This window comes from Paralichthys olivaceus, chromosome 10 (assembly GCF_024713975.1).
Source record: "Paralichthys olivaceus isolate ysfri-2021 chromosome 10, ASM2471397v2, whole genome shotgun sequence".
Taxonomy (NCBI): Eukaryota; Metazoa; Chordata; class Actinopteri; order Pleuronectiformes; family Paralichthyidae; genus Paralichthys; species Paralichthys olivaceus.
In genome coordinates this window covers 5,042,402-5,186,580 of record NC_091102.1, presented here as the reverse complement: position 1 = coordinate 5,186,580, position 144,179 = coordinate 5,042,402, and the positions used below count along the sequence as shown (strand labels likewise).

At 41.8% G+C, this 144,179-nt stretch overlaps 3 protein-coding genes and 2 long non-coding RNA genes across 5 annotated transcripts; 2 read left to right on the top strand and 3 right to left on the bottom strand.

Moving 5' to 3' along the window:
• The first annotated feature begins 11,533 nt into the window (after positions 1-11,533).
• LOC109637952 (zona pellucida-like domain-containing protein 1) lies at positions 11,534-13,580 on the top strand. Its single transcript, XM_020100633.2, has one exon. The coding sequence runs from the start codon at positions 11,636-11,638 to the stop codon at positions 12,797-12,799; it is 1,164 nt and encodes a 387-aa protein (XP_019956192.1). The 5' UTR covers positions 11,534-11,635; the 3' UTR covers positions 12,800-13,580.
• Positions 13,581-32,636: 19,056 nt separating this feature from the next.
• LOC109637950 (uncharacterized) lies at positions 32,637-58,475 on the bottom strand. The gene is made up of 3 exons (XR_011244306.1): positions 58,356-58,475; positions 57,564-57,628; positions 32,637-34,016 (listed from the first exon to the last, which is right to left on the bottom strand). It is a non-coding gene; the product is annotated as an uncharacterized lncRNA (long non-coding RNA).
• On the top strand, positions 43,030-46,899 carry LOC138411922 (uncharacterized). Its single transcript, XR_011244410.1, has 2 exons — positions 43,030-46,485; positions 46,718-46,899. It is a non-coding gene; the product is annotated as an uncharacterized lncRNA (long non-coding RNA).
• Positions 58,476-63,566: 5,091 nt separating the features above from the next.
• Positions 63,567-102,534, bottom strand: tbx15 (T-box transcription factor 15). The gene is made up of 11 exons (XM_069532683.1): positions 102,403-102,534; positions 99,848-100,066; positions 97,832-98,059; positions 96,998-97,714; positions 90,601-90,811; positions 87,410-87,511; positions 79,742-79,913; positions 74,419-74,586; positions 73,986-74,050; positions 68,219-68,316; positions 63,567-65,568 (listed from the first exon to the last, which is right to left on the bottom strand). Exons 4-11 carry the CDS (start codon positions 97,182-97,184, stop codon positions 64,736-64,738), a joined length of 1,836 nt encoding a protein of 611 aa, XP_069388784.1. The 5' UTR covers positions 97,185-97,714; positions 97,832-98,059; positions 99,848-100,066; positions 102,403-102,534; the 3' UTR covers positions 63,567-64,735.
• Positions 102,535-102,600: 66 nt separating this feature from the next.
• On the bottom strand, positions 102,601-124,553 carry wars2 (tryptophanyl tRNA synthetase 2, mitochondrial). Its single transcript, XM_020100565.2, has 6 exons — positions 124,394-124,553; positions 112,351-112,611; positions 109,470-109,550; positions 108,662-108,744; positions 106,374-106,492; positions 102,601-103,794 (listed from the first exon to the last, which is right to left on the bottom strand). Exons 1-6 carry the CDS (start codon positions 124,499-124,501, stop codon positions 103,346-103,348), a joined length of 1,101 nt encoding a protein of 366 aa, XP_019956124.2. The 5' UTR covers positions 124,502-124,553; the 3' UTR covers positions 102,601-103,345.
• Positions 124,554-144,179: the final 19,626 nt, after the last annotated feature.

The following is a 144,179-nucleotide window of genomic DNA, read 5'->3' as shown; positions in this document are numbered from 1 at the left end:
ACCTAAAGGGAACATGTGTTTGTGTGCAGCTGAGAGAGAGCGACACTCATTCATGGATTTACAGATGCACAATTCTATGTTGACACTAACTTCACTAAATACGCATTTAGCTTCGCTGCATCTTACATTAACAGTGTTCGACAAGAAATAATTATCTGTCTGTCAAGGTCAACGTTGTCCAATACGCAGTCGTTTGAATTGGGTTTCTCTCTGAACTCTGTTCATTCAGTTTGTTTGTTTCATTTCCTCTTGACAGTGAGGTCAGTGGATTATCCAGAGTAAACAGAAAACTGTTTCTGGTCAAAATTGACCTCCATCATGAGCTGAAGACAGAAATGTAAAAAAAAAAGAAAGAAAAGAAAATGACGGACACCACTAAAACTCAGAGAGAAAATGTTTTTGTCACCTGGTTGACTTAAGTGTTTTATTGTGACATTTATAACTCGTGTTATGTTTAATATAAATGTATACGGATCATATTGTGGATTTAAAGACGTGAACCTGCAAACGATTGTTTGAGTCATTTTTCTGTGCACAGACGTGACGATGGCCGCCACCATAATTTAAAATTTGGAAAATATTGTGAAATCACTAAAAGCCCCACTGTGTGATTCAAACTAAGATGACTGTGTTTTTCTACAAAAAAAAAAGTTTCCCAGCTAAACTTCTCTCTTTCCATCTCCGTCTCTCTCACGCTCTCCTCTTCCTCGTTCTCCCTGTGGAAGTCCGAGCACTCTGGGCTCATCCACCAAAGCCAGGGGGTTATATTTACTGCATGTAGACATGTGAAGGTCAGACGCGTAAAGTGCACCTGATGGCTTTGCCAAATGGCAGCTCTCGCCTCTCGCCGTCCCCGCCAGAAGAGCAAATGTCATTTCCACCATCCACTGGCTCTACGCCTACGCAGGAACGGCCACGGTGAGAATCCACAGCGACTTCAGGAGGTGACAAAGAGCGGCCTGTGCTGACATCTCAGGAGTGATAATAAAACGCGTTAGGCGACGGGAGCAGCATTCAGCGAGTGGACTGTTCTGTCATGTAGGAATAAAAAAAAAAAAGAGCAGAGGTAGACTCATTCTGAAGCTGGGAGCCAGGCTGTAAAGGGACGTCTGAGGCCCCGGAGTCATGTCCAGTGAATAATTCACGTTGAAAAGTTTTTTCCTCCTTAATTGTCAGTCTGGCAGCCCTTTTCCCCTTCAAATAATTTAAGGCTTGTTCCTTGGGAGCAGTGGGCACCGGGCATGAATCACCCGCCGTCCACCGAAGCCTTGCTCAAGAGCATAAATGTCCAACTATCAGCGACCCCTCGCTGTGTGTGTAAATAGCACCTTCAGAACCACTGTGCTCTCATGGAAACGCCGTTAACTCGATAGCTCCTTAAAATTCATTTCCACATGGTCGCAAAATTGTTTGGAAAGTTCCAGAGAAGATGAATGAGTCCAGTTGTTGAAGAGACTTTTTCTCCATGTTCTGATATATCTGAATGTGACTGTGTTGTTTTTTTTTTATTAGTAATATTTCATGCTGTGACAGACAGGTGCTGAAAATACCAGTGGAAATTGTCGGGTCATGACTGTGGGTCTCTTTAGCGCCACCTGCCTCCAGACTTGTAAAAGTTACGACATTCCGCGGCTCACACTCACCTGCTGCAGGAGGTGTGTGGTCCGGCCGACCCCAGAGACGCAGGGGTCAGAGGTGAACGACGTAAAGTGAGGACATCACAGAGGACATGTTTGACTTTGACCTCGGGTCAACGACTCTGAAGGATGAACCGAGCTGACGAGCTGAACTGAGGGAGAGAACGAGGGAGGAATGTTTACTGTGGAGGCCTCAGACATTTTCACTTGTGTTTGAATAATAAAAACCTTTTTTTACAAGGACGTCACAAACTACAAATCTAAAAAATGAAACACAGTGAAATGCAAAAAGATCTAATTAAAGTTGGACCTTTCACAGCAGCAGGTTTATCATTACGCCCTTGCAGGAAACAATCTATTTCCTGTGGTTGAGAATCTGAGCCTCTGTGCTGATTGGCTGACCCGCCCACTGATGCTGGAGCCTAAAGGGAGACGTGTGAAGCTGCTTCCACACATTCACTGAACTTTCAGGAGATTATTATCTGAGTTTCTCCTGCTATGGCCCCCTGGTAAAAAAAAAACTCTCTAGATAACGTCTGGATCAGCTCAGGAGTCGACCAAGTGTTGATTAAGTTTGATTAAGTTAAAACTGACCCAAGACAAAAGAATACAAACATCTCAGGACGACAAAGAGCATCCGTTCAGGTAGACGAAGAAAATGTCCACTGGGAAAATTGCAGGATTCTAATGTTGTGTCCACTGTTTGGTTTGTTTGGGAACAATTTCCCCAAAACAACTAAACCAACTTCCATGAAACGATAAGTTAGCTAGATGCTGCTATAGAAGTATGTGAGAAGATATAGTTTAGACATTATATTGATATACAAAAGTGCTGCATACTGATAAACTGCCTGAATGTGTGTGTGAATAGGTTTAAAGCACTTTGTCATCAAGACGAGAATAAAATCGACATAAAAACAGATAATGACTTTTTTCCCATAGTTCTGTAGTTTGGATTCTCATTTAAAAGTGGGGGTGGTTGTATGGAGCTGATGTTGCTGCAGTATTCCTTCTCTGTAAGAATAGACGAGTGTGTTCTGGTGAGGTCACATCCTCGTGAAGGACGGCCCACAACCAGAGGCTCATCACATCTTTTTTCCATCGCTCACACTGTCTCTGACATCGGCGAGGGAATCTATCATACGGGTGAATAAAGATGATGGAACGGTGGTTTAACTATGGACTGCGAGTACTGCAGGCGTCTCATACCAAACAGCACGTAAGATCATCGACTGCATGTGCACATGCACGTACACGTGCACGCTCGCACGCCCGCAGCTGATGGCTTTACCATCTGAAGTCCTAACTTTGGTTTTTACGGTCTTGGCTTGGCCGGCAGGTTTCCTGAAATAGATATCACAGAGAGCAGAGAAGTGGGTGAGACTACAAAGTCAAACGCAATTATTCAGCTTCTCTGTTTTGTTCCACTTATTGAATCAGATTTTATTACCGGTCACTACAAATGTTTGCGAGGTCATAAGATGAGGAGACCGATTTCTGAATATTTCAGTTCTGCTCGGCTGTGGTCCTCCCTCATCTTTCCTCTGACGGCCACTTGTTGACCTGTGAATCTATTATTGGGATTTATTTTTACCAAAAGTGGAAAACGTCAGACCCTCTCTGTTGTCATCGGCCCCACAGCCTGACACTAAGTGGTGCCACTCACCAGCGTCGTATTCGTTAAACAATGTCACGGCATTGGCCACAGCATCACACTTCAGCTATTTAATACAGCCACCGTGGTGACACCATGTCACCTCTTTGTGCGATTCACATTGTGGCAGCGGCAGTGGCGGCCACGATCTGAGCACCTCATCGACTCAGTGTCCACTCTGTCTCGTTCCTGCTCCGACAGGATCGCACCCCACGGGCCGCAGCAGCAGCTGTCACCTGCCTGAAGAGTCAGATCATTCAGAGAGAGATCATAAACAGGCTCCGTCAGATGAAGCTGTGATGGAGTGTGTCGTGGCTGCTCAAGCTTTCACAGGTAATAGCTGACTGATGTCGTATTGCACTATTGCTCAGCCACGTCCAAAACAATCCAAATCGTACACACACACACACATCAGCCCACTACAGATCCCTGTATTCTTCCCTTGAACAAGAACAAAAATATTGAGTGAACAAAACATAAAATGCTGTTTATCTTCATCAACATCATAATTGAATAGGTTCTTCCTGCAGGCTCAGGCCTCATCCCCACGACAAGTCGGTTGAAAATTGTAATTCCAGCAGCTGTTACGAGAGATCCCCACTTTAAGTCAAAGTAACTGGATGTTCGTTTTGTCTCGCCTTCTAATCGCGTCACATCTGTTTTACCTGTGGCTTTGCTCATCATGTGTGATGAAGGAAAACGCACTGTTAGCCAGTCGGCCGTTTTTTTCTTCCACTCTTAGTGATCGCTCGTAAAGATCCTGATTTTTCTTCGCTGCTTTCCGCGTTAAGTAAAACATGAATACGTGACCTCATCTCTGAACATCAGCTGCAATGGTGGTGAAAACAACAACTCCCATGATCCCATGCTGCTTCACAACATCATCAAACTACGACTTTTGTTATTGTTTTGATTGAGAGACTCCTAGTGGCCAAAGTTACACATTTAGTTTAGTAAGTTTAAGAAAAATATACCTTAGAGGTGGATTTTGATGCTCAGGTCAGCACCACATGTTACAGTCATGAGATCTGGGATGTTTTGCCTCCAGTCACCAGCGAAGCTTCAGAAAACCTTCATTCTCTTCGTATAGGACAAATTGTGTCTGCAGCATCTGTCTGATGGATAACAAACACGTCTCCGGTTGCAGAATGTGTCTTAAACAAAGTGCAAAGGCTTAGTTAATCTGTTCCTCTGTATCCACTGGCTCAGCAGGCGTGATACAAACTTCACAATAGACTCACAATAGAGCCCCTGTACGTTCTGCCAGCACAGACACACACGGCACAGCTGGACCCACTACATGTGCAGAGCTCATTCACCCGGCTGCAGCATTTAGCAAACTCTTCTTTCACGTGGACAGAAACATGTATCGATCGTATTGAAATGAAGGCGTGAAGACAATCACACATATTCCTGAGCAAACTCACTTGCACACAAATATATAGAGAGCACATATGTCAGTTGTGTGCATGCAAACATACACTCACGCACACACACCATGCAACATTGATTACCTCTGCTGCATTAAAGCCAGACATTAAGCCCAGAGCTCCACACCATCCAGAGGCGACACCTTAGCCCGGGATCTAATTTTGTGTGGCGGCGGGTGTTAGAAAAACACATGATGTAGCCAGTTGTTTTGGAGGGCAAATGGAGCAGCCATCATAAAGGCCGGTTTTATTAGCTGTTGCTTGATTTGTTCCTGCAGCCTGTGGAGCGAGCTGCTAAATCAATGCGTCCAGCTGTTCTCCGAGCTCGCCGGGGCTCTCTGGGCGCGCAGCAGGTGGATGTCCCACTCGGCCCAGTCACACACACCCGCTCACATAACAAATAATAACGGCCTCCACACACGGCCCATCCATCACTGTTATGGCCGGGCCCTGGAGACCGCTGCTCACACACTCACGCACGCCCAGGGACTGCAAGTGTGTGTGTGTGTGTGTGTGTGTGTGTGTGTGTGTGTGTGTAAAACAAAGAGCACACTCACGTGCTCATACAAATTTGTGGAAACTCACACTGACAGGCATTCCTACACTTACAGTTTATAATAAATACACACACCAGTATCTCTAGACTTGTGAGGACCCTGTGATCCACATGTGGATTTAAAGGTGACACATCAACAGGCAGGCGCAGCAACACTTTCCTATTTGCACACACACACACACACACACACACACACACACACACACACACACACACACACACACACACACACACACACACACACACACACACACACACACACTTAACGCACCTGCACCTCTGCACACAGATTGCAATCCACAAGTATGTGACTGAAAGACGTTCTATATATGTGCAAACCTTCATAGACACCAAAACACACACAGAGGGACGATCAATCATAGTTATGGGTCGGCTCCTCTCAGAACCCTTTTTTAAATTTTTTTTTTTTTTTTTAAAGCAACTCGGTGAACAGCTCGAGTCAATGAAGAAAAATGTTCCATGTGTCTCTGTCACCAAACTCTGTTGCTGCCGTCACTGCAGCTCACACTATGTTGAGTTTAAAGGTTTGTTTCACTCGAGCTGCAAGAAATATGTTCTCTCACTTTCAGTGCGTCCAGCAACAGGAACCGATTCTTTGATCTGAATACTTGGTTCACAGCATTTTGTCTGGATTCTCTAAGAAAACCAAGAAACACACATTGCAGCCAAGTTTTTTTTATCACACTGAATGATTTATGCTTTTACCAGGCTGTGAAAATCTCAAATAAAATTCCATCCACCTTTATCGTATGGTGGCAGAAGTCTCATTATCCTCTGCAAATAAACTCCAAAATATCTACAAAGTCAGTAAGAGACGCTCATTTGCCGGTGGTTCACAAACACAACAGCTGGATTGCGGTTAAGTGGAAAATCCATCAGTCTTCCAAACAGCGAGGGTCCACATCTGGTGTAACTCAAAACTAGAGGGGGAGGAGGAGAGGTGATTCAGCAGGTGATGGCAGCAAACCTCACTAAAGACTGAGAAGGAGAGGAGAGGAGAGGAGAGGAGAGGAGAACGAGAGGAAAGCAAAGGAAAGCTAAAGGAAAAGAATGAAAATGAAAAGAGAATGATAAAGAGAGAAGTGGAAAGGAAAGGAGAGAAAATGAAAGTGAAAGAAAAGCAGAATGAAAATGAAACTGAAAATGAAAACAAGATTTAGGAGAAAAGAGGGATGGAAAGAAAAGGAAAAGGAAATGGAACAGAAAAGGAAAGGCATGGAAAAGGAAAGGGAAAGGAGAGGAGAAGAGAGGAAAGGAAAGGAAAGGAAGGAAGAGGAGAGGGTAAGGGATTAAAATGAAAAGAATGGAAAGAGGAAAAGAAATGAGGAAAGAGGAGAAGAGAGAAAAGTATGGCAATCAAATTAAAGAAGAAAAGAGAGAGAAGTAAAGGAAGTCAGTGGAAAAGAGGAAAATGGAAAAAAGAGCAATGGAGAGGAGAAGAGAGGATGTACAGAATGTGTAATAATGTGACTTAAGGTATTTTCAATTTCTTTTGTGTTTTCAGACATTTTTCTTTTCAAGAAATCAAGCTTCCCAACCAACAGGAGCCTCTCCAACATAAATAGCTTTCACAGTATACATCTGTGTGCACGTACGTGTGTGTGTGTGTGTGTGTGTGTGTGTGTGTGTGTGTGTGTGTGTGTGTCGGACCTAGCGTCAGTGAAGCAACTGCTCCCGGGAAGCAGGACATATCTTCAGTTCTTAACAGCTGGTCCCTGCAGTTGCCGTTTTTCCACACATGAAAGGGCAACAGTCACATAGTGTGTACACACATGCAAGCGTGTGTGTGTGTGTGTGTGTGTTTGTACATAAGACATGAAAGGGAAAGGCAGCAACAGGCTTCACTAAGAAACATCCACTGTGTCGTAAATCAGCGCTACACTGATGCACGACTTTAACAGAAAAATGTGTCTGTGTTGTGTGTGGGAGAAAGTGTGAGTCGTACACACATACTTTAACTAAGCTTGTATGTCATGTATGTGTAGGGGTATCCATGTTCAGAATGACATACGTCGCACATGATGATGCCAGAGACAAGTGTTGTATAAAGTACGACCTGAAACAAAAGTGTTTTCAAATAATCGCTAAGGATTTGTGGCAAAATAATAAATAATACAAAATAAAGTGCAAAAAAGATGGACGACATGTCTCCACTTCCTCTCACCATCCAGAAGTAAAGCAGAAATATCCCGGCAGTCTGTCCAGCAGCGATCAGAGGATTGAGTCACCAATCCCACCGATACATAAATTCCACCAATCTTCATCCTCACCTGTCAATCAACACGTTTTTATACCATCAAATAATTATTCTAACCAAATTTGAACATACGTCATTGTGATACGACCTAAAATGATCAATACGATGTGGACTTTTTAATGTGATCTATGTCCCATCCACTAGCATGAAGTTAATAAATCTCTATTAAAGTAAATTCTCAAAGACAAAAAAAAAGAGCATGTGTGCAGATCCTGTGAGTTTAGATGCCTCCAACATCAACAGGAGACCTTGCTGGAAATGGATGGACACTAATAACTGATGATGGTGCTCGAGATATCCCACAATTATCATCTTGTCCTTCGTGGATTTAAAACTTTCTCCCTTCTTCTTGCAGTAATGCTGCTCAGCACTGTTACACTGACACTGAGAAGACTCTGGTTTCAGCAGAGGCCTCAATGAAACCTCAGATTACCACTAAGGAAGGTTGACTATATTGTCACAGCTGTCTTGACCTTGTTCCATTTATGCTCAATGTATAGAGAAAAAAAAGGCTCAATTTTCAGTGCTCTCAATTACTGACCTTTCAACAAAATGGCAGCTTTGAGGTGTGTTACTGCAGAACAACTTAAACTTGAGGTCATACTAACTCTTCCTCATCAGGGAAGTCCTCGCTGAGCCGATCAACCAACGCTGCACCAATAAACAACAGTGATCACATGACCACTTCATTCTTTTCATTCCGCTATTCCACATATCTGTATTAGTACAGCGTGTCGTGCTGTTAAACTAGTAAGAAGTTGTATCTTTGTGCATGAACACATTCCATAAGTGACATTTCATTTCCTTAGCGCAACAATTGGGTGTTGGGTTGACTTCCAAAGCATCTCGCTTTACAGGCTGCTACATTATCTGGTGTGAACCAGGTCAGTGGCTGTGATGGCAGCGCGGCAGCCCACCGAAGGAAATGGCCGAAGGCAAAAAAAGAATAGTGAAACAGACGAGGTTTCAATTAGCGCAGGGCTATACATGGTGAGAAGAGGTGTGGAGTGAGTATACAGTACATGTACATATGTGTGTAAGATGGCTTCATGTGTTGCATGTGTGTTTGTGCTGTGCAACATGGAATTTTAACTTCAATTCAAATTGTTGGATTGTTTTTAGTTGCATTTCTTTTACTGTAGGGTAAATTCCCACATATCACCAGAGCAGGAGACTCCTTGTCAAACTAAAGCTGCAGCAATGAAGACTTGACGCTTGTCTCGGGCTCAATACACATTCTCACAATTTGACCTAGGATGTTTCTAAATCAGGGGCCATATAGGGCCCACAATACGCAAACTTTTGTTCTATCTTGACAACTGCCCCACCCTTCCTCTAAGTTCTGTGAAAATCTGTTCGGAGGTTTTTGTGTAATCCTGCTGACAATCAAACTTGGTTTTACTACATCACAGCAGGACGGCCTGAAACTGATGCATTGCCATTTATAAACAGAGCAACAGTCACTCATTGCATTTAGCACAATGATGAACAACTCAATCAGGTGCACATATGACGCTGCTGTTGCATGTTTTGGAAACAGCTGAGATTTAAAGACTAGAACTGAATTTTAAACAAACTCTCTTTTTAAGGTCAAAAATATATAATCAGCTATATCAATATGAGACAGTTGTGGGACAAATGCATGATGGGAGGTATATAAATGTATATAAAATGGCTGTGATTGTTTCAGACTATAACAGCTCAAACTATTCAAAACAGCAGAAGCTCAGATTAAAGCTCAGCTTGTGCTCCCCGTAAAGTCGTGCTGATAGAACATCACATCACTTCCTCCGTCTCAGAAGCTATCGTCACCTCACCACTGCTTGCCGCTAGACAAAATAACCCATAAGGCCCAATCATAACAGAGGGTCGTTTGGTCATGACCTGTGCAGTAAAAGAGCGACAGAGGGTTATATTTCTCCTCCTCGCAGAATTCCCACCTCGTTTTTCTCCCTTCGTAGCGTTTCCGCCTCTGCGACTTCTCAATGCCACAGACCCTCCGGCTGATTCGGAACCTCTGAGCATTAATCACCAGGCTGGAGCGCTTTAACAGCCTGCCGTGGACTCAGACCCTCCCTCGCCACCACTGTGACCCCCATCATCCCTCAAACACCATCTCCATGCCCCAATAAATTCACAGCAGGACTTTGACATGGTGCGTTTGTCGTCTTTCCTCACACTTCCTGTCTGATGTCATCACTACAGACAAGAAGTGTCATAATAAAAGACATCAAGGGGAACGACTTACAGTTCATTTTTACATTTTCCAATATTTATGAGCAAAATGTCCTAAAAGTACAAGCACACGCATTATTTATTTTCCAAATAAACCTTTGCACAAGACATTTCACCACAGATGGTAGAAACTCTCACACACATACAGTATCTGTGCTACTTATGTAAGTGTGTAGGTCCCGTCAGTGTCTTCTGCTGGACTTGCATAAAGACAGACGGTGTCCTGTTATAAAAGGAACATTAAAAACTGGGTCATATTGAGGAATTTCCTTACAGACACATGAACAACTGATGAGTGAAATGTATAGTTCTCTTTGTGTTCAGTATGACCACATGTTTCATAAGTTATACACACGCACATACACAAGTTTCAACAACAGAAGGCATTTGGTTTACTATAAGAAAAAAAGTTAATTGCTTACAATTTTAAAACACATTATGTCAACTGGTAATTTAACATACAAAATGTAAGTAGACCACTAGGGGTCCCTCAATCAAAACAATAACAAAAGACCTGATTTGATTACGTTGTGAAACCAACATGGCATAACTTGTTAACGTCAACACGAACAATTAAAAATTGATACATTTTTTTAATTTAATTTTATTCCAATGTGAGTGACCTCTCTTTCCTTTTAGGTGTTAATGATGTGTGGAGCTAAGGTATTAGCTTTAATTATATGTGTCTATATTTAGATCTATTCTGGTTTGTTTATATAAGTTTGGTTTATTAGACTGATAGAGATACTTTAGTAGTTCACAGCCCGGCCTGCTTTATGTCATGATTCACTCAGAAATACTAATACTGACACTGCTTAGATTCAGTTACCTTTATAATACATCGCAGGATTAGCTTGTCCTTTCATCAGCATCCTCTGAAAATAAGCTAACAACAATAGCTGACCAGTATTTACTGTTCAAAACACATAATACTCAGATGCATCCCCCATATGTGACACAAACATGATATCCTACACATACATACAATGACAGAATGTTGTTGTTTTTAACTTTTCACGATATTTCACCAGAATTGTTGTATTTTTAAGTGTAAAATAATTAAGAAGCACATTAATACTGTAACAGAAACATGTCCATTCAAAGACTGAATTGCTTTTATCAGATCCTTTTCTTGAAGTATAACCTGAATAAGTTACATAGTTTATTTCCAGTGTTGAGCATAAATTAATTTTGCCTAAAAACCCCATCATTGCGATCTCCTTTAGTCTGATCCTTGAGTCAGATTTCACGCTGAAGATGTTTTCTTTAGTCACAAAATCATCCTTCTTCTATATGTTGTTTATAATTACAATTAATAATGTCAAAGACATGTCAGGATCAAGAAAGAGCACAGTGGCCAAATGATCCTGTGGGTCACTGCCTCCGATCCAAACTAGGTCATTACTGAAGCTGCTGGGGCTCAAACTGGAAAGAAGAACCTTCAATGCATTGTGTGAATTTCTCAGAACCCCATCTCATATATTGTTATGTTCACTTACTTCATGGTTTAGTAATAGGGGGCATGAAGATCTAGATTTTGGCTAACAAAGGAAAAAGGCCATTCTATCTGCACTTCAAGACAGCTAGATGCTTCAGGTTTCAGATCTTGCCCTTAGGATATTGTCCATAGTGGAGCTCTCCCACTTCATACAATGTAGATGTTCACAAATAGGAAGGTACTTGACCTTGTTTTGGACCAATCCCAGAGGACACACTTAACTATAAAGACCCTGAACGCAGCCCTACTACTTCAAACAAACTGAGAAGATCTACTAACCTTCAGGCAGCAGAATCAAGAATTGAGAGGAGAGATTAAACAATCCAAGGCAAAGCTGAGGAAACACAATGAAGAGTCTTTTACTTTTATTCACCTTGATAGTCAAAAGTAGTCAGCTAACGCTGAATGAGTGTGGAGCAGAATCAAGAAGGCCACGGGCTGATGACATTTCAGTGCAGTGTGGTACTTCATTCATTAGTCTGGCGATCCAAATCTGCCCAGTCATCTACACTGGCTACAACGAAACTCTACTGATCCTGAACTCCATGTTGGACACAACCTGTAGAGCAACCCTCGATGAATCTGTGAGTCCACCTGTTGCCCGCTTCAACTTCCCCTTAAACATGACCCACGCCTGTGGAAGTGTGTTCCGGACCACCAGTGCAGCTGGAACAGGTATATTCTCCGACTTCTCCAACATCCAGACAGTCAACATCAGCGGCATAGTTCGGTCCGTTGATCTTACAACTGGCACAGTCACCTACAACGCTGAGCTGAAGTACTACTACTCCTGCGCCTACCCCTTAGAATATCTGATCAACAACACCCAGGTTGATGTGTCATCTTCCTCCATTGCTATCAAGGACAACAATGGAAGTTTCATCAGCACCCTGAGTATGAGGCTGTTCCGTGATTCCGACTACAACATACCCATGGTCATTCCACAGCTGGGGATCGAATTGAGGACCAAGGTGTATGTTGAGGTCAAGGCAACTAACTTGACAGGCCAGTACCATGTCTTGCTTGACCGGTGCTACGCCACCATCTCACCACTGCCTTCTAACTCTAGCTACTTCAACCTGCTTGTCCCTTGCTCCAAGGACCAGTTCACCACCATTATTGAGAACGGCGACAGCCAGAGCTCCCGCTTCTACTTCCCAGCCTTCCGCTTCATCGAGCAGCAGGAGCAGACCGTGTCCACCTACCACCTTCACTGCGTCACCCGACTGTGTGAGAAGAGCACCTGCAACGCATTCAAGCAATGCAACCTCAAGAGGAGGAAAAGGAACACCGTGGATGCAACCGCAGAGAGTATGGACCAAACTTACACCATCACCTCTGGAGAGATCATCACCAAAGCCGAGTCTGGCGAGTCCAAAGAGAAGCCCGTTGTTGCAGAAGAAGAAGATACATCTGCTGTGGGGCTTGGTGTGACTGTTGGCGTTCTGACTGTTGCTTGCCTCATTGCCTTTGGTGTTGCAGCTGTGTTTTACAAACGGCTCAGGAACTAATGAGGCATCCATGAGCTGAAAACTAGAATACCTGCCTCACAACACTTTGTGAGGTGTGCTGTATCTGCTTGCTCATTTTATTTCTTTGGTGGAGGACTGGGCTCAGCTCATCAAACATCTGTTGGGAAATCTTTGCATGTCTGTAGTGCTAAGTGTGTATCAGTCCTGGTAAGATAGTTGGGAGAATTGCGATGCCAAATGATACTGTAGATTTTCTAGTGTCATGCATTCCTTATTCCCTAAATTGACAAATTAAAGCTTTGAGTGTAAATGCATGTCTGCACTTTATAAGCTTTGAAAAAAAAAAGGTAATTGGAGGGAAAATATGCCAAAACATCAGTTTTTATCCCAAATCTTTTGAAAGTGAAGTCAGAGTACCTTTCAAAGTATTATGTCTAATTTATTGAATTCTTCATTTTTCAGCAAATATTTTCAGATCAAATAAAGTTGTTGATCTGAAAATGCTTCACTGCCCGAATCCAGAAGCTGCTGTTGTTTTTCACTAGATTGACATCAGCTTTTAAACTAATCCATTGATTGAGTCCACAAAGAACCTTTGGCCAAACCACACTTGTGTTCATCTCCTGCGAGCACACACAAGTAATTTAGCAACAAATAAATTACTAAAGAGTGTAAACAGGGTTGGTGTCCAATGATTTTAAGAAATTTTCTGTATTGTAAGGTTCCCTTGTTCGTTAACCATCAGTGATTGGTATGCATTCATCTACCGCTGTTCAAACTAAGAAGTGCAAATGAAAAATAAATAAACAAATGAATCAAAGTCAGCGTCATTCATCAGTGTATCAGATGTGAATATGTGCATGTGTGTGTGCGGGGGGGTCGTTAACCCATTGTCTCAGAATAAATGAAAACATTAATATAAGAATGGATGCCTAAACACATTTACTGAAAATTTTATTTTTACTTAAAGTTTTACTACAACATAAGTCAAATTGTTTCAATTAATAAATTGAATGATAAGAGGTTTATGCTCAAAATGAACGCTGAACACAATGATATGTTGCTTGGCTTAGCTATTATTATTATGATTGTTATTATTGTTAACAACAACAATAAGTATTATAATAATAATAATTTATTGATTACAGAGAAATACATGCAGAACCACAGAAAGACATGAAGTCTATATAACTACCATAAACTGTAAAAAAAACAATGCTTTTAAAAGAAACCTCCCTAATAGGCAGCATGTATGTGGACTCCTGCCTGTCAAAGTTTCCCTGTCTCCTGTGTGAAAGTCTCCCGGCTGTCCTTCAGGCCCTGGAGGCCTGTGTATATGTCAGAGGAGGAAGCAGCCTGACGATGTGGACACACAGGACAGTATATCTCTGACCCCACTGGGCCACAACCGCCCTGTCTCACTGTGACGTGCTCCGGAGGTGAAGGTTGATGAATTGAAAGAAGATGCTGAGCCCCTTTCACGAGGGTTATACGACCAGACCTGAGATGAAACGTTTTCACTAATAATTCTTTGTGCTTGTTTGAGTCCTTCTGTAGTGCCATGTAGACAGCCTGTTTCCTGCAGCAGGAAACTGTGACTTACAGGAAAGTATACTTATACTCATGCAACCTCGTAATAACGCACAACATCATTTCTGTATACCTGCTTGCGGACACACAGGATGCATTCAAAGCATCTCTGCTTTGCTGCCAAAAAGAAATTAGCTCGCACATTATGCCGTCATGCATCATCCAGGCAATAGACTCAAAGCTTGCATATAAATCACAAGGAGGGTAATAGAGAATTCATTAGTCTTCCCTTTGGAAAGGTTGAAAGTTAGTCTCTTTAAATCCCACATCAAATCTGTTGTGTTCGTTTGGACATAGCTCTGAAACTGTTACATACAAATTGTTGATTCTTTTTGCACAATATGACAGCTACACATTGATGCTAGTTCCAAGTTAAATATCCATTATTTTTTACAATGTATTATTCAATGGGAAATGTAAAAAAAAAAACACCTGAAGAATCAAACAAAACAAAAAAACGCCTCATCTTGCAGTGATAAAACTAGGATCTAAAAACTGGATCTAACCCTCTTCCTGATTCATGACAAAATTCATCCATCTGGTTTTCCAAGCAGGTCAGAAAAAATACTTCAGCGATTATTTGCAAATACTACACAGTATGAAGTGTGAATAAGTCACCCTATAAGCCTCATGCTCTAAAAGAGCTGTCCACGACGAGCAGGTCACTACTGTATCTGTCTACTGTGGTGAAAGATACAGGATACAGTGTGATGGAAAATCCAGAGTTTCAGAAGAAACATTTGGCATTGGCACACACACACACACACACACACACACACACACACACACACACACACACACACACACACACACACACACACACACACACACACACACACACACACACACACACACACACACACGGAGCGACTTATCCACGGGTTTCATACTAAAACCCTAAACCTGATCAGATCATTACTCGCTGTGGACACGGGCGAATCTGGATTTGAACCGTTTCCCAGACTCATGCTGGGTTTGATCTACGGCACTTTAACATCCAGTGAGGTTTGGCGAGGAGATGATAAGAGAAGGAGAACAAGAGGAAGAAAGAGATGGAGAGAGAGAAGCATAGGAAGGAGGCCCATTCTTTGATTGCCCTCCCGTGTGTGAGCATTATACATTCTATGAGATTTATTCTCTCAGGCTCTTTTCAGGGGAGTTTAGTGCTGGGAAGTCTATTTGTCTGCTCCACTGTCCCTGACTCCAGCTGGCAGGGACATGTGCAGTATGCATGCAGCAGATTGAATTTCATTTATGCTCAGATTCAAGCACTAGTCATATCTCAGAGGCAGAGCGGCAGAAAATCTCATTGGCTGAGTGAAACCACAAAAAGCCAGTTGTACTTTTTAGGCAAAGCTAGACTGAAGTGATTCAAAAAGGAAGAGAAAAAGTAAAGATCTCGTTCTGAATGAGGCATCTAAGTTTCCCTCGTCAACTTTCTTATTCAAATGTAGGTTTTCAGCCCAGGTGATTACATTTTTGTAGAAGCAATTTCAATTTCAGTAATTGTCACAGCCACTGTCAGACGTGAACTCTTGAAAATGCCTGGAAAATTGCGTCTCTGCATCTTCCAGGTTTTACATATGAAGGACGCAGCAGGGGTGGAAGACAATGTATTGATACCACTTGAAGGTTCAGTGTGTAAGATTTAGGTGAAAGGGATTTTTGGCAGAAATTGAATATAAAATAATCCTAGTGATGTTTCCGCTTGTGTTTTTCATCTTAATTGTATGAATTGTTGTTTTCTTCACCACAGAATTGGACCTTTACATTTACAAACTTTATATTTACATGGAGGGGGGGGGGGTCCTATCTGTGGAGGCCGCCATGTTTTTTTACTGTCGTCCAAACTGGACAAATTAAAACCTTTTGAGTTTTCATGACAACTGAAGTTCTCCTTCATATTGGGAAGGGGAGGGTGAAAGAGGAGCTGCAACATGAAACTTCACCTCTAGATGTCACTAAATTCTACACACTGAGCCTTTAAGTATTTTTCCTTTTTTAAAATTGGGTTACGAAGAGAAATTGGCTTTCGTTTTCATTAATGAATAATATTAAAGCAACACTATGAAACTTTTACCAAGCAACAGCGCCATCTGTACAAGCAATTAATTAGTTTTCATGAAGAGGAAAAAAAGTCTGTTAATGTGTTGAGTGGAGCTCTGACAGCGGAGTCCCTGAAAGACAACTGAACACTGGATATTACCCATGATCCTCTGAACCAGAAGAGCTGTGGCTGTAACAAATCCACCAAACTCTGTGTAGAATTCTTCCTATTATAAAAGTTTCCAGCTGAATATTGTAGATAAACACGTTAATAACTTCTAAGTCTTTTTAGCTGATCTACAGTTCAGCTTTACTTTTCAACCTGCTATAGCTGATTCTGACAGTTGAAGATGTGACTCTCAGTCCGTTCTTCTCACAGGAGATCGTACCCTCCCACCAAAGTTACACAGAGCAGACGTTCAGGCTGAAGAGTGGGAATGAAAGAGGAAACATTCTCCATATTCACTCTCACTCATCAAACTGCTGTTTTGAAGTCAAATGTTGCATAGAGTTGCTTTAACAACGGCTCTGGACTCTGAAACAGAAGCAGCTGAACGTCATTTTATTATCTGCACATTGCTTTCCCTACTGTGACATGTAAAAATGTCTTTGTGAGAGGGCTATGCTTCGGAATGCATGTGCAGCAGATAGTTTCAGCCAGGAAATTTGAGAGAGGCCAAACAGCATGGGCTGTAAAATAAAATGCTACAATAAAGCCTGTAATGAAATCAGAAACCAGCTGGATTTCAGATACTGTATATCAGCGTTATGTATCCTCTGATGGCCTTGTGGCCTCGCTGTGCTGATATGACAACAGCAAACGGCCTTGAGCAGCGGTAGTGAGATGATCGGCGAGCATGCTAAACGTATTACTTGAGTTTACGGCTTAACGGCGGGGGGCGGGCCGGCAGGAGGACGGAGGAAACAGGAGGAGGAAGACCTGCTGTCCGTAAACACAGGAGAGTGTGGATGTGTGAGAGAGTGTGTGTCAGTGTGGGAAGAAAAAAACCCAAACTAACGTACCTGTCGGCTGCAGTTTTGTCAAGTTAACTGTTACGCTTTTCATATTTCCATCCCACATCAATCATGGTTCTTTCGGGCATTCTTGATTTATGCATTAACATCTGGATTTTCAGATATAACAGGAAGATTACAAGGAAAATAATCTCTTCTACTGGGTCCTTTTCTGTTTATTTGTGTATTATTAAAAAAATAATCTCCTGCATGTTGAGCTCTGCTTTCTCATTATAAATCTCAGTGCAGATTGGCGAGTTTTTAGAAAAGAATACAGACGCACTATTTCAGCTCCATAAATCTGCTCCTCCCTGCAGAGAGAGATGAAACTGCCTCCTGTAGAGCTGGCATGGGCAGACAGAGGGAGCCGCATATATCATATCAGCAGAACATGGACTCCTGCAGTTCAAGTTAAAGACGGACAACCTTTCAACAATCTGTGCGTGTTCATTTCTTTAGGTCTCCAATTGTCCCTGAACTGTGGGATTGAACTATGTGTTTAACGTCATCAGAGCTAAGTCAGTTTTATCTGTGTGTATCCAGAGGTGAGATGGGTCTACATAAAGTATGAGTATATTTAAATAAACAAACAAAAGCTTGTGATGAATTATTTATATATATTATTATTTTTCTTTATAATTCACGGTGTTTGATAATGCTCTGTCATGGTCGATATTGGTAGGCTACCATTTATGCCTCCGTGGGTTGGAGCCACGTTGCAACCATTCAACGCTCACACTCCCCGTCACACAGGGGCAACACAGAGTCTTTAATGAGAGTGGCACACAAGCTGCAGCTTCACCACATCACATCAAGATCGATGAATTACTCTGGAAAAATCTGGCCCCAGAACCAGATCCACACTAAAATTCTATTGGGTTCTATCTTTCTTTTGTTTCATATTTTACTTATTTTGATCATTAAAGGAAATGGAAAACATTTCAACAGTCAACCGCTGCTGACCCCAACTGTGATTGTGCACCAAAAACAAAATCAGGCCTCGTCTCTCAATCTGAAATTTCATCTTCTGTGTTTGTGTGTGTGTGTGTGTGTGTGTGTGTGTGTGTGTGTGTGTGTGTGTGTGTGTGTGTGTGTGTGTGTGTGTGTGTGTGTGTGTGTTAGAACACAGGGTCCCTTCACTGCTGAACAGCTGTGTAAATGTGTGTGAGACACTCAGTGAAATAAATGAGCCGCAGAGAGATTAGCTGCTCATCTCTTATCAAACCTTGTTCACAGACTCCCTCCAAACACTGACTCAACAACTTTAAACTCCACATCTCACCTCAGACTAAAGATTCATCCACCAGTGAGTTTGAGCTTTTGAAAATGTTTTTTCAAAGCTTAAATGATCTTTGTCCATTTAAGCTCCAAATACACCAGGAACAACTAAAACAGGGGCCAGCAGTTAGAATTCCTCATTCCGAGGCCTGACTTACACTAAACTGTAAGAGAACAACCGTATAAATTAAATCCAGATAAAATAAATGTGGGACATTTCTCAGAGAAATCATGAATGTCTACTCAGCAAATATTTTCATTAGATACTCTGTCCTGTCGATCGAGTCTCTGCAGCAGTAAGTCTCACATGGACTCTCCACAGTGACAATTTCTGTGGGATTGTTTATGAAATGCAGATGTCTGTAAAAATCCATGATTATTTAAAACGCTTGCTCATCATCGGTCTGGTTTAGTAGAACAACAGCAGCAGGGGGATGGGTGGCATGTGTCAGGTGGTTTGTGCTGGAATGTCAGTGGATGTGAGGAAATCCCCGAGATCGTTCACATGTGTCATATTAACTAATAAAGAACTAATAAAGATTAAAGCCACAGTTCAAAATAAACTGACGAGAAAAACAGAGGTTCAAAATTAATTTATACTTAATACACTAATTATCCAGACTATGATGTTAACCTTCTTACTGAGTGAAAGAGGTGTAATTCAATGTAGATATGTTTTAACATTGCCTCCTCCATGTTAGTGGATGGGACAAATTAAAAAGTACCCGTTATATACATTTTTCTCAAAGATGGTTTCTGTTATTTTAGGCAGTTCATTCCACAATGAGGTTTGTTCAAGTTTGGTTTAACATTTTATTTTGATGATAATCATCTAATACGGAGCAGAGGGACGGACAACAAACGGTTCGGCCCCGAGTCGAGTTCCTGCTTCGTATTAACTCCTAACACACCTGCTCCTGTCATCACACACCTTGTGCAGCGTTGATATCTGTATGTGGAGGGGAGAAGGATGGGTCGGAGCTGAGGGTGAAGAAGTGTGAGCGCAGGGAGACATGGTGAGTGAGGACTCCACGTTTATTCCTCCATGGGGAGAGGGCTGTCATTGCTGGATTCCTGTGAATGAAGTATGGGTCCAGTTCCTGCGAGCCGGATAATTCACCGTTCTTGGTCAGATGTATCTGATGTGGACGTGACACTTCCACAATCGTGTCAAGAATTCACACGAGGCCCCGGACGAGCAGCCTCCTGCGGAGCCACTAATTCTGGCAGTTTTAAGAGGGACGGTCACCAGCAGATGTGATGGACAGGCTGCGGAGGTGTCGAGTTATTCACATGCTTAATCCGAGCTGTAACAATAGCAGAGAAGCTCCAGGATGAACTCTCTCACCGGGGAGCTTTCAGTGACAAATTAAACAAGATGAGTGTGAGAACACAATCTGACATTTATATCAGTTTGCCTCAAGTGGAGAAGTTGAACATATGAAAGTCTGAAGCTGCTGAACCCTGGATATTCCACTGAAATCATCCAGAGGGGCTGTGAGTGAGAACGCAAATGTCCAAGCCCATGTGAGAACATAGCAGGATATTGTCCAGAGATTTCACTCCGAGTGAGTTGTTGTGTTGATGACATTTCTTACATGAGACGGACACAAAACTAACAATAATACAAATTACAGGATGAAAAAGAGACCCTGGTGTCGATGTGCTGTAAACTAAAACACGTGTTGTCATGTCCTGCTTCCTGCTGCTCTACGCCCTCCCTCGTCTGAACGTTCCGCACATTTACCTGTGTTTGTGAACGCGTCTGAGGCGGAGAATCTCCTGCTGCGTTCTTGAACCCATTAGCTGTTGAATTGGAAGAGCTTGTTCAGGAAAACGCAGACTAAACTGTAAATAAAGCAAAAGTGGTAAAAATTCACATTCTACCCCATAATATTGGCGAAGAGACATTTTATGTGTGAATCCTCATAAAGAACAAACAGTAGAAGGTCGGAGAGAGGAGCTGATTAGCGGACTCGATGACAGCCTGCTCAACACATGTGGCTTCCTCCTTATTTACTGTCTGCTGACAGCTAAGGTCGTCTCAAAGTCACTCAGGCCGTTTCCGTGAGCCCACACCAAACAGCCTCTCTCATTCAAGACCGGTTACTGTTGTAACACAGGATGACACTGACTCACTGCTCTATGTTCACAAAGGAAATAACTTAGAAGAACTAAATACTACTGCTCTCTTAAATATAACACAAACATTCTCGGAGGGGAAATTGTCGTCATGATGACAAAGGGGACCTGTTGGTAAATTAAAAAAAACGTGTGTATTGTCCTGCAGTGTTGACTTTTGTGTGTGATTTTGGAAAAGCAATACGTTCAATATTAATAAACTTTGAATAAACAGACAACGAGTGCTCTGTACTGATCTGATTGTCTGCGCAGATTGAAGTGCAGTTTGAAACCAACAAAAAAATAAGTCTTCTTGTTGCTGGAGCCTCACGTTATCATGTCCCACCTGAGGCCTGAGTGTGGATCCTACCTGCGAGTCTCCTCACACCAGAATATTCCATAGCAAACATCTCGGTGTTCTCTGCCGGGTCTGCTGTGGTGTTCTTGCACCAGTCGAAGCTTTTCAATGACTGTAAACCTGCTGTGGCCATGAAACCCAAACTGGCTGTAAAAGTTAAACAAATATTTTTCCATAGTTTGTTTTGCATCTACTGCAAAAACTCATTGTGCTGCTACTGCTCATGAAAGCAGTTTGTACCGGAAGTTGGAGGTGGAGCGCTGGAGGTCAATGCAGCGAGGGAGAAATGAACATGTTTCCCGTTCTCTCTTTCCGCCTCCTGCACCTCTGGACATCTATCAGTGTTGGTCTGTTTTACGAGGAAAGAGAAGAAGAGCTGTACTCTATGAAAGTTATTTAAAAGGTCCACACTGACGATAACCTCCCTCACACACACACACACACACACACACACACACACACACACACACACACACACACACACACACACACACACACACACACACACACACACACACACACACACACACACACACACACACACCATCACCCCTTCGTCCCTGGCATGTCGGACCTGCGGTGGAGCGTGTAATCGTAACACCATGTCCGAGGCGGGAGAGAACTCACAGGCCAAATTGTCCATGTCATCGCTCGACTCTGGCTGTGAAATAGTGGATCTGACATCATCACGGGGACACACAGAGGAGGCAGAAGTGGGTCGAGGGGTGGTGGTGGTAGGAGAGTGGAGGGGTTTGCATGGAATACAACAAGATCAGGGGGTGACGCTGTAGAAAATGTTGTATCTGTAGAAGTCGTTACCTTAAATTCCCAAGGTAAACATAGAAAATTATTACCTGGTTCCTTTTCCCCTTTTAAATGCTGCTTCCGCTCTTTTCTTCTTCTTCTGTCTTCCCACCACTCTGCCTCTCTCCATCTTCCCACCCCTCTTTTTTACACATCTGGACTATCTTGGGTTTTAAAAGGAGTCACTTACACTTCACTTGCCACCTTTTAACTGCCTGTCCTCACCCGTTTGGCTCGTTCGCCCAAAACATAGAAGCTCACTTTCTTTCAATCTCTCTCCCTCACTCACACACACACACACACACACACACACACACACACACACACACACACACACACACACACACACACACACACACACACACACACACACACACACACCTGTAAACTGGGAACAAACAACATAATTTGGTCTTTGCAAACACAAATGACAAATGTGTGAATTTGAAGATAATGCGAGGAATAAGATCAGATGTTAGGAGACACGTCTCAGGACGGACTTTAATACCAGGTTTGAACAGGGCCTGTGATGCCACCACAATACTATTGGGAAAGCAGTTTTCACTGGTATATAAACAGAATTTGTAGGACTCATGAGACAGTTGTTGGTGCATGATTACCTCATGATTACAGTGCAGCTCAGGCCGCAATTTTCTGTCTGAGCCCGACCGCGCTTGAGAAAAAGCCAAGCCCGACCAGAACCAGACAGGCGTTCGCCTTGAGTCAGAGGTACGTGCAGCAAAAAAATAAAAATACATAAATACATTTTAAAAAATCAAGTGCGAACCGTGCCCAGGCTCAGGTATCAGCTCACAGATTTACATAAACTCAGTTATTTGACGAGCACATCCACACAAGAGCCAAAGCTTTTTACTGGTGTTAAAGAATGTGAAGCCAGGGAGAGATTGTGTCTCTGATGCTGCACTGGTACTGGATGATCAGGATCCTTACACAGCGGCTGCACGGTTACATAAATGTATTTAATATCTGATAACGGTGGATAAGGATATCAGATAACTTGCTTTAAAGGTCAGTCTGCATTACATCAGCAAATATCATGTTTTAAACTGTGGTGTCCTTGAGTGGACATTTTAGCAGACCCGCCCCACCATGCCCTGCCCTTCGGTTCGACCTCGGGGGAGCCTCTGGCCCACAGGCCTCTCTCTCACTGGCCCTTTTTAAGTGTCTGACAGGTGAAATATGACGGGCTAATCTCTCTGCCCCCTCAGGGACACAGTCAGGGAGAAAACATTATTCCTGACCTTGGAGTTTCAGATGCAAATACACAGTTGACCCCCCGCTGACCTGCGCACATGCACACGCTCACACATACATGCTCACGCAGAGACAATTTCTTAACAATCACTCATTTCGTTGAGGAAAAAAACACGTAACTGCACCCGTCATCAATTCACACCTCACAAAGATAAAAAACACTGCTTCTCATTAATCCCACTTATTAAAGAAATGACTCACACAACATGTTTCCATCCAGATTAAGATTATGTGTGTTTCAAAGTGAAGCCTCGTCTCAACACATAAACACCTGTAATATGAAACCGGCCTCGTTTTACTCAGCCAAGAACATGTTTGTGAATAAACGCACACATCCCGGCTCTATTTATAAGGTGTTTGCTTTATTTTAATGTGATAGAATGTGAGTCACAGAGGAGTCAGATTTACAGGTTCACATTCAGCCACCGTGAACGAGCTCACACCAGTGCGCAGACTCAATTCACCTGAAAAAACCATGAAGTGGCTCGTCCACATTTCTATCTGGACTTACGTCTGCTGTTGGAAGATGGACGTTTGTTGGTGTCACCTGGTAAAAGTTTGGAAAGTTTTCGCTGACGGAACAAAGGAGCTGCTTCCATCCATTAAACCCCACATACTACATCTGCCGGGCCGCACTCCCACATACATTAGTTTTTGTGGGTCTGTACAGTCCATTGACAGGAGCTGAGGGATGGAAAGCAGGTTTGCTATGTGCGCTCAGGGCTTGTTAACACAACCCACAGCATGAAATCAGGGGGAAAAGGCCAGATACATGACCTGTAACTGACATTTGAGGAATTTAGCCGAGGCCATAAAAAAGCCACCTAAAAAGATCCAGTGTGTCAGATTTGAAATGATCTATAGGCAGAAATGGAATAAAACAGTTATAATTAGGTTTTTATTGGTCTGTAATTGCCTGACGCTAAGAATCATTGTGTTTTCATTACCTTATATAAGCTAATATACTTGTGTGGGTCCTCTGCCATGAAGTGCAGTAACGCTATTTTTCTACAGTTGCCCAAATAGACAAAAATGCAAAATATCCTCTCGAGTGTTTGGTTCAAGTTATCTTAAGGCCACCGTAGATTTTACTACACATTTGGATAAAAGAGTAAGTGGGATTCATTTCATTGTAAATATAATAATCATTTCTTCAGTAGATTCCACTAAACTTGAAGGAAATTTTCGCTCTGCGTTACTCACGCAAGTTTGGCAGCAGGAAGTTTGTGTTTACGCGGGGTAAAGACAAATATTCGTAGATGACGATGAATGGCTGAAGTGACTACAACTGCTGTACCTGTTGAGGAAACACCATTGTTGTGTGAGGGTCCACAAGGCCAACCGGAGGTGCAGTCAGCTCAGGGAATTTCACCGTCTTCTCCACACTGACGTTTGCAACCGCTGGTCAGTGGCCAGTTTAATAGCCTGTTAGTTCAGGCCGGGGCCGCGGCCTGACTCCAGTGAGTTTCATTCTCAATGCTGATTGGCTTTCATGACATCACTCGACGTGAATCTTTCCCCTGAGTTTAAATATTTCAACACGTGAGATTACAGACGTCTGATGCATCTCATCTCGGCTGGTGGCACAAAATGGAAGACAGCAGGGATTAAAAAAGATAAGGTCAGGTATCATAATTTTCAAATTATTATAAAATTTTAATATTTTTATCATCTGTTTGCTGCAGGATATTTTTATTTACTTTTTTTCTCAAAAACAATGTAAATATTAAATTGCCTGAAGGTGCCCAGACTTTTACATAATCCAGTTTAATGTTTTGTAGCACACGGCGCGATCACATTACACCGGCTCTGATTTATCTGTCGGCTCTGACACAGAGGAGCCTTTCAGAAAAGTCTGTGATTTCAGGTTGTTGTGGAGAACAGGTGGTGGACATGTGCAGCAGAAAGTCTCTGATGTTCACATTCCTTATTATACCTACATCTCTTTCATCAAAGGACTCTTTTTTTTTTATAAATCAGGGAGTTTCCTTCATTTTAGTTACAGGAAAAACCTGCACGGCGAAGGAGCCAGAGGATGTTCTGCTATCAAATGTCTACTGCTCAGCCTCTAAAGAGCACGATCTGTCAGGATGAATACTGCAAACACGTCTGTTTTGTCTGGATTATACGGAAGAAGGAGTTAAAGAGAATATAGTGATGAGAAAATGTGGAAGATGCACGGGGGGAAAGAGCAAGAGAATCCAGTGATATATAGAGAAAATGAAGATGAACAAATCCCCACTTCCCTCTCATATTATCCAGGGAAGCAGGTCTGTTATTCGAGAGCCGAGAAAGAGAGAAATAACGAGAAAAGGTTGAGACCACACAAAACCTGCACACAACTTCTACTTGCTCTGAATCTTGAGGGAACCCTAAGCCATACAGTGAGGTAATTCAGACCATCTGCTGGGAGAGCGGCCTGAGGAGGGGCCCTCCGCTTCAGCAGGGCTCTATAAAACAGCTTTGGTGGGTGGGATCAGTCCATTCAGTGGCTCTGGGCTGTGATATTTACACTCATAAAGAATAAAATCTACTAAACTAAATTCATATCAGTGCTTCTTGCTAGTTGGCATGAATGTCAATCTCAAATTGAGGATTCAAGAAGGAAGAGCAGAATGTTTCCGGCGATTGAAATCTTCTTTTTTGCCTCGATGATATTTCTTGAGAGATGTTTGGTCACTGACTGGACTTGGACGCACTCACAACACAAAGAATTTATTTTTCTACGTCTTTAAAAGCACCTGTGTATGAACTTGTCTCGCCAATGTGATGAAATCTTATGTGTTGTCATAGAGACCAGCTATGCAGCATATTTTGTTTTCTACACCCGGTTCACAACAACGGCGGCTATATGCTGGTTTCTCTGCATTTGGTGAGCACGGCTAGGTCTGATTACAAGATTGCAGCTAAATTTAGCATCACTGCACCGTGTGATGGACGTTCACAGGCGTCTGCTAAGAGGCGACAGAGTGAATGAGATTTCTGGTTCTTTTGGGAATCACAAAATCTCTCAGATGACGTTTCCTCAAATAATGTTAGTGGCCACATCATCAACTTCAGAAACATCAGTCATGGTGCGACAGAACGTTTTCTTTCCTATACTTGACTCTTAATTGTGCACATACAACTTGATCACACACGCATGCACACACACACACACACACACACACAAACACAGACACAGCCAGATGTCACATTCAGTTGGTAATGATCTGCTGGTGGATATTCTTGGAAAAGACGATATAGTGAATATGTGCATACCTAGTGAAATGCAAGGAGAAGCCTTAATCTCATTTTCGGGCGGGGGGATTAGTGGAAAGGTTAGCCATGTGAAATTATCAGTCAGCCTCTCGGAGTAACGATGTCGCTGAGGATGCTGCATCGGCACAGCTGAGGGACAGGAAGTACATGTTCTCCTCAGACCTCAGGAGGCACGAGGAGGGAAAAACTGCTTCGGTCTGGGTCAATCTCCCAAAGACAAATATTAATAGTCCCACATGACACATGCAATGATACATCTACATCAGATCTACTCCAATAATGTTTTAACTAACATTCAATAATGTTAAATTGAATGAAAATCTGATGATCCTGTTTTCTAATTTGTTTTGTTAAATGACGTCAAATCACAAAGACTTTTATCTTTGCAAAATAATGATAATGCAGACTGTCCGATAATTTAAAGTAGTTCCTTTGAGAACAAGGAAATTCTTCACATTTTAAAAGTTTATTCATAAAGCACCACTGACACATAAGGGAATTCAAAGAGCTAGAACGACTAAATACAACTATGGCTACAAGGGCATGATCTTCACTTTTTCTTCTAATTTTGTGTTAAAACCAGTGATATATTAAATTGTGCCTTTCTGAGACAGGTAAGGTTTGAAGGGAGCAAAATGATAATACATTTAATGTACTTAAAAGTTAAAATAAAGTCAGTTACATAACAATATCCGAAGTTTGCTTAAACTCCACCTTCAATCTGAAACGAGCCATGATGTCAGTTAGTTTGTAAAAGTTGGACTCCCACTTCTGTTTTCTGTCTTTTCACACTACTCACATCATTTTGTCCGTTGCTGTTTTCCCACATTGTTCCACAGAATCTCAACAGTGCACCTCGTAGGTGATTGGACAACGACGACGAATAAAGACAAAAGGAGGAAGTAAGTTCCTTTAGCACCTGAATCCTGGCGAGTACAATAAATGTCACAGTGATATTTATAGTGCAGTATATGGAGAACATCCAATTCCCCTCTCCTCAATAACGCGCATGCATCTGCTAACGGCATCAGAGCAAAGACCCTGTTTGGGGTGAGGAGGGTTTTGGGGAGTGAAAATAGAAAAGTGCATTGCGTCAGCTTGTCTCAGTGCCACTGCAAACTTTCGATTAACTTATACTTTAAGCCCCTTGTAACCCAAACCCCAGCCAACTGCAGGCCGCACTGCCCTGTAGGGTCCTGGGACCGAGAGCTATATATATATCCAACGCTCACCTTTACAGCTGCCAAGAGAGGACACGCCACGGTGAGCTGCATCACACTAAACACGGTCTGCATATAAAGTGCGTACACTACACAGACAGTGTTTAAAGCACCGTTTATGTGAATGTCAATGTATTTAACTTCCTGAATAAAAGTTAAAATGTTAATATTCATTTTGTTTAGATTTAAATATACTGTGATTAAGAAGTTTCACTGACATATCAGCATTTGTCTGCCTCGATGATATTTCTTTTTCAGGGTTTAAGGGTTTAACTACAACATCTTGAATATCAAATGGGTTTTTTTAGCATTGGAAATGTTTTACTCATCAGCATTGGCCCCAAAAATCTATATTGCATGGACATTCATAGAAGGATTAAAGAACATTTTATTAAACTTTTGCTGCAGAAACTCTCCATCGCTTCTTTTAAGACATTTCTACCATAACTTATCTTCCTCAAGCTCCTATAATAATGTCATGGAAAAAGAAATATACAGCGAGTAAACACTTCGTTTTAACAACAACAAGGAAGAGGTTGGTGTGGATTAATGAAAGAGACCCTGGGGTCTGAGCGTTAATCATCCTTCACTTCTCCTGTTTCTGCAGTATTTTTACCACGTTAATACCCAAGGACTGTAAACAGAGTGCGGCTGTGCATTAGAGGATATATACTGCGGCCATAGAGATTGTGTTTACCGACCCATCTTATGTTCATGTCGTGTTTCGTGACATCTGTTGATCTTTGTCTCTGGCTGGTATCAAACTTAAAGGCTTTAATAGATTTGATATAAAGGTCACTTCCGTCTTTTCGTCATTTCACAGGCTGTAGCAAACTTCAGGGTCGGCTGCGTTGGTTACAAGCTGTGCTCCCAAAATGACATGTCGGGTATCTGAGCAAGTGTGGCTGTGGTGTGAACGTGTTGTGAACGTGATGCTGACAGCATCAGCACACAGATCCATCATCGGCCTCATTCAGGCTCTGCTGCCAGACATCAGGCTCGACGCAGCGACCGCTCCTCAGGACCTGTGACGTGTCCGGTGTTTCTGGATTGTGTCTAAACCCAGTGAACATGGATTACAGTTCACACCTGACAACAGGAGCCTCTCAAACACATCTCACGGGGCCACTTGTTATCAGATTCAGTTTCTCACTCACCTCGGATATTTGGCGGGCGGCCTCTGTAAACTAAAACATTTTTATAGAAATATACACTTGCTCTCATGAGAGGCGACTGTAATTCGGTGCCTATAAATTGATCTCACATCATATATATTAAAATATATGGAAATAGTATTTAAGGAAATGGCTGCTGAAGTGAAATGGTAGAAGACAAGAACTTGTCTTGTATGAATAATAAAAATAAGATGGAAAGTGAAAACAATGTCCTCAAGTCTCTGCAACGCACTTATAGCAACCATCTACCTGTTAATATCACTTTCATCATATTTACTATAAAAGTTTGCAGTTTGAACAGACTGGAGGACGCTCTAACTCCAGTGAAGACAAACTTCAAGTCAACATCAGAACTTTCGAGCAAATACAACGAGGACGAAACCGAAACTGAAGGTGACAACACTGAAACAGCATGTGTAACATACTGTGCACAATAACATGAGGTATATGAACAACATACAGCAAATCGTCTGCAGCAGCTATGCTCACAAACTAAATGATGGAAATTCAGTAGTTTTAGTTTAGTTTTTCTAGTTTCTTTGATCAAATTAATGTTTTAAATCTTGCAGTGAACACGTTCAGCTCAACAGTACATGTGTCTTTTTCCAGACTGTGTCTTAACAAATGCAACACCCTACTCACACCAGCAGATTCTGTCACAGACGAAATGTGCAAATCGATTTTACAGCCAAGTATTTTTGTCATGTGCAATTCTACTGCAATAACATGCACTTGTGTTTCACACGCATGCACACGACTGTGGGTACTGGCTTCAAAACGTCTGTGTGAGTGTGGTGTTCCTGCCGATATAAATCATCTCAGCACAGCTGCAGTCTGCCGCTCTATCTGTCCTGAGACAAGCCTTCTCAAATCTCCCTCCAAACATCATGTGGCCTCGCTGTGCTCACGGCCTGGCTGCGTCTCAAGCCTCTAATGTTTGTGTGCGACAGCAAGTGTTTGTCCCGCTGTGATAAAGAGAATGTGCAAGTGTACAGATTGTTAGCAGAGCAAATGTGGCAGTGAGAGAATGTGTCAGTGTGTGATAATGGGTGTAACGAGCACAGACTAATCCCTGCAAGCTGATGGAGAGTCATCAGCTCCTTCCATCAGCATCACGAGACACATTTATTCTGACCAGCACGAATCTTTTCAATTACAACTGGACTCCTCAGGATTTTAGTGACCTTCAAAAAGACAAGCAACCAGACAATCTGAGTAACTGAGACAAACCAACTTTATAAAGAGTGGACGAGTGTTTGTGAGCGAGGGAGAGACAGAGGAAGAAAGGACGGCACTGGATGCTAGAGAAATGATACCTGAAGAAAGGCAGCGCTGAGGTGTGTGTGTGTGTGTGTGTGTGTGTGTGTGTGTGTGTGTGTGTCAGGGGTGCACACAGGCCACAGAGGCAGATGGAGTTTGGATTTAGGCATCTACGCACGGAGCCGTCACATTTCATTCTTCACTGCTGCTGAGTGGCTCTGCTGACGGTGCTGAAACCCACACACTTGCACACCTTCACATGCATGTACAAAAAACACACGCAAACACACAAACTCACGCATTCGCAGCCTATACAGGTTTGGTGGAAACTGTTGCCGTCTATTAGATGTTACTATTAGATGTAAATTTGCCTGTAGTCACAGAGGTTGTGCGGATGGAAAAGACGCATCTAGGAAGTGAAGGTACGGTGTTTGAAATTCATGTATCTCTTTTTATACGTATGTAAAAGCAGCATAAATGGATCTCACTAGATTTAAATCTCTAATTAAATACATTCACATTTAGGAGATTACACTTATGTCTCCTTTTTTGTCTTTAAAGATAATGTACTTTTTTCCTTCAGCTCTGAATCAGATGACATTGTCAGGTGTGCAACACACACACAGACACACACACACACATACATACATACACACACAGAGGAACATACTTGCCATATGCTTCCAGTTGACGCTGTCTGGGCGACAGCGGAGTGGTTTTTGGACGACGGCCTTTTTGCACGCGCAATATATCTCAATGAGGATTCATTAGCCGTTGCTTTCCCAGCACAGAGGCCCTAACGAGCAGGAGAGAGCTCAGCACCTCTCACACACACAATGTACATGCATGGTAACACACTGTGACCACGTGCAGCAACACATTTAGGAATGCTCTCGCACCAACACACATGCAAACACACACACACACACACACACAAACACACATTCTGCTTTTCTCCTGTGGGATTGTGTGAGGCAGAAAAATGGAAACATGCTGGAGGCAGGGAAACAGATTCCACTGACTTTCTTATGGTAAAATATATTGATGTAATTCTCTGTAATCTAATAATCTAATCGACAGCGAGGGCTCCAGTACAACCAGACTCTGATCACACCAGTAACTCTGTGAAGGGGAAAACTAGGCTCAATATAAAACAGCTTGCAGTGTGAATCTGAATACGTGGTTGTTCTGAGGACATGGTTCAGGACTGTCTGAGTTAGATCCTACACCTCATATGCATAAAGTTGGTTGACTGACAGATTTAAAATGGTGGTCCAAATTAACTCATCAGATAATCTGGATTATTGAACCCAGAATATGTTTGAGGTGCGACATCAGTAGCATCTTTCCTCAGACTTCTACCTTTAAACTGCAAATCACATTTTCATCCTCTTCTCGGGTCTCATGCGACATCACATAACGCAAAACACATGTAAGAATGAGCGACCACCGATCAGCACAAAGTCACAAGACTTATCGCCCGCGATATTTAACTGCTGCGAGCAGCGAGGCTATTTTGTTCCTTCCCACAGGTGTTAGAAGTTAATGCCGTCGGTCATGTGACAGCCGCTCAGCTGCGGGTTCCTCCGGATGACTCAGAGGCTTCAGGTCTGTGAGCGAGCTGCCCCTTCATCTGCGTTAGGAATAACGGTGTTAACAGCTTCTCACACAGTGCAGCCACACAGCAGCACAGGCTGTGCACAACAAGGGAGGAGGGGAGGCCAGAGGAATTAAAAAATGTACTTGAGTTTAACTGAGTTAGAGTTTGACTTGGGGTTTTGTGAAAATGAGAATTGACCTTTCAGACATGAGTAAGGTTTGTTTCTCTTGATAAGAGAAAAATGTGACGTGTGGACGAATCAGATTTTAGTGATGATAAACATATTTGTACAATCACCAGCCCTCTGTGGGATTTAAAGTGTGATTAGTATTAGTATGTAAAAAGTTTGTCCCTTTTACCTCTTTGACATTTTAGAAAAAAACTAATTGCTCTCCCATGATAACTGAGACTCCAGTGTTAAAGGGTCAGTTCACCCAAATCATAAACTTTCCCTGTTCCTGCTCAGAGTGACCTGTCTTTGGATTTGTGTTGATCGGTGTTTAACAAATGTAAGAAATCAAACTGTGTGTGGGGAACTTGAACTCAATATGTCACAGCAGCATTTCATTTTAAATCACCATCTTTAAACACACCCCTGCGTCTCTCGTCAGCTGGGATTGGCTCCAAATGTTAGACAATATCTAATACTAGAAAATATCTGCATGAAATGAATTTAGTGATTCGATGTTTCTGTTAACCGAAGAAAGCTGCCCCACTCTTTACATAGATATATGTTGTGACTCCTGTCCTCCTGTAACACAGCAGTATGAATGTGGAGGGCGTGAACTCCTGAGTCATTTTTAAGGATTTTGTCTGCAGTTCCCACGGCAACCCTGGTGTGCTGAGACCTTGAGATGAGGCCAAGTTTTACTCCAGTGTGATACATCATATGGGAGGTTTAGGAATAAACACAGCTTAGTAACCAAGGAACCACTAAAGTCACACAGACACATGAAGGACATTTACTGTTGAGATAAAGTTTAATTACGATTTGTTGTTATGGATCAGGCCTACATTATATATTCTATAAATATTTATACTTATATACATATATATTATGCATACAGTTGCATTGCTTCTAATATTTATGTTATTTATACATTCTTATAATCATTATGTGATTTTTATTATTTTTACCCTCACAATGCATTTGATGGAAAAACAACATCTAGAAATGAGAGGAACATAATTGAACTGAGCCAAACATTTTGAGGAACTTCCCTGCAGCCCTTAATGTCTGAAAAACAAAAGTAAGAGAATGAGCTAAAGCATGAATAATGATGTTTTTAGAAATAAATATACAATCTCAAATAAGATCCCAGGTCTGCAATGTGTGTACGAGGAAAATGAGAGCACCATCAGGTCAGATCTTACACACACTCAATACAGCGAGGAGATGAAATGTGCGACAATCCTAAATACATGTAGAGGCTGTCGAGGTGTTGGAAATATTTTTATATTTATGTATTCTAATTCTATAATTTATCTTTATGCTCTAAAATGGATGATTATTACTATTATAATGATAATTAAATGGATTCTGGATTTATGCATGCTACATTTTTAAAATACACCTTCTTAAATTATTCTAATTATAATATATTTTCAACTATGTACATAATCACACATATCTATATATTTATAATGATTAAAAACATAGTTGCTGCTCATCTAAATGCAAAACTTCCTTTAGTGACCTTGAAACTTGCAGGGAAGCATGCACAGTAGCAGCCACTAGGGGGGAGGTGTGAGTCTTGTTCTGGACTCTCTGCACTTTGCTGAATTTGACTCAGGAAGATGGAGACGTGTGTCCTGTTAAAGGTTTGGAGCAGGAATGGAGAAACTACAAATGCCGTCTTGTTTTCGGACTGGAGGCCACACAGTTCCCAATGTTCCCAGCCCTGGGTGCACTGGTAAGGGTTTCCACCTCCGCTGGTAATAGCAGCCTCGGCTAATTAACCACAGGCATTTAATTTAAGCCATGAGACCTGAGCCGTGCTCCTAAATGTCCCTGGAGGAAACGGATGAGGGGAAAGGCAGAAGGACCAATAAAAACGGGCAGGATTTAGGTTGGAGGGGGAGGTGGGGGCTGAGCAGAGGTTAGGGCCTGAGCACCTGTCGCATGCAGCCTGGGAGAAATGAAGGCTATTGATGAGCCGAGCAAGGTCAGCGCCGTCTGCACCGGGGCCTCCGCTCGGCCTCTTCGGATCTCCGGCACAAAGCCAGGGGGATTGTTGGACACCTGTCAATCAGCCTGCGGAGGGAAACGATCTGGACTTAGCTACTGTGCCTCAGCTGTGAGGCTCATGACATTCTCACACAAACCCCTGTAACAAGATAATGATCTTACAATATTACACTGACATTGAGAGACATTTTGCACACTAGCACATTATGAAGGATGAGATGAGCAACATGCTCCTCAGAACCAAACACACACTTTTGCTTTTGTCGGGAAGCTGAACTCCAACTAGGTGTGTGTGTGTGTGTGTGTGTGTGTATTAGAGAGAGTGTGATGGATCCAAATGGATAAAACTGAGGATACAGTCCGTGGTAAGACAAAACAAGTTCAGATTCTGTTTAAAAAAGATAAGACACTAAAATGAAATTATCAAATTGATGCCATGAGAAACCTGTAAAGTTTCTGTCCTTGTGACCTTGCACCGAACAGCGGAGATGAACTCAAAGGTCAAACACTAACCTGAAGTTAGTGCCTCTATATCTCTTATGTTTTTTTTATCAAGACAATTTGCAATTAATCACAATAATTTACAGGAAATCAAATGAAAACAATGTGGAGATGCTCAAACCTTAAATATGCAGGAGTCTGAGTGTGTTTGTGTGTTAGCACAGGTGTGTGTGTGTGTGTGTGCGTGATACGCTAGTGGCCAGTTTCACACCGGGGAGGTCTCAGAATCCTGCTCCTGCTGCTGCCTAAGCTCCCCCTAGAAAACAGCATTAGTTCAGGGAAAAGATGGGACGTCCCGTGAAACCTGCTCTGATCCCATCTGGGAGTGACCCCCGACCTCCTGTCTGAGAGGACGAGGGAGAGAGTGGGGTTGAGAGGGGATAAGGGAGCGAGGAGGACACCAAGATGATTGAATTTTGTTTTTCGGCTCAAGGAGGGGGTTGGAGGATTTAGTGAGAAATCAAAACCCCCTCCCCCCTCTTCTCCTCTTCCCTTCGTTGTCCACAGGACCCTGCAGCTGTCCCTTTTCCCTCTAATTTTTCTCTGTCAGATTTCAGCCTATAATTAGCAGAAAGACCTCAGTGACTCTCCACACACATGTGAGTGTGTGCCTGGGCAGCCCAGAACTAATGGTCTAAATCCACCCCCTATACACACACCCCTCCTTCCCCACCAAGCGTCCAGATTGCAAGAGTGACAGGTTCACATGTAGAGACTCTGAGCCGAGCTCGTTCCCACTGGCCGTGCAGCCTGAAACAGCAGCTCCACAGAGGTCTCCTCCACGGTGCCAATGGGCATCTTTACGCCCCCACCGAGTCCTTCCCCCTGCTCAGCATTCCTGGCATGGCATGGAGCCCCCACCTGCTGCCCGCCTCGCATTTAAAGACCGGGTTTTATAGAACCGGCTAAGATTCAGCGTCTGTGAAGTTACAAAGGGAAACCAGAGGCCTCCGAGCGCGTCGGCCTGCAGTGGGAACAGTGCTGCGGGAAACGCTGAGAGCTTTTCCATGACATCCCTCCCGAGGCCATACGTGTCAGGTCGTGGTTGTATAATCGCAGATCAAGGTTGCGTGGTTGCAGGTCAGCAGCTTGTCCATAACAAGTGGAGGTCCGCAGCGTGCTGGTGTGATTGGGCAGCGCAGTCGACCCCCGGGTCTTCTCAGAAATCCATCAACGTCACTGGGATTCAACACCTGTTACTATCCTGCATCCACATCAAGACAAACACTGGTGTTTTTCTATGCAGTTACTTCACTGACCTACAAATTCTTTATTACATTTACCTGTACACGCTGAACATAAGTATACACAATACACCTGTTAGAAATATTCGTATTGTTACGTATTATCAGCGACATCTAATTTATTGTATTTTGAGTATCAAAAGTAAAAGTACAAAGTATCAAAAGTAAAAGTACAAAGTATCAAAAGTAAAAGTACAAAGTATCAAATGTAAAACTACATATTTTTTGAAATGCCCAATTTTAGGACGTTTTTTTATTTTGTGCAACAAGATAATTAATAATATCAAGTCAAAGGATAAGTTAAAATCTTCACCTCAACTAAAAACAGCTGTTGGATATTTGGATGTAATAATGCGTCACATTTTATCATTTTACGGTAATATATTTTGTAAATTCTGTATCTATTAAACTACAAATATTAAAAACTAATATTAATAAAGTAGGATACTCAATACCCATGCAAAGTACAAATAGTACACAATTTAAAAATAAATAAATAATAGGCTTCTTAAGTGCAGTATGATAAATGTACTTAATTACTTTCCACTGAAAACTGCAAAAGAAGTTTTAAGTCAATCATTAAAATATTTTTTGTTGATTTTATCATTATATCATTATGCATTTATATATCAAAAGTGCAAAATTACTGGTTAATTTACAGCAGTTAAGGAAAAAGCACAATATTTGCCTGTGTAAAGTGGTGAGGTAAATGACGGCAATAAATAAAAGTACGTTTAAGTACCTTATTTTATTTATATACCCATATTTTAGTTACTTTCTACCACTGCAAATAACAGATCAGACTTTCCTTGTGATAATTAATCAAATATTGTCACCACGTTTAAAAACATGTGCTGCATAATGTCTCCGTCTGTTCCCCGAATGTCCTCATCCCTTCAGTAAACACACACTGTGGGAGTGAAGCAGATTTTGAATGGAAAGACAAAAAAAAAAAAAATTGTCGGTGCAACAGCACAACAGCTTGAAATTCAAGCATAACTATTTCCAGTGTAATACCGGAGCGTAAGTCAGCGTGCAAAATGAGACAAATGTCACCCCCGCATTTCGGACGTGGCAATATTTCCGAGGAAACCCGACACTCATCCTAGAGTAAACCGTGTCCTTAAAGGTATTACAAAGTCATTCTTTACCTCCTTTTTCTCACACTTAATTTGGGCATTACTCTCGTTTACGGAGGCTTTCTGCGGTTATGGTGGATTTATGTGGTTTATCAAGTTTTCCTGGCTTTTCTCCTCTAAACCCACAACACTAAATCACACATTTGTCCAAACACATGTGGTTTCTTAGCCGCCATGATGTACGGCTTGTACAGAGCACCTTTTCAGTTTTCGCAACATGCACATTTTGATCGATTTAGTGCTGCGACAATGTTCTCCAGCACCCGAGGGAGATGCACAGCTATAATCTCCCCATTAAGTTGTTTTTCATTCAGAAACTCTGAAATGTTGCTTGACTTTTTTTTGGTCTCGTGAACATAAAGCTCTTCCTCATGCTTAAATTCACCGGGCTGTAACACACGGCGTCGCTTTAATGAGGGCATGCAGGGGAAAGCTGTAAACGGATAAACACAGATAAACCACAATGTGGGAATGAACAAAAATTCAAATGACGGCACCAGACGAGGGGCTGGGACGCCTCGACAATAAAAAAACGCGAAGTCGCTGCAGCTTGACTGACAAGTTCATGTGGGGAGATCTTTACCGTAGCAATATAACTTGAGTTGCTAGGAATAACATCAGCAGATGGATGGATTTTCCGCACTGACCGATAAAGAGACAGCATCTGTTGTGTGTTCGTTTGTGTGTCAGTTGGCCATGTGTGCTCTTACATCAGATTTTATGTATGCGAGTGTGTGTTTCTATCTATATGATGGTGCGTTTGCGTGGGGATCCTGATTCTCCATGCCCAGAGTGTTGGCACAGGGGAACAGTATTAGATTTGACGTCCTGCCAAAAAGCTGCGGCTACAAATATAGCTACAATTTTTTGTTTTTTACATGAATCGCTGCCAGTGTGGGCAGAGGCCTCTGGATTGACAGGAAAACACTGCCTGGTATTTCACCGCAGTCCTGATTAATGTGACAGAGAGGTCTTTCAAGTGAGCGCTGAAATAGAACATCGCGTAGTTCAGACAGCAACAAAACAACACATAACCCTAAGCTTGATATAACAGGGGAATTGTCTGGTGTCCTGACACGAGGAGAACCACAACACTCTGGGTTTTTAATTTTTGAATTCAAAAACATGACATTAAGCAGACGCTGGTATAATTGAAAACTCTGTCTGATGCGTGACAGATTAAAATTTCTATGTCTTAACAATATTGACATATTATGGAAAGAATCCAGTTTTAGTCTGAACTTTTTTTTCACTGCATGATTTTGTTGATTCTTTACAATAACAGACTTCTTGGAATCCAGTGAATACTTTTTTGGAATGAGAATAAATGTCTGAGGGTTAAGTTAAATAAGATGTTTGTGATTTTCCTTCATGCAACAATGAAGTGGTTCCAATAATACTTATTACTCCTTTTATTTTCTCCAGAATCTTTAAGTCTAAAAGGTTGCTTTCCCTTTTTCATACTGATTCCAAGCTACAATTATCCAAATCCAAGAAGTGAACATAAAACAACGTAAAATAAAGATCCCAAAATCAAAAAAAGACAAGACGGAGGTACAACATACATGGTAAGTATGTATATTCTATGAATCATTAATTCAACACAAGTGGAGTAATTTGGTCGGCATTATTTTCTGAAGTTTAATAAACTACAAATAAATAAATAAAAATGAATTAAATGATAAAGGATAGTTCAATGCTCGCAGTGTTTCAGTTGTTGCAACATCAGACTCCTCAGCCCGAGTGTTGGCATGTGCTTCACCTTCTCTGGTATTCCAGGAAAGAAGAAATAAAATTGGGTGCGTGCACATTTGAAGATTATCAGTAGTAAAAGTTACTGCGTGCTCATAGTAAGAGTGCTGCGAGAGTGGGCTGCTACAGTGGTGTGACCTACTGTAATACACGTGTGAAGACGCCTCAGTAAACACCTCCACGTATTAGGGTGTTGAGAGACAGTAGTGAGTTGGTCTGAGCACTCCATCATTAGTCATTGACACAGTGATATGTGGGAAGCTGCCACATCCGAAATCACCGGCACCAGAATCACGACAGTCCCGCAGAAAGAAAAAGAAAATATTCAAACAACAAATTGCTTCATCGCTGTGTATTGACAATGAACGGCTTATCCAGCATCTGCAGGATCATAAAATTATCACCTTTCTAAAAAAGACGAGTGACGTTTGGAGAGGAGCCGGCCAACGGGACTGTGGGATGTTCTGGAAGCTGCCGCGGTCGTGGTTTAATGACCAAACTGATATTTCTGCTTTTATTGACCTGTCACTTGCTTTCAGAGACTTTCTCTGTGAACAGGAGGTGAGGAAGGGGCCGACGTCCCCGGAGGGACAAGCTGGCCTGCGGTGGTGACAGTATCTATGTACAAGTGTGAACAGACCCACTTCACCTCAACTACTGTGAGGACATTTTCAATACTCTCTTAAATATATAATAGGGAACAATTATTCATTAAAATGTCTAAAAAAAACTGTACAGGCCATACAGGCTATAGAAGTTATTTTCTTTTCCTTTTTATTTGGTCATATCCTCGTTACCCATGGTAACCGAGTCTGAGTTTTAACGTCCGGGACTAACGATGCATGAGTATCAGTTATGAGCTGTTTTCTCCTTGTACTGTTTGTATAAGTCAATCAAAATGGATCCTGATTATTAAAATGGTTGCGGTTTTGCTGCGCAACGTCAACATGATTTGTATCATAGTCTCATCAGCATCGGTGGTTTAGACAACAAATCCCAAGATCCCACGCTGCCTTATGATGACATCACACTAGGTCTTTTGTTGTTGTTTTGATTGAGAGACCCTCCTAACAGCAGAAGTTACATATTTTGCATTTGAAATCAGCCAGAATCAGTTCTGATCACAGTTGGACGTAAACCACTGGCTGCGTCTGCCGACTAAATAAACACAACTACTGGAAACACTACTGAATTACTCTCAGTAAGCATTTTGTTATAGTATCAAATTGAGCTCTTTTCTATTCTGCTTCAGAAAAACATCCATCATTCAGGCCGTGTCCTGCCAGAGCCGGGCTTGTTTTTTCTTGAAACTAAAAAAAACACCCAACACATGTTCTTACTCATAAAAATATCTTCCATTCAATAATAGGATTTCTAATCACATGTCCAAACACAGGCTAAACTCACGCTCTGCTCCGAGACACACACACACACAAGTTCACAACCGGGTTATGCTCTGTAAACAAGGTACAAATCCTGACAACTTTGCACACAAAGTTGAGCTCAATTTTAGCCTCCAAAGTAAACCATCATGCCTGAGCCAACACTTGGCCTTCACAAAGGCCCACTGTAGTTATCACCTTAAGTGTGAACGGACTGCTCTCTCTGCTTTTTTAAACATTGTGGAATTCCAAGAAAAACATCATAATTCCATTTATTTACTTTTAGAAAAGATGTAATCTCTGGCGCTGGATATCTCTCCAGTGTATCTTTGGCCAAAACAGGGTGAACTTTGGTGCCGTACATTTTTAAACACCTCCTCCCACAACCCAGCGCTCTGATTCCTCAGCACTTTTATTTGACTTTCACATTCCTACGCTGAGGCTCGCTGAGATCGAAAGGACGGGGGCAGCGGCGGCAGCCTAAAGGTTAGAGAAGAAGGCTTGTGAACCAAAAGGCCAAGCACTGAAATCCAGAGAAATGTTGATGGATAACAGCGGGATGGAGGGAATTAATGAAGCCGCAGAGGCTCAGAGGCCAACAGAGGAAGACTGTGGACGTACCGGACAGATCTCAGGTGTGAATGTGGATACATGTGTGGCTGTGAAGAAGGGAGGAGCTTTCCTGTTGGCAGCTCTGAAAATCTGCAGTGAGAGATTAATAGTATCTGAACCTACAGACCATAAAATGGTTCATGGTGGTCGATATCGATGGAAAGCAAGGAGACGAAGAGGTGATGTTCTTTTAAGTCCAGAAGTGAATGTTTTGGCTGAGTGATCGATATAAAGATGTGAAGATTAGAAGAATATTGCCAACCCCACGTGGGACCCAAACAGATTCTAAGTTTTATTTGTTCATTCTCCTTCTATTCTAGGGTTGGGGTTATGACATTAGAGCTTTCAAAGTAATGACAGAAACCCAGGATGTATTTTATCCACTCTCTTGACTTGGAGGATGGATTACAGGCTGAGGGGAGGAGGCCTTTAAAATGAGAAAGTTTGTGTTAATGCAATCAGCTGTGAAGTTGGTGCCAGTTGCGTGTATGTCTCCCAGCCTGGGTCAAATTAAAATGTTATCACTTTTGCAAGGGTCCAAGTCCCAGCTTTCGATTCAGGGATGGGTCCATTTCAGGTTTGGGTCCAGCAATTTTTGGTTCTGCATGGGTGTGGGTCCCAGTTTTCAAATAATTGGCAGAACCGGTGTGTTTCCATTTGTGGTTATAGTTAGGGTTCAGGTTTCAGGCATGGATTTTTGGACCCCTGAAGACCTCCATACTGAAGGACACTTCCTGGAGAGGGACCGTACTGCTGGACTGGATCACAATGTGGTCACGTGGTCTCATGTATTTGCCTCCCGTTCACATCCAGCGAGAATGTGAATGAAACATTTGCTTCAGTTTGCGTCGAGTTTAACTTTGCCCAACAATATTTGCATCAGATTTGCGTGCCTTGAAACTGCGTCAACCACAAGATAATTGGTCGGAGTCAGTTGATTAATAAAAGCGTTTCAAACTTAACTTCCTTAAACCTTAATTTCTTGGACAAATCAAGATGCTCAGTTTGGACATTTGTGGTCTTCATCTTCTTGCAGCAGTGGCTTGTAATTTGAGCTGGAAGAACAAGTGCATTTTTACCTCGTATAATCGTCTTGCAGAGGTTAAAGGTCAGAACACTGCACTTCAAGAAAACCCAAATCCACCGGGACGATAAATCGTCAAGCAACCAAAGACAAGGTCACAGTGAGTCGTCCTGGAGAGAGATTGATGTGTGTGGTGAGGAATCTTCATGTGATGTGACGATATTTGGAACACGCAGCGGCCGCCCACCCGCATGCCGGTCTTCGTTCGCCCTCCCTGCCTTCAGATTTCCACTGGTCTTTAATGTGAAAAGCCCACCCCCGCTGTAATTTGCTCACCGCTAAAACCGAGAAGTGACTCACTGACGGGAAAGGTTGCACTGACCCAGCGACGGGCCCTGACAGTGCTGTATTAAAATGCAACTGACCGCGAATGAAGTAACAAACTTTACTGCGACCGCAACCAGGAATACGCCAAGTCAGCACAGTTAATCTCTCATCAGCTCCCTTGCTGCTCTACGGAAACTTGCAACTGAAACATGGAGTAAATGTACATGGATAACAGATTTATTGTTCCATTATTGGTATTAGATTAAAAAGGAGAAAATGTGGCTCACATGACTGAACCTGCATTTCAGAAAACTAGTTGATTTAAAACCAGATTCATCGTTTTGTAATTAGATAAAAGGCATTCGCAGTAAAATTAAATATCAAGTGTGTATACAAATGCATCGTTTGTCATCATTTCAATTTAATGACTTTTCATTTCAACTGCGATCTGTATTACTATGCAGTCTTTCTATTTTTGCACCGTGTGCATTGTACGTATGCACTGTACCTTGTGGTCTATCTATATCTCCATCTGGCCGCAACAGGTGCAACCTTACATGCAGCCGAAGCGCTCTGGAAATGTCTCCTCATAAATCAATTTGGATATAATTACAGACATCACTATTCATCAGTCAGCATGGTCTCACATCGTGTCCTCTGAAATGATTAACACAGTGAGCTATTTTCACTGATGGAGTGATCAAAGCAAACGCTGCTTTCTTCTCTTTCATCCACTTTTCATTCGCAAGGAGAATAATTATCAGGGAGGCAGCAATGTGTGAAGCAAAATACTGGAATTTGTGGGATTCCAGCAGGATGTGAAATTAAATGCACTATTGCTGAAATAAACATTTTTGATGCGCTGCACGATTCTCTGTCGTCATCATGTTGTGTTCCTTTGCAATCACATCACACTTTATTTACCTATAGACACTATATCCCATCATGTTTGTAGCTTTAAAAAGCAAATGCCAGGTAAATAAATGGACAGAGTGCAGATCACACCAGTGTTTCCAGGTATAATTACACACAATACACAATACAATTGATTCAAAATCCCTCATTCTAAAATGATTTTGACATCGAGTTTGTTTTACAGCATTTAATGAACTACGATTTAGGTGAACAGTTTTTTGGTCAAACTTAAAGTCTATTTGCTTTTGACATGACTTAAAAGGACTTTTGAATAATATAAAAATGTTATGGAGCCGTTAAATCGCATAATTGTTCATCTAATATTAACAATGCAAAACATGTTTTATATGAAAACTGTCATGAATGATCCAAGTGCATATTTGTATACGTCTCTATCTGGAACCTCTTGTTTAACTTTGAATAAACCATTTAAAAAAAATACTCTTGTATTAGGATGCGTATTAGGATGCGTATTTTATCATGTAGCTTCTCTAATAAACTCTTAATATATTACAGTCTAGATTCCAACAGATGAATGTCTCATTAACTGCGACGCAATCCTCTGACGTAGATTCCATATGTTGCAAACATATTTCTAGGTACTAATACTTTCAAAACAAAGGGTACTAAACTTGTTTAAAATAAAATAATTTAACATAAAATATTAAACAGACATTTACAAATTAAAATGAATTCTTACTGGATTTACCCAGTGACACCAGTTAGGTATAACCACCATTAAATATGTACTTCTTTAAAATGCCAGGCAGGAAAGTTAAACATAAAAAGAACATCGAACAATGGATTAGTACAATGTGTTAATAATACTACATACAGTGTTACATGATGTGTAATTATAATGTAATATTATATATATAGTTATTCAATTTGATCTACTCTCTGGTATTTACTTTGGGCATCGTTTAAAGTTATATGCAAATGAAATATATTGTTATAATTATTATCATTTGAGGAAATGCACAACTGTATATACAATAAGAAAATTGTAAAAAAAAATAATAAAAAACGCTGTGTAAATCAAAGCCTACCCATTATAAAATGAGCACTCAATCAGAAATAGCTTGTTTACAGCAGCAGTGGAGGAGAGAATAGCTCTGCAGCTCAGCTAGCTCCGTTAGGACGCTGTCCAAATGAACAAAGATGGATTGCATGCTCTTTAGTTGACAATTATAAAATCACTGGTCCCGCTCCACCGTGCTGATAGACCGAACTAGTGTGACATGTGGAATCAGGGAGAGTGCTGATTAATTAGAAGCCTGCTAATTGGTGGCCATCTGAAATAATCGTAATGACCTGGTGACACGCAGTATGAGTGGTGTAAACGATCAGGCCCATACCATTATGACAGAGGGGGCCGAGGGAGGAGGGGCGGTGGAGAGAGACGGGTCCTGTATAATATTACATTATATGCACAGATGACGGGTTTCAACTGCAGCAACAGATCGAGTCACTATATATGGACGAGATCTGTTCTCGAACTGAAGAGGGTCATCGTGAAGTTTGATTTTAGGAGCATGAGCTGAGTTTATACAAGCAGCTTCCCACTTCAACTTAATGAGCTGTTTTATATAGATATGAATTTATTGTCTGCATATTTATAAAGGTTTGTTTTCCCAAAAAATAAATGTTATGGTCATGACAATAATATCAATAAATTACATTTAGCAGACGCTTTTATCTAAAGTGACTTACACTTAGTGCATTCAACATCTACCAGGGAGCATTAAGGGATTCAGTACCTTGCTCAAGGACACTTTGGCCTGCAGATGGGGAAGAATGAGGATTGAATCTGCCAACCTTCTGGTTAGTGGACGATTGCTCTACCGCTCAGCCACAGCCGCCCAAATTGAACATTTGAAAATTCTTTCCGTGACCTTAACCAGGTGTATTTATTTTAACTGTAACCACAATCTGAGTGAAAGGAGCTGCCACAAGTGATTAACACACTTAAAATAACCCAACTCAACTTTACAGAGCATTTCCAACGTTGTGGTGAATTTAGCAACTAAAAACTCTTTAACTCGGTTCCTCTTTGCTCCACCTTTCCTTTTCTTCTGACCACGACCTTCCATTTCATCGGTGACTTATTATAATACTATGAGAAATGTGTGCACGGCTGCTACAATGATTTTAGACAGCGGAGCTGATAGTTCAGTTCAAGGCCAAAAAGACTATCAGGCCACTGGGTAATGTCCCTGTGGTCTGATGTTCAGTCCACCCCTACCCACAGTTAAACAATCGGTTATCTGCTTTAATTTACCTTTATTCATATGCAGATCAGCCAAAATGTTTGATGGACCAAGAACAACAAAAAAAGTTGTTTGTTTTTTGTGTGGAGAAACATTCGACTCATGCAATAAAAGATATTTTGGCCATTTGTCAGGTTCTGAGATTGAGTTTAGTGGCTCTGTTTGTCTCAGTTTCAAAACCTAATTGGAAACTGAAGATTCATTCATTTATGTTTTGAATCAAGGGAATTTAAAAGTGAAATTCATATGAACATGCTCAGACTCTGTGAAACCTTGTTTGGCCCAATGATGGAAAAATTATTTCAATACCGCTCTCTCTCTGGTACTGTAACTCTATCTCTGCGGCTCAGCCATCGCTGAAGTGATTAAAGCAGATCTAAGCCAACCGAGTGAAATGCAGTCTGCAGGAATGTTCCACTTGACCATCCAGAGCATACCAAGTGAGAACGAGAGGTGGTGTCTGGGACCAGGCTTCAGTTACAGCAGACCTTCTGATGCTGTAGCAGTCAACAAAACATTTAAGCTAATAAAAAATAAGATGGGAGGGCGACGCCAAGAAAGTCGGTTGATGTGTAAAATGTCTTTGTAATATTAATGGAAGCCTGCTGGCATTGAAGCTTCATCATACAATACCTTAATGTCAGCTCTATTTTTTATCATTATGAAACAAATTATGTTAGTCAGCATGTGTGTGTTGATAGCAGAGGCCAAGATGGGCATCGTTCAACAAGAGAGAAAGAGTAAACAAGTAATTCTAGCTAACCTGCAGACAATAATAATGACCGAAATCAAAAGAATCAGTGATTTAAAGCCTTAGTTACAGAACGTTCTATATGTCAAACATCAGCAAAGATGAACTGGCATCTGTGAAGTGTTTCATGTCATCGCTGATGACCCTCTCACTTGTGTTTATCAATAGTAATTGTCTCCATTATCTAACTTATAATGAGTTGTTGGAACTAATATGAGGCCTTGTGTCTTTGTTACAGTTCAGTTTCAATGCTGCATCAAGAGTTGCCTCTAAACTGTAATGATTGTGAACAGAATGTGTTTCTCTCTCTCTCTCTCTCTCACACACACACACTCACACATGCACACACGCAAGTGACTAAGACAGTCCTTTGATCCTTTGTTGTCACATGTAGAACAAAGCCAATTAACTAACACATAAAGAGTAACATTTCTCAGCAGAATCAGACTCTACGACCATTAGTAGACATCAGCAGCACGAGAATCTTCTCTCTGACAACGTCCTTAAACTGCCACAGACCACAGTAGACCAGCACTTCACAGAAAATATACTTTTAATTTACTACAACCTTGTCACACAATGGGTCGTCTGCAGTCATCCAACATGAAGAGAGACAAAGTAAGTTTTGTTTTGAGCAGGAGAGACTTCAGGTTAAACTGTTTTTAGTTTTATACCTCTTCACAACTCAACTTTCTTTTATTTCTTCATCTTACTTTACAGTAGTTTTACAGACTTTAAAAGCAGACATGTGTAAATGACAAAAATTCATTCAACTCCGTCTCTTTGAATACATCTGAAGTGAGGATGGGACAGGGTTTTGACCTGTTATATGCATATTTGTGTATTTCAGTCACTTGGCAAAGTGCAGTTTGATGATAGGCTCTCTGCCTTTCAGCTGGATCAGGCAAAGGATTACTTGGTCAAAATTAAGATGTCTGTGGAGAACAAGGAGAAGGTCAAAAATGAGAAATGGGAGAAGAAAGAGAAGAAGAGGCAGGAAAAGAAAGAACTGAAGGAGAGAGGGAAGAAGGAGAAGGAGAGAAAAAAAGGGACACATGTTCCCATGTTCCTCAGTCTTCTCTTTAAATGCTGGGGTTTTCCTGATCATCTCTCTCATCTTTCCTCTACCTAAACCATCCCCTCATCCTGACTCCCCCCACTCCCCTACCCCTTAACCCATTCCACCCTCCAAGCCTCTCCTCCTCCTTACCCTCCCCCCTCAGACCTGTATCATATATGTACAAATACTATATATATTTCTTAGAAAATAAAAAAATTAAAGATAAACAATGACTCTTTATTCCAGTTTGCTCTTTAATTCCAGACACTGATTAGAAAACATATATTCCATTAATGAAAACAAAACATATATGTAAATATATAGCCTTCACTCTGCCAAACTTTTCTCTGCTCCCGCCCGCCTGAACTGTTAATTAGCAAAGACAACATCTCTGACCAAGACATCATGCTCCGAGGGGTATCCATCCTCAGTTCACAGCATCAAGGTGTTAAAACGAGGAAGTGATTTATTAAGTTCTAATTGTTGGTGTGGATGTCTCTCCGTCAGACAGGGGCTGAGGTTACTGACAGACTCTGCTGAGTGCTAAGTTCTGTCAGCGAGCAAATCCACTGTAGACTGAAACCTTCCGCTGGGGGAAGGAATATTTTTGAAAAGTTGCAAAGTTGTTGCCACCACTCGGAAGTCGCCCTATGCTTGTGGAAGGGTTAGTGTTTGTTTTTTCACCTCCAGCAGGAAGATGATTAATGAGTTGGGGGAACAACAGAGGAGAGGGAGAGCGATAACATGAACAGGGAGAAATAGGAGAAAGAGGTAGGACAGACTGAGATGAGAGCAGGGGGTTGTGGGCCTAAAATATCCCGGCATGGGGGGTTGGCAAGGGCAGAACCAGGGGTCGCCATGCTCGCCTGCAGGCCGAGTGTGTTCACAGACCACCACACACAACGCATGACTTACTGTAGATAGCAAGGGCTCAAAAAAAGTGAGGCTTGTCTGGTTGGTCTATTTGTGGAGTAGAAATTCAGCTACAGACACATACTGTCACCTGATGATGGATCAGTGGGAGAGGAGCAGATCAGATGGAGGACAGGAGCATGGGGGCATCTTGTTGCAACACAGGAGTTTGGGGAAAACAAACCTCAGGCGTCGACCTCGTGTCCGCCCGTCAAACACTGGACAATCCAAAACATCCACTGGTATTTGATAACAGCTACGTTTATTTGTTTTGGTCTGAACCATAGACAGACGACTTGTTGGTGTATTTTCTTGCACGTGGACTCACAAGCAGTTGATGTTACCCGTCACTCTGCCAGGTTTCAGATTCAAAACAAATCTGACTCCAGCCTGAAACTTAATCTGTTCAGTGTCCTCGTCCTTCCATAGTGGACCAACTCTGGTATTTATACCATACTGACACTTCAAGCTGCATTGCATGACTATTCAGTTTTATGAACTATCCTTTCTAATTAATTATAGGGTCATGGACGCCTAAAGAAAATGGTAAATGTACTGAAATTTAGTTTCAAGTCGATTCATACTACAAACCACATTCACTCATTAACACTCATTCATACAGAACTATTATACACTGCATTTGACGGGGCAATTTGAGGTTTAGCATCCTGCCCAAGGATGCTTTGGCATGCAAACTGCAGCCGGGGATCAAACCACCGTCCTTCTAGTTAGTCACTTTAGCTCCTGAGCCACAGCCATTAAAGCACATTGAAAAATGAATGCATCGAACTGATCTGAGGGGTCACAGGGGTCACATCCTTTACAAACCTGCAAAACATCGTCACCATACTCTGCAGGATGTTTGAGATTTTTTAGCCTCTTTAGCTCATTGTTTTGGTTATATGGCCTATTACTATTATTATTTTATGCTTCAGTCTCGGATTGTATCTGACTTTCTCAGCCCTTGAGTATTTTACGCCAGTTTCTTAAGATGGAAGAATGAGATAAAGTCATTTCAGTTATTTTAAAATAAGACACTGGAGGATTTTTAAAAATGGAACATAAGGGATTACAAATGACTTCATAGGATAGTTTTTCCCATCTAAACCAAAATGCTTGTTGACATGTATGTTCCCTGTGTGTTGAACCTGTCTGACTCCTTCTCCCACTCCCATCAGAGGTTGAACAGCTCGATTGGGTTTGGAATAGCACCAGTGACCCCTAGGGCAAAGGTCTGCAGACCCTGTCACAGCTCCGCTCCTGCATGAGGCCACGGTGCCCTCTGTGATTTATACATCTGCTCTGGGACAGAGCAAACATTTATAGCGAAAATAAAAACATACTGTATATTCAAAGTTGTACATGTGCATAATCATGTGCAGTCCATACTCTGTGAGACAGAAGCTTTTGTCCGAAGTTTTTGTGCATGTGTTTTCATTTTAAGGATCCATATGAAGGACATATCACTCACCTTAAGTTTCTCTTTGTAGGCCTCTGTGTGTGTGTGTGTGTGTGTGTGTGTGTGTGTGTGTGTGTGTGTGTGTGTGTGTGTATTCTCCAGTGTGGTGCACCTGGCGCGGAGCAGAGCTTATAAATTCCCATGATAAGGAGAGGGGAAGTGTCACATAGCTTGGTGTCATTTTTTTAAGATGTGAGGAAATGCCGCCCAGCTTCATTTCCTTTTGAAATACAGAAGCACTGAAAGTAGTAATAATTTTCTCATACTGCACAGGGTATTACTGATGGAGTAGAAGAGTTCAATATGGTGGCACTGGTGGAGCAAATCTGATCCTTGCTGCCTTCATAAAACACTTCTTTCTACAAAAGTGCTAAATACAAAAACACTGAAGAAAACCGAGTTGTAGTAGTTGCAAAAGCTGTGAAGCTGTGTATTTTGGTCTGTGTTATTTTATAGGATCAGCTACTTGGAATGTTGCTTTATTTGTATTTCACAGAAACAGAACACAAATCTGAAGTTTTCATAGGACTGATGCAAAAGTCTATAATCCTGATTAAGTAGTTGTACCAAACCCAGCAGGCACAGTGCACCATAAACATTCATTATAGCTACAAATGTCCGAGTGAGACGCTCTGCAGTTTCTACGAACTTTATCGGCCTGACCTCCTCGTATAAAGTCACAGGGCCCTGCTGGATTCACCACGAGCAGGTGTCGGGGATGATGACGCTTCTAACACACGACAAATGAAAAAAAAACACTCCTGCTGTGTTGTTCATGTGGAAAGGAAAACTGTTTGACAGCTTTTCAGACACTTTATTGTTCACATGATGAATGAAGGCTCCAACATTCACTCTAGTCTAAATATTATAGCAAGTCCCAAAGAATCATATACTTTCCAACCTTCAAATATTCTGATATTGTTCTTCAAATCTATAACATGGTGTTTTGTTTTGGGATCATTGATTGTTAAACTTGCCTCACACTCCAGCCAACAGGACGTTTACGAATCTGCTCAATGATTGAGTGAAAAAACGCTGGAGTCAAGTTTTCAAAATGGTAATGACACAGAGTTGGTAAAAGATCAGACAGAAAATCATTCTGATTATTTGACCTGAAGTACGACAGAGAGAATCGTTATCTCTGATCCCGGCTTTGACTTTTCAGTTATTTCTGAAAGGCTGCTTCCTAAAATAATTCTCCCCCAACCGCCGAGTTGATCTGTGCCTCCTCTGAAACCGCCTCCCATTAAAGAGATGTTCCGTGTGTAATCTTATTAATTGGTCGTCAGCCGAGATATTTTGTCATTTCATTCCCTGATCAACTGAGACGGAGGAGGTTTCCATGTAAATGATAGGTTTAGATAATCTCTTTTAATTGGGTGACACAGGGTGGTGGGAGGGGGTCCGGTGGAGCCAAGGGATCGGGGGCCATTGAAATTAAAACCTTGCTCATCACAGGAAAAGTCATCATGGTGATTGAACTTATTTGTGCACAGCGATGGACACCACCCATGATAAGCATTGCAGCAATATATATCAGGGAACTGAGCCGTGGTATCAAAGTCTTGCCGATAAATGTGCTCAACCAATCAAGAGTCAGCCTGAGCTGTCAATCATGATGTTTCAGCCTGTTTTTATATCATGAGATAAGTATAGAAAATCAAATATACTCCAAAAATAAACAGTGATAAGAACTGCCTAAACAGATTTAATGGTCACCAACAACGAGAAACTTTATCTCAGCGACACTATGAAATTGTACTAAAGTGATTATCATTTGACCAGACGTGGTAAAAGATGCGGTGTGGACGTAGCTCCCCGGTGCGTGTCGGTGTGGGCGGGAAATCCATCCTTTGTGATGAAAGTAAAGAGGTAAACAAACAAACAATTTTGCTGAATGTCATCGTCTCCCCGCTGGGTGTTTGTCAGTGGGGTTCAAAGGGGTGGATGGGAAAACAGGAGTGGAAATGTCATAAATCAGAGGGATTTTAGAATCTGATGACAAACCTAATTCCTGTCTGAAAAGATCCGAGCCGCCCCCCCCGACTGTCATCGAAGCTGGCCTATAAACATCGCAGCTGTCACCCAAACTCGCCCGGACCGCGAAGGACATGCCATCGTGCCTCTCACATGCTCTTTCCCCTGCGCCAATTCTGGACTGGAGGGGCCGGCGAATTCCACTTTGCATTTTGTCACATTCGGCCGCAGTGGGAGCTTGACCAAGACCCCGACTGTAACCCCCCCACACACACACACCACCCACCATCCGCTGTCATGTCTGACCATCTGTTGAAGGGCATTTACTGCAAAATCACTTCATCCTTCTATCACTCCAAAAACAGGTTGTGAAGCCATAAAAAGGAAATGTGGATGGGGGGGGGGGGGGGGGGGGGGGGGGGCAGCGGAGGGTGGTGAGTGGGTGAGAAAGGGGGAGCGGGTAGGGCGGGGGGGGGGCTCGGCACACCGTGCTAAATGTTGTCACTGCGAAAGGTGAGTAGAGGAGCTTTAGAGGCCATTTTCCACTCAACAAACGCTCCCCCTGCCCCTCGCCGCCGCCACCACCCTCACCCCCACCACACACACACACACACACACACACACGTAACAGGATAGCTCCTAGTCTGCCTGCTCTAACTAAAGCTGGCAACTCACCCACTCCAGATAAAAAATAAATATATAAAATTACACTGGGACATCCAGACAACTGAGGAGTGTGTCTCAGTGCGTCCAAATACTGTTGCATTAAATCAGGGTCAGGGAACCTCCGGTCTGGGGACGTTATACATCCAGAACGACAATTTATAATTACAAAAAAGCCTCAAAAATCTCGTGACAGAGATGATGTTTTCTGCAATGACAGAAAATGAGACAAAGTGGTAGATTAAGATGTTACTTCAGGGTGGTCTCTTTCAGCTGGATGCCGTGTGGTCAGTGAGATCGAAACACTTGCACATCATCGTGGAGAAGCATCCTGGCAACAGTCGTGAAAACAGAGTTAAATGCACAATGTCGCACTTTCAAAGAAAAACTGACAAACTCGTATTTTGTGAAATTAAAATACAAAACCAATGTGCCTGGTTTGTGAGGAAGCGCAAACTTGTGCATCACCACAGATGGTAACTTTCAGCTAAACTGGATTTGTTGCGAGGTCCTTGAAGGATGTTATAAAAGTTTTAATGGCTCTCCATAGGAAAAAGGTTCCTTGACCTAAAGAAAGATGAGAACTTTTACAGTTTTATAGCGCAGGGCCATGCAGGATGTATCTGCACCTGTCAAGTCTGGGCTGAGTTCTGCTGATGTAGACGTATAAACAGAATGTCTCCTGATTTCCAGTGATGGTGGATGAACTGGTTGTTTCACAGGTTTTGCCACATGAAGCATGCCGCTCTCCAAGATCCAAGAAATAGTCGCTCTGGTTATCGGTGTAGTCACAAGCAACATGTACATATTGTGGGCATTGTGCCACCAGAAATCCATATGACAATACAAAGGGCTGCACATAACAATCAAGGGGTATTTTTTATTCACTATTGTTCATTTTGCACTTTAAGTATTTTACTCTGAAACCTTGTTTAAACATTGAAAACCTGGAATGCTGCAAAACTCGTAATTGTTCTTTAAGTTCTTTTATTCAATTTGTCGAAAAATGATCCATTCGGTGACTAAAAGCAATGATCTGACTTGAACCGAGAGTTTTGTGATCCATTGCACCTCCAATAACCACATTTCTAAACCCGTACACAAGGAATATTCAATTAAACAGCGGGAAACATAGGCTACTCTGTAACTCTGACTAAAGCAATAAAAAATGTGATACGTTGTTTATCTAGATCTGCTCTAAAATAGAATGAGAAATCTGTTAGGGCGTTTTAATCCTGCGGACAAACAGACAATCTCCTCAGCAGAGGTAACAATAGAAGAAATAAATGATGATTTACACACAGCGTCTTTCACGCCTGTGGCTGAGCTGCCGCAGTAAAAGCACATTAATGCTCTCCATGATGTACTGCTACACAAAAACAAGTCAAAGACATTTTCTTTGTTATTCTCTTACATCAAGATGCCTCATGGAGCTTTACTGCACCTGTAAATAAAAACAACTTCACTGTACCTGTAATCATTCGCTTCTCGCTGCATTTGTTTTTGTTTTGATAGTTTTGCTTTTACTGTAACATGAATGTTTTCCCGACACAAGCGGTTTAAATTCCTGACTAACTGCTGCTTTGGGTTTCCCCCTCTCAGTTGGTTTAGACGTAAATGGCCGCAACACATCATAAATAAAGAGAAATATGTCGCAGGGCCGACTTCCTGTGTAATTAAATCAACATGCTGTACTGTATGTGATGCTGGAGAACGTGTGTTCGCCATATGTACAATGATACACACACACACACGTCAAATGCGTATGTATGACTGAGTATGGAACCGTTTTCATTTCTCTTAACGGACACTGAGACTTCACATGCAGCTGCTGGATTTATTGACCTTCTGTAATTTTGGGAAGCGTCTCTGTGGTCGTTTGCAGTTTTTAGATGGAGACATTCTTCAATGTCTTCAGTGACATCGCGGAAAGTATGAAGCTTTTAACAAAACATTTTAATTTAGTCGTTGAGATATGTGAACATTGTATTTAATTGTTTAAGTACTGCAACAATACGCTGATGTTTTTTTACATTTGAGAAAGGTTTTGAGGCTCATACACCGCAAAGAAAAACATAGCGATACTTATTTTGTTGGATTTCACACTAATGAAAATATGATCATGATTATTATGTTTGATTTCTTCCAATAAGTATTAAAAAATCGTACAAACTAGTTCTGCAGATTCACTGTGATCGTTATTCTGTAACTCACATCATTGGTTGCATTGTGCAGAATACAATATATGTTTTTATGACACGTGTTCAAAATTAAAGCATCACAGTGCAGCAGGGGTCGATGTGTGCAGCCAGGTGCCCTTTGACCTTCCTGAAACACTTTCTAAATCTCATTTGTCCGACCCATCAACACCTTTCTACTTCTCTCGCCAAAACAGTGATTATATCAATCACGACTGCGACTAATGAACATATCCACCAAGCATGAGGGACAGAATTGAGTCCAGAGCTGCTGGAAGAGGACGAGGACACGACCAGAGCTCAGGGCCTGTCCTGCCATCTGCTTCCCTCCACCACAGACTCCATTGTCATTTTCTGGAAGGCGATCACAGTAATGGTGTTGTGATTGGCTTTAAGTGGATTAGGTGTCAGACGGGGCAGAGTAGCTGTGGCCAGAGATGTGCGGTCCAAACACAACCTGTTGTCCGGCCTGTGAGTGAGCGTGAGCTCTCAATCTGGACAACAGACATGGCTGCTCCGCTCGTTAGAAAGCGTCACTCCAGTCCACTCCTCTGATTGGCTGAGTCACATTTGAAAGACTTTGTAAAATGGCACACCTGTGACCACAAAACTTTATTCACATCAGCACCAATGTGACGCATAGCAACCACTTTTGTTTGAGCTGAGGTTTAAGAACAACAACAGCGTGAGCCAGAGGAACAGCAGAGTAACATTATATATATGTAGGATATGTATTCAGAGCTCTTAGAGTCAGAACACTGTCGGCACAGGAGCAGTTTGTGGTTCAGTATCTTGCAAGGACACTTTGAAATACAAACTGCAGGTGCCGGGTATCAAACCGACCCACTCTCCCCACTGAGCCAGAGGCACCGTTATGTTATGTACTCTTTTTTTACCATATGCAGCTACGAAAAATTATAAGATACTTATTCCCATTCAGCTATAAATCTCTTAAAATAGAAACCTGGTTGTACAGAAGCACAAAATATTAAACATGCACAAACATTGCATCAACATTTTTCTTATGCGTATTATAGAACTATCAACTCATGATCATTTGACGGCAGTACGTTTGTCTTGTCCTACAATCAAGACAATTTTCCTAGCCGTGTCTAAACTATTCAATTTGCTGTAATCGATATATTTTTATTGATTCTTTAACTTTCTCCTACACGTTGACAGGAGTTCATTCAGGCACCGACATAGAATCACAAGCAGCAACTGCAAAGACCTTTAACCCACTTGTTGAGTCTTCACAGTAGTTTTCAGCTTATTTTAAATCTACCTCCCGCAATTAAGACTTCATTTGAAGTAGGCAGACAGATTACTGCAATAAACTGTCAAAGCAATTTAAACAACTGTGTTATGAAGTCCCAACGTCCGCCACGGTTTAAAATCTTCTTTCCACTGGGTCTTTAGTCGTGGTTGTAAATTTAACTTTACATTCCTTTATGGAGCAGGTGCGAGGGATTAGGCTGAGGGAGGCGTTCACAAACTGAACATGTTGTGAGACGACTGAACGGTTTCACACACTCCTAATGTGTGTGTGGGTTTGTGAACAGTATGATGTGCTTAAATGAGCCTGTACATGCAGATAATAAAAGACATGTGCAGATAAATTGCAGCAGGAAAAAGAACAAGTGACAGAAGAGCTGTGTCCAAACCCATAACACATAAAAGTCATTCACATGCTTGGTCTCTCAGACACCTGACATCTTAAAAGACCTTATAAAAGTTATTCAACCAAATCCAGAAGTATGCGTCCAGCATGAGGACATCCTGAAGAAGAAATACTGGAAGCATTTGAAGAGGAGGTCCCAACACAATAAGAGGACGATGGAGTTTTCTGGACTCAGAGGAAACACTGACAGGCTGCAACTTGCTTAAAACGCCGCAGCCAGAGTTGTAACCAAAACTAGGAAAAGATCAGGCCACATATCAGTGTTAGCTTAAAATTCTCTAGTGGACAGGAAACATTTTGTCATATCGCTGAGGTCACTCACTGCTGCCATTCGCTGAATGCGTCACATGCAAACTGCACAAACTACGGTGAAGCCGCTTTCTGTAGTTAAAGAATAACAACATCAATTTATGTGTTTAAGAAACTGCTCAAGATGTATTTCATGGTCTTGTTTGTAATTAATCTCATCATTTGTTTTTTTCGCTTTTATCCCCTCTTAAATATATTGGATTCTTTCATTATCCTTTATTGTCTTACTGTGTTCTGTTATTAAACATCTGTTATTCTGTTTAAACTGCATTTTTAATGTTAAGCAACCTCGAGGTAAGTTTTACACACGAGTTTGGATTAAATGTGCTTAAATAACGACGAACAAGCAACATATCAGTGCACGCATGTATTCTGATGGAGAGGTTACCCACACATGTATTCTGATGGAGAGGTTACCCACACATGTATTCTGATGGAGTGACTCATGAGGTTACCAAAATTTACACAAACACACAACTTCTGCGAATGATCTTCTAGGCTACTGTATTTGTAACTGAACACAGTTGCCTCTCACGGAGCACACACACATCCACAGGCTGCTTTTGTCTTCCAGCTGTGCATTTCAGGGACTTAAAAGAGGGTTTGGCAGAGTTCAAGCAGTTGGCCAGTGTGTGTTTTTGACACACGGGTTTCATGCACTTGCTGAACATGTGCAGCCACTCCAAATTCCACCAGGGAGAAGAGAGAGGACCCCGGCTTCCTGTTTTCCCCCTCTCTCCGCACACGTCGCAATTCGACCCTGGCTGAGCTGCACAATGAGCGTGGGTGTGATTCAGCTTTCAACAGGCCTGTTACCAGGGATTACCCCAGCGTTGTTTAATAGGGTAATCCGGGCCACAATAGAATGTTGTTTTATCAGAGTAATAAGTCAGACACTTTGCTCACTGAAGGCCTCAGAAATGTCACCGTGAAATTTCTGCGAATCTGTCCCTGGCCTCTGCCCAGCCGGTGCAGGTGAGGTGCATGGGAGAGCGCAGCTGCCACGCTCAAACTCGCATTCAGACACGCACCAGCAGGCATGTATGGCCCCCATAGATAGATTGATGATGGCAGGGGGGGATGCAGGAGCTGTGTAGCTGCACTGGCCAGCTTTAACCCAGCGGACATGCTCTCAAGCCCACAGTCATATAGTAACATTTTATGTGACAAGCATTATAAAAGGTGATTTATAGAACGCATGTGTTCTTCAGAATATATAGGCTGGGGTATTAAGTCTGCATTTTTAAATCTGCCTGCTTTTTTGCATCATCCAAACATTAACCGCTTAAGCAAACTTCCTGTGAGAATAACGAGCGCAGCAAATGGAAAACTGTGATTGACCTCCGAGGGCCCGACAAGGACAAGCGAGGCTGCTGCAGGCACACGCTTGTAAGCATTGTTGTTTTTATGAGCTGGCCCGTCATGTGTGGCACTCACCTCCGGCTCGTTCTCTTTTGGACTCGTTCAGTCGGAGCTGACCTGGATCACAGCACTGACGGTGCCTGCAAATAGTTCAGAGCTTTGATGTAAAATGTCTGCGGAACCAGGTGAGTGGAGCTTAGTGCAGGGGACACTTCAGAGAGCTCCAGCGGTAAATCATACAAACAATATTGTCATGATAGTTTGAACTTTGAGATTTCTTTTGTGAGCCTGTAGAAGAAAAACTATGTATCCCTGGTACAAAGTCTATTACACTGAAGCAAATGTTCAGGTTTTTTGTGTATTTTTAAGAGACGACATTCGATGGACAGTCTAAAGGCTAAAGAACATTTCATATTTTAATTCAAAAGGAAAATAAACCATGTCACTCTTCTATTAAAGAGCACCAAGGAAAAAGTCTTTATCAGTGTAGCTAATGCAACACAGATAAAAATACATGAGGCAGAACATAACTGCGATCCCAGTGATACTCACTGCTCCAGATCCAGAACAAACAAGACTACTCTACAGAAATATACAGATCTCACTCGGACATTTGTGTTCACATGAACAGCCCCTCGGGAGAAACTCCAGAAGATCTCTGGAGTTCAGCGCATGTGAAAGGTCTTAAAAGCTTCTTAATGCTTGAGCTTGTTATTGGCTGGAAAGTCTGAATCAATCACTCAAAGTCTTAATCCCACACAAACACATTTTTAATAATCATTCAACAAATCTGAAACATCAATCACATGTTCCACAGCTTCACTATCAAAGTTGTGCTTTTAAACACATTTGAAAAAGGGATCTTACCGACTGAAACACCAAACAAACGCCGGCCTCATGTTCTCTCTCTCAGGTTTGACTCCAAACAGGAAGAAAGGCCCAAAGGAGCTTCCCACCCCCTTTATAGACTCCGCCCATTTACCTGGGTTGCTGGACTTCCTGTTACCTTTCCTGAAGTGAACTCATGGACATGAGGCTTCCTCTCTGCGTGTTACAACTGTAAAGGTGTTGATTACTACATCAAACACATGTACATGTGCACATTACGTTTTGTTTTCAGGGTTTATTTAAGTTTGAGCAGTTTTTTATAATAATTTTTAATAATTGCAAATCTTTGACGCTTTGCACGCCCCCAGAAAAACTTCTACCACTGAACATGTTTGGTTCTGGGTTTAGGTTAAGTATTATTGACTTAAATTTATTATTTTCTTATATGTTACTGATAATTTGTAGTCCAGTCCTACAGCCTTTTAATCTACCTCCATCATTTCTTAAATGCTTTTCTTGCCAGGTATCCATCCATCCAATAAAGGCTTTTTTTATTTTTCAACAGTAAGAGTTTAGTTGGTTTATTTATTATGTTTGCAACAAATGAAATCACCCATGCAACAAATAGCACATTGCAGTATTTTTTTTTTCCAATTGATGCACTATATTTTTTTTGCATTTTCAAAGTTGACACTCATTCTAAGATGACAACATGCACCAATAAGAAAACAAAATTTTCTCCATGACCTCTTACATATGTGTTCTATTGCAAAGTTATATTCACTTTGTTGATTTTACTGAATTGAGTTACACACTGAAGATGCAGTAGATCAATAAATCTATACAATGTTCATTGAAATTCTCTGTGCACCTAAAGATCAAACTCCAGTATAGAAACTTGAAGCCATCGTGTGTTGGTAAAAAAAAGAGAAAACAGTCTAAAATCATTTCTGATTCTTGAAATCCAGGTGGTTTTGTGTGATGTCACCGCTGCTTTTACGGAGCAGCAAAATAAAGTGCAGGGCTCGTGTGTGTTGAACATGATTTGACATCTTCTCTCTGGTACAAATAGTGGACGTCTGGAAACAGCTCTTACTTTTTGATGCCAGCAGTCATCAGACACAGATCATGTCCGAGGCCAGAACACAAGCCGTCGGCCCTGATTTCTGTCTCAGCTCCACTCATTGGTCGTCAGTTTCACTCCACCCGCCCACCAGACAGCCCCGGATCTTCTGTCTGTCACCAGATCCACCTGCTCGTCTGTTTTCCATTTCCAATCACTGAAACGTCCCCACCTACCATCACCTGTTTCTCATTTTCCTCATCTGCTCTCCAGCATTTCTTCTGAGGCTGCGTTCGGAAAGTCCAAATAACCTCCTTTCCTAACCACTATTCCTTGACCCTGATGGAATACATCACGAGGTCAGGGAAAGAAATGAAGGAGACGAGGTAAGGAGGTAGGAAAGGAGAATTTTAAAACAACTTTTTTTTTATGCCAGAGGATAGACAGAAAATGTCCAAAGCAGAATGGCAAGTCCTGAGAAAAGATGTTCACACAGAGACATTTCACCATTTCAGTTACTCAAAGAAATAAACAACAAAACAGATGGAAATGAAACTAAAAAAAACAAGACTGAAATGTTGAAATAATATAATAATGTACAGAATAATAAAGAAGTAGAATGTGAAGATAAAAATCTGTTTTCAATTAGACAAAACAAACAAAAGTGGTAAATTTCTGATATTTGAGTTGTTGAAAATAACAGATACAGTATTTGGTTTGATGAATGAATCCGCTGTGTTCAAGCACAATTCCATTTATTTTACCTGCACCGCTGCACATCCCTCTCACTCTCCACCTCTCTGGTTCTCACACTCTAAAACCAACCCTCCACAGGGATCTCAGTGTCCAGGTCACCTGCCCAGTCAGTCACACTATCCGCTGGATCTCTGAGGGGCTGCCTGCAAACTGCTGCACGTTACCGGACCTCTCTCATTTAGACTCGGGGGCTTCCCAGCGGGGAGTCTTTGTACACAGCAGGCACGGCACCCTGGGACAGCCTGGGACGGGCCTGTCTCCATCTGGGTTTATCAGAACCACCTGCCTGTGGGGGTCAACTATCTGAAACATTTCCCTCCTGAGGAAGAAGAAAAATCATTTAGACGGTTTCCTGTTGACCTGTGTGCCATCGCTGAGGCCTTTTTTTCTGAGAGTGTGGGAATAATTGTGTGTTTTACTCCCACTTTTCATGTTTGTGTCTTTCTTCTATGTTTGAATCTATTTCAGGTTCACAGTTTTGCTTTGCTGTTGTTTAAGGATCTTTATGGATTAAGATTCAGGGAGGTCAGAGGATACAGGCTGAGGTCAGTTTGAGGGATGAAAGCACCAAACACACCAGTGGCTCATGAGTGAGTCTGTGTCCAAAACATCTTGTTTGAAATATAATACATTAATTAATTAATTAATTAGCATGTTATCAATATTTTTCCAATCTGTATCCCGTCAATGGAAGCTTTCAATACTGCAGCTTTTTTTTTTTTCCAAGGTTTTGATTATTCAAAACGTGTTTATTCGTGTCTCAAGTCATAGTATTAATTTCACCTACATAGGTTAATGTCATTTTTATTTTGTTATATAATATTGTATTTTTAAGCTAAATATATATTTTAGATGAAAAATTTAAAAAAACTGACCCCTGCAACATTTTATGGAGTAAATGTTATATTGATTGGCAGAATAATGTTTATATTATTATTATTATTAATTATAGTTATTCCACATACTAGGTTATGCCCAAAACATTATTTGGGATTTCACCATCACCTAAACTGTGTGATGATTTTATAAAAATATGTTTCAGGTGTTATTTTGTCCACAATCAGCAGAAAGAAGAAAGTGATCGTCACAGTCTTCCTGTTTTAAATGGTTCTGTGCAAAGATCACAACCAGATTATCTGTTATTTTGAGGTTCAGTGAAATAAATGTCTGTCAGAAAGTCACTGACCATCAAAGAACTAGTGTCTGTAAACTATTTTTATCAGAATAATAAAAGTCATGATTAGAAGTCATGATGTTATGAGCAGCTCATCATTGGACTGATTGTGTTTTGTACCAGATGAGCTAATTAACTGAGTAGAGATTCTTTTTCAGCACAAAACACTGGCCACATGACCAGCGTCTGTGTGTCTCTTTTTTTTAAGTTTGACATCTGAATCATGACTTTATCAGTCTGGAAATAGTTTCAAGATGTTCCTTGAAGGAAGGAAAAAAAGAAAAGCGCTGGTGTACGGCGGCTGAAGGTATGTGAAAGTCCTTTGTGAAAGAGCCGTGATTTAGTGCTTCAATAGGCTACACATGTCAGACGCACTGTAACACCTCCGAAAAGTGGGTCCACGTCTCCTGTCAGCAATAATTTATGGTGAAGATGAGTCGAGCCGAGGAATCTCAAGCATAAGAGAGGAATAAACACAAGAGGGCAATAGTTTACCAGGAATTTCTGATTGGAGCATATAAGCTCACACTGTCCTATCAAAACCAGATCCTCACATCCAAGGAATTAAAACAATATTTCTCCTCTTTGTTTTTTTTGCATATGGTCACTGAACCCCCCCTGGGCCAGTGCATTTCTCCAGAGAGCGATTCTGAGTCTGTAAAAACGTCTGAAATGTGTTTGGAGAGAAAGATCAATGGTTGAAGCGGGGTGGGGGATTATGGGATACCCTCCAGTCAGCGTGCTGTCACTCACACTGGGTCCGAAGCAGTGGACGAGGCACCGGATCCCTCTCATCTCTGTCAGAGCGTCTCGTTAAAATACCCGGCCCTGTATCGCACATTGTTGCAGTTTCTTGTTTTACGGCGAGCCGGCCGCTCTCTGCAATTAATCAGCCGATGGGATTGTTTGCATATTTAGTTTCTAATGAAAGACGATGAAAGGCAGCGAGTGGCTGTTACTCAAACCCAGCCATTCTTTTCCACTTAGGGAGCTGATGGACAGTTTACGGTATAAAAACAGACCTGATGTGCATTATGTCATCCGGCCGCTCTGTGGATCCATGTGCACGGCTCCTCTTTACAAATACGCCTCCTAATCTAACAGGCCCCGAAGTAAATTTGCGGTGAAGACAGGGGGAGGGGGGGGCAAGAGAGCGAGTGTATCAGACAAATAATGTGAATAATTATTGGAAATATTGTCCAGATAGATGGAGAGGAGCCAAATTATGAAATCATGCACTTCTCTCCGCTGCATCACCCTGCTCATTATTTGGAGTCATGCTTGGAAAAACAGGTGTTTCCAATAGCGAGTCGTTGTCTCCACGGTGCTGCAACCCCTTCATTTTCTCATGATGGTTCAGATATGATATTTCATGGCTCGAGCCGTACACATGATAGGAAGTGATTGGGGAGAGCCGCTCAGAAGACGTCCGTGTAATGGATGCTGATTGGCCCCCGGCTGAATCCCCTCCCGAGTCTGTGCCTGTGTAACAAGAGGGGAACCACAAAGCTGCAGGAACGACCCTAAATGCTGTTTTCTTTTCTGGGAGGTTCAAATCATTACAAGGGGGATTTGTCCGTCTCTTTAAACAGGTGCCATGTTTATGTGCGTGGAGGACAACAGCCGTGCCGCTGGCTTCGTTCTCTTAATAAACAGAACCAGCAGGGAGAAAATGTGTCTTTTTTTTATTTGGGTCCATTTCTCCCAGTTTGGTTTATGATCGACACATTGCATCAGCGTTTGAAGCCCGGGCCTGTGATGTGGAGCAGAGCAGATGTGTGAGTTTTATAAGCAGCAAACTCTCATGTGATTAATAATCATGTCAGTTGTTGGTATTGAAGCCTTGAGGCTGTGAGTCAGGGTACGTTAACTCCAACCATTAGAATCCCATACTGTTATTCTGAGGACGTAACGTTGTCTTCTATGAATTTTGAATTTCTGTGATATTACTTTATTAGTGATGGGTACCTGCTTTTATTCTGAGGAAGGCCCTTGTGCTCGAAACGTCTCTACGCCAATAAATTCTCTAGCTGAAGCTTCCAGTTGTGATATTTTGTCAATGTAGAACCAATGAAATGTTTTTTTCATCGGATGTGTTATATTCATATTTTTTTACTTGCTTTTCGTCCTCACAAAGAGACGAGTTCCCCACGACATGAGCAAATCCATAACCTACACCTAACTCTAACCATAGCCCAAAGACACAAGTACACACAAACACACACACACATGCAGCTGGTAATCAAAGCCATGTACATGAATTAAAACGTTTATTGAGCTTTTTATGTGCTTGGCACCTGTATTTACATTTTTTAAATGCCTCAAAAAAAAAAGAATTATTGAACTATTTCCCTTTTCTTCACACATTTCATCACCGATGGGGCTGTAAAATCGTTATATTGCTCAGCACTTAAATACACATCTCTACAACACACCAAAACAAAAACTCTGTTTTGCTATTGCTTCTTTTATAACTTTTCACACAACAACCTTTAAGCTTATGTTATTGATTGCATTTGCCATCTTATTTATATATAATATGCTTTAAAACGTAATCCACTCAAACCTAGTGAAACCATTCCAGTCTATGAGGAGAGCAGGTTGACGGTGTGTGGCGGAGTCCTCGTGTACACGCCGTGATGCTGGGAGTTTTCAGGATGAAGACGTAATCCCTCTGTCGACCTGACCTACACTTCTTTGACTTACTGCGTCCATGTGTTGTGTTCAGCCTGTTTGGCACATCGACCCGGTCGCCGCAGCGCACAGATACTTCCCCACGCACGCTCCTGCGTATATGTAGAGCAGTGAGTCACTCGGTAATCTTGTCCAGTTGTCCCTTTCATTCCAGCCCAAACTTCAGACCATGACGGACGGAGCGCTGACCCCTTGACATTTCTAAAACGATACGACTCAAGTGCTGCGTGAAGTAAAAAACTTCTGGATCACAGTGAAGACTCTTTGGTTACAGGATGTCGTGACCCGATGGCCTTTGAGTCCCCAAAATCAAGAGTGAGTCACTTGAAGAGGCTGTTGCTGCTATTGCACCGCTACATATTCACACTGATAATCCTCCTGAAGCAGAGCGTGTGGGCTCCTCTCTCTCCTTCTCACACCGCACGTGTTTCCTGTCAGAAACTGTAAGAGCATCAAGCTGCTCCCCCGATTCTTCACTTTATTAATACATAGATAATTTAATAATACTTTGACTCCCACTATATTGCTTTGTAAGTGGCGGGGAGTCTTTAAAAACAAAAACATGAGATGATATCCTTTTCTGAAAGGTTTGTTTTGTACCTCAGTACGTTAACATTTCATGTGAAAACACCTGTTTGACATTGACGCCAAACTGGGTTCATAGATGAGAGATAAGCTTCTCAGCTGAAAGACTTAAGAAACATGGCGGACTGTGAGGTTCGATGGCGGTTTCTACACCATGTGCATTGACATCTGAGAAGAGGAGCCATATTGACGACCGTCGCAGGAGCCGCCGCCCTGCTGGCCACCGGTGGTGTTGCCGATCATGTGCATCGTGTCCATGCCTCCGTTGGACAGGTACTGGCGCTCAGCGAAGGCCCCGGCAGGTGAGGAGGAGCAGAGCAAACCTCCCTGGGGCTTCTCCGGGCTGGTGGCCAGACGAGGAGAGGTGGGGAAGTTGTATCCGTACAGGTTGTAAGGGTTGTGCAGGGAGAAAGCGTTGTAGGAGCCCTGCTGCACGTGGTGGTGGCTCCCACTGAACATGTGGGCGGAGGAAGGGGAGGATCCGGATGAGGAGGATGAGGCGGCGCTCGAGCCGCCTCCGGCTTGCATCACATACTGAAGCTGCGAGGCTGGGAAGGAGCCGAGCTGACCGCCGTAGGCTTCCATCTTGCCTCCGGTGCCACTGCCGCCACTGCCACCGGTCAGGGATGGATGAGTGCTCCCTTGCATACCAGCAGCAATCAAGGAGGAAGTCCTCTGTGGAAGGAAGGATTCAGAGGGCTGAGCGGAGGCCACACCGCCCCCTGCAGCCTGGAGGCGTCCGTAGGAACTGTCGGCCAGGCCACCGTAGCCCTGCAGGGCCGCCATGTTACTGCGGGCACACGCTGGGTACTCAGACAGACCCAGGTTGCAGAGCTGACTTTCCCTGCAGCCCACATTGAAGGTGTTGGGAGCCAGGTGGAAGGTCGGAGGGGAGCAGGAGGGGGACAGGAGGTGGGCCGCACCAGAAGGGGAGGGGGTTCCTGTGCTGGAGGTGGTGGGTGAAGTGCCTGTGCTTCCACCTGGAAAACAGACAAACAGAATGAAATACAGTGACTTTGATTACAGACGCCAAGAAAGTTTTCATTCCTGACTGTTTGGTAGAAAAATGGCACGAAAGTAACTGAAATGATTTCCAAATCAGAGGGCGGATCCAGGAAACTAACTCATTAATGAGAATAATTCATGGATATTGGTGAAAAACATGAGTAAAACAAGGATGAGTATCTATGAGTGTGTAATGTTTGAAGTTTGAATCAGGATCAATTGAAAACTTCTGAAATAAAACATGAAGTCTGCAGCCCTGATTTTACAAGTTACACCATGATGTGGGGCGTTGTTCATAATCAGATTCAAGGTTTCATAGAATTTAATTAATAATTGAAAAGAAAAATCTAAAATCAAACATCTAACTTCATAAATAATGTTTACAGGGCATCTATCATTTCCTCATGTTGGCAAGAGTCTTCCATGTTAATGTTGAGGTCATAATTTAAGTGACCTCTTCCTTCAGTGTGGTGTTTCTCTGCCGTGTTCCAACACATGTTCACCCACTCTCTTTTTTTTCTACAAGAAAATTTGATATTATGGGAAAGTGACATGAATCCATGCCCGTCTACCTCTGACCTCCCTGTGGAGAGGAGCGAGAAACAAACAGGATTTCCCTGCGGGGAGGTGTTAGTATTACTCTCTCATTTCCTGACCTCCACATCCTCTCTACCATGTGGCCGTGCAGGAAGAATGTGTTCTACCGATTTTATAATATACGTTATATATAGTATATAATGAAATAATGAACCAAAGAAATATATTTTTTGTACATATACTTCATCCTCTTATGAAACCATCGCATCGACACCGCTCTTATCACCAAAAGGTCTTGATTCTCATTGTCTGCCCCTGAAATATCTTCTTTTTTTTTTGTGTGATTCTGAGGGGTTCGTTCTTACTAAACTCCGAGGGAGAGTATCTGAAGTTCAGTGATATATCTGAGAGCAGGTACAGAGACAAATAAAACAAGCAGAGAGCCACAATATCAATTCACATGTTGCCAATTTTATAAATAACCTGATGGACCCATGTGGACTTTCTCAAACTCCTACCTTTGGACTAATTTCAGACTCTTTGAACCTGTGCTGGGTACGAGATCGTGGACCATATCATAAAATATACTGCTGGTATGCAGAGAGAAATATGGATTCAGTTTTGACCATGTCTGGTCAACAGAGCCCCCCCACATCCCCAGTTGGCACAAAGCGGATCCACTAAGTCAAGCCTTTCATAGCGAATTGATAGCTGTGGGATATCAATTGCATATTTCACTATTAATGAGAATTTGGCCCTGGTTCATCTTGCTGTTGGAGAAATTCGGTTTGAAACCATGAGGAGGCATAACTAAATGATCCAGGACTCGCTTGGCTGGGGTTCTGATTTTGCACCATATGCCTTCGATAATATCGCCACAGCTCAGAGAGATGAGGGGGGAGGGGTTTACAGAGGGAAGAGAGGAAGGTAGATATATACGAGGGAAAAGACAGAGGAGGGAAGAGAGGAAGATATAGTTTGGTGATGTCATGTTTTCCTCTGGTTAGAAGGGTAAAGGTGCTTCAGTGGAATAGTTGATTACCAGGACCGTCAGGGCGAAGCAACGGACTCACACATGGTCACTAAACTACACGTACACCACGGTGTCCTTACAGGGTGACGCAGGGTTCACCGCCGACGCAAGGACCCTGATCACTCTGGAGGAGTTTAATGATAACAAACACATGTCCGCCTGCTCAGACAAAATACGCAGCGTCACGTCATGCTGACCTCCAGAGGAGACTGCGATAAGGTCGGTGAGGAAGCAGAGGTGCTTCAGGGCCTTGATAAGAGACATGACTAAGACCTGGTGCCGGCACTGGACGTCACACAAAGGGAGCTGTGTCACGGAGCAGCAGGGTTTGTTTAATGACTTTATTTCATTTTCGATGGAGGTGTGAACAGCTCAGCAGGCGCAGGCCGACCTGCAGGAGTAACAACGCAGAAGGCCAAGCTCACATGAAGGACAGTGATGGCTGTTGCAGAGAGTGGTGAGATAGACCAGGGTGGGACGGCACGAGCATCAAGGACGTGTAAATTACCACTGGGCACGACTCTGAGTGCTGAATGAAAAAAATTACTTTACTTTGTCGTCTAATCTTTTCACTTTTGTTGAAGATTGGATTAAATAATCTTTACAGTTAAACAATTACAATTATGACTCATATATTAAAAAGATGAATCGAGAATAATGGCAATGTGTCGACTCACCGGCAAAAAGATAATAAAACGGGGTGAAACTAGAACTATAGTCACATCACCACCAAGGCCCAACAGTCCATCTTATGAAACCACATTTAAATATCACAGATCTTTATTTGGATTTTCAACAAAATGCAAATAAAGATCAGAACATGTCTGATTTTTTTTCCACCACCAACAAATCCGGTAAACATTGAAAAATGTACCTAAAAATTATAAAATTCCTGGATCTGCCCCCTGACCTGGATCCAAAACAATACAGCATCCCGGCACCAGAAAGGAAACTGATAATATATTTGTCCTTTATTGTCCTGCTCTAAAACCTGTGTCTACAAAGACACTAGGGGAAGATGAAGAGGACTGGGGGGGGGGTAATATTTATCGCACCTTGTTGTTTCTGCATGTTGGTGAAGTCTTCAAATGTCAGGGTCCTCACAGGAGGTCTCCAGAAAGCATAAGTCTCCATGATGGCCTCCAGGCCGGTCCTGACAGAGAGAGAGAGAGAGAGAGGGAGGAGAGATTCAGAGCACAAAACAACCACAGCAGAAATAACAGAGGAAAAGAGAGAGACAATATTGGCCTGAGCATGTGTGTGTTGACCAGATGACATGAACGCAAGAGGAGAAGAGACAGAGAGAGTTTGATTGGGAGTGAGAGGGGAAGGTTTAATGTTATTGGCTTTAGAGTGGATGGTTATTGATTTTTGAAGATTTTCATTGCATGTTTTTAAGCCAGACGTGGCCGCGCTCCTACTTATATCTGAGCTGTTTAACATCTGAGCTCCTCTGGCGGACGGAGCTGCACGAAAACATGTTCCAAAATCTCAACATGACGCCAGAGACGTTGGTGTTCAGACTCTCAGCTGCCTCGAGTCCTCGAAGAGGCGAAGGAGACTCACGTCCGTTTTAATGTTTTTATTTAATTTAGGGATTTAATTTGATTTATTTTGTTAATTACATTTCTATTGTCGGTGGTGTATTTTTTCCACTTAACTCCCAAACAAACCATAAACATAAGAAAAGAGGGAAAACGTTTATTTTCCATCTTCCATGTCGTCCAGTCGATTGAGTCATGTGTGATCTAAAGTCGCTGTTTTGGGAGTCACCTCATTTTCCCCATTTTCTTCTTGTTAATCTTGTCGTGTTAAGACATGTATCAGTATCACTGAAGCCGGGGATCTAACCACCGACCTTTAGCGGACGACCCGCTCCATATCCTGAGCCACAGATTCTTCTGCCATAAAGTTGACGTATGTGAAATCTATAAAGTTTATGTCCATTAGTGTAATTAGATGTTTTAACACTAAGTCACACTTTATTTACAAATCACAATTTGCCTCATGGGGCTTTAAAGGTGCAACATAATATAATATCATTATTGTATTTAAAGGTTAATTTTAAATTTTGCATTTTTCTTTACTTTTCAACCAATGTGAGAAAAAACTTAACATAGTAATAATAATAAATAATAAGCTTTATTTAGGATAGATTGTGTCTAATATGGTTTGACTGAATGTAAGTTTTAATATTGATTATAAAGTAGACATAAAACATGGAACAAACGTATGGGGCTATGTACTCAAGGGGACTCACATCTGTTTACACTGTCACATTATGGGGACAAAAAGCAGGTCCCCAGAAACAGATCGTTAAATTTTAAGTTGAAAACATGTTGAAGGGTTAGGTTAAGGTTCAGGTTAGACCGGCAGTAGCAATGGTTAAGGTTAAAGTCCCCAGGAAACGAATGTAAGTCAATGTAATGTTGTCTGAAGTCGTCGTGTGAGTGTGAGAGTGTGTGTGTGTGTGTGTGTGTGTGTGTGTTAATACACAACTGGAAAAGGAGAGCGATGGACCTGAGTAATAGATAGAGTGAGAATAAATGTGTATAACAAGACTGGTTGAGAGAGCATCAGAATGAACAGAGGGAGGGAGAGAGAGAGAGAGAGAGAGAGAGAGAGAGAGAGCGAGGGGGCGGGAGAAACTGGAGTCCTGCTCGGAGGAAACTGGAGCCATTAAAAAGGAGCAGGCTTTTACAGTGCACATAAATCTAGGTGACGTTTCATCTTGAATCTGTACACGGTTCTCCTTCCTGCTTGATTTACTTCCCTGCGCGCCACTCGGCCCCGACCCAGGGAAACCAGCGGCCGTCGCCGCTCGCTCGCCGTGTTGTTTTAGGGCCACTGACTCCCAGCCCGTGGCAGCTCGTTAGTGCACCATGCTAATCGGGCAGGGCCTCGCAATCACTGCACTCATTCATAAAGACACACTGCAGCGGGACCAAAACCCAACAAATGAGCTGTATCCCTCTGCTAGGCCATAAAGGCCGGTCACCAGACACAAGCCGCTGCACCTCCGTAACACCTGGGGAGGGTTTTCTATTAAGAAGCTATTAGGTACGTCAGGAAAACAAGTTGGTGCTTAATGTGAGGATTAGCAGAGCAGATTTGCCGTTCGTTAATTTCAAATTTCCCCTCGAAGTGGAATTAGTCTGTAATTTTCCACATTTCTGCCAATAAACCAAAAAGAAGTAAGTGTGACTGTTAATCGGGCTCATATCCGACTCTAATGGAAGCAACAATAGCAGAAGATTTCAAAATGTTTCCAGCCTTCCACTTCTGTATATGAGCTGAACTGACTGCAGATCATTGGAGGGTTAATGGTTAATAAGTATCATCCATGTTCTTTCAAGGCCAAACTTTCAATATAACATTAAATAACATAAATATATTTTTTCTTTATTGTGCAGTGTTGTCAAAAGGCTCACATTTATCACACATTTAATACAGATCTATTTTTACAAATATGATTAGGTTTTATTGTGTGAGCATTCAGGAATGACCGGTAAAGCCACCCGCATTTTGAAACTGGCCAGACAGGACGGAGGATACATTTGATACAGGAACTGGAGGCGACTCGCCCCCTTTCCTCAGTTAAATGAAAAAGCAAATGTGCAATGTGCTGTGCACAGGAGCCAATCACAAATCAGATTATCCTTACAAAACTTTATTAATTGACTGCATCTAACACTGACATGCAACCATCACTGAGATGATGATAATCAGTCAGAGGATCCTGCTGCTTTTCTTCAATGTAGATTTTAACTGTTATAAATTTTATCCTTATCTTCTTTCTATTATTGCAAATGTATTTTATTGTAGTTTTCATCTACTATGAACAAAATTATATTTTGCATTATAAATAAAGATTAGTCATTGTATAGTAAATGCTCATCCTTGGAATTCCAGAAGTTTTTCCAAATTTAAATCATCGTCATTGACATTTTAAACCCATAAAAACATGTCTTAAAACCTTCCAGCTGTGGTGTTACATTTTATAAAAGTGAATTACAAAGTAAAGTATCTGCAGTTTTATATTTCATGTGCAGCAGACACTCCTATCCAATCAAACCCTACGTCACCAGAATTCTGCAAAAGAGGCAGAATGAAGACGGAGGGTCAGCAGCTCACTAACAACATCCACGAACCATCAAAGATCAAAAAGCAGCTTGAGAAGCGAAGCGTGTAATTCAAAATGACTCAGAGGGTTTTTAAGGTGACAGAATCTCACAGCGTCCACGCTCCACATTCAGATCTAAATAAATCCCAACAAGACCGAAGAGAAGGAATCACAAGCGATACGTGAGGGTAAATTCATTTTCTCTCTCTGCGGACAAATATCTCATTCTCCTTATCTTTTCATCTGTAGCCTTTTTCTGCAAAGAAATTCTAATGCCACTCCATAAATCAAACGGTCTATTGTTTGAAAAATGAAAAAAGATGTCTCAAATATCTGCGTGCCAATAATGCAGACCAGATGAGGGGGTTTGCTTTCATGTGCGGAGGGGTCTGGTGGCTCAGTGCACCCCCGCCTCTCTCTCCTCGTCAAACGTTACATATGATAATTCAGAAACCGAGAGAACGAGGGAGGATTTGAGCGAGAAGAGAGACCAGGAGAGAGGGAGCAAGGAATGGAGGAAGTGAGGAGGAAACTTGAGGAGAGAAAATACAAGGTTTTGTTTTTATAGATGAAAATCAAGCACATTTATTCATTATATTAGCTTATTAGCTCAAAATGTACATCTGTGGGTGGGATGTGGTTTTTTTGGGGGGGGGGGTGGTGGCTGTGGCTCAGGAGGTATAGGGACATTCGGTGGTTCGATCCCCGGCTTGTCCAGTCTGCATGCGCCCAAGTGTCCTTGGGCACGACTGAAAAAGTGCCAGATAAATACAATTTACCAGAATGGTCCAGTTTTGACTCTGCAGCGTCAGCAACTAATAGGAATGTTCACTCTGAGAGCAAGAACAGGGCTCATGCAACAGCTGGTGACGGACGACAGGATCACACCAGTCACAGAAATGTCTATATGTTGGGTCTGTCTATGAGTTGGGTTTGTGTGTGTGTGTGTGTGTGTGTGTGTGTGTGTGTGTGCGAGAGCTGCTCTGTCTCTGTGACGTTTAAGGCTGTGACAGGACGAGTGGAGCCCAGAGTCAACATTTCTTACAGAATCCTGCCGGAGTCTTAAAATGTGTGATGTTGAATGACTCACCGAGTGTGTGGGAATGTGGAATAAAAAGCCATTACCTCAGACGGAGCGTTAATGACCCCATAGGCATGGATTTGGTGATTTGCAGGTCAAAAGATGTCTAGACGTCTCGGTTAAAAAAAAACTAAATTACATTCAAACCATTGTTCCAGCAGCTTTTTACGACTACAGTATATTTCAGTCTGAAACACGTCCTAAGTATGTGTTGAAAAAAATGCAATGGTTTTATGTGCCTGTGTAGAAAAAAAAGGGGAATATAAAATATTCAGCCCACCTTTAAGAGAAGACGGATAATGGAGATGAATCAAGAAGTACAGATAATAGGATACGTAACAGGCCGGTGACAGCCAATTAAATTTAGGTTCAGATCTGGATCAAAATTAAATTAGAAATTGTCTCCTGGGACCTTATTTCATGTTTTCCTTCATTTCTCAGAGAAAAGTTAATGGATCTTGAAGAAATACATATTTAGAGGACTCAAATTCTTCAGGAACTTCTTATCATGTGAAAACTTGGCAAGAAACAGTTCCGATTGAAGGCGGATGTTTCAGATGGCTGCAGGTAGCAGAGGTGAGAAGCTACATGAAAAATGCTGGAGCTTGAACTGTGCATCGTTAAAACTGTACAGCACTTGTTCTTGGACACGTTAACATGCTGCGTACTTGAGCCGGGGATCAAACCACCGACCTTCTGAATAAGTGGGTGACCATCTCCACCTCTTGAGCCACAGCTGTCCCATGATTCAAAAAACTGTTAATAAAATCTCATATGCAGGACGAATGACCTTCAGTCCTTTAAATCTACTATATATCACCAGCTCCCGTCTAAAGATGACAGGGACGTTAGTCTGTGTGTTCATGCACTTTACTGGACTCTATAGGAATCTGTGTGTTTGTTTTCTGCTTTTACATTTGTTTGGTGCAACTCTGGTTCTAATTCCTTTACAACTTTACTTTCTTACTTTCTAAAACCAAATAATCAACAGCAGCTACACAGACAGTAAGCGGTGATGAGGTCTGTGACAGATCTGCTTTTATTCCTTCTCCAACTTATCTTTAATGAAAATAAAGATGTTGTTGGAATGAAGCGACATCAAGGGCGTTGAGCCGCCATCACGTCGAAACATAAAATGACCCTGAGAATTGTAATTAAAGTTGTACGGTCTGATAATAATGCAGCATGTCCATCACGTGTTGTGGTGGTAAAACATCAATCGACAGGTGAAATGAATGAACTACAACATCTGGATTCTGTATTTTCATGCAAAAAAAAAGTGTTATTTGCATTTTGAGCAACTATGTGCATGTTGAGACTTTATGAGCATTTCATCAGATGAATGAGACAATAACAGAAACAAAGAGAGAGAGAGAGAGCGATGCGTCCACCAATCGCTCTCCGTCTCTGTGCTGCAGATCTGACTCATTCTTCTTCTTGGCAGCGGACGAAGCATCTGTTTTTATATAGAACAGCATATGGTGCTAAGTGCTAACTTCAGAGGATCATTTCCATATTAAAAGTCACACAGAACAAAAATAAAAGATTTGACTTTTGCTGGCAGCGTGGAACAGACCGTGACAGGACGTGTTGTGTGACAGATGCTGTGATATTGTACCTGTTTCTGCCGGAGTCCCGAAATCCTTTGGCGAACGGGTTGCGATCGATCTTTAGTCTGGTGATCTGCAAACAGGAGGAACAGGACAAGGAGATCGTTCTGATTACTGTATTTTATTGTTTAATACTAGTATTATTGGTTCCATGATACAAATGGTTAGTTCCAGAAATTAAAGACAAAATAAAATAAGTTTTTAAGTTTAATAACCCCCCCCCCCCACTGTAGTTATAAGTAAAGTAAATATACATTTAATCAGCTCAGTTTATTTAACTTTTCAAGTTATTTCTGAATTTGATCATATTTAAAAAGAAAACTAACTAATGTTTTCTAAATTCAACCTCAATGACTAAAAACCAAAGTGCACATTTTGCAGGATTTATTTGATTTTCATTCATTTCTGCATTTGCAGGATGGTTAACAAGCAGGTGCACACCTGCTGGTTCTGGTAGGCGGTGACGGTGGTGAAGACGGTCTCGGGGAAGCTGAAGGTCTTCACTCCCTCGCCGCTCGGCACCGGCTTGTTTGGAGAGAGTTCGCTGCTGAAGTCCTTCCTGATGACGTGAACACGAGGCTGATACTTGTGCATGGAGTGGAGGATGATCTGAAAGTAAGACAGGAAAAAACATCAAGTTTAATAGAAAGGAGGACTTGAAAAAAAAAAATCAGTTGAGTGTTTTACCTGAAGTAAGTAGAGCCTGACCGATATAGATGTTTAGGGGATGATGCCAATCTTAGGGAGTTAAGAATTTCAGATGCCGACATATCAGCTGATATATTTAGATTTTCTTAAATGGCTGATGGTTGATTCGTAAGATGTTATATTTTTTTGTATATAACTATTAATCAAATAAATAAAATCAGTTCAGAAAATAAACAACTTATTAGAATGTAAAATGTATTTGTCATTTCTGCATTTATTATTCTATCAGCAGATACCTTTATGTTTGGGAAACACTGAGAAAACATGGGAAGTGCAGATTCTAAGTTATATAAAAAAAAGTGTTTGAGTTTGAGTTCAGGAGGTGAATTTGTTGAGTGAGGACCTTCACACCTTGAATAATGTGTCTCTACATGCATTTGCAATATGAGCTTGTGAACTTTGCAGTTCAAGGCAGAACACAGAACTCTAACTCTCTGCCTTTGATTTTCTCCGAGTGCAAACACACAGAACATGCACTTCCTTCATAACATCAATTAGCTCCACAGATTCCCTATCAGAGCGACTCGACACTGAGTTCACATTGAGATGACGCTCGCAGGAGGGCCGAGGATTATTTCACAGAGGAGCCGAGGCGTCAGACGGTGTCGGCCCCAGCCTCGCCTCGGGGCCTCAGGGCCTCGGTCTGCTCTTGATTAATCCGAGAGTGAGAAAACCTCCCCAGAGCCGAACAACCCCGAACTCCGCTCTCTGCTACAACAGAGGGGGTCATTCCAAACCAGGCCCGTTGGGGGGGAAACAGCTCAGAGTATCAGAAACACTATTTAACGTTCCAGACCTCGATTCACACACTCAGGCAAACACACGCGAGATCAAACGCACATGCACATTAGGAGTGGGGCTGCGGCGTCGTAACACACAGATGCGCGCTCTGATCTGCAGAAGTTTGTGTTCATTAGTGTTGCACTGAGTTCATTTCTTTAGTGTTTTGGCACATTCTGCTCAGATCGCATGTCAATCAAACCATGTGGGTGGAGCTGCGGTGTCTTTTTCCTCGAGTGCAAGTACGAGTTGTGCAAAATAGCGTCTCCCATTAGAAACAAGTGTCTCCTGGCTACATTTTCCTGCAGCTGTTCTCTCAATAAGCATTAAATGACTGCAAATCCAGCCAAACTGTTTATATGTATTTGTCTTTATGTTCTTTTGACCATGATGATTCAATCTGTAAGTGAAGATAAACAGCATTTTTAGAGGATACTGATTTTTAACGTCCGTTTGTGGTGCTCAAGCAAAAGCCCTGCTCTCATGAATCGAGCCCAGGCTGAATCTCAGTCATGTTTTAGCAATAAAGATTTCACATTTGATACACGCTGCCTCACGGCCCAGAGGAGTCATGCTTTTAGTCCCAGGCCAGCCCGAGGTGATGTAAAGTCAAATCGGATCGCACATCAACACGCTGAACTCACAACATACAACCCAGAGAGCGGCCAGAGGACCTCGGCCGACAGTTGTCCGCGTTCAAATGCAATTACGCTAAATAACTGATGTTTTCATTTTTCATGGTCGGTAATGACGTTGCTTTAATCCCTTTGAAAATCATGTGGACGTTCACACCGGAGATGTGCAGATGTCGTGCGTATCTCCGAAGAAAATCAGCTCACGTCAAATTTAGCTGATTTTCAGCTTTCAAACATACTTAGAAAACACTTTAATGTTCATAAACGATGAGGAATCAAAGAGAGTCATCACAGCCTGGGGTTAAACTCATCGTGTCCCCTGTGAAATTACTCATTACAAACTGGAACAATGCAGACTCTCTCTTGGACGCTCACCAGCAGTGACTGAACATGAGTGGGGCCACAATAACACTGCTGTCATGTGAAAAACCTCTGAAAACAAGTGCTCAAAGCAGCCTGTGTTGTATCGGCCATGTTTTGAGCGATCTGGAGCAACAGCAGTGACACATTACAATGCTATCAATCATTGACAACAAAGCAAAATGGAAGCAATGAAAAAAAAATGCCTCTATTGGCCAGTCCAGGCTGCTTTCAGGGTTTTATTAGATTTTCCCATAGAGCAGCGGAGAGAGACAGGAAATAAACGACAGGCCAGAGTGACAGCATGAGGCCGATGTGAACCCATGACGACGGAGATGAACCGAGCCAGTCGGGTTACGGGGCGTCCCGAGGACAAGAACGTGCTCTGGTAGCTTACAGTATGATCTCTCTATTTCTGCAGATGACACAGAACACAGAGCTGTGAACTTTGCTCGTGTTGTTATGATGAAATCCCTGAAAGTAAAACTCTGCTTTTATGAGAAAGAACACACGCTGCAATATTCTATACTTTATATCTCCTCATATGACCTGATGTGTTTTACACATCAAACTTTACTTCACTGAGAGCTGAAGTCAAAGTAGTTCAAGTTTACTGGAAGCAAATAATATATATTATATACACAGTCAGTGATGTAACAGTCCCGCCTTTCATTACAGTATTATTATACTCGAGTATATTACACAATGAACGCTTTTCTCTTCTACACTGCAAAGGGTTGTTTTACTTCACTCCATTTATTTGACCGATTGTCAAAAGAAGTTTAGGATGGATGGAGAGAAGGAGGGTGACATTTTTCTGTCTGCAGATCTGTTCATCACTAACTGGTGGAGGCTCAGTTTATCAGTCTGGAGGAGGATGTGCTGTCTGAGACGCATTAAATATTGTTTTTCACGCTTCTGTGTTGCACTGGGACGCCTGATGATTCACGACATGCAGCGCCGTGTCTGTTTCTGATGAGACGGACGATTCACGACAACTCGAGTCAAGAGGATGAGCGGGAAGTGGAGAGGATTCCCACACAGGAAGCTCGAAAATTAATTTCCTTTGGCCTCCGACACCCTCCCCTGGGGAAACACAGAACTTAAGCTGAGCAAAAAGAGAAGAGAGACGACCTCCAGCGCGTGAATCCTCGCCCACCAACGCCCATATGTTTTTTCATTTGTCACCACAGAGCTGTTGTGCAGAGCTGTGACAGCCGCACAGCTCACTACGAGAAACTGTCCGCCGCCATTTTGTCAAAGAGCTGGAAACGTCTCTCTTCTGGCGCCGTCGCTACACTTTTCTAATCACTCCATCACCGGGCATCAACAACGCAGAGGAACATTTCATCAGTTTATTAAAGTATAAGGTTTTTAAAACAGAGGGGGATTGTCTATGGATTCAATCTTTTAATTTCCACAAAAAGTCTTAAATGAAACTGAACTTCTTACCCTGAGTGGTTTTACACATTTCATGGCCTTAATTTCACTCAGGGTTTCGATCTTTTACTGATTCACTTCTCAGGTATTATAATGTTCATTTTCATTTGAGATTAAACGCCTGCACCTTCATATCTTGCACATTTTACATTTTAAATTCCTACCATCTGTTTTTACCTAGTTGCACCAAAACCAACACCAAACAAGCTGAGAGCAGCGCTTCATGTGGCTGTGTGTTCACGCAGCGATGCCTTGAACCATTCGTGTGATTTGATCGCGCCACTGTGACCCGTGACTCCAGAGGGTTAAATTTGAGCTGTGTATTCTCACTGGGGAACATGTTTTGTTTGAGTTTGATGATAAAATTGTGGATGTGTGAGATAAAATACACTTTGCTGTTCTCTTTAAGGATCCATTAAGTAATGCCTGGTCCCTACGGGACAGAGAAACATGAAGACAAGCTGACAGATCTTGGCTTTCTAAGCTTGTTGCTTCTTTACACATCTGTCAGACATTTCTTTTTTTTTTTTTTTGTCTTCTTTGCACTGACGTGATATCAGCTAACTCCTGGCTAAAATAACTTTAGATTGCAAATGTTGGATTTCTGTGAACGTCCACTCTTTAACTTTCTCAGAGCTTTGCAGCACTGCAGCTGCACAAATAGCTCTTATTGTGCTATTTGGTCTTTTTTATAATATTCTCTTAAGCATTTTTTCCATCTTTCATCGCAGCTTTGAATATAAGAGGCCAGTCAGAGTTAATAAGAAACATGTCCCTTTTCCATTCTAACTATACAGAGTTATAAAGTCAGACCCTCACTTGCTGATTATACATAAAGAAAAGCAGTAAATCAAACAAATTGTGAATCAACGTGTTGCATTACACTTAAATAATTTCACCTATGAAACCCACAAGTCCCAATAACAGACTGACTTTAACTCCCCACCTCTGATACTGACTGGATACAAGCTCGGCAGTAAATTAGACCAATTGTGGTCAGACTTAAAGTTTAGCTCAGTGCTCTGGCTGCTGGAGCAAACTGCAAATCATTTTCAGTCATTAGGTGCCTGTAATGAAACCGCTTCATTACAAAATGCTTGACAGAGCCATAAGGAAATGACCATTACATAGCCTATTAAAACAAGGGCATGGATTCATATCCCTCTAAGACACATCCAATACCTTTCCATGCTGATTTAGAAAGCTAATCATTCAGAATCAAATCTTCAAATAGAGCAGCATGTGTGTGTTGTAGAAAATCTACTCAGCTCATGTGAGTCATGAAACCAAAATGTCCACGATGTCCTCAGTTTTCCTTTGTAAGCAAATGCTTCGAAAAACACAACAAACGCGGATGTTTCTGCAGCACCCTGGGGTGACACGAGGTTTGAAGAACAAAACCACACTAATGAATCACAGCTCGAGCATTTCAGCCCGTAGTCAGCACTATTTTTTATTACGGACTTCCCTGATCCCTGTGTGCATTTTCCTTTGTTGCCTTAAGGTCATGTAGGAAATATCAACATCAAGAATGCATGAATCTGCGACACAGGAAGAGGCAATTGAAGAAATAAGAAGTAAAATAGTGCAAAATATTATGTTTTGCTCAACGTATAGCATAACTGAATACTTTTGTTAAGTTGAAGTCACTGTATCTATGGAGTAATGTGTATCTTCGAAATGTCCCTGTGTCATTGGAGGCATTAATATATTTACCATTAGTCTTATAAGACGCTCTAAATATTTTTTTATTGTCTTGAGTGATTTACAGATGTTTCCTGACAACATGTAAACCCAGCGAGCGACAGAGAAGCTGTTAAGATGAAGAGTTGTTTGCTTACGTGTCCCTGGTCGTCCAGTTCGTTGTTGGTGAGTTTGAGTTTGTCGAAGCTGACCACCTGCCTCATCCAGGTGTCTCCTGAGGCCAGAGAGTCTGGGTGGATGTAGACCCGCGGAGGCACCGGGGAGTCGGCGTTTCCTGCCACCATCCACTTCGAGCTGTGGTACACATACCTGCAAGACAAGACGAGGGAAGATCAGCAGGTGTCACAAACATCAAGTGACAGAAGATTTTATTTTGAGCTATTTGTCTAAAGAGGAGCAGAAACTTTGTGTTGCACACATGAAACTTGTCACAAAGATTGAGCATTAAGTGCAATTGGGCTTCAGACTGTGGCATAATTCATTTAGTAATTATTTTCAGACACAAAAAATGAAGATAAATATTATTTTGTTATTTCATTGAGTTATCAGTTTGTGTAAATTGTTGCAGATAAGATTGAAGTTTGAATGTTTCACTTTATGATAGCTGGGAATTTGCTTAACTTCATGTTAAAACCTGCCTGGTCGAGTCGTTGCAGATAAAGTTTGAGCTGCAAATGTCATATAAACACTGGATCTTCCTTCCTGAACATTTTCGCAGGAAGATTGGGCTCTATTGTATTTTCTGTGTTGGAGGAGAACTGAGCACAACACCACCCTGAAACTACAAGTTCCATTTTCCTCTGTTTTCATGTGTCATACATCACATTGTTGTTCTGCAGAAGTTACATCAATTCTCCAGAACTAATAATCCTTAATCCCTTCATTTGAATCTCTGAGGTTACTTCATGGCTGAATGCCTCAGCTTCTTTCACTGCGCTGGAAAAGAAACACTCTAAATGTGTTGCCACGGCGTCGACTTTTAAACCTCATCTGTTGTTTCTTCATTGTGCTTGAAATTTTCTAACAACGGCGACATAAAATATTTCATATGCACACACACACACACACACACACACACACACACACACACAGTCAGCTGTGCAGTTTCAATTTAGCTAAACCATAATATTTGATGATGTTGTGTGTGAGTTTGGGTACGATGGGGCGTCCCACCCATTAAACAGCAGGGAGAGAGAAGAAAGAGAAAAGGAAGTGAGAAAGAAAGAGAGAGGGAGAGAGAGAGAGAAAAACGACTTTTACTCTCCTTTGTAAAAGGTCCAGAAACCACCAGTCGCTGTAGTATGCACCATTTAAAAAACAAACGACAAAAGGAAAAGTAAGGCTGGGAGCGAATGAAAGAGAAAAGAAGAAAAGACAGAGAAGCACAGATAAAGAAAATCAGCAAGAAAGATGAAGAGAGAGAGAGACAGTGGAAGGACAGAGGGATAAAAGAGGGGAGGAATGGGAGGAGAGAGAGAAACAGAATGGGAGAGAGAGGTAGTGAGTGAGAGAGAGAGAGTGTGAAGCACAGCTGTTTGCCTTTAGTTCTGGCCGTGCGCTCAGTCCAAAGTGTTTTATCTGCAGCGTCTCTGCCAAAGTCATCACTCACTCCTGAAACATGGACAAAACTCTCATTTGGTCCTTTTGTTATTGCCACAAAGGGCTGCACCACCCCATTACACACACACACACACACACACACACACACACACACACACACACACACACACACACACACACACACACACACACACACACACACACACAAACTTAAGTACATTCCAACACACAAAAATACATACTCAGCCTCTTTCTGCCACAGCGAACACAAATACATGCACACATTTAAAAAGCATCGGGGGGGCGTTTCGCAGCATGTTGGCAAACACACCCGCTGGCGGCCATATTGGAGGTAAAGTCAGCTCTGGACGGATGTTTTCAACGTTACATTCAAGCACAAATCTACATTATTACAGACTCTTCGGATCAACAGGGAGGATTTAGTGCAGATGTTAATTTCTGGGAGCTCTAATTCTTCTGTCTGGTGCCTCTATGTGTCTGAATGTGTTTCACTTATCTAGAGAATCGTTCGTCTTATCAGCTGCACACTTGTCATGTTTCTTATGAGGGGCCCAATGAAGTGCAGCATTGAGTTTGGTGTGATTTGGACCCAGGGTAGTAGCGGCTGAGACTCAAGTGTCGATCACAACAACAGAAAGGACGACAGATTCTCCACCACTGTATAAAATGATTATAAAAGAAAAAGGTTTGTTTCTGTTCATTTTGTTTTGCATGAATGATTTTGCAGTACTTCCAACTGACCAAAATCCAAGGGTTAAAAACATAATTAATTAATTAATTAACTAATCGGCTCTCATGTCCACAATTTCCACTCATTAGCTCAGTTTTGATTTGACTCAGCATAGAGCCTGATTTGACACTTGGTTCAGTTTTTAACCTGAAAACTTTGTGTCTGCTTCGTGCTGATCAGATCGTGCCAAGTGGTTTTTAGAGCTTCCATAAAAAGCTGCCTACTTCGGCCGAAAATGAGACGTGAGATCCAACCAAAACATTTTAGATATGAGCCAGACAGCAAAACATCAGGCCCGAAAAACTCCTTTCACATTGACATATAGGCAACTTCTATCACTCAACTCTCAGACAATGACACATCATTCCTCAAACAAACATCTCGACACGTTTCAGTAATCTGAAGCACACACCTCCGCACACACCAAACGTACACAGTCACAAAGGGTGCCGGGCATTTCTGTAATTTCCTGTTTGGAGCCCTGTTTAGGGTTACGCTCGGCATAGCAGGGAAAGTGTTAAGAACGAGGAAACTTTAGCCCCAAACAGGACTGGAAATCTGATTAGTCCGCCCGCTTTCATCTTCCATAAATCTGCCATCTGGCACCGGCACGATCAATAAAGACTGGACTTTATGTGACACTCTTACTGGACGGACGGGGGAGGGATGAGGTGGGTGTGTGGTTGGGGGTGAGAGGGGTGGGGGGGGTCGTTTCCCTTCCCAGCCGACACCAAAACATACAGCTGACAAAACTGAACTGCAGCGCACGCCCCCGATTCTCCGTCTCTCTCTCTCTCTCACAAACGCACAATTATACCCATCAGCGGGATGAACACACATCGATGTTGACATGTGAAACCCCCCGTTAACACACAACAAACAGAAAACAGCTCATCAGTTTGTTTGTGTGTGTCTGTGTGTGCACAGACAGGCATGCACATAAAAACACACATTTACACACTTGCCAAACCCAGCCTGTATATTAGGTTACTGTACTGACAGAGAGAATATTGCTATTGAATTACCATTCAGGGTTGACTGGTGTGTGTGTGTGTGTGTGTGTGTGTGTGTGTGTGTGTGTGTAAGAGAAGACCATCGGCTTTGTGTGAACACGTGTCCACGACTGAATTCTCATACTTATTAAGACCAAATGTCCTCACAGAGACAGATAAACAATGTCATTTTGCCAGTTCTCACTCTGAGTCCGTCTCACACTCACGTTAGTGTTCGTTAGATAAACGTTAGAATGACGTTAGAATGACGTTATAGGATAAAGCTGTTTTAAGGTGTCGGGGTAGGATGGCGACAGAAATTCCTGTGGGTGTGTTTCTAATTTTAAACGGGCACCTTTGTGTGTGTGTGGGTGTGTGCTCTTATTTTTCTATACATTCGAAGACCAGATGTCCTCACAAAGATAGTTAAATGAGAAAAAGATGGAATTTCTTCCCTGTCCTCAAAAATATAACAAGGCCCCTGCGGCTAGTCCCTGTTAGGGTCATTAGTTCTGTATCCAGGTGTCTTCTATTTATATACTTATGAGGACCAGATTGGATTAAAATGAGAGATTAGAGTTGAGATTAGGTAACGTTGTTTAAAATCACAGTTAGGCTGTAGGGTTACGATTAGGTCGGGGAATATGTGTAATGACTGCGTGTTTTATCATGATGATGTGTCACTAGAACACATCATCAGTAATATCTTGCCAGTCGTCTCTTAAACTATGGGATTTGATTTTGATTAAAGATTAAAGTGGATCAACTGACTGACCCCAGAAATAGCAACGTAGATGCTTGTGGGTATTTTTGTGTGTTTTAAATTTGAATGTGTGTGTGTGTGTTCTTTTGTTTCTATACTTATGAGAACCAGGTGTCTGCACCAAAAATGCAGCAATATTTTGCAAATCTTCACATCTTCACCGGGTCAGTTCCAAATTAGATTAAGGTTCTGTTTGTACCAGTGTGTGTGTGTGTGTGTGTGTGTGTGTGTGTGTGCATTTATATATTACACTGTTTCTTTCATGAAACTAAACGCCTACAAATATAGGAAAATAAAGACGTTTCAGTTTAATATTTGGCCTTGTGTTTATTAGTTACAGTTTTAGTTACAGTTCATATTTGAGTTTTGTTTTAGTCGAGTAAAGTCAGTTAAGGGTGAACAAGAGTTTGTTTTCAATGATTGTCCTCACAAGTATAGTTCCACAGCTGTCTTTGGTGTGTGTTTTATCCCTTTAGAACATGTTTCTAATTTTGTAAGGGTATCGGGTGTTTGTGTGTGTGTGTGTGTGTATGTGTGTGTGTTCTTTTATTTCTAGACTTATCAGGATCAAGTGTATGAGCTAAAAACAAACATGACAACATCAAATGAGAGAAACATTAGATTAAAGATTAGCTTTTGGATTAGATTAAGTTAATTTAACTTTAACAATGTGGGTCAAACATCAGATTAATGGTTGTATTTGTAGTGTGTGTGTGTGTGTGTGTGTGTGTGTGTGTGTGTGTGCGTGTGTGTGTGCCATATGCTTACTTTTGTGTGTGTGTTTTTGTTTTTGGACTTACGAGAATCAAATGTCTCCATGACAATATATTTAAAATATCAAATCTTTCACTCTGATGCAGTTTCACGGACCTGAGTTCATCGGATAAAGATTAAAAATAAACAACGAGTCACAACCTTGTGCGTTTTATCCATTTTCAATATGTTTATGTGTTTCTCCGATACACAGTTGAAAGAATGAGTTTGCGGAGCCTCTGTGTTCAGCGTCCTGAGCTCACAGCAAACCCAGCGACTGTCCACATGAAAGAACTGTAATATATGGAGATTTAATGAGACGTTCCTAAAGAGGGGCAGGAGGCCCAAGGAAAGTGACTTGATTCCAATAAAGACCGGATTTCCAGAGCCCAAACTCTCCATGACTGTGAGACACACCAGCGACAGCCTCCAGCTCAGTTTGCAAAGCCCTGTGGTAAATTCCGCAGCCAGGAAGAAAATCCTATTTAATTTTACAAGATCTTATGGCCTCTAAAAGTCCTCCATGATGTCTTGGTTTGCTGCTGGGAGAGCGAGGAGAGGCGGCAGGGCAGAACGTCTGCTGCGCTCTGCTGGAAAACTTTACATTAATGCACAACAATTTAAAACGACAGATGCAGGAAACCCAAATCAAACCCACACACTGCAGAAGTCACTTTATTTTTATTAATCGCTTGTTTTTATGCAGACTTGTGTCTTTAATTTCTCTCCAACTAACCTGTTTTTTGTCTGAAATCATAAGTAAATCGGATTTGACAGGACGGGCTCTCCAACTCCCTCTGAGCTGAGTTCATTTTGTTTTGCAGATGGAGGAAATATACACATTGCACACTCACATCTTTAACCCTAAGACTCACTCTTGCACAGCAGCAACACGTAATAAATAAAACAGCTCCCTGTAATTAGACGTTCTTATGGGGCCATTATTGTAGCAAAACTATTGACAAATGTGAGTCTCAATCCGTCTGTGTGTAATTAGATTTGTTAATGTGTACATGTATCTGCAAATATTTAGAGTGTGTGAGTGTGTGTGTGTGTGTGTTTGTGTGTAAACAGATTTGAAAATGTTTAAAGATAATATCTTCAAATATGTGTTCAGATTTGAAAGTGTATTTATATCTGTAAATGTGTAGACAAATCTGTAAACACACATGGAGACAGAGACAACTCATCTGAAATTTAACACTGTGGGTTTTCTTTTTAACACCGTGGGTGTTCCGATGCCATCACAGGTGAATTTAAAAAACTACTTCTGGCTTTGCCAGGATGAAAATAGATGATGCTGTGTTCACCCTGCAACAGAAAATCCTTGAACTGCAAAGCAACGAGCTCTAACCTCAGTACAGCACCAGGTCTATGAACTCTGTATTCATCCTGAGGATTTTCAAACATGTGGAGAAGTTTGCTACCTGCTGCTCTGAAAAGTTATTTTCAAACAGACTCTTGCAAAGACTGGAGGGTTCCGCTCAACACTGACAGACCCAAACCTGGAAAACCAGCCGATAGTCGCATCATCATCACTACCATCTGACATCAGACGGTAGTTGGTTTTGGGTGTTTTCATGTTGAAGGATCAAGAATATTACCAGCCTGTCCTGTTTCACTATCTTCACTCCTAAAAAACAAACAATAAACCATCGATTCTGGTTCAGAAATCCATCCACTGGCAGCTTTGATACAAAGAAGCAGCAGCAGCTTGTAAAAGCCTTAACTGGTCAAACTGTTGTGAATGAAATGAGGCAGACTCTGGGTTATTTGCCAAATTATCACTTCTCAACAAAAAATAACAGCTTGTATCTGCATCAAATACGCAGGAAAACCTCATGATTTAACCATCTGCATCTTATACTTCCTCATTTCTGCCATAATACCTGAAGAATGATGATACTGAGCCATAAAAGTAACCAAATAAAACTTCTACACTCGCCCACTACAACAGCAGCTCCAAAGTCTTTTCAGTATCACAAACTTTCTTTCCATCTCAACCTGGTTTTTTCTCATATCGGTCATTAGACCTGAACGCTGAGAGTTATCCTATTTGCAGGCAGCCTCTGGCTCTGCTGCTCGGCCTGTGGGATGATGAATACATTTCAATCTTCTCTGTCTGGCTCTGACTTCAGGCACAGGGACCGTTGGCCGGGGATATCAGTCTTATTGCATATCCAGAGAGATCCATCATATACAAGCTCTCCCTCCAGCACATGCACACTTTAATCACTTTCGCTTCACGTCATGAATGCAAATGATGGGAGTAACTACTCTGAATGGACTGCGAGAGAAAAAAAAAACGCTGCAGTCCCGAAGCAGTTCTATGAGAAATCTGAGAAAAGAAAAGAAAAGAAAAGCTGGGACATCTTCGCTCGGTCCAAATCCTTGTTATGTCCGAGTCTGACATGAGAAATGGAGCAAAGATGAGAAAAATCCCACTGGGTCAAAATGTTTGCACTCCGTCTGACATTTGAGAATCATCCATGATGAACAGTTTTGCGTCAAGCTGCAGCCTCGCTCACGCAGATATGACCGTGCATGTGCTTATTGTGCACAGCTGTGCATTTATTAAAAGGAGTTCTGAATCTTGAAGCTGCTATTTTCAGAGCGAAGCTGTCATTTCATGCTGGTGTGCAGCATCTGTACATTTGACTTTTTTTTTTTTTGTGTGCCGAAGAAACAATACAATTACTCAGCGTTTTCACCGCAGCTTAATTGTTGTTGTGGCTGAGAAGCATCTGAAACAGCTTTCAGACCATCACAGGACATTAAACTCCCAGTGAAACCAAAAGGAACAAAATCATTTTGGTTCTTAGCAGCAGTTTGGTAAAGAAACAGTGGGACACATTTTTGTATTTGGGAGGCGTAAATGGAATGAACCATCAATAAAGAATGCCAGGACAATTTGATTTAATATCTGATATGTGGCACGTCACAGTCATTCATCTTCAGTCCTGTTATTTCAGAGGGAGGAAGATACCTGTATCTCTTGTTGTCCACAGGCACAATGTCCATGGCGATGTAATACTGCTGATGAGGGTCCAGTCCTGCGATCTTTACCCGCATGGCAGGAAACATCCGCCTGGTGAGGACAAAACAAAACACGTTGAAGTACTGATGGAGTTTCTGCCTCTTTTACTCTGAAGAGACGACAATTTTAAAAATACCTCTGAAAATAACAAGTGTCCAAAAACACACCACTGCCACTGAAACCAGACGGATGAAGTCAGTCAGCTGCCGATCGACCCACAAAAACACATTCGAACTGTGTTTGAGAGACGCAGACAACTCAATTTACATAAAGGTTCTGATTTCATGTAGGATTTCTGCAGCCACAGGAACCTGAGGTGAGCGGCAGCTGAAACTGGATTATAATTTACTACCAAAACAAACAATTATGAGATGTATTGTTTCTCCAACTCTGAGAGGACAAAAAAAGAGAATGATGTTCCAGTTGGTGCACACTCCCAATTCTTTATGAAAACAAATACGACTACACATCCTACGTGTATGTTTTTGTCGGCTGTGGCTCAGGGGGAAGAGCGGATCATCCACAAAACAGAAGGTTGTTGGTGCAATCCCCGGCCCCTTCATTCCGTGTGTATCCCTTGTGCAAGACGCTGAATCCTAAATTCCTCCTGATGGCTGTGCTGGCAGAGTGAGTGATTTTTACAGATGCGCTGTATGAATGTGTGTAAATGGGTCAATGGCAAAACTGAACTGTAAAGTGTGTCGAGGAGTCGTCACGACTCGAGACGTTAAATAAACACAGAACATTTACAAGGATTCAAATGTGTCAGCCTGTGACATCATCATACAACTGAAAATAATAAAACTAGCGTGTGTCTTCTTCACTGAATCCACTGATCAGGTAATTACTTTGAGTACATGCTGAAAATAAAAAAATGGAAAAGCTGCCTCTCCGTACATTTTTTAATTTTAGGTACATTTTTTTTTTGCATGTCCCGATTTACTCCTCTAACGGATGACTTGCATCCAAAAGGTCGGTTTGCAATTTTGAAAGTGGAGCTTTGGTCCATCAGAGTTTAGTGTTTTGAGGACGTGTGCTCTTCAAATTAGTTCTATCTATAAAATAAATCAGGTTTAGCTTCATGATCCTGAATCCAAGTCTGCTCGGATCTAAATCCATCATCATTTGTTAATCCATAAAACAAGGAATCTTTCCAGTCTCTTCTCATTTTTACAATTTCCTTTTTCAGTAAAGTGAAATATTTGTTCCATGCCACTGTGACCTCTGACCTTTGCAGGAATTTAGTAATATATATGTTGTGTTGAAGTCCAAATCGTTAAATGCATTTCGTGGGCCTTTATATAAATCAGCAGAACTTGATATTTATGCTTTAGATATTTTCAGAAACCAGCCCCAAAGGTTTTTGAAGCTTCAGAGCAAAGTTTGAGGCCCAAACCTCATGAAAACCAACAAACTGAAAAGAAAAAAAGGGATAAAGACACAGCCATCTATATTAAATAACGGTGTGTGTATGGAGAGGGAGACATTTCAACTTAATTCCTCGTTTTGCACTTCAAAAGCTGCATTTTTCCCTTTTGATTCGGAGCTCGTAAATCCGGGCCTGCCTAATGAGAACAGAGGGCTGTTTTCTTGCTTCCCTCCTCGTCTGGATTTATGAGCTTATTATGAACAGGCCGTGAAATGCACACGGAGACGTGCGCGTCCACGTCCTCCTGCACTTTGCTTCAGCGCAAAGTCACTGTTGCTTTATATTTATGAGCTGATCAACCAATTTAAAACTAATTCATTATAGGATATATATATATATATCTTATAATATAATATATATATATATATATATATATATATATTGAGAAGAGAAGCAGAGGTTGATTCAGTCTGAAGTCAGATATGAAAAACAGATTTTTGGAGGAAGAATACAAAGTCTGGTTTTAAAATTTCAACATCAGAAAATAATATTAGGTTAATAAATAAGCTGGATAAAGCATCTGCCACTGTTTTTTTAAACAAATATCCTATATCCTCTAATTAACTAAATTAGTTTAACGTTGACGTTACTGGGAAGTTAATATATATAAGTAGTATTTTCATTTATTTTTCAGATTATTCTCATTCACTTAAAAAAGGTATCAGACTACAATCACACTCAATTACAAAGTAATTATAATTATATATTTGATGCTAGATAAAATATATTAGGCAAATTATTCTGTGGTGTTTGTTTAGTCTCACATTTGTTTGTAGCCACATGAGTTTGGTTCAGACTGAAAGACTGAAGGACAGCTACCTCACACTTCTGCAAGAAGTCGCACATAGAAACCACAATATAAAGTTAAAACTGAACTTTATGAATAAAGAAAATCAATCAAAACATAAATACAACGTAGATTGATCAAGTAGGAAAACTAATGAATTAAAAAGTTATATCATTACTGCTTCACTTTAAAATATGCTCCGTCTTGAATAAGTTCCAACAGCTCACTATAAAAGAGGAACCCTTGATCCATGAACTATTTACAAGCAAACAGCTGATGATTAAAATGTAAATACTTCTATCATCACACTCCTGACTCCTTTAACTCCGTTATTTAAACATTAAGTTCTTTAAACCCTCTGAATGATGATAACTATGTTCTTAAAGGAGGATTTGTCCACTGAACAGGAGGGAGATGTTAGTGGATACGCGCAGTGCGCACGGAGCGAAGCAGACTGCGGGCAAAGGTCCTTCCTGTACCCGCAGGTTAACTCCTGCGCTCGGTCTGGGTGTCGACTGTTGGCCCGAGAGCGAGAAACCCCGAAACATGTTGGAGGGAGATTATTAGAATCAGAGCTGCTCGTGCTCCGACATGAGGAAAAACCTGCAGCGTCATGGAGGCCTGAACACAGAGGAGCGGCCTGCATGTGCAACACGTTAACACCCTCCAGACAGAGGCGTGTGTGTGTGTGTGTGTGTGTGTGTGTGTGTGTGTGTGTGTGTGTGTGTGTGTGTGTGTGTGTGTGTGTGTGTGCGGACACAGCTGGCAGTTTATTTTCGCCAAATAATAAAGTATTTTTCGTAAATCCTCTTTTAGGTACAGTGGCACCGCAGAGCTGCACGTAAACCATCCGAGCTGTGTGTGTGTGTGTGTGTGTGTGTGTGTGTGTGTGTGTGTGTGTCTGTGTGTCTGTGTGCTTCCTACCTGCCCGCCTTAGTGATGATCATCTCTGTGCCGATGTCATGGAAGCGCTTCCACAGGTCTGCGCACTGCAGCTCCACCTGGATCTCCTCCATGGAGGCCGGGGGCGATGGGTCGCTGCAGGGGCCGGGGGCCAGGTCGGCGGGTGAGCCAAATGAACACGACGTCCTCTCGGCCAGACCCTCTCCGTCCGAGCCGGGACTCGCCTCGGAGTCTGAGGGAAAAATGAGGAAGATGATGAGAAGGCGGCACTGAAACAGTGGAATTAATGCGCTTTTTTGGGTTTTACGCAGGAAACTTGGCATGGGGCGGAGAGCGCAGCGGTTCTCTCCACTGACTCCAAATCACCTGCCGTCTGCAACTTGGACAGAAGCGGCCCAGTTTGGCTCGCTGGCTCAGCTCGTCATGGAGTTCTGGGCTGATGTCAAAAGCAGAATAAATGTTGCGTAAAGCCGTTTGAAATGCGATGTAGGGAATATTAAATTTTAAATTGGGCCACACAATGAAGGATTCCGATGGGAAACGTTCAGCAAACGAAGTTTCCCCTCAAGAGTTCCTTCCGGAGCGAGTTTTACAGACTGACCAGTGGAGTCATCAACGCAGTTACAACGTTAGAGCAGATTAATAAACCTGAAACACATCCAGACCTACAGGAGAGCTTTCCATCCGGCTGAACCCCCAGACTCCAAACAGCAAGACCCCAGACTTTTTACTTTAGACTCATTCACTGTATTTCAAACCAGATGCCCAAAGTGGCCACGGTGGAGTGGACAAAATAACAGGAACCCCTGAAAGTACACCATCCAAAACCCTGCGTGTTTTCAAATGGAGTTAAAATGTTGAGTTCATCAAACCGCATCAGAAGATTTTCTGCACATTTTTTCCCCATCACATACAAATATATCCTCAAAGTATTTATGTAAAATAAAACTGTCCACCATCAACAATCCACTTCCACTTAAAGAGAAAAGCAGAATTTCTCAACAAAGAATAATTTTCACTTGACTTTAACCTTTAAAAGTCACTTAACACATGTGTGGTGTTATTTCAAAATAAAACAAGAACCTCTGGGGTTAACTGTGAAGATGTTTGATGGTTTTTCCAGCTTGGATATCAAATCTTTATTCCTCAACACCTCAGAGCAGCAGATAGAGTTCTGGTGGAATCACCACATGCAGACTCTTATTTTGTCTCAGAAACAGTTGAATCTCCCACATCTCCTCCATCATCACTACCAACACCACCCACAAGATAAAATCTAATCATTTATTATTTATTGAGGACCCTGACAAGAGGAGGTCGACTTGGCAGACTAAGGGCACCCAAATATGATTATGCAAATGCTGAGCTGCTGAGAGGACTGGACGGCGTCCCAGGCAAAACCGCCGGAGCGCAGGCCGAGCCAACCCCACTGGAAACACAGGGGAGAGATGGAGATAGGAGGAGCAGAGGGAGGAGGAGGAGGGGGAGGAGGAGGAGGAGGAGGAGGAGGAGGAGGAGCAGGAGGAGGAGGAGCAGGAGGAGGACAGGGGCGTAGAGAGGAGAGACACTTTCCATCAGCTCCTTAGAGGAGAGATTTCCAATGTCACTGCAGCCAGAGAGGACTGTCACACAGGATTACGCTCCCACATCTCATCTTAACTGTCCACACACACATTTATACATTCAGCTGCCCCCTCGCTCTCTATAAAAATACTTACTACACACACGGCAGTGTTTTCATTTGGAGCCAAAAGATTAGATCACACAAACGAAGATATTTAATATGAGTGGGGAGGTCAGGGGTAACTAATATCTGTCCTGGAGAGTTTGCCAAATAATTTGCGTACACACACACAAAGTATATGTACACATAATATACACATATTTGTGGGAATTAGTTTCTATATTACTAAATTCTACAAAACATATGGTGTTTACACGTTGCAACCAAGACTTAAAGTTAAATAAGAGTGTTGCATGATTTTATAAATATCCAGATTATATATATCATATAACAACAGGTCAGTTGTGTAACGGAGGCTTGTGTCTGATCAAACAGATAGAAAATTTTAAACGGTTCATCCTTTAAAGGCCTAAAATCAGCCTCCTCCAACTGACTAAAGAATGTCAGTGTGGTTTCAGCATAAGTTTGGTTTTATCGTGAACTAAAAGTTGCTTTTCCACAGTGGTCGTAAGAACATTTGACGCTACATTTAAATAAATGTGATGTTTCTGGCATTGAATCTGAAAAGTACAGACACAGGCTGAAAAGCCACATTGAGCAAACCCTCATATCTGCTGGATGTTGGTGTGGGAAACGCAGGTGTTCAGAGGAAACGGCAAAAGCGGCTCAAGCCGAGCGGGGGTCTGCTGACTGTGCCTGGCAGCCCTGTCATCAGGCTCAAGAATCTGTCTTCCCCCACTCACCCGTCTCTCACACACACACACACACGTTCATGGAGTTCAACATTAAGCGTCACTGCCAAAATTCAAACCCTTAGAATGGAACTGTCAAAAAATATAAAAACTAATATCATAGGACCATATATTTAATCCAGTATGACACAGCATTGGGTTTGGTATTGGTGAAATCAATATCAATAATCGCTTATTAATATAAAGGTTTTTTGGGGGGGTTACAAATGCAAGATTCACTTGCTTTTTAAGCTGAATGAATAAAAACTGGTAAAAATGTGCTCACAGAACTGCCCTGATATCTCCTGCAGTAAATACACACACACACACACACACACGCCACACACACACACACACGCCACACACACCACACACACACAGAGCGGCCTGTGGTAAAGCTTCCAATCAGCTCTCACCAGGCTTCATTAAATTTAGTCTAACATTCCTTGTGGGCAACTAATTGGTCTAAATTCAGTCAAGTCAGTGTTGCACATTAAAGTGTGTTCACATACCTATGATGCATATATACATTCAATAAAAATATTACAGGAGGAAGAATTTTATAATTTGAAATGTTTGTTACTTTGGTGGAGAAATTAAATTACTATTTTAATTGAATTCTAATTTATAAATTAAAAACGATTTAAGTAGAGATCTCAGTGAAGTGGTGGATTTATTGACACCATGGCAGAGGTTTTAAAGTGGGAGCTGCAGATAGCAGTTTTATGTGCTATACATGTATCTGGGAATAATTATGACATTATGGTAATCTTCTGTATCATTAGCATGACATGCAGTTAATTGTTGTCAGGTAGAAAGGTCTAATACAGAAGACTCATGTCTTAAATTTGGTTTTGCACTTTTTTAAACAAAATTGCAAAATGTTCCCAGAAATATAAAATATATTCCAGATTGGAATTTGAGTTTGTAATATGCAATATCTTTTGCAGAAATTAAGTAGTATCTTAGTAGTAGTAGTATCCATCTTGGCTTCCGCACCTCAGACATTCAATAACATCTCTCAAGCACGTACTGAATGTGCATTGTTTTCATATTAAAGGTGTGATGTTACCACTACGTTGAAGTTCTGTATTTATGTTGAGATGATGTTGATATATTTAATGAAGTTGCAGCAGATTTCTAAAGATCACGGGAGCAAACTGCCAACCATGAAATTACTGAGTAACCCAATCCAACCGTGGGAGCACCTGTTTCTACACTGATGGAGACTCAGTAAAACTTCAATCATACACACAACTCTTTTATCAGCCACGGATGAATTACTCTGGAGAACCACTGAGCGCAATTAGCAGTGTTTGGATCATTTGGTATTAGTGCAGGCTATTATTAGACAGAAATCTGGATAGATTTTAATTAGCAGGGGGAAAAACTCGCAGTTTGTGGCGGATTTGTTCTGTGCGTAATTTGTGCGTAAAAGTTAAAATTGTCACCTTGTAAAGCACATAGTTTGGGTCAGGCCTTGGATACGTGGCATTACATTTTAAGTTAGGTATAGTTGAACTTGTTAACGGTAGCTGTTATGGAAATGTGGTTGTCGTTGTATTTGTGAGGTCTTTTTGTCAAAAAAACTGTTAAATGTGCGCCTGTGTCAGAGTTTGTGCATTTTTCAGTCATTCGCTTGTCTTTGAAAACTAATAAACCCGCTACACAACCAGACAGCTTCCAGTCTCGCCCAGAGTTGAGTAAAAAATAAAATCACTTCGTTAAGAATTCCACTAAACCGCATAATCTGACCACAGAGACTCGCTGTTGTCGGTCAACGCTGCCCGACGCGCCAAAGTGGAGGCTTTAGGACCCGAGCAGGAGCAGCGCAACCTGCCATGAACCAGGCCTGCTAATGAGCCCGACCGTGTGGGGGTGCAAGGGCACCGGGCACTGAGTTATCCATTCAGGCACAGATCCTGAAATTACCCGGAACAAAAAGCAGGGAGAAGACGAACAGAGAAACGTCTCTTCGTCACAGACTTAAAAATAGAAAAATCACTTCATGGTCGTATAATGATGTCTAAGGTTTCCCTTTCGAAGATTAGCTATGACCTTTTAAAACGCACAAATTATCTATGACCTTTTAAAACGCACATAAACAAGTTGTTTACCACTGTTAACCGTGTAATTGGCATTTAGTTTCATCGTCCTCGTTTAACACAAATATAATATCAACGGTAACAACACACCTCGAGTTCCTATGACTAAATGTTTTTCCTAAAACCTTCCATCGTGTATTAATTTTCTTTTAATCAGCGGCAGCAGTTTCCCACCGGAGAGGAGCCGTGCGTAAAGTCGCTGCGCCCCGGAGGTCAGACTGCAGCAGGCAGCGGAACTCAGCGTCGTCGTCGCTGCCTGAGCAGCACACAGAGATGGAAAAGCTTCACTTCTGCACGTCTCCATATTTTCACACATATCCCATTAACAGTGAATCATATTAGACAATTTCGATTCGTGTCTTTCAAACTAAATCCATTTTTTAATAATGAAGAGGGGTTTCCTTATTTTCACCTAATCTAATTTTTGTAAGAAGCTTTAATTTTAATTTATACACGGTTCGGAGTGAATGACCTTACATTTTCATGCAACATATTTTTTTCCATCTGTGAGTAAAGCAGAATGCGAAGCTCTGTAAAGTTTCAGTTTGAAAACGAAGCTCAAAGCGAAGTTTCGAGGTTAAAAGTCAAAAGTTAAAAATTTCTGTTCAGTTCATTTTCAAGCACAAAAATCTGAGTTGTTTAAGATGGAAGAGAAGAACAGACAGGATATTTCATTATATCTAACGAGCCTGATTCACTGAATGTTCTCATAAATAAATCTCCTGCCAAAACATTTCACCAGCGTTTGAGTTTATGCAAATGAGCCCCGAAATAAAAAATAAACATCTGTATTAATTTATTTCTCACACAGAAATTACATTTGCTGCAACAAATGACTTGTTTTTAAAACTGACTTGTTTGCTATGGTTTCAAGAAACAAACCTAAAAATACAAAATGTTTTTATCTTAATTCCCATAATTTGTCATCTATTTTGCTGCATTTATATTAATTATTAATATTAATTCAAACGTAACCTCTGACCTACCGTGTTCATTTTTAATGTAAGTTTATTATAAGGCCTAAAGTTTGTTTTGTGAGTGATTAATTTAACATATGTGCACGTTCCACAATCACAGTGTATAATTGATTAATTAATGATACATATTTTAACCAATTAGACTTTTTCTCCAAATGATCGACAGATAAAATCTTCTGCTACATTCTTAATTCTCTGAGCGCTCTCTTCCAGTACCTGGAAAATATTGGATGTGCTGTGTATGACGCAAAACGGACGCGGTCATTGCGTAATTGTAATTTTCGCAGGAGCAGGAGAGGGGGGGGGGGGGGGGGTTCTTTGGAGGACAATCTAATTCAAACTGACGTTTTCTCTCTTTTACGCACCGGGTCATTTACCTCATGTAAAGTGCAACAAGCCGAGGCCTCCATTCAAGCCTGCAGCTGAAAGCAACCAGCGTCCAAACAGAAACCCAAATGTGCGTCCTGACCCATTGTAAGTGTTTTGACATCAGTGTAATCCACCAGTCCAGAGTCAAAACATGGAAAAGTCAACCCTCCATTACAAAACACACATTTCTCTTTGTTATGAGTTAAGTCCTAAAATGCGCTTTAAGTGTTTTGATGGTTTGTTGCATAATTCGCGTCTCGTTCAGAGCAGAGCAACATGACTGATTGTCTGCAGGCCTGCAGCCAGCAGGTTTATGAACTACATCTACAGCAGTAACACTGGTTCTTCGTTGTGCAACAGAGCTTATTCTCTGAATTAAAGAAGAAAGACTCCACAGTGACAGACCGTGGAGCTTTCAGCTACATGTGTTGGGTTGGGTCACTGAACGTGGAGCCATGTTTTGACTCGGGACTCGTGGTTTTGCTTTGCGCTGCAGCGATATGACGGAGATCCGGACGTGTGAGCTGTGTGGTGCGCGTCTGCGGCACTGACCCGGGTCCATATCCAGACAGTGCGCCGGGTCCTCTCCGTCCGTGGCGAGGCTCTCCATGGACAACTCCAGCTCCTTCTCCTCCCAGCCCCGGAGCTTCCTCTTCTTGTTGGAGCCGATCAGGGCTTCCACGGAAAAAGCGTGGGCTCTAGAGCTCAGAGCTGCGGCAGATCGCCTCCTCTCACTCATTTCTCTCAAATCCACCCGAAGGGGAGGACGCGGCGAAAAAGCCTCTCCGTCCGTCCAAAACGCAGAGAAGCAGAACTATAAAAAATGCACACGTCAGTGTTTACAGCGCAGCGCAAACTCACCAAGTGTCCAAAGTAAATCCAACTGTGACTAGAAACGCCGCATCAAACTTCTGACGCAGTCTGTGCCATCCTGGCTGCGCAAGAGATCAAGTCCGGGAGGATTGAAAGGTTCGTTTTAAGGCGGTGTGCCGCTTTGCGCGTCTCTCGGTCCTTCAGCTCCGTTTCTTTCTTTTCTCTTTCTGTCCCCTAACTTCTCTCTGATTGATACTCACTTCTGGAGGAGTTTTTTTCTCCGGGCACAGAGGGCGGCCCTCCAGCTCCCTGTCAAACCTGCGCGTCCAATGAGAAGTCAGAACAGACAGCTCGACAAAGTGTTCCGGCCAATGACAGCTGAGCGAGACGCGCGTCTTGGGAGAGGAACCAAGATCCAGACCGAAGCAGCTTAATGAACTGACTCCATCATGTTGACTATGGAAAAATACTTTTGTTTATTATCTCTTCTCTTCAATGCACATACATGTACAACACAAATCAACCTGCAGACAAAGTTTTTCAATAATTAAAGTGTGTGTGTGTTTGAGTGACCTCAGTCATCCTGTCCCTCAGATCGCGTCTCCTCTGGAGGCTGATTCTCCAGGTTTGGAACCATGAGGCCGACGCAAAGCCCCTCACATCCCGCAGTCATTTAGATGTGTGTGAGCCGCTGACTCCTCCATTACCGGGGCCTGCAGGAACAGTCACATTACAGCTTCATTGTGATGGATCGACAGCTGAGCTGCAGCGGGACAGGTGGGCTGATCTCAGAGCTGCTCGCTTGGACACACAAAGGAACAGAGAAGATTAGCGGGTGAAATGGTGTCACTGGTTTCTGTGGATCCGCAGATCTGAGGGGGGGCAATGAGCTGGTTTGATTTAAGTTCACATTGGAAGCTGATGTAATGATTTTAGATTCAGGGTTTCCCTGGATGGCCCATCGCCTGTTTACTCTAATTATTACACTCATTTATTAGTCATTAATTTTACTCTAACATATCGTTGCCAAATCCAAATGAACGTGGCTCAGACCAGCCTTTACAATGATCTGTCTCTTTACTTATTAGGTAAATAACAAATCAAACTATTCACAAAATCAAAACATTATTATATGAATTAAATTGTGTTGAAAAATAATATGTTTTAAATTTGTGTCTAATGCAACACCATCAAAACACTTTACATAATGAGTACATGTTATAACTGTAATAATATTTAAATGACAGTGACAATAGGGTAAAATCGTCTACACATACTATTAGGGTAATAATAATATTACTAATACTACTAATAATAATAACGCAAACATTTCGCACTACTATTACAGTTTTGGTCAAACTCCTTTTAAAATTGCTTTTATAAAAACAGATATACAGACTTTGGGGCCTGATGCTCAGGACAAGAGAAAAGACACAGATCTCGTTTCACCGTGGAGAAAAAATAAATATGTCACATTTTCTGTCAGCGACTCAAGGAGACGAGCAAATGATGGAGGTTCATGATCCGCCAGAGGGAAGCGTCTGTCTGCACAGAGCAGGCCTGAAGTCAACCTGCGGCTCCGGGACACGGAGCTTTGCAAAGGTCACCGCTGCGCATTTGACTTTTAACTCTGGATATGAGGTTGCACAACTGGATTACGACGCAAGGAAAACTACAGAAAAGGTGGAAACACATTTTAAATGAGGATTTAGAGGATGGTAAAATAAAAAATATAATATATCAGTGTGAAATATATAAAATATAAAACTAATTACTGAAAAACTTTGGATTAACAGATTTGATTGACACAAAATGTCATGTTGTTTTCCACTGCCATGGCTTAGCTTCTACGGTTTGAGTGAGACTAGAAAAGTGCTTTATAAATACAGACCAATTTAACATTTCTGACGCACAGGACAACCAGGATGAAAATAGTGCAGGCTATTTGGTTTGAGCTGAACACCAAAACCAAAGCAGAGAAACACAAGGAAACACATCTTTTGTTAAAATTCATGCAGCTGTATTCTGTGCAGCTTTTATTTGGACAAATGTCCTGCTTTATGCGCGTAAAAGCTTGTGCGTAAAGTTATAGCAAAGCGAACAAGTAAATATTCTGCTTGCGCGCGTGTGTCGGAGTGGGGGTGGTGTTGAATCCCCTGTGGGAGGAAACTCGTTAAACACCCGCAGTAAAATCTAAAACCAACTGTTTGCTGTTTAGATCCAAATTATAGCCCCGGTGGCATCTGAGCCATCCCGAACTAAAACACGAGCGCCACATAGAACGGGCTGGTCCTCACTGGACCAGCTGTGTCCAGAGGTTTGCATGGGACATTTTTGTAAGTTTTAATTCATTCAAATATTTCCCCAATTTCTCTCTCGTCTAAGCACGTGTAAACACCATTATTTCCAGTTTGGTTTTCTTTTAGCGTTTTAAAAGCAAATTGGACTCTCGTCGGAAGCTTTACGCGTAAACACGTGTTAAAAAAAACGCGGTCCAGATTGTTGTTCTGACCTCAGACACGTGGAAGGTGGGCGGGATATAGCTCAGACGTGTCGTTAATATTCAATTAGTGAAAGAAAGCGTCTAACCTCGCCTGACCCCGGAGGATGAAGCAGTAAAACATCCAGCGTGACAGACAGACAGCAGCTCTCCGGCTCCTTCCAGCCCGGGGCCAGAAGCTACTACCCCCCGCATGGGGCTGGGCGCATGAGACGTGGAGTGGAGAGACACTGCGGGTAAAGATGTGAGGACCACGCCTGGTTGGAGGGGTTTGGGCTGCAGGGCGAAGCGGCTCCGTTCACCTGAAGCTGCAGCGTAAAAAAAAAACACAAACTCAGCTGCATCCCGTGTTAAATTGTGCATTTAATGAGAAAGAGTGTGACCGTGATGACCACGAACAACCAGGTCAGAGTTCACGCTTTTAAGTCTCACACGTGGCCAATAAACCCGAGGACTCATGATGGATGAAGAGGCTGCTTTGTTTCACCAACATCATTTCCTTCAGAGATGAAGATCCCAGTGAATTAAAAAGATAATTATTGGTTTGGTTCATCTTTCAGGAATCTTCTGATTTTTTTATATATATATACTATATCTTTACTAACTCAATAATCATATACATTATATGTTATAAAGTTTAAGCTCCCAGATCAGCTCCATAAAAAAATACAAGATTAGAAGTTTACAATAATCGTTTACTTAAAAAATGTCCAATAATGTCTAAATACTCACAGTACACACTTATCTCGCCATAATATTGTATTTATCACTACATACACAGTAGCCTACAGTAATATACCCTTAATATTTTCTGTTTCTATTTTTCTTACCTTATATTTCTTGCTCTTGCAGCTGAGCTGACCTCTTGTCATTTAACCTCGTGTTCACTTATTTGTCAGTAAAACTTGAATCATATTGCGAATGTTTTTGTTTTGTGAAATCGAACATTACAACAAATCACAGTGTAATGTTGTACAGATGGAATTATGACATTGAAAAAAAACACAATGCAGCCAAATGTTTTATTACTCTAATTAAATGCTTTGATAGAAAAAAAACATTTAGCTAAACTAATTAAATGTCAGGTTGTCACTTTTATTTAATTTGATTCCATTTCGTGTATTATTTCATCGACTTTAATGCTGTTTTAAATGTGTTAAGCATTTTATAACTTTGTAAGAGCTATAGCCCAATTTTATTATTATCATTATTAATCGTTGGGATGTGCCAGTGTCTCTACAGCGTTTACACCATCTGGGTCTAGAAGCAAATAAAAAGTCAATTTATCCATTCAGGAAAATCAAAGATATTATCGCCACAAATGAAGAAAATTAGTCAAACAATTCTTCCCTGTTTCCTTTTCCTTCACGCACACACACACGCACGCGCACGCACAGGTTTCCTACGATTCTACCATAAATGAAATTAATCGCATCTCGTTGAGTGAAAGCGCAATAAAAAGATGAATTCCTCCACGATAATGTTAATTTAACAGATTAATTACCATCACATGTGTCAGAGCAACACGTGCACGGGAGACCAGAGTAGAATAATTATAATACTAATACTAATGATGTGTGGAGGTTAAGAGTCTTCAGGTTTACAGTTTCCTTCACAGTCTAAGTTCAAGATCAGTAAAATGCATGAACATTTTTTTACTCTATTTATTCAACTCTATTTATTTTGTCTCCACCCGAACTGAAGCTGTTTCCACGTGACACCGTTTTCCATCCATTTACCGGGGTGTCTCTAAAAAGGTAAAAATTTATCACCGCTCTATTAAACCTTTTACTCCAGCGCGTAAAACGGGTCAGTTGCGGTGGCGCTTTCATATTAAAACCAACTTGTTCCAGCGCACCGGTATCTGTCTATACACAGAAACACGTATTTGTCATAATGTTGTGGTCCCGAGATTTACAGCCTGCTTCTCTGTGTATATGTAGTCTATATATTTATATTTATACTCTGTCAGCTGCACAGGCCAAAGGGAAATAAACCGAGTGAGGATACGCTCTGTTCCCAGGTAAACACTGAGATGGAAAAACCACAGCAGAGTCTACATCCATAGTGTGTGTGTGTGTGTGTGTGAGAGAGGGAGAGAGTCCCTGCAGGATTATTACAGGAACACAGAGATGCATTTTCAATTAGAGAAAATATGGTGGCCCAGAGCAGAGGTAAAACTGTGCGAGGGAGAAACTGCAGGAGGAGGATGAGCTGTATGGAGAGAATGAGTGGGGGTGATGAAGAGAGGAAGAATTAAAAGATGAAGGTGCGAGAGGAAAAAGAGAGAAAGAAAGAAACAAGGAGACAAAAATAAAGAGCCAAATAAAATAATATCTCATCTAATGTTTTCCCCTTAAATTCAATCAAGCTGAACACACACAGAATCAGTTTCCTAAAAATACGTGAGATTGTTTTCATCATTCCCTGGAAGAAAATGCCCCCATGTTACAACTGCCCCTTTGTGAGGACCTGGCCCCAAATTTAACGATTTCTCTCTTGGCTCACGTCCCATCCTTTCACACAAGATTCGTGGAAATCTGAAAAAAAACAAACCAACCAACCAGGGGTGCAAACAGAGCAAACAATTCCAGGTGAACAATCCTCCCTTTTATCCCCGTAGTGTTCAAGTTCAGTTCTTTACCTCTCGATTCACGACTTTGACATTTCTCCTCATGAGGTGCGATGACGGGTCTGGAAGCAGTGGAGCTGAAACCACGTCCCTGCAGCAGAGTTGAAAATCAGCAGATGGATAATTGCTCAGCAAACAGGAGACACTTCCCTTTGAGTGTGTGTATGTGTGTGTGTGTGTGTGTTGTATTAGAAACTTCAAAGATGTGACTTTGGTTATTAATATTTATTTCATTTATTGCACCACAGAACCTCTGGAGTCTCTCTTTGTCTAAAAGCTTGTATCCCATCTGCAGCACAGGAGGAACAACATCCTGCAGCTACAGCAGCTTTTAACTGTCGGACCTTTGTATTTTCATCTGCTGCCTTTTCTTGAATTTGTCTATTTATTTGTATTTTCACAGCTCTCCTGCCTTGAACACCGCTTCCGATAAACTGTTTTTCTGGGTTCAGATTTCAGAAATCTAAACTACTTCCAGCATCGATAGATAAAACCAGACTGAACTGTCAGTGCGAACAGAACCACGGTTGTATTCAAACAGTGAAATCAAGTCGGATTAATTTAATAAGTAAATGTTGAGTCTTTGAATGAAAGTAGGTTTCACAGTTTTGCTGGGTGTGAAACTGTTCTCAGTGAGGAGCAGAGGAAAAACAGATAGTTGATGCAATGTCTCCGCATCATTAGAAACAGCCTCCTCATTCATTTCAATGAGACCAACAGAGGTCAAAGTATTTAAAAGCTGGTCCACCAATGAGTCTTCAGTCTAAACATGACAGGAATCTGCCGTTGAGTCTTTTCCACGTTGCTTTCAACACATTCTCTAATAAATGCGTTACATCCTCGACTATCCTGGAAATGTAAACAGTCATTGGAATAAAATTTTATATCAGCAGCAGTTAAGCACGGAGCAGGCCCGCAGTATAAATGTGGCTTTATTTTCCAGCCGAGCTGCATCTCAGCAGAATCCCACTCGCTGCCGGACCTCTGCGAGGACCGGTGCAGCCAGTTCCTGCGCCCGGCGGTTCCCCCGAGTCAGCACCCCCTCCAGGTGAGCCTGGTCCGACTTCAGCCTCTCGATCTCCTCTCTGATGGGCGTCAGCCTCTGGATCACGGCCTCGGTAACCAGCTTCTTATAGGCTCCCGTGTCCAAACCTCTGGCCTGGGACACCGCCTCCTCCACGCTGATCATCGCCATGGCAGCGTGGATCGTCACAAGGTTGGACACTCCTGGACGCGTCTCTGGGTCAAAGGTGACCTCGGAGGTGAAGTCTGTGACGGCACGGCGGAGCTTGAGGTCGATGTCGTCAGGAGAGTCTGTGATGGTGATCGTTGCCATCGCTTGGGGGTCTGACTTGGACATTTTAGCGGAGGGGTCGCGGAGGGATTTGACCTTTCGTGTGGAGCCTGTGGAGGAAGATTGAGAACATTATCATCAATATGAAAAACAGCTGACACCAAAGTGACATGATCGGAATGGAAAAACTTTATCTGCTGTATTTATCAAACTAAATTAGTGAAGAATTAATTATATCTGTTAATCCTCTAAAAACTTATGTTAATGGATTTGTAGTTTTCCACTGTCCTATGTTGCTTCATCTTTAATGTTTAATTCAAGCACCTTTGTTTGAGATATTCTTGGTAAATCATTAATAAAATGTAGCTTCAGAGTTTTCAAATCTTTTATTTAGATTATTTAATTAGAAAAGAAGCCAATGTCAGTGGATAAACTCAAATAAAAAACATCCAGAGGAGCACAAACCTCAGCCAAGGCCCGACAATCCCTTTAAATTCAATTAACCTGCACTAAACTACACAGAATCCTAGATGTCAGTGCCCTCAAAGTGAATTATTTACCGGGAACGTTAAGAAAGGTAAAAAATAAATAAATCGTGGAGTCACCATCCTTCCACCAAGTTTAATCTATTCAGTAGTTGTTGTGTAATCCTGCTAATCAACAAACTAACCTACGGACAGAGACAAACACATGATCACCTTGGCAGAGGTAACAAAAATATAAAGGTGGGGGATGGGAATCATCATTGATGATGAATTAACTTGTAATCACATTTCCTTGAGAAGAAAAGCTTGTAGGACGGTAAATGTTGTTTGTTTTGTTTTATTAATCTCGGTGAACTTCTAAACTCCGATGTGACGGTATCCAGATGTGGACGACCTGCTGGTCTAACGTGTGGTGACACAGATGTGGGTCTGAGTCCCTTTAATGTCAGAGGACGTTGAATGATCAAATCAGAGAAACGGTGCAGGGATGAGTGAAGAGGTTCAGTCTCGTTACTGGAGCCTGAAGTGATGAGCAGGAGCTGAGATTTCCTTCCCGTCCTTATTTATCAACACCATCCTTCCACCATCCTTCCACCATCTCACAATCTGCAGCTCTTTTTCCCCTCATACCAAGAGTCCACATCCATCGTGTCACATGTTGTTTATCATCCGGAGACGACTTCATTTCAGACAAATTAAAAAAGAAAATCTTTGGTGTGGTTTCAAAGGGAAGGTGCTGACTGAGAGCTGAGCTTCGCCAAAGATTACAAATAAAGACGGATTCCACCAGTTGGAGCCGAAAACTGTTGGTGTCCTGTCTGCTCACAGACACAGACACACACACACACACACACACAGACACACACTCACACACAAAACACACACGCAAACCTGAGCCCCCTGAAGTCATCCCGAGGACACCCCCCCCCCCCCCTCATCTATTATCACTGTTATTATTCTGATTCAAGAGGAAGAGAATATTTCTTTAATCAAAGCTGCACTGCACACATGACTGACTCCATCTTGTGCTTTTATGATGCTGATGATAATCAAGGAGAATCTAAGTGGGCGGTGGGGGGATGCATGTGTCTCTTCAAAATAAAAATACATTTTTTTATAGCACGTTAAGGTCTGAAGTCTCTTTTAATGTAACATGTGATGTGTCGCTTTACTTTGAATGTATTCTTTTTCATTTTATTTACTTATATATATATATATATATATGCCTGTTGGAGGGTGGAGACCTGGCTGGTCTGGTTCAATGTTGCAGACAAGAACGAGAGAAAGTCAACTAAAGAGAAAACAATACAAAAAAACAATCAACCCATCTAAAGCAAAGAAAAAGTCATAAAAATGACAAATTAATTACAAATGTCATTTGCAAGAGTCAGGAAACTGGCCGGGGATGAGAGTTCCCCCGATTTAATTTCCTTCCCGTGACTGAAGCAGAAAACAAGAAGCCGTTCTTCTTATTAATCTCAATCCAAATGTTGGCGACAGCAAATCGATGTCCTGAAACTACAGTATAGCCTGTAAAATGAACTCTGTGAGTTTGAAAAAGATGGATTCTGTCCCCGCAGCTGAAATCCAGCTGCAGATCTTTGTTGCATGTGATTCTCTCTCTGCTTATTTTCCCCTGTGATCTCTCTGCGACTGTCAATATCTCATAAAAACATAAAATTGACATAAAAGAAACACTATGAAAAAAAAATCATACATGTTAACAAAGATAAAAAAGCTTAAAAATACTGAAAACACAGTTATTGACGTTTATTACTATGTTTGCAGCATTTTGCTTAAACCAGCTCGACAACCTCAGAAAGTATTTCAGTGTCTGGACTGAAATACAAGGAATTTTTTACAAAGCTGCCATTTTGCATTTTTCCCATTTGTTAAAAGCTCAATTGAAAACCCAGCTCCAAGACGGATAACATTCTGAAAATCACCTTTTGTATTCTTTCATAATAAAATAAAATTCGACACCATCATGTGCTGAGGAAACATAACATTACTCGATAAGTGCAAAGAATAAAAGAATAAAAATCCTCTCTAAAGTGTCAGAACATTTAAGGGAGTTCCACTGAATAAATCTAATGCATGAAAATAAACTACTGACCGGTGGCACCACTCATGTTTGGGTGAGATCCGTCTCAATATTTCCCTTTTAAAGCGTGTATCTGAAATGTGTGTATGTGTGTTCTTACTGAGCAGGGCGCGGGGTTCAGGGAACACGTCTCCGTAGCGATTGTTGAAGATGCGAGCGAGGTCCTGAGCCAGCTCTAAATGCTGGACCTGGTCCTCTCCGACGGGGACGTGAGTGGACCTGAGGCGAACACAGAAAACAACGTGAGCTTCCTGAACAACTGCACGCGCCGAAAACACAGTGAGATGAGAGAGCAACATATTGGAGACGCTCTGTGTCACTGCTGGAGCCGTCTTCAGTAATGGTTTCACAACTTTACAGCAGTCACTCGGGAGGAAGCAGTCCATTAATTTCCTCTTTAATAAAATCACCAGAGCATCAGAGATGAGGTTTTATCTGCTGCATCTCCCTGTCACAGGAAATTAAGGTTTTGGCTTTTGATGGTTCAAACAGAAACAGCTGAAGATAAATTATAACTCGTTCAGAAATCTGTTGCTGAAGGATTCATTCAAGTTACAATGATCCGACCACCAACTGGGCTCAAATCTAAATCCACAGATGCACCACCAGCACATTTTTTATTTGCAGATCATCAGACAGTTCTCCAGCTTTAAAATCTCAGGTTGATATTTTTTAAGGAACACGGTAGAACCCAAGTGAAAGAACTTGTTTTTCCTCATCTGTGAAAAGAAGAAAAAAAAAAAAACCTGCCAAAGCCACAGGAGGCAAGTGAAGTGTGTTGTTGTGATACCTGTTTCGGCCACAAGAGGCTGAATGCACCGGCCTAAACAGAGCACATGATTTTTAATTTCTCTGCGCACTCGAAACTCAAGATACTTTTATTTTCTGTTGGCAAGTTATGTTACGGTACTGTCGTGTTTTTCTATTTGTTAGAAATGTATTTGAATCGATGAAGCGGTTTCAAGGCATCGTTGAGGTAGCGCAAAAGAGTAACGCAATTTAGTGTGGGTTGTTGTGGATGAATGGGTCAAGAGTTATTTTGGGACTAAGTTAACTTCAATTTCAGTTTTTTTTATTATTTTTATCTCGTTTTATAGTTTTTTTTACCAGAAAACATTTCTGTTACATATATGAACCATTTCTCAGTTGGTATTACAACCTGAAGTTGACGTGGAGGCTCCTGATGAGTTCAGAATTTAGTCCACAATAAATAAATAATAAATAATAACTTCAAGAATTACTTCAGTTGATAAATTTAATTTGAAAAAACTCAAATCAACAATTGAAGTAGATTTTAGGTTGTAAAAAAAAATTGCCTCTGCTCCTTTTCCTTTAAGACAAATGTTTTATTTTATATTTTTTAAATATATAGGAGACGCAATTTAATATAATTTCTATCTTTCAGGTGACAGCTGTAAAATGACATGTTGTTGAAAACAATGCTGACACTTGGCAAGGTTTAACACACATCATCAACAGAGGGGTGTAAATTAAATTAAATTACATAAAATTAAATTAAAGTTAGACACCATTATTAAAAACTCACACTTTATTAAAGCCAGATTTCAAATAATTCAGTTGACGTCTCTGCGGCTTCTCTTTGAGATTAAATACAGGTCATCGCTCTGCCCCTCAAGAGGAATCTTTTTGAAAGCTCTCAAACACAAGATGGTTCCAACAATGAGCTGCAAATCATGAGTTCAACCAGGATGTATGGGCCGTATTTCTTCTCAGCTTCATCAGAGGCAAAGTCAAACCCGAGAAGAAAACTGTGTGACCCTTCTTTTAGAAGGAGAAAATATAGAAATGATGAAAAAGAACCAGACTTTTTAATAAACAGGAAACTAATCCTTTAACAGGACTCAGATTTTCTGGATTGTGAAATATCTCAGTGAAAGTGGATGTGGCTCAAAAATCACAGTAAATACTGGAAGTGATGATGCTCTGTCTTGAGCCTCTTTCTTTTCCACTGGTCAAAAGTCCCACTAACATCTGGCTTTTGTCTGCAATGGGAATGGATACAAACACAATTCACTCTCAGGTTGTAATGACTTTTGGCAGTAATGGAAAAATTACTGGCGGGTGATCACGCTAATTTCTACTTTTTTATTTTGGCAGTCTAGACGCTGCACCTATTTTGGCCCAACATTATGATGCACATTGAACAAATAGCCATTAACGTTTGTGTACTTATTGTTTTTAGCATCTGGGGAACAACAAGATGCAACAGTGATTTCTTTCTTCTTCGCATCGTGCAAGATGTAACACTAAGACAACGAGGATCCCATCATGTTCATGCCGTCGAACATGATGGGAAAAAACAGTAACACACGCTCCTCTACTGTCAATGGAGAAATGGGGGTTGAATAAAATGGAATTGAATCTCACTTGTAAAGGAGAATATCTGCAGCCTGGAGAACAGGATACGTGAAGAGGCCGACGCTGCCTTCGCTCTTCTGTTTGCTCTTCATCTGGAGGAAACGATGGAGAGAATCAGGTTGAGACAGAGGAAACAAGGAAATGAAAAGGAGAAAGAAAGAAAAAAAACATATGTAAAAGTGAGAGGGAAAGACTGAGTCATGTCGACTTTTCTTCTGCCCCCTGGAAGAGCCATTTTCACTTTTACGACTCATCGGTTCTCAGACAAACGGGGTGCGGATGAGTTCACATGACATTTTCCACCATGTTTGAGATCAACTCATCTGTTGGGTAAACAAAAAGGTGATTTCTGTGAAGCAGACGGAGAACAGGGAACGGCTGTCTCTCTCTTTCTCTGGCTTCCTCTCATCACGTAGAACATGTGGCTGGAGAGAATGATGTAACATTGAGACTTGTGAGAATCGTGGCAGGTTTAATGTGAGAAACGATCGTACAGACAACAGGGATGATGAGAAACTGACTTTCAATCGGTCAACAGAGGCTTGTTAAAAGATCTTTTGATCCGTTTAATCAGCTGTATGCAATTCTGATACACACACGTTTAAATACTTCGACCATTCAAGTTAATCGGAAATTGCAAAGCTGCTCCACAACAAGATTAATCACAGATAATTACAACTTTTATAATATAATTTATAAAAAAATTAATATTACTGAATAATTTCAAGTTCACTATTTACATTATTATAATTCTTGATATTTTTTTGTGTACATGTACATGTGAGCATTTCCAGCAGAAATAAAATGACAGAGTTACCTTCCACTGCGGCAGGTGTCGGAGGCGGGGCATGCTGGTCAGACAGCCGAGGATCCAGGAGAGCTCAGCGTGTTCAGACACCTGCAGGATTCAGACAAGTGCGATACGAGTTTTATGAATAAAATGAACTGTCATGTTCTGCTTCAAAACACAAACACACATGTTAAAAACACATCTCTGTATTTCCTAGCTCTGATGCAGCTAAAGATCTAACAGCAACAATAAAATATATCTTGAATTGAATCTGTTGTTTTTGATGCAATAACTTGGATCACTGGGTCATTTCTTCTCTTCTTTCATATTTTACTCAACTTGTTCTATTTGGAATAATACTCCCAAAACTCATTGTAATTAACTTACAAGGATTTTTAAATCAACTACGACACTACGAGGATTAGGGTTACGAATATACTTGTTGAAAAATCATTCGAAGATAAATTAAACAGATAAATAATAACACATGCAAACTTCCTGTGCAGAAACACAACACTGGAAACCACAGAAGTCCAGAGATAAATATTTTTTTCTAAATGGAATTAAGCAGCGAGATTAAAAGCAGATGAATGGATGGAGAGAGCGGGGAAGGAGAAAGGGGAGAGTAACTCCCTAGCGCCTCCAAGTGGTAGAAAATAGTACCGCCTTCCTACGCCTCAGCTCCCTCCTGACATAGACAGGTGCACCAGCTCATACGTGTCCAATGAAACATGTATGATATCAGCTATTAAACACTGATGCGTGCAGGTCAGACATAAATACATGTTTTGTCATAATGTTACTGAGCCTTTACTTAAACAGGGTTTCCTAGTGTGTGTGTGTGCACGCAACAGTAAACAGCTGCTTTTCGAATCTCTCAGCAGGACGCAACTCAAACTTCCCGTAACTTTTAACACACCATCTGCTTTTATAGGTTTGTTGGCGATTTGTTTATTGAATTAGTTAATTTAAAAAAACTGTTGTGCATGTGGTCAAATAATAACATGTTGTGGAGCAACGAGGAGGTGAACGTTAAAGAGCTGTAGCCCGTGCATCTGGCTGCGGTAAATTAACTCCAACATATCTGCTTTCATGGAGGCTGTGGTGGATGTGAAAAAAAACATGCCTGTGTGTGTGAGAGAGAGATAAAGTGTGTGTGTGTGTGTGTGTGTGTGTGTGTGTGTGTGTGTGTGTGTGTGTGAGCGAGCAGGAAATATCCCTCTGCTTCAGCAAATTAAAGTTTATGGACACGAGCTATATTGCCATCCTCTCGTTCTCTTGCTGCTTGAAAAGCATTCTGGGGAGTGTGACGTCAGCGCCAGACAGCACGGACATAAAGTAGGATTTCAGGAGAACATGTAGGGGGTCGGTATTCATTACACGCTGCACACAGACAAGAGATGGGACAGATGTCGACGACAGCGCAGGAAGGGATGGATACGATTTGAAGTGCAATAGAGAAAAAATACACTGATATTTAAAGGCTTGGGAAAAACAAGGCGTCGATTCATGGTGCATGGGAAGAATGCACCGCGACAAGAGGTATGCTAACGTTACGGATCAAATGGGCATTACAGTGATTGTGACTTATCGTACGGCCATTGCAGCAGCTCCTTCAGATTATGGATGGATTTTAGAGATCAGCAAACAGTTGATCCCACACAGTAACGCCACTTTTCTCCCTGATTCTTTTGTAAAACCCAAAGGATTTGTGGATCTGCAGATTCATTCCATTCACTTCAAGTTATGCTTCTTTTTTTTTTTTTCATCAAAGTCAAGTATTTTCTTTGGGTGGCTGTCGTGTTTTTACATGTGGAGCAGGCATGTTCGACAGGAGGGTCGCTGCGCTGCCAAGTTATGTGGCATGAAGCTAAACGGGAACAAATATAGGACTGGATGTTTGTGTGTGTGTGTGTGTGACTTTGTGTGCATGTGTGTGTTGTTTGTTGTTTGTTGTGTGTATTTGCCGGGGAAGAGGTGGCAGAGAAACACAGATGGACTGAACTATCAAACACTCTTCGACACACAAACACACACTTCAACTTTTAAACCTGTGTAAGTAAGAAAATAAAACACACAATATCACAGGAAAACCAAACAGCTGTGATCTTTCTGTCGACACTCTGAATTTAAACCTGAAACCTGGGATCAGCTGTTTGCTTCGAACCCTGAATCTGTCATTATCCTTCTCAGCTCCCAGAAGCAAAACGTGATGGCATGTGTGTGTTTTCATTCAGTTCAGATAACGATCAGGAGCGAGCATGTCGGTGGATAAACTCTGCAGATTCAGCAGAAGTGAAATAAACATAAACAGTTCCTTCATGAATTATGTAGAACTTCTATATAAATTCTGTTAAAGAGTTGTTGATTTAATTTATTTTATAATTTTGGAGGCAGCCGTGTTTCAGACTGTTGAACTGAATTACTTTGCATTGGCAAGTGTCCCTAATACTTTGTCCATCCCTTTCAAAGCTAAATAACAGACATTTAAACAAAACTGAACATCTCAGGCTTAAAGACGGATTATTTATTACAGGACTTAGTTTTAGTTGGTGAACCAACTGTTCATTATCTCGTTCATTCATTGTAGGACAGAGGAGTTTTCATTAGTATGACACTGCAAAGTAAAATATATTCACGAGACACTGAGGAGTTAAAATTTAAAGAAACATTAATCAGACTCTCAGGAAAACATCTATCATAGCAACATTTACATTCACATTCCAGTGACATCAATTTACCCGTAAATTATATGAACAGATACATTCAGTTGTTATGCTATGCTAATTTCCTAATTAATTTTGATGGTGTCAAGTGGATTCTTTTTATTTTAGATTCAGGGAATTCTGTACTTCTATTAGTATGCTACTACACCATCCATCCATCCATCTGTCCATCGCCTGCTCACCTTAGACTGCTGGAAGAGTATCGCCCTCTCTGGGTCGATGCCACACGCCAACAGGCTGGCTGCCATGTCCAGTATGTTGCTCCTCAGCTGGTTCGGGTCCTGAGGCTGGGTAATGGAGTGCAGGTCCACAATGCTGTAGAGCACCAACGGATACTGGTTCTGCAGGGACACCCAGTTCTCCAAGGCACCCAGGTAGTTGCCCAGGTGGGGAGTCCCAGTCGGCTGGATCCCAGAAAACACACGCCCACCTCCTGGAGGCTCCTGGAGAAATAGCAAGTGAGCTTTGTGTAGTAAATGAAGCGTGGGATCTTGGTATAAACACCATAAATCAACCAGATATAGCTTGAATCTCAAACTTTTATTCATTCTAGTGTTAAAAACCATACACACAAAAATCTTAAGCTTACTTCTTAAAATTAAGATTTTCTCCGGATCAGGTATATGTGAACGCAAATGTCAGAGTGAGATGCTCCATACTTTCTTCAGACTTTGTCCACCTGACCTCCTAGTATAAAGTACGTAGAAATCCAGTCTATGGGTGAACTCAGCAGGGGATCCCCCACTTGATTCACTGCGAGCAAGGGAGGAGGTAATAAAACAAATATCTCCAACTGAAAAAGCAGTGACACACACGTAGAGGAAATAAACGAAGATGTCAGGAGAGTTTGCGGTGATAAGGGCTGACGATGGTGTCGGGGTGTTGTAAACATGATCACGTAATCTACACAGCAGAGTTAATATGTCACTTCCTGCCTCTGTCTGCTGCACCCGGCTGCTGCACCCGGCTGCTCCACCTCTCGTCTGAATAATGAGGAGGATTTAATGTTGTTGTGAACGCACAGTGCAGAAAACCTCCCGCTGTTGTGCATGTGTGACAGACAAAGTAAAAAAAAATCCACGGCCAAATCTCCGGATTTTACCTGCAGGTCATGTCTGAAAATGTCTTTTGTCTTCTGTGCCTTCATAACCTGGAATAGCAGAGAAGAGACTAATCTTTGGAGAGAGCGACTCAAGGTGAAAAGGTGAGAAAGTCACAACTTGAGAGAAGCCTGCAGAGACTGAAGTGTCAGTAGTAAAGTATTGGCAGGTTTGGGGGGGCAGCTGCGGTCATGCTTGTATTACTGGGATGCTAACTCCATGGCTCGCACCTCTGTTCGCTCTCATACACCTCCAGCACGAAGAATGCATCACCTCACCGGCCAACACAAACATTTAACATCCAACCAACCAAATCTAAGGCCTCCATTACCACAACAGGGAAGGGAGGACACTAAGAGAGGGAGAGGGGGAGGTAGGCGCATAGAAATAGATCAAATATGGCATAGTAGCCCACAATGTCACAAACATTAAAACAAGAAACTTATCTAAAAGAGTTGGAGCTGAGACAGCATCAGGCTCCTCTAAAAGAGAGAGAGATCACTCGGAGAGTTTGTAGCGTTGGGCAAACGTTGTGTTTCTCTTTCTGCAGAACCTGGCCAGGCCGCCTCATTTCTTCTGGCATTGGCCTTCTCAACTGAACCTTGGCTTTCACTTGGCACTGCTGTAAGAGAAGTCTTAACCACTGCTTGTGGTGGCACCAAGCACCACAAGATACAATTAGAGGGCAAGCAGGGCGGCACCTGTCAGGAGACACGAAACCGCAGTGGCATATGGTATCCAAGATCTATGGCCGTTACACAGTAGATTAGGGCTTTAACGGAGCGGAAAACACAAAGACGCAGACTGGAAGTTGTGTTTTCATTGGGCAGTTAGAAAGACAAAGTGTTTGGCGCCTGGGTAACACACATGGAGATCCCACAACAATACCACGAATCAGTTCCTACCAGCTCACAAATGAGAAGTTGATGAAGGACCATGCATGTTTTTGTTGGGTGTATGGAATATGTGGGTGAGAACGAAGCTTGACATACACAAGGGTTTGGTCTACAATGAGGTCCACAACCTCCAGAATTAATGAGGGGCCAACAATGCCAGGGACCTTCATTTGTGTTGTTACAGGTGTGTCCACAGGTACCAGCAAGATGATGACAAAAAACACATGGTCCAGCTCTCAGTTATACATTATATCCAAGAATATAAGGGTTTGGATACATCAACATATTTCATGTTAATTTAAAGGTATTTTATGTAAGTACAAAAAGAAATTCACCTGTATTAATATTTGTTTATTGCAAATCCGAAGCCAAATTGTAATGAGACCTTTACCAAACTTTCTATATAAGAACTGGCATCAAATTTTCAGGGGAAATTCCTGAGGATGTGACGTTTATGCTCGAGTGCCTTGCCTCAACGACTAATGTTAGCCCTTATGTTAGCCTAGAAATGGAGTCTGCTAACGTCAACATACAATCTGTTCTCAGCACAACACAGACTCCAACACAAACTCAACATTAGTCAAACTTTCATCTCACAAGGCCAGAGTCAAGTCTCCACACTTCTTTTAGTACTGTGCCAGAGCTGGACAGTCAAATACAGTCTTTAGTGTCAAATCTCTCTCTCTCTATATATATATATAATTAAAGTTGAACTTAAGTGACCTCATCTATCAATACATAACCTAGTGCACATCACATCATCGCTTTAGGTGATGCCAAAGATTCTTGCTTGTGCAAACCTACGGAGTGATGGCTTCAGTTCACTTACTGGCCACTGGTGTCATTGATGAAGTGTTTTCTAAATGTTGCATGTAGAATTATAAAAAATACAACAACTCTGGAAATGTATCATCCATTGTTATTAGATGGAAAAGTGGCATTACACCCCACCTCGGAATTGGCCCTCAAAAAAAGAAGCTGTTCTGCAGCTTTCTACTGAATCACAAGATACTATTCAGCAGATCGAGTTTTCCTGTTTTTCATGAACTCTATATGATCAAAGTTGCTTCCACCAATAACCCATTAAAACTAAACTTCTCTTACATTCTCGGACTCAACAACCTGTCCAGATCTTAACGTCAAAGTTGATACTGTCATGATCTTACAATTACCATGAGGTTAAGTTTGTTTAAGCACGACGTGAGATGTGTTGCAACCAGCAACACCTGGACATTTCAACAGTGGAGCTCATTTTTAAACTTAAGCCCCACAAAACCCCTGAGATCTCCGTGTTATCACCTCAAAGATGACTGGCGATCATATGTTCCCCGGCTGCACTTTTCAAGGTTATCACAACTATTCATTAAAACCGGACGCTTTCAGAGGATATCCTCTTCGCTCACTGCTGGGAAATCGGTTATCTTGACAGCTTGCTGAGCTACATCACATTCAATCTGACTGAGGGACGGGCTCAGCACAGCATCTGAGATCAGATAACAGCTGCTCGGTCACCGGCGTGGCCCAGAACTTCTCCCTCTCTCAGCCCTAAGGGATCAAATAACGACTGCTCTGAGGCCAGCGTGGTCCACAAAGTCTCCGTCTACTGGCCTGAGGGAGCTGGTCACAGCTCGGCAAGAGAGAGGCAGGAAGGAACTGGGTGCTTATGTCATTACCGACAGGGTAATTGCACTGGAGTGCCATTGATGCTGAGAGCCTCTTAAGAAGTGTCAGGATTGATTTGGGTGTGGACGGGGCCCTGGGTCTGGCTCATGTGTGTTCTCACCTCGAGCTGACACGCCAAACGCATGTTCCACCTCTGCTCCGACCCCCAGGGGAAGCCATTAGCCATGCAGACATGGTAATGGTGTCATTTGAGCCAATCGAGTGTTAAATGAGAGTCAACAGCACAGCTAACTAGCCACTGGGCAATCACGGGTTATCACGACACCTCCACGTTATCTTTAGTTAGAGAAAAGTGTCTTCAAAGATGTGCCTCTACGATTGTTGGAGGAGAAAGCAGCTTACACAAGTAAATAAATCAACTACCACGTGACGACAGTGAAGACAGTGAACGTTGTAAATCAATTAATAGTTGTAACGAATACTGCGCTGCAAAGCCAACAGTAATAAAATATCATCCAGCTTACTTTTGCCATGGACTATATTAAACTTGTGCAAGTGAATCAACATTAGTTCTCGACTTCATATCTTGAAGGTGAAATGACACCTTGTGGTCAGTAGGATGTATCAATTAAAAACCCTTCAAAGAGTTCAGATGACTAAAACATTTAAAACCAGATTCAAACATGTTAAAGAACTACGACCATACACAAAAAAAGGACATTCGCTGATTAGTGGTAAATCTAAAGGACAGCTGAGGCTATGCTATCTCTGACCATCCACTTTCCACCCCTTGCCTCTCTGTCGTTGGATGCCTGTAGATGACACACATGCAAGGAGGGAAATTCTGGTGGTTCTCTCCTCATATTTTACACTGACAGGCCCGGCGTTGTCGTACTATATCGTCGTTAATGTGATGAAAGCTTTCTTCATCCATGTCTGCCATGTGTTGAATACATTAACGCCAACAGCTAGAAGGTTACGTACACTAAAAGGCCTTGTTTTCACACTTTCACTGCCTTTCTCGGAATAGTGTTCATTTGTCAGTGTGTGTGGTACTATTCATGGGGTTAGAGGTCATGTGCAAACACAGACATATGTCCACAAGTGTTTTAGTCTTTGCCAACATCAACACCGGTGAAGCTGTGATGGTGTCTGTCCATATGAGTTTGACAGCTCGCATCAGAAACAACACTGGTGGAAAGAAAACTATCAGACAGTCCAATAAAAAGCTGTAACTCGACCTGGTTCTACAAACAAACTGCATCATTAGATGGAAAAAGGCAGTTAATTAGAGGTGATTCACTTCATTTGAGGACAGAAAGGGATCAACACCAGGTTTCCCACAATTCTTGAGTCAATCTAGTTCCAGGAAACATTTCCCTTTTCTCCCCAGCATTTCTCCAGAGCCATGGAAACAACTGCACAGTGGGTAACAGAGGAAAAAATGTTGAATTGCAATTTGAGTGAGAGCAAGATAAAAAAAATGAAATTACATCCTCACAGAGGATTGTGCAGCAATGACAAATAAAGGTGGCTGGGACCAGATGCAAAAAAAAAACTCTGCATACAATTGCGTTTGGTTATTGGACTGTAAACTTGCAGCTGTTCTTTTAGAGAAATGGTGGAATTCAAGGTGTTGCCTGCTTCATGAGGGAGCGGTGTTCAGAAAAAGACCTCAGATTCACCATTATTATTATTATTACATATGTTATTATTGAACAGTTGCAGCTTATATCCAGCCCAAGTCTACAGCCTCACTCTGCTCAATGTTATTAATCAAAACCATGGCTTTGGTTGAGCTAAGACTTTCAAAACAGTGGATTTCTCTTCTCAGATCTGTTCTGGGCTGCTTTTCAGGGCTCATACATCATATCAGAGCCCGGGAGTCCTGGAGTGGACCACTGACATCTCTCTCACCGAGAGGCTGATGAGCGGAGCCGACAGTCGCCTCCATTTTACCGCGCCAATTTCAACAAGTCTCAAAACCACCTCTGGGATCATCACCGCTTGCCCCGCTGTGAATTACCGTCAGCTCTTTGTGGCCCGGGTAAGTGCTCCACATCTGACAGTGGCTGCAGAGCATCAAGACGGGCCTGACACACAGGATCCAGTGTTCTTCTTCTGTCCTGAGCGCCCCATGCACCCCATTAACACCGGCATCCTGCTGACATGCACCATGACACACCATTCCTCTATATCTTTCTTCATCTCTGTCTTCCTCTCACTTTGGGACCTGTTAGCGCGGGCGACCAACAGAGCCGCACTTCAATGAGGTATCGAAGAGGAAATGGGGTTTACTGTATAACACCCCCCTTATCCTAAAATGTGTGTGTTTGTGTGTGTGTGTGTGTGTTTGACCAGTGTGGGAACACAACACAGCTTGAAACAAAGTGCAAGACCGAGGAGAAGAGAAACAGATGAACGAATGCATATGAACAGGAAAATTCAAGAATGCAGCCGTGGACAAAGCAGGAAGAAAAAGAGTAAAGAATGTCATGGAGGAGGCAATGTGATAAAAACTAAACTTAATAAATAAATAAGAATAAAAGTGTGACTGAGTTCAGTCAGGACTTGGGAAGGTTTTTTTTCCTCCTGGAGGGGGGGTGGATGGGAAGGCCCAAAAGGAGCGTTTGATTAAATCTGCGGTTGACGTGTGGGACAGGTGAGATTGATGAGGTTCCTCTGAGCTTCACACTGTGCAGAGAGCAGGGGTACAGGAACAGAACGCTGCAGTGTGGCGGGCCGGGGCTCGGGGCCCGCTCGCGCCGTGGGGTCCCTCGGCTGATTAATGGGACTGGAGGCCCTTCAAAAACAGCACTCCCCGCAGACAGGGCCCGACAGAGCTCCAAAAATAACCAGGCAGCCCCAGACTCCAGCTCTAACAGGCTGCAGCTTCTGACCGATCCAGACTTCAACAAAGTCTGAGGGTGGAGGAGTGTGTGTGTGTGTGTGTGTGTGTGTGTGTGTGTGTGTGTGTGGGGGCGCAGAACCAAAAGAAGCAGCACATACTCGAGACAGGAAACTGTAATCTGGCTCATTAGAACCCAAACGTTTAACGACTTCTCTAGTTTATGAGAAGAAACAAACACTGACAACTGATATTGTATCAATAACAGTATTATAGTACCTGTTGATATAATTACATTACACGAGTGTAAAATGTGCAACGTTAAACCCAAAGTAGTACAAACTTTACATTATGTGGCAGCAAGGCCCATAATAAAACATGTCAATAGAATCAGATTTAGAAACTATTGGAGTTAAAACTTGTTATAAGTAATTAGTCGAGTTCAGAATCTAAAGTTAAAGCACTCAGACGAAAATAAATTTTAACATTTGCACAAAACGAATGTGTACAATCTCTATCTGCTGAGGAAGACTGTGCTGGATCAAAAACAAAAACAGTTTAAGATCCACAAGTTCATAGAGAGTTTCCAAACCACTGCAAGGTCATTACAATACTGTGTGCCAGAAGTTTACAACTCAGAAGACAACATTTTAATTATCACAGTATGAATATAAATAAGTAAAGAAAAAGTAAGCTTGCATGTATTTGATTGGTCAAAGCAGAGACTTTCTGGCAGATCATCCAGCCACAGATCAGCTTTTTTGCAGACGAATCTGAATATTTCTTTTTTTGGCGCAGCCGTCGTGCTTGGCCAACAAGTGGTCTGGCTAAAATAAGTCTGAGCACATTTGAATATTTTCTGCAGTTGAAAGTCATTGCCATGATCCATCCTGACGGTAAGCTTCAGCAACTCTTCGAATCAAATGCAGGTGACAACATCATCGATGTCAGCAGCGCTTCCAAACTCTTTCATTTTAGCGTCTCAAAAACTGTGTGTGGTCGGTGTAAACAACAAACTGTCAATAACAAGTTCTTCATCACACATCCCACAAGAACTATTGACTGTCACCAACACATCAGGTCTGACAACAGCTGTGTCATGAACCAAATCTGTTTAAAACCAGTGTCACCGAATAAAACTAAGTTCAGCTCAAGTTCAGACCAATGCAGTTTTTCAATATGTCCATGATCCCACGTAGAGCAGCTGTCCCACGTAGCTGTGTGCAGCTGCAAAAGTCAAGGCTAGCTTAATTTCTCTGCAGCTTTTTTCACCGTTAGATAAACACACTCATGCCAGAGCTACTTGTTACTTACACATTTTCAAATACTTTCATTTTAACCACTTCCTCCTTCGTCTGTGTTGACAATGGAGCATGTTTAATTTTATTTCACTGGCAGGAAACAAGTGACTGACAGGAGAGCTAATAATATCAGAAACACACACATAAAACACAACGCAGCAGAAAATAACCGACCTACACTTCATAAATTTATCAATATGTAATTATGGTAACTCTCAGGGCAAACCTCCACCAGCAGCTTCTCTGAACAGTGCGCTCGTTCCCTCCTGTAAAAGCAGCGGCTATTTACTTGAGTGCAGCTCAAAACCCTGACACCAGATACTTGGTGCGTTTTAATTAGAAATGTCAGATGGATCAGTCAAAAACTAAAACATGGTAAAACGACTAAGAGTCCCCTGGCACCACTGTGGGCAAATGTCTAAAGAGCGATTCTGTAATTCAACTTAGCTTTACATGCATTTTCAGAAAGAGGAATATGTTGACATACGGCATAGTTTTAAGAAGCAGGTAATGTGCACAGAGCCTGAGTGAGGGCTCTGGCAGGAGAATGACTACGACAGACCTAATTACGCAGAGCGGACTGCTGAGAATTAGCGGGCTTTTCTGACAGTTGAAAATAAATAGGGCAGTTAATGAACATCCTCGAAGGGGAGGCCATGTTTCCTCGCTCTCGCCGGCCGCTCCCATGTGGTGCAGGAGCAGCTCTAATGGTTTTAGCTGACACCCGAGTAAGTGAATTTGGAGCCGAGGAGAACAGAGAGGCAAATTAGAAGTCACTTCCTCTTTCCTGGAGCCCGGGGCTGACATGACTGATATCAGCCAATAACAGGACCACAGGCGAGGGACCCCTGGACGGGGAGCCCAGTATTTACAGCTGACGGGAGGCTGAGGTAAAGCTGCACAGAAAGATTTCTGCTCTAACCAAAGACTATAACAGCTAAATTTCACCACTCAGGTTAAAGTAATCTATGCAATGATTTTACATTTTAGAAAAAATTAGATATTTGTTGCTTTATCTGTTAAAAGATTTTCAAATGATGACATGTATATAGACAGATTTCAAACAGAGAGTAAAAGCACACACATCTTGGACTACTTGCATACCCTGCACATTCTACTTATTGCACACACTTTTATATATTTGTTTTACTTTTTTGCTTTTGTTCTATAGGTTCCTGTACGTCCTCTTAATTTCCTTAATCCTTTTATATAATTCTTCTTATAATGTTTGTTATGCGTCAAACACAAAAGCAGATTCCTTGTATCTTGGCAATAAAACTGATTCTTCTGTAAGACAACAAATTCTAGAGTCACATACATATTAGACTGATTGTAGATAACTGATTATTACCATTATAATAAATCTACTTCTATTTTCATTGTTTATTTTGGCCATTATTGAAGGTTAAGTTGTACAATACGTATCTGAAAATACTTCCCTTAGCTCACTTAGCTTGTAAATTATTTCTCACACTATAAACTATGGGGGGGGGGTTTACTCCAGTAAATTCCATATGACATAGAAGTTGAGGCGCTAACTCAAGACGGGTGAAGAAATAATGGATCCTAGTTAAGTAACTAAATTACATTTTTAATTAGATTCAACACCCATGTCTTCCAGAATTCACACCCTCACTTTGCTCCCATTTAAATTTCTATAAACAGGACTGGCATCAGACATGATATAACACAGTAAGTACAATTCTTCATTACTTTTAAGCTGAACTACATCATATCATATATCTTCCTTTAATAGTTAATGGGAAAACTGTTTTTAAAAATGCATAGAAACAATGATTATGTACCGTTTGTCTCTTTATGAAAAACAGCTGAAAACAACCAGCCGACCTCACTGCAGTCGTGAAGCTTTACATCTGCTCATGTTTCCCTCTCTTCCTTTCTTCCCTCTTTATCGAATTACCGCAGGTTATCTCACCGACATTTGCTAATATGAGTAGATATTAACAGCAAATTTGAACCACAAGTGGCAAAGACGGAGTTGCTCGCAAACAAAAGTCAAAGCGTGAAAAAGGTCACACTTCATCTTTGAGCCCGTCGAGGTTCAGCAGCTTTTTAAAACACATTTTCCACTTTTCCAGGAAAAAAAAAAAAAAAAAAACCTGCAGAAAAGCATCTTGTTTGACGCACATCACACCTCGGGGCATTGTGAGCGTGCCGGTGTTTGCACTCGCCCGGCCACATTTGGAGAAAATTAAAACAAATGAAAACCAACACTTCATTTCTGGTGTTATTGCTGGTAATGAAGCACTGCTGTGATTCCACCTCCCCTTTCCACCCTGTCGTCCCGTCTAGTTGCACACCTCTCCGGCCTCTCCCGAGACTACGACTTAACAAAATACAGACGGGACAGCGTTGAACGCACATACTGTATTACAGCTCGTACATCACACTACAACAGTCCTACGTGGGCAGACGGGTGAGGTTTTCAGCTGCACTCTAATGCAAGAACAGCTCAGTAATTAGCATCTTTGTCACACTGAAACTCAGCAGTGATTCTTGCATGAGCCAGGGGACTCGTTGTTTGCCTTAACACCCCATTTGCTTCTCCAAGGCAGCCTTGCAATAATAAGAAAACCCTTCGGCTGAGTTATAGGAGGCACGTTTCTCGGAATTCACAGTAAAACTCAAGGAGCGCTACAGCCGATATCAGGTCACATGTCACATGACCAGACCAGGAAAAGAAACTTCACTAAATAATCTCAATTAGACGAGGAGAAACATTTTAGTCGTAAAAGGAAGCTGCTCAAGTCGAGGATGAACAAGGTGCGTCTGAGAAGGAAAAACCCAAAACAGAATAACGTCTCAAGTCATTGAAAACATCCTCCCTCCATTAGGCAATAATAAAGCCGTCAATGACATTTAATTCATGTGACGACTTGTTTTATAAGTAGAACCACATTTACTTCAACACGACTCGTTTACTTCAACTTCAGTTTCTAATTCCTTCCATTCCCAGAATGCATCTGCCCCTGGGATTAGGTATAACCATGTTTGCTTGAATCTGAAAAAACACCTTCGCTCTTTGACTCGGCTGATAACAAACCTAACAAACAGTCACTGTTGAGGTTTCCAGCCTCTGAAAACACCGTCTGCTGTCAAACTAAATGCAGCTGCTGCAGAAACCAAAACTTCCTGCAGCAATTCCACAGGTATTCTCTACATACTTAGCTTTTTTTAAATAATAGTGTCATAAAAACAGAGGAGACTGTTAATTAAAAGCAAGACACTCATTCAAAGAGTACTAATTTCTAGACTTTGGGTGATTGAATTATTAAAGAAGAAGAAATTAAACATAGCAGTTGTCCTTAAATGACCGGAGAACATGATTGTGTGTTATTCATACACACAAAATTACCATGAACACATAAACCTGTTTTTTTACTGTCAAATATATGACATAGGATTTATGGGCCCAGCTCTATAGGATGAACTATATACGGTGAAGAGAACAACAGTCTTTGGGAAGTCAATTCAAGCAAACATTAAAGGTTTTCAGTCACAGCTTCTAAAATGAGAGGGTTTGCTTGGACAGTTTGGGCTCTTGCTGCTCAGGTCCGCTTGGCTAAAACATACATGATATTTATCACAAGTTAATTATGTTTGTGTTGTAATCACTCAGATGCACACAGGCACCAGATCTGTACCACAGATGGAGAAAACTCAGCTGATCGAGTTTTATTTCCACCTGAGAATGTCACACAATGAAATTCTTGTTGCTCTCGCACAGAGACGCAAAATAGTCAGGGATAATTTGCTCAAGGAAAACAGGCTCAGTTGACAGAAGGACCATGTTTCAATCATAATATTTGAGAAATTAGCAAACTCTTAAAAGATATAAACGCAATTCAGTGAGTTCTACAAAGCATCGTGTCTTTACCAAGCAGATTTAAACTGTGGGCACAAGTCATTTATCTTGATATAAAACTATATATATCTTGTTCCCACAAGATAATAACACACCAGATAACTAACGTCGTCTTTTGGTCTGAAAGTGTTCCAGATGTTGTCTCCACTTCCACATCTGCCCCAAACTTGTTTGTTCTTCTCTGAGCTCGTGAAATAAAAGTGACAGAGCACGAACGTGTTCGCTGCAGGTTTGGAACCTGTGATCTGCAGGTGAGACCTGAGTCTGACTGAAACATCATGGGAACAAAAGAAATGAGAAACACGTGAAGCTCATTAAACCGTGTAAACAGCGTGAGAGTGTTTTAACACACACAAGCAGAGAGTGTGTCTGTGTGTGTGTGTGTGTCTGTGTCTGTGTGTCTGTGTGTGTATCTGTGTGTTTGTGTCTGTGTGTCTGTGTCTGTGTGTGTTTGTGTTTGTGTCTGTGACTGTGTGTGTCTGTGCTCGTACAGTCAGTGTGTTGTACTGTTTCCTTCCAGCTGGAAACAAACTCCCCCGGTGAATCAAACACTTGGCCCCGCAGCTCGTACCTGCTTCTCCGGGCTCCTGGTTGCAGCGCAGACGGACCTGACGGGAGAGAAACGGGTCCGGACGAACCTGGAGACATTTCTGAAGTTTGTCCGCACGGGCAGCGCCATCTTTGCTGTGACGTCACGGTACGGTGGCCCCGGGAGGACAAACCGAACAAGCGCGATTCAGCAGCAGAAATAAATAAATGACGACAATGGACCGGATATGGAAACAGATATCAAATCAAACAACAAATCATTTGATTACACAAGGACACAAGAGCCAGACTAATAATAATAATGCAGAATAAAAGTCACTTGAATATTGCACCTCCTAAAATTAAAAAAAACACTAAAAGATGAAAAACAAAAAACTGGCATTAAACCTAAAAACCTGTGTGAACCTCTTTATATACAGTCTATGGTGTGAACATGTGCAAATGTTACTGAGATGCTGAAAATTAAGAGAAAAGGATGAATGATGAATAAATCAAATCAATATTTGGTGTTGATCCAAACATGTCACTGTCTTCTCTATCTTTATGTCACGGTATTGTTTAATGATTTTTTTCACAGTATGTACATTTGTAAACATGTAACATTCATGTATATAAATGTGAACACGTTTCAACAACAGAGCCGTCTGAGAGAACATCACAGCTTTCTCATTGACGGGCTCAACTGGCAGCTGCCAGCTCTAAATCCACATGTTCCCTTGGTGTCTACAAAAAGTCTGAGGAGATTAAAACATGCAGAAAGTTTCAGGTTTAAGTTTTAAGTCCCAATGTGTTGCTTGACTTACACTGGATGAATATCAGCTACAGACTCTGGATCCCTGATTGATTTAACAGTGATAATAGGTCTTGAATTCCAGTTGCCTGGTGGCTTATCTCTATAAAACCCAAGTCGTCTCTGTTTAGTGTGGTGCAGAATTACAGGAATCAATTCTTCTCAGCACCAATAAAATGAATTTAGAATGGAAAAAGCAAGAATCACTTAAATTAATCTTTTTTAAAGTTTGAAACAAACAGCTCTAGATCTCCTGCTCTCATCCAGCTGCACAGTTCTCATGTGTACATCTGAGCCTATGAAGATATGCGATCACTCTATCCCTCCACCACATGTACAGTAGGCTGCAGAAAGGTGTCAGACACTGGTTGTCAGAGGTCTCCATGTTAATTGGGCAGTGTTGTGTCTAGCTCGGCCGCTTCCTCAGCGACCGAACTTTCCCAGGGAGCAGCTGCAGAACTACTTCAAACCTCCCCTCATTACAAAGTGGCGATATACAGACTAAAAGTGATTATTCCTCACACTGGCTAAGGTTACAATATGTTTGCAGGGCACGCTGGCTGCTCACAGTACACGAGAACTCTTGTTTTTCTCACACATCTGCTCCTGATTCTTTTTCCCTCCACCTTCTGCATCTGGTTGCATTTGCAGCACAAAATACAGACTATCATTCCATATTCATTATTATTTCCCGAGGCGCTGGGACTCGGCTCTTTGGTGCGTCAGATTTTTAGAGACCTGAGCTGGTGGGTTCTCCCACGCCCGGGTGATGGGAGAGGAGGCCGGTGGAGCAAAGATGGGTGTGTATGTGTGTGTGTGAGCTCCTGTTTCCTGGCCACCCTGAAGACGTTGGTCCTCCTGTGCTTCATCTCTTCCTCTCTTCCCTCTCTCTATACCTTCCTTTTCCTCGTCTCTTTTTTCTCAGAGAAAGGTTCTGCTGTTTTGAGTCACATGATGAATTATCTGGGTAATACAACATGTAGCCCTGTGAGGTCAGCATATTAAAGATCTCTAATACTGTCAATTCCCACTGAGGTCACCAACAACATGGTGGTGTGAGGGAGGTCATGGTTGTATTAACCTCCAGGGGGCCTGGTTTAAAAAGGGTTGCATGCTCACTGTGTGGTGATTTGATTATACACATACGGAATATTTGATATGCAGTAAAAGTACAGAACCAAAAAAGAATCAATGTCTTATATTTGGATGACAATTTTAAGTATTTAAGTCATTTAAAAAATAAATGATTTCTATATTATATTTATATCATCTGGTTTCAACATCTCAATGTGAAGATTTACTTTAACTTTCATATCAATGGAAATGTAAAATGTAGAAAATACATCTATTTAAATTAGAGTGCTGTCTTCACTGTGATGTTTTATAAATCATTTGTTTGATCGTAAGAAATAGATTACAAGGGGAATGAGGATGAATCACAATATATAAAAGTAAAACTGAAAAGTAAAAATTCAAATTAGCAAATGAGAAACGTTCTATTTCCAGGATAATAAATTAGGAGGATGATGCAATAAAAAAATCTAATTTTGTTCTAATTTAAACTCTGTGTTGTTTATTCATTTCCCTGTTCAATTTTTCCATTCATAAGTCATGTGTTTTTTAAGAAAGGTTGAATACATTTTTACTCACAGTGTAATAAGCAATATAAATAATTCTCATATCCAGAAAAAATTCATTAGACTCCTGAAAATCAATATGATAATAAATCTGGAAAACAGAAATAGACTCAAAACTACTTCCAGTTAAATGAAGAGGCCAATTAATTTTCAGAAAATAAAATAAGTGTCAACATTAATCTGAAAATTTTTAAAAGTGAAATGTTTTCTCTTCACAGAATTTTAAATCCACATTAAAACATTTGTTTATTTAATTACAATATATAATAGTGATAAATCATAGCATACATTATGTTATATTATTCAGCACCGACACTGATCCTTGTGCTGTTTTTAGGAAGTGACGGTGCTGAGGTTATTTCGGGCGTCTTCTTCTTCTTCAGTGGGAATTCAAGTGTTAAAAAGTGTCCGTCACTCAGTTTGAGGAGCAGAAACAGAAAGTCAGCAGTCTGACCACCGGGGAGGAGCGAGAGGCCGTCCAGGTGATGAGTGAAGACGTTGTGTTGTCATCACGAACCCTCTCTCCTTTCACCGTCAGGGTCGTTCATTTTTCATCCTCATCAGACTCTCCTCTCCTCCTCCTCCACCCTTCAATCCTTCTATTCTCACCTTCATATTCATCATTGTCTTCTCCCTTTGCTCTGACCTGCTCTTTCTCCACCTCTTTCTGTTTTGTTGCTTACATCTTCATCTTTCACCCACACACACACACACACACACACACACAGACACACACACACACACACACACACACATCCTGCAGCAGCCCTCCTGAGCTGAGGAGAGATGCTGGTAGGAAAAGACCGGCTGGTGGCGACCGATGCTCCACCTGTCAAAATACAGCCAGGCAAGGCCTGATGGGAGGGTGGTGGGGGGTGGTGGATGGGCTGCTGAGTGAGGGACCAAAGATGTGTGAATGTGTGTGTGTGTGTGTGTGTGTGTGTGTGTGTGTGTGTGTGTGTGTGTGTGTGTTCCCTAGACTCTGGATCCTGATGCTGAAAGACAGGATCTCCCCTCTGACATTAGAGCCCACAGGACTACACCACCCAAGTGGATGTATGGATGGACTGATAGATGGATGGACGGATGGATGGATGGGTGGACGGATGGATGGATGGATGAACAGATGGACGGATGGATAGACAGGACAAACAGAACAACATATCAGTGCATGGACAAGCGAGCGGACAGAGACACAGATGAGTCTATGGATGGAAAGAGAATTTGGATGAGTGGATAGAAATAATAATAGAGTGTGATAGTGCAGAGCAGAGAATGTGTCAGTGATTGAATTGCCGGGCCGACCGCACACAGCCTGCGGCGCTGCCCCTTCACTGGCCCGCTGTTCTCGGAGTGGGAAGCCTCAGAAATCATAATAAACACTCAGGACAAAGTATTTTGTGTAACGCGATGTTTTCATCCCCGAGGAGGATCTGGATTTCATTACTAATGTGTGTGTGACTGTGCACAGAGTGTTTCTGTAGGTTGAGCGATATAACATTATATAGTATGTAAGAATAGAAAATAATATATGTTTTACTTTACTGTTATTTTTTTTGTACAGAGGTTGCTCATTTTATTTTCTCGTGCAGGTTTTGGTATTTTGGCCCATGCTGTAAAATATTCAGTATTTTGGCACAGATGGAAATTCCTACTGAATTATTTCATCTAATCATTGTTTCACAACTGGCTTAAAAAGTTAATCTGAATTTATATTAATATTCTGAGGAATAAAACTACACATGCTGTCAATGAAGCTGAAACCACAAGTGGAGAAAAGGAGGCTGTCAATTAAAATTATTCCAAACTATTTGCATGACAGAGAAGTTTGATAAACAATTTGAAATGTCTTATTATTATTAAATTATTATAATTTATCATCAGGTATGAACATCTCCATGTGAAGATTTATTGTTGCTCAAGTTTTATTTGGTAAAAAATAAATATCTTTTAGCATGTGACAATATATTGAATTTACAGTATATTGGTATTGCATTTTTCTTATAGATAATTTGATAAATCATAAGAAATAACTGTCACCAGGAGAATTAGGATAAATCAGAACCTTAATTGTATATATAAACTTGATAATTATGCATGTTTTAAAAATTAATGGGGTTAAGTTAAAGATAATCATTATAAATAGTGACTATAAAAAAACACGAATGTTGCATTTAAAAAAGCATTTAAAAAAAAAGCATTTGAATCAGAAAAATCTGGCATCTGTTCACCAGCAGGTGTGTTTCAACTCCAGAGACGTTTGTGATAATAAATCATCTATTTATCAATTATCATTAATTGTTGAAGGATTGCTGAAACATTTCATTTGTCCTGATCTCCCTGTGCCGACTGTCAATCAGTTGCAGTGTGTGTGTGTGTGTAATCGGGGTTCATGGTGGGGGTCCTTCAGTCCCCAGTCACTTTCAGCACCTTGTCTTGTTGCCTGTTGTAGCGTTGACAGGACGAGAGTCGGAGGTTACACAGGGTGAAACACAGAATCACAAGAGATCAATCGGAGACTTCCTCAGCTTCAGTATGAAAATCAGACATTAACACTGGAGGTCGCACAACCTTAAGGGAAGTGGATTAACAATTGTTTTGTGTTGTTTATTACACAAAATTCTTAACTTAACCTCAACATGTGTCTTCTGGTTTCTAATCTCAAAGTAAAGTCAGCGTCAATGTAAAAAGGTCGACTCGACCATGAAGTCAGAACAAGGTCACACAAATATCAGTGAGGTGAATATTTTCATTAAATACTGTGAGTTGAGTTGAGTTTTTAAGGCAGCAGGTGAAGTCTTGTTTCTGTTTTTACCAACATGCAGAATTTATAAATTCATTGTGTTTTTAATTCATTTAAAATTCCCCTCTGTCTCACATCAGTGCTAAATCTTACTTTAATGTCATTATTAGCTGTTTAGCACAGTGAGGGGAGTGTAACTGAGAGCGTTCTGGGGATTTGTCCTGCTTCATTTGTGTGTTCTTGAGTTTCCACCACGAAGCCTCTGACTGAGCCGAGGCCACAGCGAAGTGTCAAAAGTGATGAAGACTACAGAGCGGGAGCTAGTGTGTGTGTGTGTATCTGCATACATACACAAGTACGTGTGTGTGTGTTTCTGTGGATGCATGCATGTCTGCTGGAGGAGTGTTTATTACCCATTTCCAAAATAACAAAGGGATCTGGGGGATGAGTGGATGCCAGCGTAGCGTGTAATCAGAGCCAGATCCCACAATCCATCAGTGCCAGGGTCCATCAGAAAATGACTGACGGCGAAAGATGGAGGCTCTCCCCTGATTCCAGCGCAGCAGAGCCGGTCATTAGTCAGCCTGACAACGCTCATTTATTCCCTGTGAAGTGAGAAATAATGACTGTCTCTTTTTGCATGTGAACTCCCCCTCTGTCTCACCCCTCCTCCCCCGCAGCAGCCCACCAAAGAAACTCGCAGACAAACTCGATTTGGACGACAGTTTTCCCTTGTTTCCCTGTAGCGTAATTCCTCCAGACTGCAACGATCCCACAGTCAGATGCCTCCAGGACTGGTCACATTTTCCTTCTTTCATTAATGTGGAGTATGAATAATGTTTGTCACTTTAAATCAGAAGCCTCCATCAAAACAGTTATCCGAAGAAACATTGTTTTCATTAGAGAAGTTGATCCTTTTTTGATGAATGTTCTTCTTAATTCAGTGTTTTTATGTAACGTCATTGGGTTTCTGTTTTTAATTTGAGATTTTGTAAACTAGAGGAACATGGAAAGTATTGTTACGTGTCCATTTTACATTGGACTTGTGCAGGACACTAACACACAAACACACACTGCATGGATTCACTGTGTAACGGTGCATGTACACTAACTATTTACATCATCATTTGTAAATCAACGGTTGTTATTTGACTCATATATTAACACCAGCACTCAGAAACATGCAGATTTGTTAACTTATTGAATAAATCACTCACTTTATTTCATTTAATATTTTGAATTTACTAGAATACAATGAGATAACATTATAGAGAAGTGTGTTTCATTTCAAAGAACAAAAACACAACAGTACAAAGTGTGTTAATGACAGATTGTTAGTAGTAAATGCCTCCGGAGCAGAGGCAGCATGTTCCAAATACCATAATCCAATAAATTATAGGGTAGGTATATTTCTCCATTATAGACAATTAATATCATAAATTATTTTTTATTAGAATGCACAGTACAATGCTCACCTACTACTCTGTTGTTTAAAAACCTTACTTCTCTTTTACTTTCAAGTTTTCAACATGTTTTATAAACAGGTGAGAGGTTTTACCTGCAAATATCCACAGTCTTTAAGCTGATTGAATGATGTCATGTACGTGGCCATTCAATTCATTTTTTAAATCCTTTTGCTGAGCTTCACATTTCCAAATAAGTCAGCAAGAAAATGGTCCAATCTGGTGTCAAGTGGCTCATTTCATTTGTCATTTGAGATTTAGAAGCTGCTTTAAAGTTAATTTTTTTTCTTAGAAATACAAATGAACAAGATTTTGATTGTAAATCTACAAATATAATCACGTTACACTCCATAACTGCGTTGATGCAGAACATTTCAAAGCATGTGCTTGATCAAAAACCAGATAAGTGTGCAACATAAACAAGATCTTGTTGTGTGAGTCTATAAATAAACACACACGTAAATGGTTTGTATTTATATAGAGCTTCTCTGGTCTTGATGACCACTCAAAGTGCTTTACAGTACAGTTTTCCATTCACCCATTCACACACACATTCATACAGTGCATCTATTAGCAGCACTAACACATGTGCACATGTACAGCTTGTACCTACACGTATGCACGCTCCCTCACCCCCAGATATGTGCTAACACAGAAAAACCAAAGCCTGAACCAATAAATGATTTAATCATTAAAGACTTGCAACATGGGCCCAATCCTCACCTATGTTATCCAGTTAGCTCATTTGCGTGTGTGTGTGTGTGTGTTCTCAGCAGCCACTAAAAACAGCCACAACATTGTAACACCTAATTTACTCTCGTTTAATAGCAGGAAGGAGTGAACGAGAGGTCGGTGGTATTTGCTCCACATGCAAATGTGAAACAGTCTGTATTGTGTTTCAGGAAACGGCTTCAGATGAACACATCTGAGAAAATTATACCTGCGAGGCTGTAGGTGCAACACTGGCTCCGATATTCAGACTTTTTCTGGAGGAGGCATTTTTGACGTCTGACGGTTTAATCAAGAGCAGCTTGCAGGGAGGTAACAGGCAGGAGATGAAGGCCGCTCTGACAAGATGGATGGATGGTGATGGTTATAGAGGACAGGCTCTCTGCTCTATTTTTCCCCACAGCGATCACAAAGGTTTCATCTGGTTTTCGAGCCGCACACCCACAGCACAGGGAGCCGAGAGGGGCTAATGGAGAAAATAGGCTTCATGTCCTGATCTGCTGGGACCTCACTGGGAATCAAACCCTCCCAGTATCAGAGGGGACGTTCACCAGTGAGCCATCAGTTATTACTATAATACTGATTTCATTTCATGTGGTGCATTCAAGTAACACACACCATGTGAGCTTCAAGCTGACATGTGCTTCAGCACAGATATATCTGACTTCGTAGTGACATCATTCCTACCAACACAGAATATTTTTCAATCTATACAAACTTTTTGTCTATGCAGTGCTTTACGATACAGAGATACTTCTTTGTGATGGGGAATCATTTTCTGATCAATTATGCATAAATAGAATTTGACATCACTCACACCGGACGACGCGAGCGGTGCGAAGGACACGATACATGTGGAGACGTGAAATTTGCGCAAGTTGTCTCACTCACTCGAGTTGTAATGTTTGAACCAGGGCGAACATGCGTGTGATGTTGCGTAAGCCAATCAGCTTTGAGAACGAAACTCACTGGAGACAGATCCTGGCCCCCGATCTGAGCAAACAGATCATCAACCCGGTTATCGACCCACAAACGACAGCGCTGGCTTCTCCAACATTTCCAGGTATTACACAGCCACACAGTCACTTCAGCTGAGGCGTGGGTCACAAATGATCTTGCAGCTGAACTAGAGCGAATGACGCAACTCAAAAAATGTCTTTGTGTTCAGTGTAAATGCAGCTTTAGATTGTCTCTCGGCTATTTTACTAATATTCATTATCTGCACAGATTGCTTTGAAAAGTATTGTTCGGACTCTACTTTTTGTTCGTGTTGAGTTCTGACCGATCAGCTGGAGAAACAATGACGCCACGTTTGGTGAAAATCAGTCCATGTGCTGCTGAGTTATTTTGGACAAACACACACAGACAAGGGCAAAAACGATTGCACAGCTATATCGGCATGCAAGGTAATAAGTAGCTGGAAGACTTTTAATGTGAAACATCTGTGTAGGAAATGTGTGATTTCATTGACAGGAGCTTAACACTCAATGAAAAATGTGCAAAGTAGAACTGACTGCAATTAATTAGTGGTGAGAGAAAACAAAACAAGAACTTGGAGACGCAGAGCCTCACTTCAGTTGGAATCAATAAGAATAAATGGTTTGGGAATTAAATTTTGAGCAGGTCGGAAAATAAGTGGATTTACTGAAATGTGCTTTTTTAAAACAGGAAAATTAGAAAGAAGAAATGATTGTAATCTAGGTTAACCCAACTAAAGCATGTTGAGAAATGTTTCATTCTTTCTTCTCATGAGCTTCTTATGTTAAGTTGCTGCAGCTGAGACTTGAAAGTCTTTTAATCAGACGCATTTACTGGCTGTATGCACAGAAAACCATTTTCCATTTCGCCCTCAACCTCAGTGTGTAAAGTATCCAGTGTTTCCCCATCTGTGTGTGTGTGTGCACATGTGAGGGAGAGCCCGCCACACGGATAGCACATATGTGTGTTTTAGTGCGTGTGTATGGGTCTGCTCACATGTGTAATAGATGTGTAATATCTGTTCCCAGGCCTCATCACCGCTGTCAGCACGTCAGATCTGCAGCGTGTGTGACGGAGGATTGTTTTACTGAAGTCATACAGCTGGAACCGCCGCCGTCTCTCCGCCGAACCCGCTCATTTTCATCTGCACTTCTGCCCAACTGCACAATCACTGCGGAAAAACATGTTCGTCTGTGAGCCCGCTGGTGAATCCAGGTCTGATTGTCTGTTGGAGTGTGTAGGTGTGTGTCTGTTGGAGTGTGTAGGTGTGTGTCTGTGGAGTATGTGACAGTGCGTGTGGAGTTTCTGACTCTGTGGAGCAGAGGCCAACATCTAACGGGGTCTCCTGAGGTTCCTGTGGGATTCCTGGACAACAATGACATATTCTAACATTCAAAGTAATTATAATCTAGCATTGCACTTCCCCCCCGACACCACGGCTGTATCACCGAGGGGAGATACATTCCCTCCCCGTGGCTGCAACAGGTCTACAGCCCATCATGGTGCTTCAGTTAAAAGATATAAGTTACAAACAATGAATGTGTGTCTAGATTATATGCTGTGTGCTGGGTCTCCCCAGCTGCAGCCCAGGCCGGGGGGATCTGTCCCAGATGGATGTTGGGTTGAGTTTTGCTGGAGCAGCAAACACACTAACGAGCATGAAGAGACACAGTCAGGATCAGGTTCACCAAACACTGAGCCGCGCACACGTGGAGGCAGAGCTGAGCAGCCGCTGAAAAAGAAATATGGAGGCAAAACGGAACAGGCACCATAGACCCAGGTGGCTGCTTCGTGCAATCTATCTATCTATCTATCTATCTATATACATATATGTATATATATATATATCATAAGTGACTATATCGTTACTTTCATTTCACTCAATCTCTCTGTATTTTGTTGCACAAGTGCAGCACCCGTTTTAAACAGTCGTGTTTGAAATGGGCCAGTGGAACGTAAACCTCAGAGCTGGAGAATCAGTTGTTGTCTGCACTGCAGGTTTGAATCCTGCATCTGAAATAACATCTACGCACAATGACACGTCTCAGTGTGTACTTCAGGCGGGCCAACTAGCTGTAAGAGATGTAAAATTATGAAGTTATTTTTTGAGCGTGGCGTATTTTCCTCCTGGTTCCATCTGGAAACAACATCCGACGACATGAAAAGACCTGAGTAATGCCTCGCTGCCATGAGAGGAGACACCAGTGCTTCCCAGCAGACATGTTTATGAGCAGATACATGATTAAGAAGAGATGGTGTGACACAGAGACGCTCTTCATCTGTGAAATTATAGACCATCCAGCGGGAGCTTCCTCTCATTTCACTCTCTCTCCTCTGCCGGGCGACATTCCCACTGCAGGCCTTCATGCTCAACTCGGGGCTACGGTGTCGTACGTTTTCATTTTTCCCTCAGGGACTGTCGTACGGCAGCTATTCTAGGACGTAACCTAACCCAATGGTTAAATGACAAATGTCTTCTGTGACTATAAATGTTTACATGCGCAACAAGCAGGAGAACATCAGGAGCATTCAAAAGGTTTAGGAGTTACTCTGCTGCTTCAACACAATGTTCCTCTGCTGGGTTTATTCAGCTGCATCAGCAACAAGGGATTCGCACCCACAACCATCCAGGAGCCGACTGACGTGCCTCTGCTTACTGTCCGAACTCACCAGCCTCCCACCCACATTAATTATAATTACATTTCCAGCTTCCTGCTCCTCGTCTTCTTCTGCAGCTCGCCGTCACTTCATATATTTGCCTGAAGGGTGCAGTGATCTGTCACTAAAGGACGAGAGATTTATTCCTGTCAGGCAGCTCCAGAACAAACAATGTGCAGCAACTGCTCATTGTTGTTTCAATTGAGATTTTTGTGGGCAGCCACTTCTCGGCAACGTTTTATGATTTTTTTTATTGCCACAAAGAGAGGAACGTGTGCAGTGACAGAAAAATGACAGCGCAGGTTGGGGGCCAGGAATCGAACACGCGCATTCAGAGTGCAGTTTTCCTGGAGAGGAGAATTTTGGACTGAGTGACGGTTCATCACTGGCTCATCGCTCTGTATGTGTGTGTGTTAAAGGTTCCAGCTGCAAGGTTGCAAGTGATGCACGTTTGCTTGTGCGCTGGACGGTGTTGTTGTGTATCTGTCCAGATCAGAAGACAACCCTAGGGAAGAACTAGACAGTTGGTTGTTTGTTGTTATTATTATTATTGTTTTTTTACATTTCTTAGAGTTATCAAATTTTGGAGGATTACTTGCAAAAAAGCGCAATTTTGGCAAATAAGTCAATTTAAAATAACTTTTCACAAACATATCATATCAGTCAAATCCTGCATGTGTTCAAAACACACACACACACACACACACACACAGTGTACCTGGCAGCAGCGCAGCAACAAACTGTACTTAGGCAAACCCAGACTTTCTGGAGAACTCCCAGATCTTAACATCCTCCAAACCGTTTTTTTTCTTTCTTCCCTGCTCACTGAGATGGAAAGACGCGGCCTGAAAGAAGGCTTGACACCCGGCCAGAGGAAGAAGACAGTGACGTTTAGCAGACGCAGGGAGATCTACGCAATCGACTACGAGACAGCTCAGAAAGATTCTCCTGAGGGGCAACAACCTTCAGGCAGTTTTTTTCAGGGCTTCAGAGATGCTGTATCCAGACTCCACAGCTGATTAACAAGCTAGAGATGCTTCTGGCAGCTGAAATCCTCTCGGGAATCCCCTCCCTGCTACCAGCAATGAAAACGTATCTGTCTGTCGTGCGTCCTTTGACCTCTTTTGCTCAGTGTGAGATCCTGCAGCATTGCATTGGTCTGCGTCTATGTCACCACAGTTTGGCCGTATGTGCAAAATGGCTGAAGGGGGGATGTTACAAACTCACAAACCGAAACTGGTGTAGGAGCCTTCTTTTTTTTCCTCGTGTAGACGTCTCCGCCTGCCGGGGAGATCTTGCAGCAAACATCCTCATCCACCCAGCTGTTCATCTTTTAGCAGAAAAGACAAGGAGAAACAATTAAGGGTCATGAACGAAGCTAACTACCCATAACCGCACCGAGAGAGCCGCGGAGTAATGAGTCCCAAATACTGCACCGCAGGTCACGGGTGAACGAAGGGAGCGAGCACCGCTAATGGAAACGATGCACGTTGATCAGTGCATAATGCGAACCCAGCTCGGGGATCGAATATCATAAGGAAACCCATATGGGGCGAGGTAGGAGACGGGAGGTTTATCCTCCGGAGAAGGTGCTTTGGAGTGACACCACATCTGTGCATCAGTAGCCTCCTCTTCCCCGAAAGAGATCCATCTTCTGCGCTAATCAAGACCCGGGATAAGAAAAGAGAAAATACAGAGAGGATTCGGGTCATTGAACCAAACAATTGTAAAACAGAGCAGTGTTGCCTTGGGAACCCGAACACAGCCGATGTAAATAATGTGATCTATTGGTGTCATCTGGAAAAGATTGGGCCGGAGTGTGCCTCATTCTTTGCCTCCTCTCGTTGCTGTATGTGAGGGGATCCATTACCGTATTTATTTGTGCAGCTAAGCCTCGGTCACCGAGTAGGATTATGTAGTGGGGGATTGTGAGTAGATCCTACACAAACACTGCTATTAAAGCTGGATTTCTGATATATCCTGAACAATAATGGATTTACAAGGCGGGAGTATTTTTTTTCCCTCTCGCCGTCTCACAACCTCTTCATTTTCCAGAAATTGAAACCAGACCCGCAGAGAGGAGCTCCTCTGCTGTGTGTGCAGTGAGAGAGAGAGGAAACAGGCCGGATCAGTATTTATAACGGCTTTAAAACACGTATATATTGCAGCAAGAGAGGAAGAGGGAGAGTCTGCTCTGTCCACTGTGTGAGAGCTCTTAAAAACCCTGTGTGGCAGGAGGACAGAGGGAAAGGAAGACAGAAGAACAGCTGCTGCTATTTTGAATTTCTCAAACCCATGAAAATGTCAAAAAAACCAGCAATGCATTCATTTGTTTCTAAATGTTGTTTTACTCTTGTAAACTGTTTGTGGCTCTCGACCTCAAAATTGACAGATTCCTGCTGAGGACAAAATCTTCTAATTTAGTAAAACATACTCAGCATGATCCCAGCCTCCTCCATGTTAGCAGATGGGACAAACTAATCATTAACTACTACTCATTAAATGATATTTCTCAAAGATGGTTTCTATTATTTTAGGTATCTCTCCTCACACTGTTTCAAGTGTTTGTTTTTCCAGTATATTTGGTTTTAATCCGTTATTTGATTCCATAGAAATGGGCTGAAACTTCATGATTGACAACTGAGACTCGTGATTGGTCGAGAGCCTCGTTACTACTTAGGGATATAGTAGGACAAAATATTGACCAACCACTATATTAATGCAGGAATCCGTTAATATTTCACTTTAGTTGTTCACAGTCCAGACAAATTTACAAGTAATCAAATGAAGCAAAAAACCTGCCGGCTTTTAGGGCCCCTGGAGGTTTGGGGCCCAAGTGTAGTTGCTGCTTTTCTCACTTAGTAATTCAGCCTGATTGCATGTCAGACCCACTCATGTACCATTTATAGCCTGTCATCTTTATACTGTATCCATGTGTGTGTGTGTGTGTTTGTGTCAAAACTAAATCAAATTCAAGGATTTCAAAAATAATAATAATAATAAAACAAGTACAATAATAACCATGATATAAAAGAACTTCAATCAAGGGAGAACACTAACATTTATTAAAATATGAATCAACAAAGAAAAAAGAAAATTTAACTGAGTTGAAATTACACAATGAGAAGAAATGGAGACAAGTGTTTAATTTCCCAAAACAGAAAAGAAGAGACGGAATGAAAGGAGCAAAAAAAAAGTCAGGAGAGAAAACACAAACCTGGAACCCAGTTCGACCTGGCAGATTCCTCCATGGTCATCAAACCAATCTGTGGAGAGCAGTGTAATCAAGACACACACACACACACACTCACACACACACAGACACACTGATTATCAGGCCTGGTGATTTCTGGCTGGCTCCCTCTGCTCTCCAGTGATCTGTGGTTAGCCATCATCTGGATTATATTTCTGCACTGTAATCCAGTAGAAGGCGAACAGGAGGAAGAGGGAGCGCCGCTGCGAAGGATCGAAGAGATGGAGAGATAAGAAAGACAAAAAGAGTGAGAGAAGAGAAGAGTATATGACAGATGAGGCAAGGCTCTGCTTTCTCTCTAATTTGGCCTCTGCAGCCGAGCCAAGAGGAAGTAGAGCTGCCATGTCTCCTTTCCCTCCTGATCCCTCACCTCGGCTGGCGGCGGACCGCCCGGGGCTGGGCCTCCTCGCCCCTTGGAGCTCCCTCTGAGTGCGAGGTGCCAGCTTCAATCGCAACGAGTTCTCAGTGACCAGGACGAGAACTTTTTTCCTCCTACCGGTGGGAACCAGGAATTCTCACAGTGGTTATCCCTCCTTAGCAGCGTAAATGAGTTGGGATTGACCTCCCTCCTGGTTTGCGTTATACTCCAGCTTGTTAATTTGATGCATTTGTGCTGACAGAGAGAAAAAAAGATGGCGGTTTTTGAAACAATGTGCAGAAGTTTCTGTAATGACATGCTACTATCAAACACAGTGCACACAGTCGAGCCAAGTTGGAATTAAAAAGACAAACGTAGGATCATTTTGGAAATATTAAAGTAACAAGTGCATAATACTTACTGCAAATCATTCACTGTTGTGTCCAGGGGGGATTTACACTGAGGAGCTATTAGGAAGAGTCTGAATGATTTACGAAGGAGGTGTGAAGGAGGAGGATTTTATTTATTTTAATGATCCAAATCATTTTTTAATTCGATTTAAAGAGAGACGAACCAGGACAAGATGTTGAAGGATCAATATTGATTGACATATGGACAACAATACTTTTCTTTTCCAACTCCAGGTGCTGCTGGACTCTCTTTGTAATTAGTTCATGTGCTCTGATGCCCCAGCGACTGAAAGCTGGTCAGTTTGGAAGTATGGATGAAAAGGAAAGTTTGCCAGGACGGACATCTTTGCATTACCAGTTACATAGCATTTATTCAGTGTCAGTGGCTTTAAGTACATATTCTGATGTGTCAAAACACTTGCCAGACGTGCATTATGCAATTACAATGAATTGTGAGTAGCTTGAGGCAAGATACTATACAACACACTGGAGGGAAGAAAAACTGGGAAAGCATCATATGTCTCCTTTAACCCAAATTAGTCGTGATGAGATAATTGTAATTTAAGGAGAAATATCAGTAAGTTTCTAATTAACTGGTGTTAATAAGTGTGTATAGTGATTGCACATGTTACAGTTGTGACATCATCTTTTTCTCTCACACACCAACACTCACCTAATATTATACATAACGCATGCCCACATATTAACACCACCCAATACATCTACCGCACATGTGGAGCAGACTTCTGAGGCAGATTGATGCTCCTCATGTAACAGAGTGCCCTGAATCTCAACCTGCTCTGCAGATGGAAGGATGCTGGGGCGTCTGTGCAGCTAGAAGAACTGCAGAAGAAAAGAAAATGTCAAGATGTGTGATTTTTTTTTTTGAAGGGAGGTGGGCGGTGATGCAGCATCTGACACTTTTGCGAGCTTTGCTATAAAAACCTCAAACTGAGATGCAAGCGTGGATAAAGAGAAGATGTGGAGAAAATAGCCGGGATAACTTCACAAGGCTCGATCATAAACTCAGCTGTGAGTGTGTACAGCAGTGTGATACCATCTTCAAGTGATAAGCAGCAGTGTGTTGATATAAAACCATCAAGCATCATTTTGAAGTCCACAGCACCAGCTGGTTTTATTTTGCTTCACTCGACAGACAGAGCACGAGAATGTGTCAATACATCAGAATGAAAACATCTTTTATCCGTGCATTAACTCAGGTTGTTAAAAACACTGTTGCTGGTCTGGTGTGGTCTATACCTTGTTTGTAAAATCTACAAATGATTAAATAAATAAATAAATTGTAGTTTCACTTCTTGTCATCTCATGGTTGCCAGGTTTGAACAATGGTGCCAATACAACAACTGTATCTGGTAACCTGCAGTAAACCCTGACTAATTATTCATTACAGGTTAAATAAGTCAAATTTAAAGTTTTTGTTCCTTTCCTTTTTTCCTCTTTGTTCCTTATTCCAGTCTTTTTCGTTGAACTACAATATCCACATGAATGTGTTGACTTATTTTCTTTGGCCATTTTCCTTCAACTACAAGTCATTTTTCTTTGTCTTATTATGAAGTCAACAGTTCTGAGCAGAAGTTAAAGATGAGTTAGTTCTACGATCTTCGGATGGTTCACTTACAGCAGAACTTCCAAACATTTCCTGTAGGGGACAGTTTTGGTGGTTATATCTTGCTCCTGATTGCCAGAGCAGTAAAACGTGGAACATGTTTGACGGATACATCTGTAGATAAAACAGCGTGAAAGCCACAGCACTTCCGGCTGAAGCCTCGGAGGCTGGACCGGCTCCCGACGAGGAGGAACCGTCACTCAGACGACACCTGGCACACAGGCCCTGTGTCTGGCTTCTTTGTGGCATACATGTGCGAGGATTTCAACAATAACAACAGCACATGGCTGAATCCTTTTCAAATCTTAGACTCCACATCAAAACATTGTCCAACAGAATGGTACAATGATGTGAAATAGCCTACAGGAAGCTCCATGATGACAGAGAGTCTAAACTTGAAATGACAATAAAACCACTCCGTGCTCTCTGCGCCCTTGGTTGATGGTTTTGAGCAAACACATATCACACCTCTTGGACGTATAATAACTGGATGACTGTAAATATTTTACAAGGCAGTTCAATGGGGACTTTTAGCCTCTTAACATTTTAATGGAGCAGAGATTTTTTTCGGTCCCTCTCACACACATGCACATACACATATTGTTTGATGGGAAACAAAGATGATGAGATGAAGAGGGGAGGTGGCGAGAGGTCAGGGACATGAGTACATTTCATCTTGAGAGCGCTGGAGAGACGCTCTATCAAAGCTTCTTTCCTTCCGTCCATAAATATCAGCTCAATGAATAATATCGAGCCCCTCCCCCGCCACGCTGCAGGCATCAAGTCAGATTCACAGATCTGGTCAACACATGAGAGACGTGAACATTCAAAAGAAGCTCAGTGGCCCACGCATTATGTATCATACAGCTGTAGTTACAGAGCCGGCCTGGTGTTTTACTGCAAAAAGGTGGCCTGAGAGTTAATAAGAGACTCAAAGTGTCCATCAAAACCTGCCGCTTACGTCTGTCCTGACGGTTCATGTCAAAAAAACAAAAAGACATGAAAAGAATGGACTTATGACGCCGGTGCCTGGAACCTGTATTCTGCCAAATGACCAGCAGAGGGCGACTCCACTGGTTTTAAAGTGCGTTTCTGTAGAATTCTATGAGAAAATATTTTTCTAATTTCTTCCACCAAGTTTCCTGGAAATCCGTTCCAACGAATCAGACCAAATCAAACACACAAGAGAGAAAACATGACCTCCATCGGTTCATTGCAACAATATCAAGATTATAAACAGTCATTTCACCCACGGCATAAATTGAAACAGTATTTTTACAGTTATTCTCTCACACTGTCACACTGCTGCACCATGTTGGGTTACTGCTTTGCTCAGAGGAAAACAAATGAACGGAACAGATTCTTCTTCTGTTTGGGACAAAATAAAAGCTTGTTTTAAAAAGTTGTAACTCAGATTATGATGATTTTCTCGTTGACAGGTGCATTGATCAGAGCTTTTATTGTGGCGGAGCCGTGATGACTTGTGAATACTTTTTAAAGGCAGAATAGGAAAAGTTTGTAAGTGCAGAGTGGCGACTGAGCGATTTCCAGCAAACTGTTGATGTGGGAATGGAAGAATTACGAAATCCTGCATGTAAAGGTGGAAGAAAAGAGTTTGCAAATGATCCCTCTCTACTATTTTTGTATTTTGATGAGAGCAATTTACATACATCTTTGAAAAGCAGGGCTGTGGACAGATCTGTCATTTCTGTGTCTCATATGTCTTTTATTAAGCAGGACGGTGTCCTGAGACCGAAGTTGCTCTCTCACATGATTCATGGCCAGAATTTCCCCCCATGAGCTGCTTGTATTGTTTTATTTCACAATCACACACTTGTGATTCATTAAACGTTAACACGCCTCATTGCAACCAGTCTCCTCATAAGCTCATGGGCATCTCCTGTGTAAGTGCTGCCAGGGAACGGGACTGTTTTCCTCTCCGTGGGCAGAGGGAAGGGAAATCCTGAAGAGAGATTTCACCAGGAAGCCACAAGTCTTAAATAGCCTGTCGGAGGATTACTTCGAGATCTCATCAGAGCCGGACTGACAGGCAAATATTCCTCCCAACACAACCGTGCAGCTTTTATCAGCCGTGCCAAGCGAGATGGAGTATTTAGCCCTTTTTTTTCCTCTTCTCTCTCTTTCTCTTTCTCTCGGTTTTTGGAATAAGGGAAGAGGCATGAGGAGAGGCGGAGGGGCAATGTTCCTTCTTTCCATCAAGAGATGCGGAGCTGAGGACTTGTGCCAGCGAGCAGAGCTTTGAAAGTGAAACGTAAGAATGGCAGATCACAGAGGCCAAAGAAAAATGATATTCTCCTCGTTACGACTCCTCCGGCCAGAACCTTTGTTGTGGGGGCTTCTGCTTTTAACTGGAAACAGGTCCAGGCGCCTCCTGTGTTTCTGCTGCATCACACACACACACGCACTCATACACACACATACACATGCTTGTGTCCACAGTACATTCTGGTACACTCGCACACACATGCATTTAAACTCTCCATCATCCCTCCATCCCCTAAACCCTGGTGACAGCTTGTTAAACCTGATGCCACGTGCAAAGCCTCGCTCTCTGCAGGGTCTTTGTCCTCACCTGTCAGTGGAGACACCAGGTGGCCAGGTGGGGGCGTCCTGCTGTAGATGGCAGGTGGAAACTAAAGGCCACGATACAGGTACTATAAGATAAGAGCGGGCAGGAAGAGAAGGAGTCTACAACATCCTTCTTGAGCATATAAATCTGTCAGCACCATCCTGTTCTCACTCTCTATCTCCTCCTGAAAAGTATTTGGCAAACTTTAAATCTAAGTGCGTCAGTGAGGTTTTATTTTTAGAGAAGCGTGTAAAAGAAGGAGGATGTGTCTCACCATTTTCTCTGTTGTTTTAAACACAGGTTGGGGTGATGATGAATATTCAAATGAGAAGATAATTAGATTTATTTTGGTAAATGCATGTAATGTGTCACGTTGTTTATTCTGGGGTTGACGTGGCAGAGTGGCCCCTCCACTCTCTGCTGGTTCCCACACAGTTGTAGTTCTGGCGCTGCAGCAAACGTTCACTGAGTCCGAATTCCTGGTTTGGATGTTTTCCCTCATGCTGCAAAAAATGAAAATCATATTAACCAAAGATTTTGTCTCGTTTTGAAACCAGAAATTTAATCACGTT

Bases quoted from the DNA above. Each gene is read 5' to 3' on its own strand.
- LOC109637952 (XM_020100633.2), top strand. From the start codon at position 11,636: ATGAAGAGTCTTTTACTTTTATTCACCTTGATAGTCAAAAGTAGTCAG.
- tbx15 (XM_069532683.1), bottom strand. From the start codon at position 97,184: ATGAGTGAGAGGAGGCGATCTGCCGCAGCTCTGAGCTCTAGAGCCCAC. The intron at 87,512-90,600 runs GTAGGAAGCACA...TGTCCTCACCAG, and splicing joins ATCATCACTAAGGCGGGCAG to GCGGATGTTTCCTGCCATGC. The intron at 65,569-68,218 runs GTGCGATAAATA...TCTGTTTTCCAG, and splicing joins CAACATGCAGAAACAACAAG to GTGGAAGCACAGGCACTTCA.
- wars2 (XM_020100565.2), bottom strand. From the start codon at position 124,501: ATGGCGCTGCCCGTGCGGACAAACTTCAGAAATGTCTCCAGGTTCGTC. The intron at 112,612-124,393 runs GTACGAGCTGCG...CTATTTCTCCAG, and splicing joins CCAGGAGCCCGGAGAAGCAG to GAGCCTCCAGGAGGTGGGCG. The intron at 109,551-112,350 runs GTGAGCAGGCGA...TGAATCCTGCAG, and splicing joins TACTCTTCCAGCAGTCTAAG to GTGTCTGAACACGCTGAGCT.